This window comes from Ranitomeya variabilis, chromosome 6 (genome assembly GCF_051348905.1).
Source record: "Ranitomeya variabilis isolate aRanVar5 chromosome 6, aRanVar5.hap1, whole genome shotgun sequence".
Taxonomy (NCBI): domain Eukaryota; kingdom Metazoa; phylum Chordata; class Amphibia; order Anura; family Dendrobatidae; genus Ranitomeya; species Ranitomeya variabilis.
In genome coordinates, this window is record NC_135237.1 from 542,668,541 (window position 1) to 542,791,566 (window position 123,026).

At 44.7% G+C, this 123,026-nt stretch overlaps 3 protein-coding genes across 4 annotated transcripts; 1 reads left to right on the forward strand and 2 right to left on the reverse strand.

Moving 5' to 3' along the window:
• Positions 1–42,322: 42,322 nt before the first annotated feature.
• LOC143782134 (uncharacterized) lies at positions 42,323–43,698 on the reverse strand. The gene is made up of 5 exons (XM_077269258.1): positions 43,253–43,698; positions 43,089–43,163; positions 42,895–42,981; positions 42,580–42,796; positions 42,323–42,486 (listed from the first exon to the last, which is right to left on the reverse strand). The coding sequence occupies exons 1-5, from the start codon at positions 43,439–43,441 to the stop codon at positions 42,323–42,325; spliced, it is 732 nt and encodes a 243-aa protein (XP_077125373.1). The 5' UTR covers positions 43,442–43,698.
• Positions 43,699–47,755: 4,057 nt separating this feature from the next.
• On the forward strand, positions 47,756–54,112 carry LOC143783030 (uncharacterized). Its single transcript, XM_077271186.1, has 6 exons — positions 47,756–50,011; positions 50,101–50,175; positions 50,283–50,369; positions 50,468–50,684; positions 50,778–50,937; positions 51,049–54,112. Exons 1-6 carry the CDS (start codon positions 49,844–49,846, stop codon positions 52,046–52,048), a joined length of 1,707 nt encoding a protein of 568 aa, XP_077127301.1. The 5' UTR covers positions 47,756–49,843; the 3' UTR covers positions 52,049–54,112.
• A 4,966-nt stretch (positions 54,113–59,078) lies between these two features.
• On the reverse strand, positions 59,079–121,585 carry TMEM65 (transmembrane protein 65). Of its 2 annotated transcripts, XM_077271188.1 has the most exons (8): positions 121,125–121,585; positions 103,006–103,083; positions 87,292–87,336; positions 84,679–84,746; positions 74,500–74,554; positions 71,515–71,557; positions 65,402–65,507; positions 59,079–60,462 (listed from the first exon to the last, which is right to left on the reverse strand). In XM_077271188.1, the coding sequence occupies exons 1-8, from the start codon at positions 121,399–121,401 to the stop codon at positions 60,361–60,363; spliced, it is 774 nt and encodes a 257-aa protein (XP_077127303.1). In that variant the 5' UTR covers positions 121,402–121,585; the 3' UTR covers positions 59,079–60,360. The 2 variants fall into 2 exon arrangements, with proteins under 2 accessions (XP_077127303.1, XP_077127302.1); XM_077271187.1 differs by lacking the exon at positions 103,006–103,083 and having other exon boundaries at positions 121,125–121,583.
• Positions 121,586–123,026: the final 1,441 nt, after the last annotated feature.

Sequence of the window (123,026 nt, forward strand, 5' to 3'; positions counted from 1 at the left end):
AATGCTGTGAGGTTATGTTTCTTTTTCAAAGAGGTTTATGATCCATGTAGGCCTGCAAACTTGTTTATTTGTGTCTTCTTTTATTGTCTCCTGCTGTCTTAACTTAGTTGATTGATTGCTAAGGAGGCAAAATAGTGATAGATCTAAGAGCAAGCCTTCTATATATTCAGACCTAGCTTTGGGGATGCATTTCTGTACATTTATTCTAAGTATATTTTTCAAAGTACTTTGCAGTTATACATGGCAGTTAGACAGGGCAGGAGCCAGGTAAGAAATCTAAACAAACCTATTCCCAGTATTTTTGGATTTCAACAAATATTCACAGTATGCATTTTTATAATTTATATCCTGGTTGCTGCATTCACTCACATCCACCGTCCTTGAGCTAACTCTTTACATTCCATCCATATCGGCCCCTTAGTCCTCCCCTCTCCTATGTATAGCACTTATGCTCTTTTCACATTGCTAAATTGCACAGATCCATTCAGTCCCACCATCCAACCCAAGAGACGCTCTCACATATCACTAAACCATCTGCTCACTCTTTATATCTTCTTTCTCCTAGTTGCAGGAGACATCTCTCCCAACCCCGGCCCCTGATGTAATAGTAAGTCGAACCTCTTAACTACTACACTGCCAACACTATGTCACGGATCCCACCAATGTGTCAGGGATCCTGGGGAGGATACCTTTATCGTCCCCACTACTCACACCAATTTTTCATGAATCGGGGTTGTTTGGTTGCCCCTAGTTCCTTTTGAAGGGGATTTATCTATATCCCACTTCCCAGTTCCGGTTTGGAACTTGCAGCTCTCTGGCGTCCCCTTACCCTCAGGTCAGACTAGGTACTGCACCTAGGGTAATTAGTCGCCAGAAAGGCTGCCTGCTATGTACTGGCTATTGGGCTCACTGCAGCGAGGGCGATTAACTACTCCCACACAGGCGGGAACAATAATTAACAATGCCGCTGTCGGTAAGCAGTTTCCCAAATGCACAGAACAAAGTATGCTGCCACCAGCTCCGATTAAACGAGTCCAAAGCCAACCCAAATCAGTAGCGCAATTCACTTCAGAGGACACAGTTCGTATAGAGCAGAAGAGACAAGCTAGCAATTAAATATTTTACTCCATTAAAAGTAGGCAGTGTTACAAAGTTTAAAAAGATATCTCAAATCTAATTAATATTCCATGCATGCCTTCTGTCTCTTTTAATTGTACCCTTTGGAATTCTCACTCAGTGCGTAATAAACTCTCCTTCATCTATGACTTCTTCCTTTCTGATTCTCTAAACCTTCTGGCTCTTACTGAAACCTGGATCCAGCAATCAGACTTCACCCGCTGCTGCACTTCTCTCATACCCCAAGATCGGACAACAGAGGAGGTGGAGGCGTTGGTCTGCTCCTATCACCCAAATGTACCTTTCAGGTTATCCCTCGAGTACCCTCACTTATCTTCCCTTCTTTTGAGGTCCATGCTGTCAGACTCTACATCCCCTTCTCCATGCGAGTGGCGGTGGTGTATCGTCCTCTGGGCCCCTCCCATCAGTTCCTGGATCACTTTGCTACCTGGCTTCAACATTTTCTCTCCTGTAACATCCTCACCCTCATCATGGGAGACTTCAACATCCCCATTGCTTTTCCCCTCTCCCCATCTGCTACTCACCTTTTATCTCTAACCTCCTCCTTCGGACTTTAGCAGCTTACTAACTCTCCTACGCATGAAGATGGAAACTGCCTCAACTTGGTCTTCTACCAGCTTTGCTCAGTGTATTATTATTATTATTATTATTATTATTATTTATTTTTATAGCACCATTGATTCCATGGTGCTGTACATGAGAATGGGTTACATGTAAATTACAGACTGATGCAGAGGGGCGAGGACTCTGCTCTTACGGGCTTACATTCGACAGTATGGTGGGGAAGGAGACAATAGGTTGAGGGTTGCAGGAGCTCCGGTGTGGTTGAGGCGGTAGCTTCAGTAGTGGTGAGGAGGCAGTGGGCTCAGTGAAGGCTGTAGGCTTTCCTGAAAAGGTGGGTTTTCAGGTTCCGTCTGCAGGATCCGAATGTGGTTGATTTTACAAAATCCCCTTTACCGCTCTCTGACCACAACCTTCTTTCATTCTCTAACAAGAACTGCCATCCCGCTCAGGTCACCCCCACTTTCCACACTTATAGAAATATACAGGCCATTAACACCCAGAAACTTATGAAGAACTTGCAGTCACCACTGGCCACTATCTCCTCCCTCTCATGTCCTAATTCTACACTGAAGCATTATAATGAAACACTGCAAAATGCCCCGGATGAAACCGCACCTCCTATATATTGAACAACTCGGCACAGACGGCGACAACCCTGTCACATGCTGCAAACACGTTTCGTACAGTGGTGCTCCAGGTGCGCCGAATGCCTGTGGAGAAAATCCAATCTCCCTGAAGATTTCATCCATTATACAGTAAGTTTATGCTTAAAACATGCAACACTGCCCTTCACCTCTCCAAACAAACCTATTTCAACACCCTCATCACCTCACTATCCAATAACCCTAAACGTCTCTTTGCCACTTTTCATTTACTACTCAACCCAAGAGAGCAGGCCCCAACCACGGATCTCCGCGTTGACGATCTGGCCAATTACTTCAAAGAAAAAATTGACCATATCCGAAATTTTCTCCCAACCCCCTCATACCATGCACTGTCCTCCCTTCCCCACTGCATCTAGTTCACTCTCTGATTTTGAACCAGTCACAGAAGAAGAAGTGATGAGGTGCCTTGAATCTTCTCGCCCTACTACTTGTGCCAGTGACCCTATTCCATCACATTTCCAGTCCCTTTTCCCTGCTGTCACCACTCACCTAACAAAAATATTCAACCTCTATTCTAGTATTTTTCCCTCCTCATTTAAGCATGCCATCATACATCTATTACTTAAAAAACCATCCCTCGACCAAAACTGTGCCACTAACTATAGACCGTCTCTAATCTTCCCTTCATTTCTTTACACTCTATTGAAATTGCCCTCACTAAAGTATCTAATGATCTACTAACAGCTAAATCTAATGGTCACTACTCCATGCTAATTCTCCTGGATCTCTCTGCAGCATTGATACTGTGGATCATCAGCTCCTCCTCACTATGTTCTGCTCCATTGGCCTCAAGGACACCGTTCTCTCCTGGTTCTCCTCCTACATCTCTGACCGCTCCTTCATTGTATCTTTTGCTGGCTCCTCCTCCTCTCATCTCCCCCTTACTGTTGGGGTTCCTCAAGGATCAGTCCTAGGCCCCCTCCTCTTCTCTTTGTATACTGCCCCTATTGGACAAACAATCAGTAGAGTTGGGTTCCAGTACCATCTCTATGCTGACGACACCCAATTATACACTTCTTCTCCTAACATCGCGCCTGCCTTTTTAGAAAACATCAGTGATTGTCTTACCGCAGTCTCCAAAATCATGTCCTCCCTCTATCTGAAACTGAACCTGTCAAAAACTGAACTCCTCGTGTTTCCTCCCTCTACTAACCTACCTATGCCCGACATTGCCATTTCCGTGTGTGGTTCCACCGTTACTCCCCAGCAAAATGCCCGCTGTCTTGGGGCCATACTTGATTCCGAGCTTTCATTCACCCCCCACATCCGATCACTGGGTCACTCTTGTTATCTGCACCTCAAAAACATTTCTAGAATTCGATCTTTTCTTACTTTCGACACTGCAAAAACTCTTACTGTCTCACTTATTCATTCTCATCTGGACTATTGTAACTCTCTGCTAATTGTTCTCACTCTTACCAAACTCTCCCCGCTCCAATCTATCTTGAATGCTGCAGCCAGGATCATATTCCTCACTAACCGTTATTCCGATGCCTCTACCTTGTGCCAGTCATTACATTGGTTACCCATCCACTCCAGAATTCAGTATTAACTTATTACCCTCACCCACCAAGCACTCCATCCTACATCTCCTCCCTCATCTCAGTCTACCACCGTACTCTTGCCCTCCGTTCTGCTAAATTCCCAATACGCACAGCTTTAAGCGTGCCCTGAAAACACATTTCTTCAGACTGGCCTACTGCCTCAACACATTAACCTAACTATCCCGGTGTTGCCAATTCAAAATGTTCACCATAACCAGGTTCCTTCCATCATGTTCTCATAGGCTTTATGCATTTAATAGCCCTCTGTGTCTGTACTGTTACATATTCAAGCTGATAACCGGTTCATGCAGCATTACATGAACACCTGATTCTTACACTATGGCTGGTCCGAACAATGAAAGCAATTGTTACCATGCACCTTTCGTGTCTCCCCTATTTCCTCATAGATTGTAAGCAGGGCCCTCATTCCTTTTGGTATCTGTTGATCTATGTGATTATTGTTATGCTGTAATGTCTATTGTATGTACAAGTCCCCTCTAAAATATAAAGTGCTGCGGAATATGTTGGCGCTATATAACTAAAATTATTATTATTATCTACTACTCCACTCCCAGTTACATGCCACGACTACTGAGCCTAATCTACTACTCCACTACCAGTTACATACCACGACTACTGAGCCTCATCTACTACTCCACTACCAGTTACATACCACGACTATTGAGCCTCACCTACTACTCCACTACCAGTTACATGCCACGACTATTGAGGCTCACCTACTACTCCACTACCAGTTACATACCACAACTACTGAGCCTCGTCTACTACTCCACTGCCAGTTACACGCCACAACTACTGAGCCTCATCTACTACTCCACTACCAGTTACATGCCACGACTATTGAGCCTCACCTACTACTCCACTACCATTTACATGCCACAACTACTGAGCCTCATCTACTATTCCACTCCCAGTTACATGCCACAACTACTGAGCCTCATCTACTACTCCACTACCAGTTACATACCACAACTACTGAGCCTCATCTACTACTCCACTACATGCCACAACTACTGAGCCTCATCTACTACTCCACTACCAGTTACATACCACGACTACTGAGCCTCATCTACTACTCCACTACCAGTTACATGCCACAACTACTGAGCCTCATCTACTTCTCCACTACCAGTTACATACCACAACTACTGAGCCTCATCTACTATTCCACTCCCAGTTACATGCCACAACTACTGACCCTCATCTACTACTCCACTACCAGTTACATGCCACAACTACTGAGCCTCATCTACTATTCCACTCCCAGTTACATGCCACAACTACTGACCCTCATCTACTACTCCACTACCAGTTACATGCCACGACTACTGAGCCTCATCCACTACTCCACTACCAACTACATGCCACAACTACTGAGCCTTATCTACTACTCCACTACCAGTTACATACCACGACTACTGAGCCTCATCTACTACTCCACTATCAGCTACATGCCACAACTACTGAGCCTCATCTACTATTCCACTCCCAGTGACATACCACAACTACTGAGCCTCATCTACTACTCCACTCCCAGTTACATGCCACAACTACTGTGTCTCATCTTCTACTCCACTACCAACTACATGCCACAACTACTGAGCCTCATCTACTACTCCACTACCAGTTACATACCACAACTACTGTGTCTCATCTTCTACTCCACTACCAACTACATGCCACAACTACTGAGCCTCATCTACTACTCCACTACCTGTTACATACCACAACTACTGAGCCTCATCTACTACTCCACTACCAGTTACATGCCACGACTACTGAGCCTCATCTACTACTCCAATACCAGTTACATACCACAACTACTGAGCCTCATCTACTACTCCACTGCCAGTTACATGCCACGACTACTGAGCCTCATCTACTACTCCACTACTAGTTACATGCCACGACTACTGAGCCTCATCTACTACTCCACTGCCAGCTACATGCCACAACTACTGAGCCTCATCTACTACTCCACTACCAGTTACATGCCACAACTACTGAGCCTCATCTACTACTCCACTGCCAGCTACATGCCACAACTACTGAGCCTCATCTACTACTCCACTACCAGTTACATGCCACAACTACTGAGCCTCATCTACTACTCCACTACCAGTTACATACCACAACAACTGAGCCTCATCTACTACTCCACTACCAGTTACATGCCACAACTACTGAGCCTCATCTACTACTCCACTACCAGTTACATGCCACGACTACTGAGCCTCATCTACTACTCCACTACCAGTTACATGCCACAACTACTGAGCCTCATCTACTACTCCACTACCAGTTACATGCCACGATTACTGAGTCTCATCTACTACTCCACTACCAGTTACATGCCACGACTACTGAGCCTCATCTACTACTCCACTACCAGTTACATGCCAAAACTACTGAGCCTCATCTACTACTCCACTACCAGTTACATGCCACGACTACTGAGCCTCATCTACTACTCCACTACCAACTACATGCCACGACTACTGAGCCTCATCTACTACTCCACTACCAGTTACATACCACAACTACTGAGCCTCATCTACTACTCCACTACCAGTTACATGCCACAACTACTGAGCCTCATCTACTACTCCACTGCCAGCTACATGCCACAACTACTGAGCCTCATCTACTACTCCACTACCAGTTACATGCCACAACTACTGAGATTCATCTACTACTCCACTACCAGCTACATGCCTCAACTACTGAGCCTCATCTACTACTCCACTACCAGTTACATGCCACAACTACTGAGCCTCATCTACTACTCCACTGCCAGCTACATGCCACAACTACTGAGCCTCATCTACTACTCCACTACCAGTTACATGCCACAACTACTGAGCCTCATCTACTACTCCACTACCAGTTACATACCACAACAACTGAGCCTCATCTACTACTCCACTACCAGTTACATGCCACAACTACTGAGCCTCATCTACTACTCTACTACCAGTTACATGCCACGACTACTGAGCCTCATCTACTACTCCACTACCAGTTACATGCCACAACTACTGAGCCTCATCTACTACTCCACTACCAGTTACATGCCACGATTACTGAGTCTCATCTACTACTCCACTACCAGTTACATGCCACGACTACTGAGCCTCATCTACTACTCCACTACCAGTTACATGCCAAAACTACTGAGCCTCATCTACTACTCCACTACCAGTTACATGCCACGACTACTGAGCCTCATCTACTACTCCACTACCAACTACATGCCACGACTACTGAGCCTCATCTACTACTCCACTACCAGTTACATACCACAACTACTGAGCCTCATCTACTACTCCACTACCAGTTACATACCACAACTATGAGCCTCATCTACTACTCCAATACCAGTTACATACCACAACTACTGAGCCTCATCTACTACTCCACTACCAGTTACATGCCACAACTATGAGCCTCATCTACTACTCCAATACCAGTTACATACCACAACTACTGAGCCTCATCTACTTCTCCACTACCTGTTACATACCACAACTACTGAGCCTCATCTTCTACTCCACTACCAGTTACATACCACGACTACTGAGCCTCATCTACTACTCCACTACCAGTTGCATGCCACGACTGCTGAGCCTCATCTACTACTCCAATACCAGTTACATACCACAACTACTGAGCCTCATCTACTACTCCACTACCAGTTACATGCCACGACTACTGAGCCTCATCTACTACTCCACTACTAGTTACATGCCATGACTACTGAGCCTCATCAACTACTCCACTACTAGTTACATGCCACGACTACTGAGCCTCATCTACTACTCCACTACCAACTACATGCCACAACTACTGAGCCTCATCTACTACTCCACTACCAGTTACATTCCACAACTACTGAGCCTCATGTAATACTCCACTGCCAGTTACAGGCCACAACTACTGAGCCTCATCTACTACTCCACTACCAGTTACAGGCCACAACTACTGAGCCTCATCTACTACTCCACTACCAGTTATAGGCCACAACTGCTGAGCCTCATCTACTACTCCACTACCAGTTACATGCCACAACTGCAGAGCCTCATCTACTACTCCACTACCAGTTACATGCCATGACTACTGAGCCTCATCTACTACTCCACTACCAGTTACATGCCACGACTACTGAGCCTCATCTACTACTCCAATACCAGCTACATGCCACAACTACTGAGCCTCATCTACTACTCCAATACCAGTTACATACCACAACTACTGAGCCTCATCTACTACTCCACCACCAACTACATGCCACAACTACTGAGCCTCACCTACTACTCCACTACCTGTTACATACCACAATTACTGAGCCTCATCTTCTACTCCACTACCAGTTACATACCACGACTACTGAGCCTCATCTACTACTCCACTACCAGTTGCATGCCACGACTACTGAGCCTCATCTACAACTCCAATACCAGTTACATACCACAACTTCTGAGCCTCATCTACTACTCCACTACCAGCTACATGCCACAACTACTGAGCCTCATCTACTACTCCACTACCATTTACATGCCACAACTACTGAGCCTCCTCTACTACTCCACTACCAGTTACATGCCACGACTATTGAGCCTCACCTACTACTCCACTACCAGTTACATGCCATGACTACTGAGCCTCATCTACTACTCCACTGCCAGTTACACCCCACAACTACTGAGCCTCATCTACTACTCCACTACCAGTTACATGCCACGACTATTGAGCCTCACCTACTACTCCACTACCAGTTACATGCCACGACTATTGAGCCTCACCTACTACTCCACTACCAGTTACATACCACAACTACTAAGCCTCGTCTACTACTCCACTGCCAGTTACATACCACAACTACTGAGCCTCATCTACTACTCCACTGCCAGTTACACGCCACAACTACTGAGCCTCATCTACTACTCCACTACCAGTTACATGCCACGACTATTGAGCCTCACCTACTACTCCACTACCAGTTACATGCCACGACTATTGAGCCTCACCTACTACTCCACTACCAGTTACATGCCACGACTATTGAGCCTCACCTACTACTCCACTGCCAGTTACACGCCACAACTACTGAGCCTCATCTACTACTTCACTACCAGTTACATGCCACGACTATTGAGCCTCACCTACTACTCCACTACCATTTACATGCCACAACTACTGAGCCTCATCTACTATTCCACTACCAGTTACATGCCACAACTACTGAGCCTCATCTACTACTCCACTACCAGTTACATGCCACAACTACTGAGCCTCATCTACTTCTCCACTACCAGTTACATGCCACAACTACTGAGCCTCATCTACTATTCCACTCCCAGTTACATGCCACGACTACTGAGCCTCATCCACTACTCCACTACCAACTACATGCCACAACTACTGAGCCTTATCTACTACTCCACTACCAGTTACATACCACGACTACTGAGCCTCATCTACTACTCCACTATCAGCTACATGCCACAACTACTGAGCCTCATCTACTATTCCACTCCCAGTAACATACCACAACTACTGAGCCTCATCTACTACTCCACTACCAACTACATGCCACAACTACTGAGCCTCATCTACTACTCCACTACCAGTTACATACCACAACTACTGTGTCTCATCTTCTACTCCACTACCAACTACATGCCACAACTACTGAGCCTCATCTACTACTCCACTACCTGTTACATACCACAACTACTGAGCCTCATCTACTACTCCACTACCAGTTACATGCCACGACTACTGAGCCTCATCTACTACTCCAATACCAGTTACATGCCACAACTACTGAGCCTCATCTACTACTCCACTACTAGTTACATGCCACGACTACTGAGCCTCATCTACTACTCCACTATCAGCTACATGCCACAACTACTGAGCCTCATCTACTATTCCACTCCCAGTAACATACCACAACTACTGAGCCTCATCTACTACTCCACTACCAACTACATGCCACAACTACTGAGCCTCATCTACTACTCCACTACCAGTTACATACCACAACTACTGTGTCTCATCTTCTACTCCACTACCAACTACATGCCACAACTACTGAGCCTCATCTACTACTCCACTACCTGTTACATACCACAACTACTGAGCCTCATCTACTACTCCACTACTAGTTACATGCCACAACTACTGAGCCTCATCTACTACTCCACTACCTGTTACATACCACAACTACTGAGCCTCATCTACTACTCCACTACCAGTTACATGCCACGACTACTGAGCCTCACCTACTACTCCACTACCAGTTACATGCCACAACTACTGAGCCTCATCTACTACTCCACTATTAGTTACATGCCACAACTACTGAGCCTCATCTACTACTCCACTACCAGCTACATGCCACAACTACTGAGCCTCATCTACTACTCCACTACCAGCTACATGCCACAACTACTGAGCCTCATCTACTACTCCACTACCAGCTACATGCCACAACTACTGAGCCTCATCTACTACTCCACTACCAGTTACATGCCACAACTACTGAGATTCATCTACTACTCCACTACCAGCTACATGCCACAACAACTGAGCCTCATCTACTACCAGTTACATGCCACAACTACTGAGCCTCATCTACTACTCCACTGCCAGCTACATGCCACAACTACTGAGCCTCATCTACTACTCCACTACCAGTTACATGCCACAACTACTGAGATTCATCTACTACTCCACTACCAGCTACATGCCACAACTACTGAGCCTCATCTACTACTCCACTACCAGCTACATGCCACAACTACTGAGCCTCATCTACTACTCCACTACCAGCTACATGCCACAACTACTGAGATTCATCTACTACCAGTTACATGCCACAACTACTGAGCCTCATCTACTACTCCACTGCCAGCTACATGCCACAACTACTGAGCCTCATCTACTACTCCACTACCAGTTACATGCCACAACTACTGAGATTCATCTACTACTCCACTACCAGCTACATGCCACAACTACTGAGCCTCATCTACTACTCCACTGCCAGTTACATGCCACAACTACTGAGCCTCATCTACTTCTCCACTACCAGTTACATACCACAACAACTGAGCCTCATCTACTACTCCACTGCCAGTTACATGCCAAAACTACTGAGCCTCATCTACTACTCCACTACCAGTTACATGCCAAAACTACTGAGCCTCATCTACTACTCCACTACCAGTTACATGCCACGACTACTGAGCCTCATCTACTACTCCACTACCAACTACATGCCACAACTACTGAGTCTCATCTACTACTCCACTACCAGTTACATACCACAACTACTGAGCCTCATCTACTACTCCACTACCAGTTACATACCACAACTATGAGCCTCATCTACTACTCCACTACCAGTTACACGCCACAACTACTGAGCCTCATCTACTACTCCACTACCAGTTGCATGCCACGACTACTGAGCCTCATCTACTACTCCAATACCAGATACATACCACAACTACTGAGCCTCATCTACTACTCCAATACCAGATACATACCACAACTACTGAGCCTCATCTACTACTCCACTACCAGTTACATGCCACAACTACTGAGCCTCATCTTCTACTCCACTACCAGTTACATACCACGACTACTGAGCCTCATCTACTACTCCACTACCAGTTGCATGCCACGACTACTGAGCCTCATCTACTACTCCACTACCAGTTACATACCACAACTACTGAGCCTCATCTACTACTCCACTACCAGTTACATACCACAACTACTGAGCCTCATCTACTACTCCACTACCATTTACATGCCACAACTACTGAGCCTCATCTACTACTCCACTACTAGTTACATGCCATGACTACTGAGCCTCATCAACTACTCCACTACTAGTTACATGCCACGACTACTGAGCCTCATCTACTACTCCACTACCAACTACATGCTATGACTACTGAGCCTCATCTACTACTCCACTACCAGTTACATACCACAACTACTGAGCCTCATCTTCTACTCCACTACCAGTTACATACCACAACTACTAAGCCTCATCTACTACTCCACTACCAGTTATAGGCCACAACTGCTGAGCCTCATCTACTACTCCACTACCAGTTACATGCCACAACTGCAGAGCCTCATCTACTACTCCACTACCAGTTACATGCCATGACTACTGAGCCTCATCTACTACTCCACTACCAGTTACATGCCACGACTACTGAGCCTCATCTACTACTCCAATACCAGTTACATGCCACGACTACTGAGCCTCATCTACTACTCCAATACCAGTTACATGCCACAACTGCAGAGCCTCATCTACTACTCCACTACCAGTTACATGCCATGACTACTGAGCCTCATCTACTACTCCACTACCAGTTACATGCCACGACTACTGAGCCTCATCTACTACTCCACTACCAGTTACATGCCACAACTACTGAGCCTCATCTACTACTCCACTACCAGTTACATGCCACAACTACTGAGCGTTATCTACTACTCCACTACCTGTTACATACCACACCTACTGAGCCTCACCTACTACTCCACTACCAGCTACATGCCACAACTGCAGAGCCTCATCTACTACTCCACTACCAGTTACATGCCATGACTACTGAGCCTCATCTACTACTCCACTACCAGTTACATGCCATGACTACTGAGCCTCATCTACTTCTCCACTACCAGTTACATGCCACAACTACTGAGCCTCATCTTCTACTCCACTACCAGTTACATACCACAACTACTGAGCCTCATCTACTACTCCACTACCAGTTACATGCCACAACTACTGAGCCTCATCTACTACTCCACTACCAGTTACATGCCACAACTACTGAGCCTCATCTACTTCTCCACTACCAGTTACATACCACGACTATTGAGCCTCATCTACTACTCCACTACCAGTTACATGCCACAACTACTGAGCCTCATCTACTACTCCACTGCCAGCTACATGCCACAACTACTGAGCCTCATCTACTACTCCACTGCCAGTTACATGCCACAACTACTGAGCCTCATCTACTTCTCCACTGCCAGTTTCATGCCACAACTACTGAGCCTCATCTACTACTTCACTGCCAGTTACATGCCACGACTACTGAGCCTCATCTACTACTCCACTGCCAGTTACATGCCACGACTACTGAGCCTCATCTACTACTCCACTACCAGTTACATGCCACAACTACTGAGCCTCATCTACTACTCCACTACCAGTTACATACCACAACTACTGAGCCTCATCTACTACTCCACTACCAGCTACATGCCACAACTACTGAGCCTCATCTACTACTCCACTACCAGTTACATACCACGACTACTGAGCCTCATCTACTACTCCACTCCCAGTTACATGCCACAACTACTGAGCCTCATCTACTACTCCACTGCCAGTTACATGCCACAACTACTGAGCCTCATCTACTTCTCCACTACCTGTTACATACCACAACTACTGAGCCTCATCTACTACTCCACTACCAGTTACATGCCACAACTACTGAGCCTCATCTACTTCTCCACTGCCAGTTACAGGCCACAACTACTGAGCCTCATCTACTACTCCACTACCTGTTACATACCACAACTACTGAGCCTCATCTACTACTCCACTACCAGTTACATGCCACAACTACTGAGCCTCATCTACTTCTCCACTGCCAGTTACAGGCCACAACTATGAGCCTCATCTACTACTCCACTACCATTTACATGCCACAACTACTGAGCCTCATCTTCTACTCCACTACCAGTTACATACCACAACTACTGAGCCTCATCTACTACTCCACTACCAGTTACATGCCACAATTACTGAGCCTCATCTACTACTCCACTACCAGTTACATACCACGACTACTGAGCCTCATCTACTATTCCACTCCCAGTTACATGCCACAACTACTGAGCCTCATCTACTACTCCACTACCAGTTACATACCACAACTACTGAGCCTCATCTACTACTCCACTACCAGCTACATGCCACAACTACTGAGCCTTATCTACTACTCCACTACCAGTCACATACCACAACTACTGAGCCTTATCTACTACTCCACTACCAGTCACATACCACAACTACTGAGCCTCATCTACTACTCCACTACCAGTTACAGGCTACGACTACTGAGCCTCATCTACTACTCCACTGCCAGTTACATGCCACGGCTACTGAGCCTCATCTACTACTCCACTACCAGTTACATGCCACAACTACTGAGCCTCATCTACTACTCCACTACCAGTTACATACCACAACTACTGAGCCTCATCTACTACTCCACTACCAGCTACATGCCACAACTACTGAGCCTCATCTACTACTCTACTACCAGTTACATGCCACAACTACTGAGCCTCATCTACTTCTCCACTGCCAGTTACAGGCCACAACTACTGAGCCTCATCTACTACTCCAATACCAGTTACATGCCACAACTACTGAGCCTCATCTACTTCTCCACTACCAGTTACATGCCACAACTACTGAGCCTCATCTACTACTCCACTACCAGTTACATGCCACAACTACTGAGCCTCATCTACTTCTCCACTGCCAGTTACAGGCCACAACTACTGAGCCTCATCTTCTACTCCACTACCAGCTACATGCCACAATTACTGAGCCTCATCTACTACTCCACTACCAGTTACATACCACGACTACTGAGCCTCATCTACTACTCCACTACCAGTTACATGCCACAACTACTGAGCCTCATCTACTACTCCACTACCAGTTACATACCACGACTACTGAGCCTCATCTACTACTCCACTACCAGTTACATACCACGACTACTGAGCCTCATCTTCTGCTCCACTACCAGCTACATGCCACAACTACTGAGCCTCATCTACTACTCCACTACCAGTTACAGGCCACAACTACTGAGCCTCATCTTCTACTCCACTACCAGCTACATGCCACAACTACTGAGCCTCATCTTCTACTCCACTACCAGTTACATGCCACAACTACTGAGCCTCATCTACTTCTCCACTGCCAGTTACAGGCCACAACTACTGAGCCTCATCTTCTACTTCACTGCCAGTTACATGCCACGACTACTGAGCCTCATCTACTACTCCACTGCCAGTTACATGCCACGACTACTGAGCCTCATCTACTACTCCACTACCAGTTACATGCCACAACTACTGAGCCTCATCTACTACTCCACTACCAGTTACATACCACAACTACTGAGCCTCATCTACTACTCCACTACCAGCTACATGCCACAACTACTGAGCCTCATCTACTACTCCACTACCAGTTACATACCACGACTACTGAGCCTCATCTACTACTCCACTCCCAGTTACATGCCACAACTACTGAGCCTCATCTACTACTCCACTGCCAGTTACATGCCACAACTACTGAGCCTCATCTACTACTCCACTACCTGTTACATACCACAACTACTGAGCCTCATCTACTACTCCACTACCAGTTACATGCCACAACTACTGAGCCTCATCTACTTCTCCACTGCCAGTTACAGGCCACAACTACTGAGCCTCATCTACTACTCCACTACCTGTTACATACCACAACTACTGAGCCTCATCTACTACTCCACTACCAGTTACATGCCACAACTACTGAGCCTCATCTACTTCTCCACTGCCAGTTACAGGCCACAACTATGAGCCTCATCTACTACTCCACTACCATTTACATGCCACAACTACTGAGCCTCATCTTCTACTCCACTACCAGTTACATACCACAACTACTGAGCCTCATCTACTACTCCACTACCAGTTACATGCCACAACTACTGAGCCTCATCTACTACTCTACTACCAGTTACATGCCACGACTACTGAGCCTCATCTACTACTCCACTACCAGTTACATGCCACAACTACTGAGCCTCATCTACTACTCCACTACCAGTTACATGCCACGATTACTGAGTCTCATCTACTACTCCACTACCAGTTACATGCCACGACTACTGAGCCTCATCTACTACTCCACTACCAGTTACATGCCAAAACTACTGAGCCTCATCTACTACTCCACTACCAGTTACATGCCACGATTACTGAGTCTCATCTACTACTCCACTACCAACTACATGCCACGACTACTGAGCCTCATCTACTACTCCACTACCAGTTACATACCACAACTACTGAGCCTCATCTACTACTCCACTACCAGTTACATACCACAACTATGAGCCTCATCTACTACTCCAATACCAGTTACATACCACAACTACTGAGCCTCATCTACTACTCCACTACCAGTTACATGCCACGACTACTGAGCCTCATCTACTACTCCACTACTAGTTACATGCCACAACTACTGAGCCTCATCTACTACTCCAATACCAGTTACATACCACAACTACTGAGCCTCATCTACTACTCCACTACCAGTTACATGCCACGACTACTGAGCCTCATCTACTACTCCACTACCAGTTACATGCCACAACTATGAGCCTCATCTACTACTCCAATACCAGTTACATACCACAACTACTGAGCCTCATCTACTTCTCCACTACCTGTTACATACCACAACTACTGAGCCTCATCTTCTACTCCACTACCAGTTACATACCACGACTACTGAGCCTCATCTACTACTCCACTACCAGTTGCATGCCACGACTGCTGAGCCTCATCTACTACTCCAATACCAGTTACATACCACAACTACTGAGCCTCATCTACTACTCCACTACCAGTTACATGCCACGACTACTGAGCCTCATCTACTACTCCACTACTAGTTACATGCCATGACTACTGAGCCTCATCAACTACTCCACTACTAGTTACATGCCACGACTACTGAGCCTCATCTACTACTCCACTACCAACTACATGCCACAACTACTGAGCCTCATCTACTACTTCACTACCAGTTACATTCCACAACTACTGAGCCTCATGTAATACTCCACTGCCAGTTACAGGCCACAACTACTGAGCCTCATCTACTACTCCACTACCAGTTACAGGCCACAACTACTGAGCCTCATCTACTACTCCACTACCAGTTATAGGCCACAACTGCTGAGCCTCATCTACTACTCCACTACCAGTTACATGCCACAACTGCAGAGCCTCATCTACTACTCCACTACCAGTTACATGCCATGACTACTGAGCCTCATCTACTACTCCACTACCAGTTACATGCCACGACTACTGAGCCTCATCTACTACTCCAATACCAGCTACATGCCACAACTACTGAGCCTCATCTACTACTCCAATACCAGTTACATACCACAACTACTGAGCCTCATCTACTACTCCACCACCAACTACATGCCACAACTACTGAGCCTCACCTACTACTCCACTACCTGTTACATACCACAATTACTGAGCCTCATCTTCTACTCCACTACCAGTTACATACCACGACTACTGAGCCTCATCTACTACTCCACTACCAGTTGCATGCCACGACTACTGAGCCTCATCTACAACTCCAATACCAGTTACATACCACAACTTCTGAGCCTCATCTACTACTCCACTACCAGCTACATGCCACAACTACTGAGCCTCATCTACTACTCCACTACCATTTACATGCCACAACTACTGAGCCTCCTCTACTACTCCACTACCAGTTACATGCCACGACTATTGAGCCTCACCTACTACTCCACTACCAGTTACATGCCATGACTACTGAGCCTCATCTACTACTCCACTGCCAGTTACACCCCACAACTACTGAGCCTCATCTACTACTCCACTACCAGTTACATGCCACGACTATTGAGCCTCACCTACTACTCCACTACCAGTTACATGCCACGACTATTGAGCCTCACCTACTACTCCACTACCAGTTACATACCACAACTACTAAGCCTCGTCTACTACTCCACTGCCAGTTACATACCACAACTACTGAGCCTCATCTACTACTCCACTGCCAGTTACACGCCACAACTACTGAGCCTCATCTACTACTCCACTACCAGTTACATGCCACGACTATTGAGCCTCACCTACTACTCCACTACCAGTTACATGCCACGACTATTGAGCCTCACCTACTACTCCACTACCAGTTACATGCCACGACTATTGAGCCTCACCTACTACTCCACTGCCAGTTACACGCCACAACTACTGAGCCTCATCTACTACTTCACTACCAGTTACATGCCACGACTATTGAGCCTCACCTACTACTCCACTACCATTTACATGCCACAACTACTGAGCCTCATCTACTATTCCACTACCAGTTACATGCCACAACTACTGAGCCTCATCTACTACTCCACTACCAGTTACATGCCACAACTACTGAGCCTCATCTACTTCTCCACTACCAGTTACATGCCACAACTACTGAGCCTCATCTACTATTCCACTCCCAGTTACATGCCACGACTACTGAGCCTCATCCACTACTCCACTACCAACTACATGCCACAACTACTGAGCCTTATCTACTACTCCACTACCAGTTACATACCACGACTACTGAGCCTCATCTACTACTCCACTATCAGCTACATGCCACAACTACTGAGCCTCATCTACTATTCCACTCCCAGTAACATACCACAACTACTGAGCCTCATCTACTACTCCACTACCAACTACATGCCACAACTACTGAGCCTCATCTACTACTCCACTACCAGTTACATACCACAACTACTGTGTCTCATCTTCTACTCCACTACCAACTACATGCCACAACTACTGAGCCTCATCTACTACTCCACTACCTGTTACATACCACAACTACTGAGCCTCATCTACTACTCCACTACCAGTTACATGCCACGACTACTGAGCCTCATCTACTACTCCAATACCAGTTACATGCCACAACTACTGAGCCTCATCTACTACTCCACTACTAGTTACATGCCACGACTACTGAGCCTCATCTACTACTCCACTATCAGCTACATGCCACAACTACTGAGCCTCATCTACTATTCCACTCCCAGTAACATACCACAACTACTGAGCCTCATCTACTACTCCACTACCAACTACATGCCACAACTACTGAGCCTCATCTACTACTCCACTACCAGTTACATACCACAACTACTGTGTCTCATCTTCTACTCCACTACCAACTACATGCCACAACTACTGAGCCTCATCTACTACTCCACTACCTGTTACATACCACAACTACTGAGCCTCATCTACTACTCCACTACTAGTTACATGCCACAACTACTGAGCCTCATCTACTACTCCACTACCTGTTACATACCACAACTACTGAGCCTCATCTACTACTCCACTACCAGTTACATGCCACGACTACTGAGCCTCACCTACTACTCCACTACCAGTTACATGCCACAACTACTGAGCCTCATCTACTACTCCACTATTAGTTACATGCCACGACTACTGAGCCTCATCTACTACTCCACTGCCAGCTACATGCCACAACTACTGAGCCTCATCTACTACTCCACTACCAGCTACATGCCACAACTACTGAGCCTCATCTACTACTCCACTACCAGCTACATGCCACAACTACTGAGCCTCATCTACTACTCCACTACTAGTTACATGCCACAACTACTGAGATTCATCTACTACTCCACTACCAGCTACATGCCACAACAACTGAGCCTCATCTACTACCAGTTACATGCCACAACTACTGAGCCTCATCTACTACTCCACTGCCAGCTACATGCCACAACTACTGAGCCTCATCTACTACTCCACTACCAGTTACATGCCACAACTACTGAGATTCATCTACTACTCCACTACCAGCTACATGCCACAACTACTGAGCCTCATCTACTACTCCACTACCAGCTACATGCCACAACTACTGAGCCTCATCTACTACTCCACTACCAGCTACATGCCACAACTACTGAGATTCATCTACTACCAGTTACATGCCACAACTACTGAGCCTCATCTACTACTCCACTGCCAGCTACATGCCACAACTACTGAGCCTCATCTACTACTCCACTACCAGTTACATGCCACAACTACTGAGATTCATCTACTACTCCACTACCAGCTACATGCCACAACTACTGAGCCTCATCTACTACTCCACTGCCAGTTACATGCCACAACTACTGAGCCTCATCTACTTCTCCACTACCAGTTACATACCACAACAACTGAGCCTCATCTACTACTCCACTGCCAGTTACATGCCAAAACTACTGAGCCTCATCTACTACTCCACTACCAGTTACATGCCAAAACTACTGAGCCTCATCTACTACTCCACTACCAGTTACATGCCACGACTACTGAGCCTCATCTACTACTCCACTACCAACTACATGCCACAACTACTGAGTCTCATCTACTACTCCACTACCAGTTACATACCACAACTACTGAGCCTCATCTACTACTCCACTACCAGTTACATACCACAACTATGAGCCTCATCTACTACTCCACTACCAGTTACACGCCACAACTACTGAGCCTCATCTACTACTCCACTACCAGTTGCATGCCACGACTACTGAGCCTCATCTACTACTCCAATACCAGATACATACCACAACTACTGAGCCTCATCTACTACTCCAATACCAGATACATACCACAACTACTGAGCCTCATCTACTACTCCACTACCAGTTACATGCCACAACTACTGAGCCTCATCTTCTACTCCACTACCAGTTACATACCACGACTACTGAGCCTCATCTACTACTCCACTACCAGTTGCATGCCACGACTACTGAGCCTCATCTACTACTCCACTACCAGTTACATACCACAACTACTGAGCCTCATCTACTACTCCACTACCAGTTACATACCACAACTACTGAGCCTCATCTACTACTCCACTACCATTTACATACCACAACTACTGAGCCTCATCTACTACTCCACTACCAGTTACAGGCCACAACTACTGAGCCTCATCTACTACTCCACTACTAGTTACATGCCATGACTACTGAGCCTCATCAACTACTCCACTACTAGTTACATGCCACGACTACTGAGCCTCATCTACTACTCCACTACCAACTACATGCTATGACTACTGAGCCTCATCTACTACTCCACTACCAGTTACATACCACAACTACTGAGCCTCATCTTCTACTCCACTACCAGTTACATACCACAACTACTAAGCCTCATCTACTACTCCACTACCAGTTACATGCCATGACTACTGAGCCTCATCTACTACTCCACTACCAGTTACATGCCACGACTACTGAGCCTCATCTACTACTCCAATACCAGTTACATGCCACAACTACTGAGCCTCATCTACTGCTCCACTACCAACTACATGCCACAACTACTGAGCCTCATCTACTACTCCACTACCAGTTACATGCCACAACTACTGAGCGTTATCTACTACTCCACTACCTGTTACATACCACACCTACTGAGCCTCATCTACTACTCCACTACCAGCTACATGCCACAACTGCAGAGCCTCATCTACTACTCCACTACCAGTTACATGCCATGACTACTGAGCCTCATCTACTACTCCACTACCAGTTACATGCCATGACTACTGAGCCTCATCTACTTCTCCACTACCAGTTACATGCCACAACTACTGAGCCTCATATTCTACTCCACTACCAGTTACATACCACAACTACTGAGCCTCATCTACTACTCCACTACCAGTTACATGCCACAACTACTGAGCCTCATCTACTACTCCACTACCAGTTACATGCCACAACTACTGAGCCTCATCTACTTCTCCACTACCAGTTACATACCACGACTATTGAGCCTCATCTACTACTCCACTACCAGTTACATGCCACAACTACTGAGCCTCATCTACTACTCCACTGCCAGCTACATGCCACAACTACTGAGCCTCATCTACTACTCCACTGCCAGTTACATGCCACAACTACTGAGCCTCATCTACTTCTCCACTGCCAGTTTCATGCCACAACTACTGAGCCTCATCTACTACTTCACTGCCAGTTACATGCCACGACTACTGAGCCTCATCTACTACTCCACTGCCAGTTACATGCCACGACTACTGAGCCTCATCTACTACTCCACTACCAGTTACATGCCACAACTACTGAGCCTCATCTACTACTCCACTACCAGTTACATACCACAACTACTGAGTCTCATCTACTACTCCACTACCAGCTACATGCCACAACTACTGAGCCTCATCTACTACTCCACTACCAGTTACATACCACGACTACTGAGCCTCATCTACTACTCCACTCCCAGTTACATGCCACAACTACTGAGCCTCATCTACTACTCCACTGCCAGTTACATGCCACAACTACTGAGCCTCATCTACTTCTCCACTACCTGTTACATACCACAACTACTGAGCCTCATCTACTACTCCACTACCAGTTACATGCCACAACTACTGAGCCTCATCTACTTCTCCACTGCCAGTTACAGGCCACAACTACTGAGCCTCATCTACTACTCCACTACCTGTTACATACCACAACTACTGAGCCTCATCTACTACTCCACTACCAGTTACATGCCACAACTACTGAGCCTCATCTACTTCTCCACTGCCAGTTACAGGCCACAACTATGAGCCTCATCTACTACTCCACTACCATTTACATGCCACAACTACTGAGCCTCATCTTCTACTCCACTACCAGTTACATACCACAACTACTGAGCCTCATCTACTACTCCACTACCAGTTACATGCCACAATTACTGAGCCTCATCTACTACTCCACTACCAGTTACATACCACGACTACTGAGCCTCATCTACTATTCCACTCCCAGTTACATGCCACAACTACTGAGCCTCATCTACTACTCCACTACCAGTTACATACCACAACTACTGAGCCTCATCTACTACTCCACTACCAGCTACATGCCACAACTACTGAGCCTTATCTACTACTCCACTACCAGTCACATACCACAACTACTGAGCCTTATCTACTACTCCACTACCAGTCACATACCACAACTACTGAGCCTCATCTACTACTCCACTACCAGTTACAGGCTACGACTACTGAGCCTCATCTACTACTCCACTGCCAGTTACATGCCACGGCTACTGAGCCTCATCTACTACTCCACTACCAGTTACATGCCACAACTACTGAGCCTCATCTACTACTCCACTACCAGTTACATACCACAACTACTGAGCCTCATCTACTACTCCACTACCAGCTACATGCCACAACTACTGAGCCTCATCTACTACTCTACTACCAGTTACATGCCACAACTACTGAGCCTCATCTACTTCTCCACTGCCAGTTACAGGCCACAACTACTGAGCCTCATCTACTACTCCAATACCAGTTACATGCCACAACTACTGAGCCTCATCTACTTCTCCACTACCAGTTACATGCCACAACTACTGAGCCTCATCTACTACTCCACTACCAGTTACATGCCACAACTACTGAGCCTCATCTACTTCTCCACTGCCAGTTACAGGCCACAACTACTGAGCCTCATCTTCTACTCCACTACCAGCTACATGCCACAATTACTGAGCCTCATCTACTACTCCACTACCAGTTACATACCACGACTACTGAGCCTCATCTACTACTCCACTACCAGTTACATGCCACAACTACTGAGCCTCATCTACTACTCCACTACCAGTTACATACCACGACTACTGAGCCTCATCTACTACTCCACTACCAGTTACATACCACGACTACTGAGCCTCATCTTCTGCTCCACTACCAGCTACATGCCACAACTACTGAGCCTCATCTACTACTCCACTACCAGTTACAGGCCACAACTACTGAGCCTCATCTTCTACTCCACTACCAGCTACATGCCACAACTACTGAGCCTCATCTTCTACTCCACTACCAGTTACATGCCACAACTACTGAGCCTCATCTACTTCTCCACTGCCAGTTACAGGCCACAACTACTGAGCCTCATCTTCTACTTCACTGCCAGTTACATGCCACGACTACTGAGCCTCATCTACTACTCCACTGCCAGTTACATGCCACGACTACTGAGCCTCATCTACTACTCCACTACCAGTTACATGCCACAACTACTGAGCCTCATCTACTACTCCACTACCAGTTACATACCACAACTACTGAGCCTCATCTACTACTCCACTACCAGCTACATGCCACAACTACTGAGCCTCATCTACTACTCCACTACCAGTTACATACCACGACTACTGAGCCTCATCTACTACTCCACTCCCAGTTACATGCCACAACTACTGAGCCTCATCTACTACTCCACTGCCAGTTACATGCCACAACTACTGAGCCTCATCTACTACTCCACTACCTGTTACATACCACAACTACTGAGCCTCATCTACTACTCCACTACCAGTTACATGCCACAACTACTGAGCCTCATCTACTTCTCCACTGCCAGTTACAGGCCACAACTACTGAGCCTCATCTACTACTCCACTACCTGTTACATACCACAACTACTGAGCCTCATCTACTACTCCACTACCAGTTACATGCCACAACTACTGAGCCTCATCTACTTCTCCACTGCCAGTTACAGGCCACAACTATGAGCCTCATCTACTACTCCACTACCATTTACATGCCACAACTACTGAGCCTCATCTTCTACTCCACTACCAGTTACATACCACAACTACTGAGCCTCATCTACTACTCCACTACCAGTTACATGCCACAATTACTGAGCCTCATCTACTACTCCACTACCAGTTACATACCACGACTACTGAGCCTCATCTACTATTCCACTCCCAGTTACATGCCACAACTACTGAGCCTCATCTACTACTCCACTACCAGTTACATACCACAACTACTGAGCCTCATCTACTACTCCACTACCAGCTACATGCCACAACTACTGAGCCTTATCTACTACTCCACTACCAGTCACATACCACAACTACTGAGCCTTATCTACTACTCCACTACCAGTCACATACCACAACTACTGAGCCTCATCTACTACTCCACTACCAGTTACAGGCTACGACTACTGAGCCTCATCTACTACTCCACTGCCAGTTACATGCCACGGCTACTGAGCCTCATCTACTACTCCACTACCAGTTACATGCCACAACTACTGAGCCTCATCTACTACTCCACTACCAGTTACATACCACAACTACTGAGCCTCATCTACTACTCCACTACCAGCTACATGCCACAACTACTGAGCCTCATCTACTACTCTACTACCAGTTACATGCCACAACTACTGAGCCTCATCTACTTCTCCACTGCCAGTTACAGGCCACAACTACTGAGCCTCATCTACTACTCCAATACCAGTTACATGCCACAACTACTGAGCCTCATCTACTTCTCCACTACCAGTTACATGCCACAACTACTGAGCCTCATCTACTACTCCACTACCAGTTACATGCCACAACTACTGAGCCTCATCTACTTCTCCACTGCCAGTTACAGGCCACAACTACTGAGCCTCATCTTCTACTCCACTACCAGCTACATGCCACAATTACTGAGCCTCATCTACTACTCCACTACCAGTTACATACCACGACTACTGAGCCTCATCTACTACTCCACTACCAGTTACATGCCACAACTACTGAGCCTCATCTACTACTCCACTACCAGTTACATACCACGACTACTGAGCCTCATCTACTACTCCACTACCAGTTACATACCACGACTACTGAGCCTCATCTTCTACTCCACTACCAGCTACATGCCACAACTACTGAGCCTCATCTACTACTCCACTACCAGTTACAGGCCACAACTACTGAGCCTCATCTTCTACTCCACTACCAGCTACATGCACAACTACTGAGCCTCATCTTCTACTCCACTACCAGTTACATGCCACAACTACTGAGCCTCATCTACTTCTCCACTGCCAGTTACAGGCCACAACTACTGAGCCTCATCTTCTACTCCACTACCAGCTACATGCCACAACTACTGAGCCTCATCTACTTCTCCACTGCCAGTTACAGGCCACAATTACTGAGCCTCATCTTCTACTCCACTACCAGTTACATGCCACAACTACTGAGCCTCATCCACTACTCCACTACCAGTTACATACCACGACTACTGAGCCTCATCTACTACTCCACTACCAGTTACATGCCACAACTACTGAGCCTCATCCACTACTCCACTACCAGTTACATACCACGACTACTGAGCCTCATCTACTACTCCACTACTAGTTACATGCCACAACTACTGAGCCTCATCTACTACTCCACTGCCAGTTACAGGCCACAACTACTGAGCCTCATCTTCTACTCCACTACCAGCTACATGCCACAACTACTGAGCCTCATCTACTTCTCCACTGCCAGTTACAGGCCACAACTACTGAGCCTCATCTTCTACTCCACTACCAGTTACATGCCACAACTACTGAGCCTCATCTACTTCTCCACTGCCAGTTACAGGCCACAACTACTGAGCCTCATCTTCTACTCCACTACCAGTTACATACCACGACTACTGAGCCTCATCTACTACTCCACTACCAGTTACATGCCACAATTACTGAGCCTCATCTACTACTCCACTACCAGTTACATGCCACCACTACTGAGCCTCATCTACTATTCCACTCCCAGTTACATGCCACAACTACTGAGCCTCATCTACTACTCCACTACCTGTTACAGGCCACGACTCCTAGGCCTCAACTTCCTATTATTCACTAGATTCTTACGAAAATTAAATTACCAAAATTGGGAGATTTAGCCAACACACCCCATAGTGCTCCAAAACCACCATGCAATGCCCCAAATGTCCAATTTTCAGTGTGGTTTGCATAAACCGGGTCCTTTAGAGGCTCCAGCTTGCAGGACTGTCCCAGAAAAGTCTGTACTTTTTGGAAGCATGACTGGGCTCTCCTCCATCTTCTCTGCTGCGCGTTTTCTCCTTTTTGAGCTGACAATAAGAAGGAAGAGGAATGCATAGAATATTTAATTACCAATGACTTCCCAACCCTATATTGATACTTACAGAAGTTGTATATATACAACCAAATATAAGTCCAAAAACAGCGCCACACCTGTCCATGGTGGTCTCTGGTATTGCAACTCAACAACACTGTAGTCACTGTGGCTGAGCTACAATACCACCTATGACCCGTAGAAAGGTGTGTCACAATGTGGAAGAAAACAGCCATTTTTTCCTATTTTTGTTTTTAATCGCTAGCAAAAACACTGGACGCTGAATTTTCTACTGTAATTAGGATATGGTGAGCGGTGCACTGAAAGTGCTGTGCTATGTGTTTGCTCGTTACGCTAATTGTTTGTGTCATTAGTAGAAGTTCCACAGTTTTGTTCTTTTTTTATTTTTACACAAAAGCAGATATATATTTTGTTGTTCTCAACAGAGCATCAAAAGCAGTGAAAAAAGTAATTACTAGGGTTGAGCGAAACGGGTCGTTCATTTTCATAAGTCGCCGACTTTTGGCAAAGTCGGCGTCTCATGAAACCCGATCCCAGTGTGGGTCGGCCACGTGGAACGCGAACTTGGCGCCAAAGTCGCGTTTCGAATGACGCCTTCCCTGCCATTTTTTTGAGCCAATTAATTGTGGGCAGCGTGATGACATAGGTTCCGGCTCCTGCGGCATCATAGTGCTATGTTACGTTTTCGGACGTAGTAATTAGTGAGAGAGAGAGAGAGAGAGAGAGAGAGAGAGAGAGAGAGAGAGAGAGAGAGAGAGAGAGAGAGAGAGAGAGAGAGAGAATAAAAAAAATAATAAGTATCAGGTAATATCGTCGGGGCGGATTGACAGATCACTTCTCACAAACCTCAAAAGGGAAATGAAAAACCTCAGACATCTGGCTCATCTCCGATTACTCTGCAGACGCTTCCAATTCATTTCGTGCTTCATAAATAAACAAATTATCATCTTTAAGATTATTTAAGCCTTCTTTAAATAGCAATGCAATACTGAGCGAGTGACGGCACTGGAACTGATCAAGGCATTAAAGCATTTATGGGTCTTGAAAGAAGTACGGAGTTAAGACGACGTCTGTTTTCCCCAAAACAATGAGTGCCGCACCGCTACACATGTTGTGTATGGTATAGAAACTCAGTCTCATGAAGTTTTATGAAGAAGAGCTGTAATACTAGACACAACCTCTGAATAGAGGTGGCGCTGTTTTTGGAAGAAAGCAGCCATGTTTTTCCTATCTTGGACAACCCCTTTCAGATTAGCATAGAGGCTTTTAAGGACTTGTATCAAGTTTGGATGTTATTCACTATTGATGGAAGTTCAACCACTGGGACCTCCACCGATTCCAAGAACAGGGCTGAGAAGAGAAGAGCCCCCCTTCAACGGAGCAGAGGCCAAGCATTGACTCTTCATGGGAGTGCCGAAAAAGCAACAAGCTTGCTCTTGATTTTGGGGGTCCCAGACTTCAGACCCTATGAATAGGGAATAAACTTCCAAAATTGGTACACATGCTCTAATATCATGGATGATTTCAAGATCGTGGTTTGAAATGAAAAATTTGCTGGTTGAAATCCATCAAGAAAGCCCGTCGTCTAAATCAGAAGAATTTGTGTGAAGTATTAATGAAAACAGAACAGGACAGAAGAGGACATGCTATTATGGTTGTCAATGCTACCATCGAGACACTACAGGTGGCCATCAAATTTATATACAGTAGTGTGCTACAACATGGAAGCTGTGAAAAGAGTGAGGAAACCTGAGGAGCCCACATGACAAGACTGTATGGGCCCTACATGTTTCACATGGCGGCCCTCATAGTGGTCATCTTACATCATCATTTGCACTTGGAAACAGGAGAACCAATGGGCTCAAACAGAAAGGGAGAAGATACAGATTAGATATTAGAAAAAAAACTTTTTGACAGTGAGGGTGTTCAATGAGTGGAACAGGCTGCCACAAGAGTTGGAGAGCTCTCCTTCAATGGAAGTCTTCAGAGGCTGGACAGACATCTATCTGAGATGGTTTAGTGACTCCTGCATTGAGCAGGGGGTTGGACACAATGACCCTGGAGGTCCCTTCCAACTCTAACAGTCTATCACTCCATGAGAAGAAATTAAAGCTTCCTGTTCCCAGAGCTGAACGTGAATCACCTCCCCATTAGTAAGGTGGAATCATGGGCAGAAAAATCCTACTATCTCAATAGTTCCTAAAAGTCCATTCCCACCTGACAGTAGTGGTACTATACATAAGTCTACCCCTACTAGTGGAGTGGAGCTTTAGTTGCTACTCTTGCCTGGATCTCATCCATAACGGCACCTTGCACTGCCTTGAGATGCCATATTGCTACTGACAGAGACACAGCTCATTAATATAGATCGAGAGCAGAGAAGATGCACAATACGGGAAGGGTATCTGTGCACTGACAGGCGATTTGTTAGGCAGGGAAGCGCAGTCATGTAATTTAGTGCCAGACAGGATGCCACTTTGATTTTAATGGGTCAATTACTCACCGGGATAAAAAGCTGGAACATGTGCATAATTTATTCAGATGCATTTTAAAGTTTTCTGGTTTGTCAACTTGAGTTAATAAATACACGCTCTTAGGGCCGTGTCTGCCCCGCGCCATGATCTATTGGCTTGCCTTAAGCAAATTAGGATTTTCTTGCTGGCCTCTCGGTAATATCATTATTTCATTTTCTGGAGGAAGGTGATTTATTTGTGTATTGAGGTTTAATCTGGTTTAGATGAAGATCTTTAGGTTCGACACAACCTCAAATTTCCCTATCAGTATGCCTTTGGAGTGTTGGAGGAAAGCGGAGAACCCAGAGGAAATCCCACACAAACCCCGGGAAAACATAGAAACTCCTTCTAGATATTGTCCTTGGTGGCATTTGAATTCAGGACATCAGTGGCGCAAAGCAAAAGTGCTAACCACTGAGCCGCCATTGGCTGTAATGCTAAGCCACGTTGTCCATATTCACCTTTAGGAGGGTATAAAAGGGTGTGGATGGGGTGCAGCGTGCCAAAAAAAGTTTATAACTATGACAATTCCACATCTCTTGCAAGAAAGTTTGTAAAAGTTTATAAAAAATACACTTTATGTTGTAAAAGTTTGTAAACGTGTATGATATATAAACTTTATGGCCAAAGGATGTGGACACCTGATCATCACGTCTATGTGAGCTCGTTGGACATTTAAAGGGAACCTGTCACCCTCAAAATCGACGATGAGCTAAGCCCACCGGCATCAGTGGCTTATCTACAGCATTCTGGAATGCTGTAGATAAGCCCCCAATGTATCCTGAAAGATGAGAAAAAGAGGTTACATTGTACTCACCCAGGGGCAGTCCCGCTGCGGTCCGGTCCGATGGTTCGTGGTTCGGTCAGGGGCCTGCGCCGGAGCCGCAGCGTGAAGACAAGAAGAGGACATCATCATAAGAAGATGGGAGGCCCCTGACCGGACCGCGATGCCCATCGTACCGGGACCGCCCCTGGGTGAGTATAATCTAACCTCTTTTTCTCATCTTTTAGGATACATCGGGGGCTTATCTACAGCATTACAGAATGCTGTAGATAAGCCCCTGATGCCGGTGGGCTTAGCTCACCTTCGATTTTGGAGGTGACAGGTTCCCTTTAAAGTGAATGTGTAATCAAAAAATGATCTATTGTTTAATTCAGCTTTTTATGCTAAAATGTACTTTTAAAAAATTGGCAATTTTTTTCCAATCACAATCTGTATTTTAACATTGGATACAGGGCTATTTTAAACTCACACTTCCTGTTCTTTACAGATAAGTTTTCAGAACTCTCACTATCATCGCAGGCAGGTGACATATCACAGGATCCACCATCCAAATAGATGATGTCAGATTCCCCCTTCCTTTAACAATGACCTTTGTACATGGTCTGTGTAGTGACCCAAGTTCCTCCACTCAAAACTTACCGCCCCTCATCGGGCTGGATCAGGAATGGTCTTTTTATGATGTACAACTAATTAAATCAATTATCAAAGCCTGGAAAACAATCCTGTACCATTATCCCTCCTTAACTATAGTCTACAGTAGACACTAGGCATTTGGGTAGGTAGCATTGTCCACACATCCACCACAAATTTAGAAGAGGGACAGACCAATGTTGGAATTGTGAGCTTTAAACCAGGGAGGGAATCGTAATGTAATTATTTCAAACAACTTATTATCTTGATGGACAACCCCTTTAATAATGTATGCAATAAAGCCTGGGAAAGTAAGTGGCGAGCTTCCCATGAGGTTTTGAAGGACAGAGCTGCGTTGTGTTCTTAGAGTTGGAAGTAATTAAGAAGGAACATTATAATATAATGTTATAATTCTTACACTAGAACAAAGATCGGAATCTAAGTCTGGGAAAATAATGCAGAAAATTGTAATGAAGACCAGGACAATATGTACAATGGGAGCAGAGGGAGGAGAAGGCGATTAAGTGAATGGAATGTTCTCGGAAATTCTTGGTGAGGAGATCATTCCATCTTGTCAATTATTGGTGTTCGTATCATGAGGGATACGTGTACAGCGTTAGCAGTATTTGTCCAATGTATGGATGAAATATGCAATTTGTCCGGCCTACCAGACTCTCTTATTTCCTCTGTTACTGGAGAAGACATTCCCCTGGCTTTCAGAAGATGTGTCTGGCTGCTGTAATGCTACCCCTGTGCCAACATCCCCTTCATCTGCCAACTTACTAAACTTGGGGTGAACCAGATCAGGACTAGCCTCCCTAAGAAGTGTGTGTCATGTCTCCAGTGCGTAAATAGGTGTGCGCTACGCGTCTAATATGATGAATAGCTCGTGGGCGGCATGTGACCAACTTGAAAGGGGTGATTTTTGTGTATTGGTCAAATTCATGAATGCCGTATAAGACGTGGTTACAGGGTTCCCATTAATGGTTGCAGAATTGAGTGAACATGCTTTCTTTATAACGCTTTCATATTTCTATTTCTGGAGAAGCTTATTAAAGAGAACCCGCCATGTTCCCAGAGACAGCGGTCAGTCAGGGCTGGGGTGTGCTCACAATATACTGAGCGGTGACTGAAGCCAAACGACTGTGACATAGTTGGCAGTTCCCGGATATCACCGCCAATTCTCCTCCATTAATCGTGTGTCAATCAGGGCCGCCATCAGGGCATTACTGCCCTGACTGGCGTATGGGGACCGGTGGGCAGAGGGGGCAAAGACGCAGGTACTATTGCTTTGCGGACCCTTCTGGGCCCGCAAGGCAATAGTTAAAGCCTCCAGCCAATCGGAGGCTGGCAGCTGACGTCAGTGCGCATCTCGCTGGCGTATGACGTCATTGTCATTCGCCGGCGAGTCCGCGCTGAAATGTCTGGGATGGACGTCGGCGCTGGAGCCCGGCGAGGTAAGAAGAAAGCTATTTTTTTTTTTTTTTACTGAATATGGCAAGCCCGGGGCAGATTGGAGACACAGGGGGCAGGAATGAAGAAAACACAGGGGGCAGGAATGAAGAAAAAACGGGGCAGAATGAAGACAACAGGGGGCAGAATGAAGACAACAGTGGGCAGAATGAAGACAACACAGGGGGCAGAATGAAAACAACACAGGGGGCAGAATGAAAGCAGGGAGAAGGAATGGAAACAGCACAGGAGAAGAATGTGGGACACGGGGCAGAATGAGACACGGGGCAGGATGTGAGATAGAGGGGGGGGGCAGGATGTGAGATACACGGGGCAGAATTTGAGACACAGGGGGGCAGGATGTGACACACGGGAGCAGGATGGGAAACAGCAGAATGTGAGACACGGGGGCAGGATGGAGACAGATGGGACAGGATCATGGGGACAGATGGAGCAGGATCATGGGGACAGATGGAGCAGGATAATGGGGACAGATGGGGCAGGATCATGGGGACAGATGGGGCAGGATCATGGGGACAGATGGGGCAGGATCATGGGGACAGATGGGGCAGGATCATGGGGACAGATGGGGCAGGATCATGGGGACAGATGGGGCAGGATCATGGGGACAGATGGGGCAGGATGGATACTCATGAGGGCAGAATGGGAAAACTTGGCAGGAGCCAGGAATGAGATACACGGGCCAGGCTGGGGGATATTATTACCATAGGGGCTAATTAAGGGATATTATTACTGCAGTAATGTATTTAGTTTATTTTTTGAGGATACTGTTTTAAATGGGGGGGGGGGGGGTCCTGTTACTGTGCAGAGCGACACTATGTTAAGTAAAATTAAGTAATGTGTTCTGCAAGCGGAGCTCTAGATAACTGTGTTATTTCCTGCAGAGATGACTTCTGGATGGAAGAAGTGATGATGGTCTGTGCTGGATTAAGATGAAAAGCGAAGCTGAAGGAATACACCTATAGACGTCACTGGTGAGTCCGTGTTTTACCTGTACACTGACACTATACACTGTATACTATATACAGCGGTCCTGTGTACAATGTCACCAGTGATCACTGTATTACTTTTACACTGACACTATATACAGAGCTCCTGTGTAGAATGTCACCAGTGATCACTGTATTACCTGTACACAGACACTGCATACTTAGTACAGATCTCCTGTGTATAATGGCACTTTTGGTGATAGTATTGTGTCTTTTTATTAATGATCAGTATTTTAATATTCAGTGTGGTGGTAATATGTTGTCCGGCCATGGTGTACCGGTATTTGTTCCCTGCATGTGGTATTATTCGTCACCATGTGGTGGTAATATGTGGTCTGGTCATGGTGTGGCGGTATTTGTTCCTTGTATGTGGTATTACAGGTCACTATGTGGTGGTAATATGTGATCTGGTCATGGTGCAGTGTATTTGTCCCTTATATATATTATTGGTCATATTAAAAATTGAAAAATAAATACCTAAATTGTATTGCATATTTTAAAAATTTTTTAATAGGTTAGCGTAGAGTAGAGCTCGGCCAAAAGAGTCTGCCTTGTGGTGGCAGATTAGAAAAATCTTTTGGCTAAAACAAAAGCTGCTGGCTATCTGTGTGATCTGGTGATGGGAACTGTTAATGTGTGATTGGTGAGAAGTAGTTTTTTCAAGAGAGAGCGGTGGGACTGTGGACAGTTTGAGGGGTGTAGGCGGGGCTGGGGTGGAGCCTGGGCGGAGTCTCAAGGGGGCCCCAAAAATTTTGCCAGTATGGGGCCCCAAAATTCCTAGTGGCAGCCCTGGTGTCAATACTTGAGTTTTGCTTTGCCACACTGCTCTGACACTTACGTGCTTACTAATATTTTAGTGGACATTTAAGCCTCACTCCCACAACTTCACAGAAACACGGCAAAACATTTGGGTGTTATCAACATCATCCTGCCACTTTTTCGGCTCGGATTGTCCAGGCTAAATCAAGACTAAAGCCAACTCTGGTTCTGGTTCAAACTCGAGCTGAACCACTGAGCAGCCTCCACTTCGGCACCTTGTCACTCACCTACCGGCTCATTGATGGGTCCTTGGATGACAAGCCTAGACAACAGCAGGTCTCAAGTCCAACATACACTTTAAACAGCAGTCAGGTGAGTGATCACCCAAATTATTCTTAGTCCATCAGCTATTCCCCCCCCCCCCCCAACACCACACACACAAGCATTCAGCTAGAAAAGCGCTCCCGAGTTCTCCATTACAGACCACTCAGACACACACAGAAAAAGATTGACAGTCTGAAATCACAGACATTCCTGATCCTTCTGTCCCACAGCATCATCTGTCACGAGGTATCTCCACATTAGATGGTTGGCGGCACCCACCAATATCGGTGGGTTACGTCAACAGTTTAACGTGTGTGGGCATTTAATGCATTTCCTTTGCATAGATACCAAGAATGATGCCCAACAATGCCTTTAAACAACCTCCCTCCTGCCACCTCCCACCAGTTTTGTGGCACCGCGTTTTTGCACCACTCGCACTTTAATTAAGCTCAGTTTCATCTTGGGCGTATTCACAAGTTGTTTTTTGTTGGTTTTTTTTTTACATATGTTGGGAGGATAATATTTATCCCATCTGACAATTGGCACGCCTTCGATCTATTAGCAATGTGCTACTTCCAGCATTAAGGCTACTTTCACACTAGCGTCGGGCTCGGCCCGTCGCGGTGCGTCGGGCCGAGGTTCCCGACGCTAGCGTTGTCTCCACCGCACAACGGGGGCAGCGGATGCATTTTTCCAGCGCATCCGCTGCCCCATTGTAAGGTGCGGGGAAGTGCGGGGAGGTGGGGGCGGAGTTCCGGCCGCGCATGCGCGGTCGGAAAAAGCAGACCGTCGGGAGCAAAAAACATTACATGTAATGTTTTTTGCTCCCGACGGTCCGCCACAACACGGCGCAACCGTCGCACGATGGTTGCGACGTGTGTCATTGCATTGCAAATGCGTCGCTAATGTTAGTCAATGCAGAAAAAACGCATCCTGCAAGCACTTTTGCAGGATGCGCTTTTTCGGCAAAACGACGCATTGCGACGTAATGCAGTTAACGCCAGTGTGAAAGTAGCCTAAGGGAACATGGTAACACCCTCCACGGTACAATGAGAGTTACTTGCAGAGTAAACAAAACATGGGACAGGAGTTGAGCGAACCTCCTGAATCTGATTTAGGCAGATTAGCACTTCTTATACGAGTGCCCTTCACCTTGGCCTTCACCGTTCTTGTCCCGTTGCTGCATAGTTGTCTCAATGAATTCCTCTTTGGCAGTCTTTTCCTTAAGCCACTGCCAGATCTTCGCTTTTCTGTTGCTGCCATTATCTTTGCCCCACGCAGTTACAGATGTGTGAAAAAGTGTTTGCCCCATTTCTGATTTCCTATTTGTTTGCATGTTTGTCACTTAAATGTTTCAGATCACCAAACAAATTTAAATATAAGACAAATAATCATAAAATGCAGTTTATAAATGAAGGTCTATATTATTAAGGGAAAAAGAAATCCAAACCTACAAGGTCCTGTGTGAAATTCCCTTCATAATAAAGACCGTTTTACGTGTGACAAACATGCAAAAGAATAGGAAATCAGGAAGGGGGCAATTTTTCACAATACTGCATGTGGGATGAGCGGCAAGTTATTTACTTTCCTCCCTTCCTGACACTCAGTCTTGGCCAAAAGTGTTGGCACCCTTGAAATTTCTTCAGAAAATGAAGTAGTTTTCCCAGAACATTATTGCAATTACACACATTTTGTTATACACATGTTTATTTCCTTTGTGTGTATTGAAACATCACAAAAAAAAAGAAGAAAAAGGCAAATTGGACAGAATTTCACACAAAACCTCAAAAATGGGCCGGACAAGATTGTGGTCACCCTCTACTTAATATTTTGTTGCACACCCTTTGGAATAAAATCCTTCAATCAACTGCTCCTTATAACAATCAACAAACTTCTTACATGTCTCAACTAGAATTTTTGACCACTCTTCTTTTGCAAACTGTTCCAGGTCTCTCATATTTGAGGCTGCCTTCTCCGAACAGCAATATTATTATTATTATTTATTTATATAGCACCATATTAAGATCTCTCCACAGGTGTTCAATGGGGTTTAGATCTGGACTCACTACTGACCACTACAGAACTCTCCTGCGCATTGTTTCCATCCATTTCTGGGTGCTTCTTGAAGTAAGTTTGGGATCTTTGTCTTGATAGAAGACCCATGACGCAAGACTAGCTTTCTGACACTACATTGCAAACCAGAATCCATTGGTAATTTCAGATTTCATGATGCCTTGCACACAGTCAAGGCATCCAGTGCTAGAGGCAGCAATACAACCTAAAACATCTTTGAACCTCCACCATATTTGACTGTAGGTACTATATTCTTTTCTTTGTAGCTTTCATTGTTTTTAGTAAACAGTAGAATGACGTGTTTACAAAAAAGCTTTTTCTTGATCTCAGCCACAAGACATTTTCCCCGAAGGATTTTTGCTTACTCATGTACAGTTTGGAAAACTGCAGTCTAGCTTTTTTATTCCTGTGTCAGCAGTGGGGTCCTCCTGGGTCTCCTATAAAAATAGACAGATAGTTAATGCTGACACCTATGCACCCTGAGCCTGCAGTACAGCCTGAATTTATTTGGAACTTTATTGGGACTGCTTATCCGTCATCCAGACTATCCTGCACTGCAACCTTTCAATTTTCCTCTGCCGTCCAGGGAGATTAGTTACAGTACCATGGGTTGTAAACTTCTTGATTATGTTGCACACTGTGGACAAAGGAATATCAAAAACTCTGGTGATGGACTTGTAACCTTGAGATTGTTAATATTTTTCAACAATCTTGGTTCTAACGTCCCCAGACAGTTATCTTCTCTTTCTTTTCCCCATGCTTAGTGTGGCACCCACAGACACACAATGCAAAGATTGAGTCAACTTGTCCCCTTTTTATCTGGTTTCAAATGTGATTTTTATATTGCCCACACCTGTTACTTGCGACAGCTGAGTTTGAACAAGCCTCAGGTTTGAAAAAGTTGTTTACCCACAATTTTGGAAAGGTGCCAACAATTTTGTCTTGACCATTTTGGGGTTTTGTGTGAAATTATTCCCATTTTGCCTTTTTTCCCCTCAGTTTTTGTGTGTTGTAACAATACAAATAACGGAAATAAACAGGAGTATAACAAAATGTGTAATTGCAATAATTTTCTAGGAGGAATACTTCATTTTCTTGAACAATTTCAAGAGTGGCAACACTTTCAGCCATGACTGGACAACGTATATTTATCACATGTTGGATATCTTTTTTTTAAAGGCACAGAAACTAACACCCCATCTTTCCCGGCAGAAGATGGCTACGTTATTCAGCCATCATCTGCGTCTAACAGCCACAATTGCAGAAGTGCTACATATGCTGCCTGTAACTCCTCACAGCACATGCCCAAGTGCACCCCATTCCACAATCCCCTTAGCTCCACTAATCACAGGGTGTCGGGATGAGTTGGCAAAACCGCCGGCCCATGCCTGTCAAAGGTACACCTATGAAGACCAGTATGTGACTGGTGACTGAGAATACAGTAATTTTAGCTATAAACTGCATATTTGTGGTATAAGTGCCCTAAGGTGACTACAAAGTACAATGAAAAGTAAAGCAAAACTGTTTTTAAAACTATGAAATATATATAAAAATCACCCTTTAGTTCTTTAATTAAAAATTAAAAAAATGTAATAATCCACCCCCCAAATTTGATATTTTCCACGTTGTAAAAGTCTGATCTATAGAAATTATAAATTTTATTAAGCTGATTGGAAAACTGCGTAATGAGAAACTAGATCAAAATGCGGGAATTGCATTTTTTTGGTCGCTGAAACAATACAAAAAAAAAAAAAAAAAGACAATGAGGAGCGATCAAAACATCATAGCTACACCAGTATGGTATAAGTAAAAATATCAGTTCGGCATGTAAAAAATAAGCTTCATCAACCAAATATTGAAAACGTTACAGGTCTTTGAACATGACGACAAGCAAAATTTCCATATTTTCTTTTATCGTCACAAATTAGAAAAAAACAAAAACAAAACTATTGACCAGTTTAATATCACCATAATCATACTGACACGGAGAATTGTATTTTTAGAGCATAATGAATGTTGAAAAAACAAAACTGATAAAACGAAATCGTAGAATTGCCTTGTTTCATACTATAGTTGGAATTTTGCTCCCAGTTTTCCAGTGCGTTGAATAGTAAAATGAATGGCGTAGTTCAAAACAACAACTTGTCCAGAAAAAGTAATAACTGTATGGCTTTTGGAAGAAGGGGAGGGAAAAAAATGAAAACGGAAAATTGCCCGGTGGTGAGAAGCACCAGATAGGGTGTAGACAATGACCGTGTCAGAAAAGAGAAGCCAATCAAAGGATCGCGTGGCAACGGGACAAGTATGAGTAAGGCTAGTTTCACACTAGCGTTAACTGCATTACGTCGCAAATCCGTTTTTTGGCCGAAAAAACGGATGCGTCAAAAAAGTGAAAAACGGTGACAAACGTATGCCACGCATCCAGCATTTCGACGGATCCGTCGCAAATCCGCTAAACGTTTCCGTCGAAAATACTGGATGCGTTGCATACGTTGTATCCGTTTTACCATCCGTTGTATCCGTTTTTCCGACGGATCCGTTTTTAAAAGGGGAGGCTCCCAAAATTTGATTGGCTACTGGAAAATTTGAAAAACTATATAGTACTGTATTTACAGCCCATCTTTGTGGGTTTTAGTTTTGTGGCAGCGATGGAAGGTGTTCTTGGGAGGATTGCTAGTTTGGTTACCGACGTTATCTTTGAGACGAATCGCCTGGATATCATAGTGCGGGAGAAGGAGGCGGCAGCGGAAAGGCGTAGGATGCTTCTGCAGCAACGGAGACGAAGACGAATGTGGATTCATCCGATTAATCAACTACGGATGACCCGGGGTGTCCAGTCCACTCTGTACCTGGAGTTGCGGCACAATCCACACAAATTCCACAACTACGTGCGGATGAGGATTGAACATTTTGATTTTTTGCTTGCAAAACTGGAGGATGTCATCCGAAGACAGGATACAAGGATGAGGCTTGCCATCACACCGGCGGAGCGGCTGATGGTGACCCTGCGGTAAGCCTCTTTTTTTTATTTCATTGCTGATATTGAATGTTATATTACATGCTGCAGAAAATACTGCGCTGGCATATTGCGCACTATTTTCTGCAGCATGTAGTTTTGGTTTTCTTGGCGGACATTCAACTGCTTTATTTAAATGTCATTGCTGATATTGAATGTTAACAGACTGCAGAAAATACTGTGCTGAAATATTGCGTTGCATTTTCTGCAGTTTTTTTTTTTTTTGGTTTTTTTGGGTTTGATGACATGCAACTGCTTTTTTCCTGTCATTGGTCATTTTGAATGTTATATTACATGCTGCAGACAATACTGCGCTGACATATTGCGCACTATTTTCTGCAGCATGTAATTTGGGTTTTCTTGGCGGACATTCCACTGTTTTTTTACACCGGATTCATGCTGGTTTTATTGGGTCTCCTGTCATTTTAAAAAAAATTAACAGTGCCATATTATAAAAAATTGCACAGACAAACAATTTTTAACATTTTTTTTTTTTTTTTTTTTATAAAGTTTCCTAGCTACGGGTGAATCTATGACTTCGCTCCATTATCAGTTCAGGCTGGGCATTTCAACTATCTCTGGAATAGTGAAGGACACATGTCGGGCTGTTTGGACCACTTTGCAACCAGAGTATATCCCCCAACCATCCACGGAAATCTGGTTGCGAAGTGCTGAAGAGTTTCAGCAAATTTGCAATTTCCCTAATTGTGTGGGTGCAGTTGACGGGAAACACATAAGGATTGCGAAACCGGCAGGAACAGGATCGGAGTATTATAATTATAAGAAGTATTTCTCCATCGTCCTTATGGCTATTGCAGACGCCAACTGCAGGTTCCTTGCCGTGGACATTGGAGCGTATGGACGGTCCAATGATTCGCAAGTGTTTAAAAACTCTCCGATGGGTCGTTGCCTTTATGGAGAGAGCTACGATTTCCCGCCAGCCAGACCACTGCCAGGAACAAATGACCCAGCCCTGGAATATGTCTTTGTAGGTGATGAAGCCTTTCAACTGTCGCTGCACCTACTGAAACCGTACAGTAGCCGGAACTTAAACCATACCAAGCGGGTCTTTAATTACCGGCTTACTAGAGCACGAAGAGTAGTGGAGTGTTCCTTTGGCATATTGACGGCGAAGTGGCGAGTTCTGCTGACGGCTATCAAGCTGAAAACAACAACTATAGACGAGGTAGTTAAAGCCTGTGTGGTGCTCCACAACTTTGTCCTGTCAAAGGAGCCCGTTTCTTTGGATGATGAAGAGTTGGAGACCACCTTGTGGGACTACCGCAGCAGCTCGGTTCGCTCTACAAGTTCAGTTACAAGGATGAGGGACCAGTTTGCCGATTATTTTGTCTCACCTGTCGGGCGGATCCCGTGGCAAGACATGATTGTGTAACCTGTTTCCCATGTGTAACCTGTTTCCCATGTGTTTTGGTTATGTAAAAAAAGTGTTTCTGCCCCCCCCCCCCCAAAAAAAAGGCCCAAAAGCGTGGTTTTCTTGCTAGTAAAACCATTATGTTATACCCTTTACATGTCTGGTGTTTGTTTTTATTAAACCTTTTTTTATTATATTACCTTAATAAATCCACACACACACAAAGAGTAGAATTGTAATCAGAAATTTATTTTAACTCTTTTTTTTTTTTTTTTTTTTTGTTTTGCCAAAAAAATATATATATATTTTCCAACATTTTTATAGAAAAATTAGAACATTTTTTAGAATCTTATTTACACACTTTACAAATTTTCAAAGTGTTGGGTGGAGATATGAGAGGAGGATGTGCCGGAAGGTTGGACCACGTCGATAGGTGGGGAAACCCTACTTGTTTGGGGTGCAGTGGAAGTGGGGGTTAAACCAAGAGGCTGACCAGAGGGGGGTGGTGTTGGGGTAGGTGGAAGAGAAAAGTTCAGTAAGGAAAACATTGGGGAAGTAATTTGGTCTAGGGGCCGGGATTGTTGTGGGGACTGGGTCGGGTATTGTGACTGGGTAGGGTAGTGGGAGTGGCGTGGGGTTTGGTAATGGTGCTGGTGTGGGGATTGGAGCTGGGTTTGGTAATGCTGCTGGTGTGGGTATTGGGGCTGGGTTTGGTAATGGGGGGTATGGTGTGGAATTGGAGTGGAGGTGTGGTGAGGTGTGTGGGTCGATTCATTAATGGCCTGCAGTGCAGCATTATGGCAGGTATTCATTACCCGCATCTGTTGCTCAAAAGAAAGCTTCTCCATGCTCATGAGCATGGATTGGAAAAAAAGGTTGGCCGGATCGGGACTTACAGCTGAATGCAGCCTATCCAAGCGACTGCTGGTTTCCTGGCTTGTTTCACTGATGCGTGATTGCACCATGTTGAAACCAGCAGTCACTTGCTCTCCCAAAATTTTGAAAGAGCCTTGGAAGGATGCATTCAGGTGTAAGAACTCAGGAGCATAGCTCCTTTCCTGACCCCTCTGGCGCTGCCGCCACGAACCTAATGGTGGTGTCGAGGTGGCAGGATCAGAGGGGTGGGGTAAAGGGAACGCTAACTGTTCAGCATCAGATGCGAGCAATGAAGCCTGCAATAATGCTCCACTGCTTGGGGCGGATGAAGTGGAGGGGACAGAGGGGTCAGAGGAGAGGACAGAGGGGTCAGAGGAGGGGACAGAGGTGTGGGGCCTACCGACGTGGCCCTCAGTGGCGGACTCAGGAGGGATCGCTTCAGAGGGCGCAGAGGAAGATGCAGGCGCCCGGTGGCTGGAGAAGGTGCTGTGAAAGAAAAAACAAAAGAAATTAATACATTGGAATGAAAAAGCCCTGACTGAAAGCAAACTAAGTAGACAGGTTAACATGGTTATAATTGGGCTGTAGAATACTTACACTCTGCTCAGCATTGTTTGCCTCAGGAAGGAGAGGGCCTGGCCATATTTATATCTGCTCCTCTTCCTTCCTGCAGAGCCACTCGGGGCCTTCATCTCATCATTGAATTCCCTCTTAAAGCGATCCCTCAGTGACCGCCACCGCTTCCTAACCTTTCCAACTGTGAAGACAAGAATCAAAAGAAAAAACAAAAAATTGGTAAATGCAATACATTACAGTCAGCTCAAAACATCACTGGAAAGTGAATACTTACCTAGTTTGCTCTGCTGCTGAGGATGAAGGCTCTCCCGCCTTGGAAACAGGGTGCGACACACTTCGTCCCAGAGCCGACGGGTGACACCGGTATCTGCATGCCTGCGGTCAGCCATGTTCCACAGCGGCTCCCGCTCACGAACCTCCTCGATGAGACAGTCTACATCAATGTCATCATCATCATCATCCTCCTCTTCTGCGGGAGCACGCTGTGAAGCCTGTGTCAAAAAAAAAAAAAAGGAAAACAAACAAATTAGTACACTGAAATACTAAAGTACCAATAGAATCCCCCTCCCCCAAAAAAAAAAAAACTCACTGATGGCCGACCGTGGCGACGAGTCCGCCGACTCTGGGACTGTCTGGGAGAGCCTTCAGCGGCAGCAGCAGGAGCAGCAGCAGCAGCCTGAAATGAAGGAAACAAATTCTCAGTTAAGGTAGGCAGGTGTTTAGTAATCTGTTTTGTGTATGGTGCAGTGTGATGTGCGAAGCAACTGTTTCACCACTACTTACACTTGGTTCCTCCTCCACTTGCATCTCTCCACCCGTCTCGCCCCCTTCTGACAGCTCCTCATCTGATTCAGCTTCCTGTTGAAACATAATGTATGCATGTAGTTATCCATAAAAATTTAATTTAAAGAAATTTAAAAAAAAAAAAAAATTTTGTGTTAACTTACCGATACACGCTGTTGCTGTGGAGGAGGGCTGTCAGAAGAGGACATCGTTTTGTGGTCCTGGTGGGCAGCGGCTGTGTCCTGGTGGGCAGTGGCTGTGTCCTGGTGGGCAGCGGCTGTGTCCTGGTGGGCAGCGGCTGTGTCCTGGTGGTTCTGTAAGTTAAAGACACACTTGCAATCTGCTCGACACATTGAAGTAGCAGATTGGGGTCTTCAAAACTTACTTCTAGCTCTTTAGCTGTGGTCCTGGTGGGCAGCGGCTGTGTCCTGGTGGGCAGTGGCTGTGTCCTGGTGGGCAGCGGCTGTGTCCTGGTGGGCAGCGGCTGTGTCCTGGTGGTTCTGTAAGTTAAAGACACACTTGCAATCTGCTCGACACATTGAAGTAGCAGATTGGGGTCTTCAAAACTTACTTCTAGCTCTTTAGCTGTGGTCCTGGTGGGCAGCGGCTGTGTCCTGGTGGGCAGTGGCTGTGTCCTGGTGGGCAGCGGCTGTGTCCTGGTGGGCAGCGGCTGTGTCCTGGTGGTTCTGTAAGTTAAAGACACACTTGCAATCTGCTCGACACATTGAAGTAGCAGATTGGGGTCTTCAAAACTTACTTCTAGCTCTTTAGCTGTGGTCCTGGTGGGCAGCGGCTGTGTCCTGGTGGGCAGTGGCTGTGTCCTGGTGGGCAGCGGCTGTGTCCTGGTGGGCAGCGGCTGTGTCCTGGTGGTTCTGTAAGTTAAAGACACACTTGCAATCTGCTCGACACATTGAAGTAGCAGATTGGGGTCTTCAAAACTTACTTCTAGCTCTTTAGCTGTGGTCCTGGTGGGCAGCGGCTGTGTCCTGGTGGGCAGTGGCTGTGTCCTGGTGGGCAGCGGCTGTGTCCTGGTGGGCAGCGGCTGTGTCCTGGTGGTTCTGTAAGTTAAAGACACACTTGCAATCTGCTCGACACATTGAAGTAGCAGATTGGGGTCTTCAAAACTTACTTCTAGCTCTTTAGCTGTGGTCCTGGTGGGCAGCGGCTGTGTCCTGGTGGGCAGTGGCTGTGTCCTGGTGGGCAGCGGCTGTGTCCTGGTGGGCAGCGGCTGTGTCCTGGTGGTTCTGTAAGTTAAAGACACACTTGCAATCTGCTCGACACATTGAAGTAGCAGATTGGGGTCTTCAAAACTTACTTCTAGCTCTTTAGCTGTGGTCCTGGTGGGCAGCGGCTGTGTCCTGGTGGGCAGTGGCTGTGTCCTGGTGGGCAGCGGCTGTGTCCTGGTGGGCAGCGGCTGTGTCCTGGTGGTTCTGTAAGTTAAAGACACACTTGCAATCTGCTCGACACATTGAAGTAGCAGATTGGGGTCTTCAAAACTTACTTCTAGCTCTTTAGCTGTGGTCCTGGTGGGCAGCGGCTGTGTCCTGGTGGGCAGTGGCTGTGTCCTGGTGGGCAGCGGCTGTGTCCTGGTGGGCAGCGGCTGTGTCCTGGTGGGCAGTGGCTGTGTCCTGGTGGGCAGCGGCTGTGTCCTGGTTTATCTGTTATATGTATAATGGATCTATAGTTAGACCACCCCCTGAACTAGGTAATGTTCAATGATAAACACCCTACTAAAATGATGTCAGAAATGTTCATACAGGTGAACACCAAAACCCCCCCAAAAAGTTGCACGTTATACCATTCATTTCCATGTCCCAAAAAACAAAATTTTTTAATGTTAACACCATGAAAAAATATATTTGACACATTTTATTTAAAATAAATAACCTCTCCCCCCCCAAAAAAAAAAAAAAAATACTTTACAGGTTAACCTTTATTAAAAAAAATGAGCCCTCAACCAACCCTGTATTGCATGTGTAACCATTGGTACATACACCAGTTTTAAATTTACCTTTATGAAATAATACTACGGACATTTTTTTAATAAACATTTTATTATAATTTTTTTTTTGCACTTTTTTTTTTAAAAATCACAAGGAGCTGACATGCTCTTTATTTTAAATACAAGTACTTCAACTGCAAATGGTTATAACTGTAATAAAAAAAAATTCAACACTTTTATTAAATAGAAAAACCCCACACTCACACATTCAAACCACAAGCTGCACACCGCTAGACTTTTTTAAAAAACACATCAGATTTAAAAAAAAAAAAAAAAAAATTAAACCACATGCTGCACAGACCACTATACAGTCAATACATCAGAAAAAGGCAAATAACCAATTATACAGCATGGACAAATGCACATGCCATCAACAAGACGCACACAAAAAACATGCATGGTATGTGTCCACATTCAGGATCGCATCAGAATTTGGGCAGGATTTCCCATCAGTATTTGTAAGCCAAAACCAGGAGTGTAAAAATTAGGTAAAGTATAATACGAAAACAGGCACACTTTTGCTTTTATCACCCACTCCTGGTTTTGGCGTACAAATACTGATGGAAAATCCTGACCACATCCTGATGCAATCCTGCACATGGACACATACCCTCCCACATGAACAGGCATAAAATTGGCAAAGGCATAATATGGTGCAGGCACATGGTACAAAAGCACACAGCCGTCCAAAAATGCACACATACACATGCACGCACATAGCTTTATGCAAATACACATATGTACAACAAAGGCAGAAAGGTGAAACCAATCAGAAGACGCATACACACACACACACATACAAAAGGCTGACAATCCTTTGGCTGGAGCAGCAGGTCTTCACAGTGGCTGGCATCATGGTGGATCTGGACTCTAGCATGGCACTGGCTGGTGCAGGACGATGGCAGGCCTCAGGTTCTCTTCAGGTTTTAAGCTCTTGCTGTAGTCAGTAGTACCTCATACACACAGAAATGCACAGGCACACAGATGCACACTAAAATTGCAATACTCACACTGGCTATGGTGGCTGGAGTCTTGTAGCAGGATGTCTGGAGTCTTGTGGCAGGATGGCTGGAGTCTTGTGGCAGGATGGCTGGAGTCTTGTGGCAGGCTGGCTGCAGTCTTGTGACAGGCTGGCTGGGGTCTTGTGCTTGGCTGGGGTCTTGTGGCAGGCTGGCTCTTGCTGGCAGGCTTCTTTGCTTCTCTGTGTCTTGCTGGCATATGTGGGGTTCAAGGCCCAGGCCAGGTTTATATAGATTTGGGGGTGTCTGGCCAATTGGCAACAAAATACTTCTTCTGAGCATGCTCAGTGTAAAAAAAACGTATTGCAGCGCTGCATTGCGTCGTACGACGTGTCCCGACGCATCCGTCGCTCATAGGCTTCCATTGCAGCCAACGACGTATGCCGCAGGATGCGTCGCGACACGTTTTTTAGGCGGAGACAAAAAACGTTAGGCTACTTTCACACTAGCGTTAACTGCATTACGTTTCAAAACGTCTTTTTTCAGAAAAAACGCATCCAGCAAAACTTTTTGCTGGATGCGTTTTTTTCCCATAGACTTGTATTGGCGACGTATGGCGACGGATTGGCATACGTCGTGTACGTTTTACGACGGATGCGTCGAAATTTGGCGACACGTCGTCTCAAAAAAACGTAGATTGTAACGTTTTTTGTCTCCGCCTAAAAAACGTGTCGCGACGCATCCTGCGGCATACGTCGTTGGCTGCAATGGAAGCCTATGAGCGACGGATGCGTCGGGACACGTCGTACGACGCAATGCAGCGCTGCAATACGTTTTTTTTACACTGAGCATGCTCAGAAGAAGTATTTTGTTGCCAATTGGCCAGACACCCCCAAATCTATATAAACCTGGCCTGGGCCTTGAACCCCACATATGCCAGCAAGACACAGAGAAGCAAAGAAGCCTGCCAGCAAGAGCCAGCCTGCCACAAGACCCCAGCCAAGCACAAGACCCCAGCCAGCCTGCCACAAGACCCCAGCCTGCCACAAGACTCCAGCCATCCTGCCACAAGACTCCAGCCATCCTGCCACAAGACTCCAGACATCCTGCTACAAGACTCCAGCCACCATAGCCAGTGTGAGTATTGCAATTTTAGTGTGCATCTGTGTGCCTGTGCATTTCTGTGTGTATGAGGTACTACTGACTACAGCAAGAGCTTAAAACCTGAAGAGAACCTGAGGCCTGCCATCGTCCTGCACCAGCCAGTGCCATGCTAGAGTCCAGATCCACCATGATGCCAGCCACTGTGAAGACCTGCTGCTTCAGCCAAAGGATTGTCAGCCTTTTGTATGTGTGTGTGTGTATGCGTCTTCTGATTGGTTTCACCTTTCTGCCTTTGTTGTACATATGTGTATTTGCATAAAGCTATGTGCGTGCATGTGTATGTGTGCATTTTTGGACGGCTGTGTGCTTTTGTACCATGTGCCTGCACCATATTATGCCTTTGCCAATTTTATGCCTGTTCATGTGGGAGGGTATGTGTCCATGTGCAGGATTGCATCAGGATGTGGTCAGGATTTTCCATCAGTATTTGTACGCCAAAACCAGGAGTGGGTGATAAAAGCAAAAGTGTGCCTGTTTTCGTATTATACTTTACCTAATTTTTACACTCCTGGTTTTGGCTTACAAATACTGATGGGAAATCCTGCCCAAATTCTGATGCGATCCTGAATGTGGACACATACCATGCATGTTTTTTGTGTGCGTCTTGTTGATGGCATGTGCATTTGTCCATGCTGTATAATTGGTTATTTGCCTTTTTCTGATGTATTGACTGTATAGTGGTCTGTGCAGCATGTGGTTTAATTTTTTTTTTTTTTTTTTTAAATCTGATGTGTTTTTTAAAAAAGTCTAGCGGTGTGCAGCTTGTGGTTTGAATGTGTGAGTGTGGGGTTTTTCTATTTAATAAAAGTGTTGAATTTTTTTTTATTACAGTTATAACCATTTGCAGTTGAAGTACTTGTATTTAAAATAAAGAGCATGTCAGCTCCTTGTGATTTTTAAAAAAAAAAGTGCAAAAAAAAAATTATAATAAAATGTTTATTAAAAAAATGTCCGTAGTATTATTTCATAAAGGTAAATTTAAAACTGGTGTATGTACCAATGGTTACACATGCAATACAGGGTTGGTTGAGGGCTCATTTTTTTTAATAAAGGTTAACCTGTAAAGTATTTTTTTTTTTTTTTTGGGGGGGGAGAGGTTATTTATTTTAAATAAAATGTGTCAAATATATTTTTTCATGGTGTTAACATTAAAAAATTTTGTTTTTTGGGACATGGAAATGAATGGTATAACGTGCAACTTTTTGGGGGGGTTTTGGTGTTCACCTGTATGAACATTTCTGACATCATTTTAGTAGGGTGTTTATCATTGAACATTACCTAGTTCAGGGGGTGGTCTAACTATAGATCCATTATACATATAACAGATAAACCAGGACACAGCCGCTGCCCACCAGGACACAGCCACTGCCCACCAGGACACAGCCGCTGCCCACCAGGACACAGCCGCTGCCCACCAGGACACAGCCACTGCCCACCAGGACACAGCCGCTGCCCACCAGGACCACAGCTAAAGAGCTAGAAGTAAGTTTTGAAGACCCCAATCTGCTACTTCAATGTGTCGAGCAGATTGCAAGTGTGTCTTTAACTTACAGAACCACCAGGACACAGCCGCTGCCCACCAGGACACAGCCGCTGCCCACCAGGACACAGCCACTGCCCACCAGGACACAGCCGCTGCCCACCAGGACCACAGCTAAAGAGCTAGAAGTAAGTTTTGAAGACCCCAATCTGCTACTTCAATGTGTCGAGCAGATTGCAAGTGTGTCTTTAACTTACAGAACCACCAGGACACAGCCGCTGCCCACCAGGACACAGCCGCTGCCCACCAGGACACAGCCACTGCCCACCAGGACACAGCCGCTGCCCACCAGGACCACAGCTAAAGAGCTAGAAGTAAGTTTTGAAGACCCCAATCTGCTACTTCAATGTGTCGAGCAGATTGCAAGTGTGTCTTTAACTTACAGAACCACCAGGACACAGCCGCTGCCCACCAGGACACAGCCGCTGCCCACCAGGACACAGCCACTGCCCACCAGGACACAGCCGCTGCCCACCAGGACCACAGCTAAAGAGCTAGAAGTAAGTTTTGAAGACCCCAATCTGCTACTTCAATGTGTCGAGCAGATTGCAAGTGTGTCTTTAACTTACAGAACCACCAGGACACAGCCGCTGCCCACCAGGACACAGCCGCTGCCCACCAGGACACAGCCACTGCCCACCAGGACACAGCCGCTGCCCACCAGGACCACAGCTAAAGAGCTAGAAGTAAGTTTTGAAGACCCCAATCTGCTACTTCAATGTGTCGAGCAGATTGCAAGTGTGTCTTTAACTTACAGAACCACCAGGACACAGCCGCTGCCCACCAGGACACAGCCGCTGCCCACCAGGACACAGCCACTGCCCACCAGGACACAGCCGCTGCCCACCAGGACCACAGCTAAAGAGCTAGAAGTAAGTTTTGAAGACCCCAATCTGCTACTTCAATGTGTCGAGCAGATTGCAAGTGTGTCTTTAACTTACAGAACCACCAGGACACAGCCGCTGCCCACCAGGACACAGCCGCTGCCCACCAGGACACAGCCACTGCCCACCAGGACACAGCCGCTGCCCACCAGGACCACAGCTAAAGAGCTAGAAGTAAGTTTTGAAGACCCCAATCTGCTACTTCAATGTGTCGAGCAGATTGCAAGTGTGTCTTTAACTTACAGAACCACCAGGACACAGCCGCTGCCCACCAGGACACAGCCACTGCCCACCAGGACACAGCCGCTGCCCACCAGGACCACAAAACGATGTCCTCTTCTGACAGCCCTCCTCCACAGCAACAGCGTGTATCGGTAAGTTAACACAAAATTTTTTTTTTTTTTTAAATTTCTTTAAATTAAATTTTTATGGATAACTACATGCATACATTATGTTTCAACAGGAAGCTGAATCAGATGAGGAGCTGTCAGAAGGGGGCGAGACGGGTGGAGAGATGCAAGTGGAGGAGGAACCAAGTGTAAGTAGTGGTGAAACAGTTGCTTCGCACATCACACTGCACCATACACAAAACAGATTACTAAACACCTGCCTACCTTAACTGAGAATTTGTTTCCTTCATTTCAGGCTGCTGCTGCTGCTCCTGCTGCTGCCGCTGAAGGCTCTCCCAGACAGTCCCAGAGTCGGCGGACTCGTCGCCACGGTCGGCCATCAGTGAGTTTTTTTTTTTTTGGGGGAGGGGGATTCTATTGGTACTTTAGTATTTCAGTGTACTAATTTGTTTGTTTTCCTTTTTTTTTTTTTTGACACAGGCTTCACAGCGTGCTCCCGCAGAAGAGGAGGATGATGATGATGATGACATTGATGTAGACTGTCTCATCGAGGAGGTTCGTGAGCGGGAGCCGCTGTGGAACATGGCTGACCGCAGGCATGCAGATACCGGTGTCACCCGTCGGCTCTGGGACGAAGTGTGTCGCACCCTGTTTCCAAGGCGGGAGAGCCTTCATCCTCAGCAGCAGAGCAAACTAGGTAAGTATTCACTTTCCAGTGATGTTTTGAGCTGACTGTAATGTATTGCATTTACCAATTTTTTGTTTTTTCTTTTGATTCTTGTCTTCACAGTTGGAAAGGTTAGGAAGCGGTGGCGGTCACTGAGGGATCGCTTTAAGAGGGAATTCAATGATGAGATGAAGGCCCCGAGTGGCTCTGCAGGAAGGAAGAGGAGCAGATATAAATATGGCCAGGCCCTCTCCTTCCTGAGGCGAACAATGCTGAGCAGAGTGTAAGTATTCTACAGCCCAATTATAACCATGTTAACCTGTCTACTTAGTTTGCTTTCAGTCAGGGCTTTTTCATTCCAATGTATTAATTTCTTTTGTTTTTTCTTTCACAGCACCTTCTCCAGCCACCGGGCGCCTGCATCTTCCTCTGCGCCCTCTGAAGCGATCCCTCCTGAGTCCGCCACTGAGGGCCACGTCGGTAGGCCCCACACCTCTGTCCCCTCCTCTGACCCCTCTGTCCTCTCCTCTGACCCCTCTGTCCCCTCCACTTCATCCGCCCCAAGCAGTGGAGCATTATTGCAGGCTTCATTGCTCGCATCTGATGCTGAACAGTTAGCGTTCCCTTTACCCCACCCCTCTGATCCTGCCACCTCGACACCACCATTAGGTTCGTGGCGGCAGCGCCAGAGGGGTCAGGAAAGGAGCTATGCTCCTGAGTTCTTACACCTGAATGCATCCTTCCAAGGCTCTTTCAAAATTTTGGGAGAGCAAGTGACTGCTGGTTTCAACATGGTGCAATCACGCATCAGTGAAACAAGCCAGGAAACCAGCAGTCGCTTGGATAGGCTGCATTCAGCTGTAAGTCCCGATCCGGCCAACCTTTTTTTCCAATCCATGCTCATGAGCATGGAGAAGCTTTCTTTTGAGCAACAGATGCGGGTAATGAATACCTGCCATAATGCTGCACTGCAGGCCATTAATGAATCGACCCACACACCTCACCACACCTCCACTCCAATTCCACACCATACCCCCCATTACCAAACCCAGCCCCAATACCCACACCAGCAGCATTACCAAACCCAGCTCCAATCCCCACACCAGCACCATTACCAAACCCCACGCCACTCCCACTACCCTACCCAGTCACAATACCCGACCCAGTCCCCACAACAATCCCGGCCCCTAGACCAAATTACTTCCCCAATGTTTTCCTTACTGAACTTTTCTCTTCCACCTACCCCAACACCACCCCCCTCTGGTCAGCCTCTTGGTTTAACCCCCACTTCCACTGCACCCCAAACAAGTAGGGTTTCCCCACCTATCGACGTGGTCCAACCTTCCGGCACATCCTCCTCTCATATCTCCACCCAACACTTTGAAAATTTGTAAAGTGTGTAAATAAGATTCTAAAAAATGTTCTAATTTTTCTATAAAAATGTTGGAAAATATATATATATTTTTTTGGCAAAACAAAAAAAAAAAAAAAAAAAAAAAGAGTTAAAATAAATTTCTGATTACAATTCTACTCTTTGTGTGTGTGTGGATTTATTAAGGTAATATAATAAAAAAAGGTTTAATAAAAACAAACACCAGACATGTAAAGGGTATAACATAATGGTTTTACTAGCAAGAAAACCACGCTTTTGGGCCTTTTTTTGGGGGGGGGGGGCAGAAACACTTTTTTTACATAACCAAAACACATGGGAAACAGGTTACACATGGGAAACAGGTTACACAATCATGTCTTGCCACGGGATCCGCCCGACAGGTGAGACAAAATAATCGGCAAACTGGTCCCTCATCCTTGTAACTGAACTTGTAGAGCGAACCGAGCTGCTGCGGTAGTCCCACAAGGTGGTCTCCAACTCTTCATCATCCAAAGAAACGGGCTCCTTTGACAGGACAAAGTTGTGGAGCACCACACAGGCTTTAACTACCTCGTCTATAGTTGTTGTTTTCAGCTTGATAGCCGTCAGCAGAACTCGCCACTTCGCCGTCAATATGCCAAAGGAACACTCCACTACTCTTCGTGCTCTAGTAAGCCGGTAATTAAAGACCCGCTTGGTATGGTTTAAGTTCCGGCTACTGTACGGTTTCAGTAGGTGCAGCGACAGTTGAAAGGCTTCATCACCTACAAAGACATATTCCAGGGCTGGGTCATTTGTTCCTGGCAGTGGTCTGGCTGGCGGGAAATCGTAGCTCTCTCCATAAAGGCAACGACCCATCGGAGAGTTTTTAAACACTTGCGAATCATTGGACCGTCCATACGCTCCAATGTCCACGGCAAGGAACCTGCAGTTGGCGTCTGCAATAGCCATAAGGACGATGGAGAAATACTTCTTATAATTATAATACTCCGATCCTGTTCCTGCCGGTTTCGCAATCCTTATGTGTTTCCCGTCAACTGCACCCACACAATTAGGGAAATTGCAAATTTGCTGAAACTCTTCAGCACTTCGCAACCAGATTTCCGTGGATGGTTGGGGGATATACTCTGGTTGCAAAGTGGTCCAAACAGCCCGACATGTGTCCTTCACTATTCCAGAGATAGTTGAAATGCCCAGCCTGAACTGATAATGGAGCGAAGTCATAGATTCACCCGTAGCTAGGAAACTTTATAAAAAAAAAAAAAAAAAAAATGTTAAAAATTGTTTGTCTGTGCAATTTTTTATAATATGGCACTGTTAATTTTTTTTAAAATGACAGGAGACCCAATAAAACCAGCATGAATCCGGTGTAAAAAAACAGTGGAATGTCCGCCAAGAAAACCCAAATTACATGCTGCAGAAAATAGTGCGCAATATGTCAGCGCAGTATTGTCTGCAGCATGTAATATAACATTCAAAATGACCAATGACAGGAAAAAAGCAGTTGCATGTCATCAAACCCAAAAAACCCAAAAAAAAAAAAACTGCAGAAAATGCAACGCAATATTTCAGCGCAGTATTTTCTGCAGTCTGTTATCTAACATTCAATATGAGCAATGACATTTAAATAAAGCAGTTGAATGTCCGCCAAGAAAACACAAACTACATGCTGCAGAAAATAGTGCGCAATATGTCAGCGCAGTATTGTCTGCAGCATGTAATATAACATTCAAAATGACCAATGACAGGAAAAAAGCAGTTGCATGTCATCAAACCCAAAAAAACCAAAAAAAAAAAAAACTGCAGAAAATGCAACGCAATATTTCAGCACAGTATTTTCTGCAGTCTGTTAACATTCAATATCAGCAATGACATTTAAATAAAGCAGTTGAATGTCCGCCAAGAAAACCAAAACTACATGCTGCAGAAAATAGTGCGCAATATGCCAGCGCAGTATTTTCTGCAGCATGTAATATAACATTCAATATCAGCAATGAAATAAAAAAAAGAGGCTTACCGCAGGGTCACCATCAGCCGCTCCGCCGGTGTGATGGCAAGCCTCATCCTTGTATCCTGTCTTCGGATGACATCCTCCAGTTTTGCAAGCAAAAAATCAAAATGTTCAATCCTCATCCGCACGTAGTTGTGGAATTTGTGTGGATTGTGCCGCAACTCCAGGTACAGAGTGGACTGGACACCCCGGGTCATCCGTAGTTGATTAATCGGATGAATCCACATTCGTCTTCGTCTCCGTTGCTGCAGAAGCATCCTACGCCTTTCCGCTGCCGCCTCCTTCTCCCGCACTATGATATCCAGGCGATTTGTCTCAAAGATAACGTCGGTAACCAAACTAGCAATCCTCCCAAGAACACCTTCCATCGCTGCCACAAAACTAAAACCCACAAAGATGGGCTGTAAATACAGTACTATATAGTTTTTCAAATTTTCCAGTAGCCAATCAAATTTTGGGAGCCTCCCCTTTTAAAAACGGATCCGTCGGAAAAACGGATACAACGGATGGTAAAACGGATACAACGTATGCAACGCATCCAGTATTTTCGACGGAAACGTTTAGCGGATTTGCGACGGATCCGTCGAAATGCTGGATGCGTGGCATACGTTTGTCACCGTTTTTCACTTTTTTGACGCATCCGTTTTTTCGGCCAAAAAACGGATTTGCGACGTAATGCAGTTAACGCTAGTGTGAAACTAGCCTTACAATCTACGTTTTTTTGAGACGACGTGTCGCCAAATTTCGACGCATCCGTCGTAAAACGTACACGACGTATGCCAATCCGTCGCCATACGTCGCCAATACAAGTCTATGGGAAAAAAACGCATCCAGCAAAAAGTTTTGCTGGATGCGTTTTTTCTGAAAAAAGACGTTTTGAAACGTAATGCAGTTAACGCTAGTGTGAAAGTAGCCTAAGACCAACAAGAGAAGCCTCATTCTAGGGCTTAGAATCCAGCAAAATGGCGCAACATTTGCGCAGAACCAATCCTGAAAAATTGGATTCTGGTGAATCTGAAATTTTTTTTGTACATTTTTAACTAATTAGATTAAGTACAAATCAATTGGAAGAATAATTTTCCTAAAAAACAAAAAAAACACCTCAGTAGATGATGACCCAGTAACATTAAAGATGGTATTCATGACAATATCACTGCTGACTGGGACGTCCTTTAAATAGTCATACAAAGAAATGGTCAGCGAAGACCAGAATCAGCCTAACGTTAAATGCCCCCCCCCCCTTCCCCCGATGTTCCTCTGACAGCTTCATTTCTACACTTAATAGTTTCATTTCTCATTAGCAAATCACCTCTCCAACATCTGGGATATAGTCTAATGTCTTTGGCCTGTAATCACCATTACTGGTTACCCTGACAACCGGTAGATAAGTGGTTGTTTGTCCAGTGATGGCGGAATCAAATTCTGTCACATGTTCTGTAAAATGTGTTGTGGAAGCTCCATTGATTTCTTCTGTATATTACTGTGGAGGAGGGAGGTGGAAGAAATGGGGACATGTCGGGGTCACGGGGTGTACCGTGTGCCTGGTGGCGATAACACAGGACGGTATGTGAAAGTATAACCTCCACATCACAGACCACAGGCATCTTCTGTAACAGACAAAGCCATGCCAGGCGTAAAATGGCCGCCGTGTACTGTATTTTACACAGGACATCAAGGAGATTACAGGAAATGGCGGATTAAGTGTTGACAAATTTTGTTTTAATTATATAGAGCCTGGTGCCACGTCAAAAATTGGCGTCAGTCACAAGGAGAGCACATGATCCTCTCCATCACACCTTAAAAAAAAAATAGTCTCCCCCCAAACCCCGAAATAAATGTCAGAAAAAGGATGTAGACCTCAGACCAGAACCACAAACAATTACAGATCTAAGACTAGACCCCCCAAATAGATACCAGAAGAGTAACACAGACCAGACTCGACCCCTATGGCTGTGTGCACACCTTCAGGATTTTTCGCGTTTTTTCGCTATAAAAACGCGATAAAAACGCTTAAATAACGCATACATATGCATCCCATCATTTATAATGCATTCCGCAATTTTTGTGCATATGTTTCTTTTTTTCCGTGAAAAAAAACGCATTGCGGTAAAAAACGCAGCATGTTCATTAATTTTGCGGATTTTTTGCAGATTTGCCACTATATTATTGCATTGGGAACCTCTGGAAAAAAACGCAAAAAATCCGCGAGAGAAAAACGCATGCGGATTTCTTGCAGAAAATGTCCGGTTTTGTTCAGGGAATCTCTGCACGGAATCCTGACGTGTGCACATAGCCTAAATGTCAGAAAAGTAATACTGAACCCTTTCCAGACACACAAATACATATCTAAGACTAGACCCCCAAATAGATACCAAAAGAGTAACACAGACCAGACCCTCTAAACAAAATAACCCAGACCAGAGCCGCCGTCAACAACACATCCCTAAACAAAGACTGACATAGACCAGAGCCCCTTAAACATATACTGAACTCATACCTACTAAAAAACGCTATTAATTTACAGATTGCAGACCCCTAAATAATAGGATGCCAGAAAAGTAATAGAGACCCTCTGAACAAATACAGACCCCAGACCCACTGAACATGGACTCTACTTTCAAAACATAGACCTCCATAGGCCAGACCCCCTATAGATATACAGGACCAACACCCCCTAATGGCTAATAGAAACCACACCAAAAAAATCGATGCCAGAAAACAGGCGCATTATACAGACCCTAATTAGATAATAGAAATGTAATACACAGAATTCCCAGACCGTCAAACAGAGAAGGCCCAGACCAGACCGTCAAACAGAGAAGGCCCAGACCAGACCCTAAAATGGATGTAAAAAATAAATAGATACGTCAGACTAGACACACACACACACAAAAAAGAGACCTGATGACTAAATAAGTAGATCTCAGAAAAGTAACTCCTAACTCAGACCCCATATCAGACCCTTAAACAGATGCCAGAAATATAACAGACTGGACCCACCAAACAGACCAAAACTAAACAAATAAACCCGGACCCTCTAAATATAGACTCTTTAGAAGCAAAGGCAGATATAGACCAGACCTCTCTCCCCGACCCCCCAAACATATACAGAACAGACATCTCAAAGGCTAACAGACCTCAGATCAAACCCCATAAAAAATACAGACGCCAGAAAACAGTCACATCAGGCCCCCTAAATAATCGCAGCCTCCTGACTGGATTCTCGGGACCCTCATGTCTACTTCACAACTCCAGCAGCTTTTACTCACCCATGGGTGCGGCTAGAGACAAGGATGCAGTGGTGGCAGCACTAGAGAGATCTGCGATGTCTCCCGGGATTGGAAGGACAGAAGAATTGAGGAAGGTGCCTGGGAGACTCGCCTGCTCTTCCAAGGCACTCACCATGTATTTGATAGAGTAGACAAGCATGCTCACATTGACCCCAGTGTATAACCTCTGGCCCGCCATCATGCCGTTTACCTTTACTAATTCTCTCTCGCTTTCTCTATATATATATATATATATATACACATAAAATTTAAATATTTTCTATTCTTCATGATAAGAACCCGTGGAGGAGATTTGGAGTCTCACTTGCAGATGCTCGGAGCTTCACCACCTTCCAGGAGGAATACCGGAGCAGACATGTTTATAATGTTGGCGTTTTGCAAAGCACACAGCACTTCATACATAATACATGGGGATGTAAATGTTACACCTTATTTAACAAGTAAACCACAGGAGTTTCCCTGTTAACGACATACTGGAGCCAGCACAGGGAGCCCAGGAGAACTTTCCTCAGCTCATCAACCCAGAGAGCTGCATATTAAAGGGACATTAACATAAAAAAGAGCTCCATAAAGTTGCAGATGAAGCATTGTTTATGGATGAAATTTAGAATATATTAAAAAAAAAAAAAAAAAAAAGCTGGAAACGGGCAGAAATGACAGATTGGCGTTGGCTCCAGTCTCAGCTATTTGACCCCTTAAGATGCAGCAGTCAATAGCTTTTGAGTGCAGCATCTAGGCGGTTAGATGGGAGGGGTCTCAATTTTCACGGTCAGGCATAATATATGGCAATATTGCATTGTATTATTATTAGCGATGAGCAAACGTGCTGGGATAAGGTGTTACCCGATCGTGATCAGGTGCTGAGTGTCTTCCGCGTGCTTGAAAAATATGCAACCGCGGAGACTCGATCATATTTTTCAAGCAAAACGAAGACTCTCTGTTAGCCCCCGAGCATACTTGGATAACACCTTATTTGAGCATGTTTGCTCATCACTAAGTATTGTCAAAAGCATTTAAACTAAAATAAAAAAAAAATAAAAAAATTGGGTGAAAATAAAAAAAAATAAAAATAAAGCACACAAAAATAAAATAAAAAAATGAATAAAAAATGCATCTTTGGTATTGGGAACAACAGGATTATCACATTTTGTACATGATTTAAAAAAAAAAAAAAAAAAACTTAAAAAATACACTTTTTTGCTCACTTTAGGCTACTTTCACACTGTCGCAATGCGTCGTTGTGGAGAAAAAACGCATCCTGCAAAGTTGTCTGCAGGATGCGTTTTTTCCCCATAGACCAACATTACCGACGCATTGCGACGGTTGCGTCGTGTTTTGGCGCACCGCCGCCACAAAAAAAGTTACATGTAACGTTTTTTTTTGTGCGTCGGGACCGCCATTTCCGACCGCGCATGTGCGGCTGAAACTCCGCCCCCTCCTCCCCGCACCTTACAATGGGGCAGCGGAAGCGTCGTAAGACTGCTTCCGCTGCCAACGTCGGGCATTTTCTTCACAGTATGCGTCGGGTCGACGCAGCGCGACGGCCCCGTACCGATGCTAGTGTGAAAGCAGCCTTAGCTCACACAATTTGGCAAAAGGTGATGTAAGAAAGTCATTATATACTTTAAATGATGGCAGTGAAAACTACTAGCTGCAACAAAAATAAAAAAATTGAAGCCCCTCAAATCTCCATTAAAGGAAGCATAAAGTAATTAGGTTGTGGCCTTAAATGAAAATACAGAGAGAACAAGTTGCAAGTATAAGGTCTAATTTATATATTTTATCAGACAACTGTTAATATATACAATTCTTCATAAAAATGAGCAAACTAATAAAGCAGTTAACAAAAAAAAATTCCCCGCCTATAACATTACAGCATAAATGGTTAGAAACAGGAAAACATTGTTCGTTTGAGGCTTCAATGAATCCCGTTACTTTTATATATCGCTTACTTATGTTCACGCAAATTTGAGTTCGGCAAAGCCAGGGAAGACAAACTTATAGTATTCATCCGAAAAAAAAAAAAATCTGACTACTCGCTAAACTACCATAATCCAATCGGCCGTTTTCAGCTCCGCCCACTTCTTGTGATTGGCTAGCTTTATCTGCAAGGATGTTAGTGCAACCAATCACAAGACTAAAAGGTACAGTCAAGAAAAAAAACAAAAAAAAAACAAAAAAGGGACTGGGTTGAATCAAATGCACCTTCACCTCCCCTCTCCAAAAAAATCCACTTCCCACATCCATTGAACGACCACCTACAAAAATCACTGTTACTATACCCGTGTACTTAATTCTGCTACATTTGCCCCGTCTTCAATAAAACTGGCTGGTAAACATTGAATTTTTTTCTTCTTCATTTTTAGGATTAAAATTTTTTTTAACAAAAAAAAAAAAAAAGCAAATTCTTATCCTTCCCTAAAAAAATTAATAATAATTATATGTAGATCATCCCACGTAAGCCATGCCCATGTGAAAAACACTATTAAAAAATCATGCAAAAAAAAACCAAAACCCAAAAAATGGAAGTCATGGCTGTATCATAGTTTTATATAGGAAGAACATCTATTAGGATATTGCAACATTCGGCTTAAGACCAGATTGCGGTATTTTATGGGACTTTTTATGGGCCTCAAGTGTCAAAATAGTTTTTGGGGGGTTTTCAACAAAATCTGTCAATTCATAACCAGAATCATCGCCATGAAAAACAAATTTTGATACATGACGTTCAATAGAGATTGGACACCCGAGAATTATCTCCAGTTTTCGGCAAAGGTCAACAAAGACAACCAAGTTTCTTGAAGGAAAAGTTCCAATTTATTCCAAACCAGAAGTTCTGCAGAAGGAAGGAAAACAGTGAATATGTCTTTGTGCGTTGTAGACAAGTCCGATGGTTCCTTCATGCATTCCGAGAACATGGAAGCCAGGAATCGGTGGGGTCGGGTCATGCTGAACATCGGATTGTTCCCAGATATAAGTGTCCTCTAAGTATCTCTGCGTACGTGGCTGAGGTTTGAGTTTTACAAAACAGCATCACTTTTTCTTTTTTTCCGATTTCTCCTCGTCATCCCACTTGAAAAACAAGAGGGGGAACATTCCCAAAATGCAGCCAATGGCGACTCCTATTGCTTTTCCCTAAAGAGGTAGGAAAACAAAAAATAACTTAGTCAATAACATACTTAAAAAAAATATATATATATCTTAAAGTTAAAATGATTGAAATGCAGGTCAAAGGCAACAGACTGTGCCCTGTGCAGCCGAACGCGCGTCGCAGCCATTGTGTAAAACTAAACCTTAAGGCCCCGTCTCACTTAGCGACGCTAAAGCGATCCCGACAACGATACGACCTGTCAGGGATCGTTGCTGCGTCGCTATGTGGTCGCTGGTGAGATGTCAAACAGTGAGATCTTACTAACGATCGCAGCTGCGATCTCACTGTTTGACATCTCACCAGCGACCTGTAGCGACCTGTACAACGATGTCACATGGGAGCTATTATGACGATTCAGTGTCTGAGTCGTCAACGAGGTCGTTGGTAAGGTGTCAAACACAGCGATGTGTGCTACCCAGCGGGACCTCAACGATCAAAAAACGGTCCAGGCCATTCCGACACGACCAGCGATCTCACAGCAGGGGCCTGGTCGCTGCTACGTGTCACACAAAGCGAGATCGCTACTGAGGTCGCTGTTGCGTCACGAAACTTGTGACTCAGCAGCGATCTCGCTAGCGATCTCGCTTAGTGAGACGGGGGCTTTACAGCAGGTGGAAATAACATGATTAAAGGGTAATTCCTAAAGTCAATCATTATCCTGTATTAACCTCAGAGCTGCATTCCTGAATCCTGCTCCCCATAGAGAAGACAGAGATGGTTGGTTACAGTTTCTGCCTTCTCGACTGCTGTGTGTATGTGTACAATAACAAGGAAAACGCTGAACGTGCTTTCTCCCCCAGACCCAGCAGTCATATGAACAATCGGTGTACGGAGTAAGCATGAGTCACTTGGTTCTCCGAGACCCTGCTCGGCTATGCAACTTCCACTATAACTTGGGTGAATATTCCTGCCCCAATTACAGAGAAAATCAGGTAAAATATTATCTATACAATTCAATATATATTGAAATATCCCCCCCCCCCTAATGTATTCTATGACCTTAAAGAGGACGCAATATTTGAAATAAAAGAATAATGAATAAATAAAAAAGCAGAAAAAAAAAAGCTGCAACCAATCCAAACGGCTGCTAATAATCCCACCCCCGACAGAAAAAAAAAAAGGGACAGTAACAGAAAAATCAGCTGCTTAAAATCGCATTTATGAAAAGATGAAAAAGTGTAAACAGAGGTTAATGGCTTGGTCTTGAGTTAGGACAAGTAAGTTTTTAAAAAACTTTTTAAAACTCCGTAAAAGTAGTGGACAACCCCTTTAACAGTAGGTCCACTGGTTACGGCACACGTCTGCAGCCAATCAGCTGCCGCTGAACAGCCGGTGCCGGTTCTTCGGTAAGCACGTATGCTTGGGTTACTATGTAGCGCATCAGAAACATGTTCACATTGTCCACAAGTTCCAAAGATGAAGATGAGGGATTTGGCAGGAGCGGATCCCGGCCATAAATTATGTATCCACCGGAGAAGGAAGACAACGAACGAAAAGGATTCTGCTCATCACCACATTTCTGTATGCACCATCATGTCATCATACTGGCGTGAATATCATGGGGCCCTTTGTTTTATGCAAGAAAAACTGTATAATTTATTGGGAGCTTTTCTGGCGTCCATGAAAATACCAGTACCTAATTTGCATATTTATTTTTGTGACAAATAAAGAAGAAAGCCATTTTTTTGGTAATTATACAGGTCCTTCTCAAAAAATTAGCATATAGTGTTAAATTTCATTATTTACCATAATGTAATGATTACAATTAAACTTTCATATATTATAGATTCATTATCCACCAACTGAAATTTGTCAGGTCTTTTATTGTTTTAATACTGATGATTTTGGCCTACAACTCCTGATAACCCAAAAAACCTGTCTCAATAAATTAGCATTATCAAGAAAAGGTTCTCTAAATGACCTATTACCCTAATCTTCTGAATCAACTAATTAACTCTAAACACATGCAAAAGATACCTGAGGCTTTTAAAAACTCCCTGCCTGGTTCATTACTCAAAACCCCCATCATGGGTAAGACTAGCGACCTGACAGATGTCAAGAAGGCCATCATTGACACCCTCAAGCAAGAGGGTAAGACCCAGAAAGAAATTTCTCAACAAATAGGCTGTTCCCAGAGTGCTGTATCAAGGCACCTCAATGGTAAGTCTGTTGGAAGGAAACAATGTGGCAGAAAACGCTGTACAACGAGAAGAGGTGACCGGACCCTGAGGAAGATTGTGGAGAAGGACCGATTCCAGACCTTGGGGAACCTGAGGAAGCAGTGGACTGAGTCTGGTGTGGAAACATCCAAAGCCACCGTGCACAGGCGTGTGCAGGAAATGGGCTACAGGTGCCGCATTCCCCAGGTAAAGCCACTTTTAAACCAGAAACAGCGGCAGAAGCGCCTGACCTGGGCTACAGAGAAGCAGCACTGGACTGTTGCTAAGTGGTCCCAAGTACTTTTTTCTGATGAAAGCAAATTTTGCATGTCATTCGGAAATCAAGGTGCCAGAGTCTGGAGGAAGACTGGGGAGAAGGAAATGCCAAAATGCCTGAAGTCCAGTGTCAAGTACCCACAGTCAGTGATGGTGTGGGGTGCCATGTCAGCTGCTGGTGTTGGTCCACTGTTTCATCAAGGGCAGGGTCAATGCAGCTAGCTATCAGGAGATTTTGGAGCACTTCATGCTTCCATCGGCTGAAATGCTTTATGGAGATGAAGATTTCATTTTTCAGCACGACCTGGCACCTGCTCACAGTGCCAAAACCACTGGTAAATGGTTTACTGACCATGGTATTACTGTGCTCAATTGGCCTGCCAACTCTCCTGACCTGAACCCCATAGAGAATCTGTGGGATATTGTGAAGAGAAAGTTGAGAGACGCAAGACCCAACACTCTGGATGAGCTTAAGGCCGCTATTGAAGCATCCTGGGCCTCCATAACATCTCAGCAGTGTCACAGGCTGATTGCCTCCATGCCACGCCGCATTGAAGCAGTCATTTCTGCCAAAGGATTCCCGACCAAGTATTGAGTGCATAACTGAACATTATTATTTGATGTTTTTTTTGTTTGTTATTAAAAAACACTTTTATTTGATTGGACGGGTGAAATATGCTAATTTATTGAGACAGGTTTTTTGGGTTATCAGGAGTTGTAGGCCAAAATCATCAGTATTAAAACAATAAAAGACCTGACAAATTTCAGTTGGGGGATAATGAATCTATAATATATGAAAGTTTAATTGTAATCATTACATTATGGTAAATAATGAAATTTAACACTATATGCTAATTTTTTGAGAAGGACCTGTATATATATTTTTTTTTTACTGTTCACGTTTTCATACTAATGAAATAATTCTTTACGTGGATACCAAAATTCATAGTTTGTTTTTACTCTATTTGATATAATCAAGTATTAAAAATTATCTTTTAATGTCGGAGGGGAGTGGAGATTGTAGGTGTTCTAATTTTTCAATATTTTTAAAATGTATTATTTTAATATGTCCATAATTTTTTTTATAGGTGTTTAAATATATGCACATGTTTTAATTATTTTTACACAACTTGTTGCTCAAAAGATCATAAATGATCTCCGGAGAACTTTTTTTATGGTATGTTGCATTTTTTCCCACTGTTACTGGGGCATCTTCAGGAGTTCCAGTTACAGGGGAAATTAGTTCACTACAGTGGCACTAGTCACTGTCAGAGCTGCAGCGAGCCGGCCTGAAAGGCACCCGATGATCACAGAATAGCCGGGTCCAATAAATCACCCACAAAACATCAATTTCAGACCGTCTAAAATTAGCATAAATTACGTAAATCCCCCCCCATGTGTCTTATGCAACAAGGTAGGTTATGTAACACATTGACAGAAACCTAAATTTATCTGGTTTTAGAAAAATCTGATTAATAATAATATTAGAGCTGTGTTATGTTTTTTTTTTCCATCTGTGCACCGAACATTGTTTCTTAATTAGATTTCTTCTCGAGGCATCTCATGGGTGAGATATGGACAGAATACATCAAGCAAACACTACAGTTATAATGATTTCTAGGAACTGTGATCAAGAAGCTGGAAAATCAGAAATTACGGTCAAAGGCACAAGAGAGGCTGCAGACTGTGCCCTGTGCAGCCGCACGCGCGTCGCAGCCATTGTGTACACTTCAGTTTACTGCAGGTGGAAATAACACGATAAATTAAAGGGTTATTCCTAGAATCAAATGTTATCTTTTATTCACAGAATAGAGGATTGCGTGGGGTCCGAAAACTAAGATCAGGTCTCGTTGGTGCAGGTGAAAGGCTAGAACAGTGCTGAGCTATTTTTCCCAATCCGAGAAACAGAGTGGTGGTCAAGTATGATAGTCGCCAATAAACAGGAAATTAAGTTTTGATTCTGAGAATAGCCCTTTAAAGGGGATCTGTCAGCAATTTTTTGCCATTTCATCTGAGAGCGGCATGATGTAGGGGCAGAGACCCTGTTTCCAGTCATGTGTCACTTGCTAAGCTGCTTGCTGTAGTTTCAATACAATCAGTGTTTTACCAGCAGGAGATTATCAGGGCAGGACAAGATAGTGCCAGGCAGTCCAGCTAATCTGTGTAACCCCGCCTCCACCACTGATTGGCAGCTTGCTGAAAGTACACAAACCATGAAAAGGGCGGGGTTATACAGAGTTCAGTATTCTGACCACTGCTACATCTGCTACACTGCACCAAGCAGCCCAGTAAGAGATACATCGATGGAATCAGGGTCTCTGCCCCTACACCATGCTATGCTCAAATAAAATAGCAAATACCTGCTGACAGATTCCCGTAGCCCTGTAGATCTATCTATCCATCCATCTATATATAACAATACATATATTTATATATTTCTGGCACTATGCAGGAAGATAAATAAGGTGGAACATAGGAAGCAACATACCATGTGTGCACTAACACGTGTCTGCCACATATCAGCTTGTTTGGGTGATAAATCTGGAATCGGTAAACCCAACCGAGAAGATATTGCTTCCACGTAACCCGCCAGCCTATAGGAAAAATAGGTGTTAAATATCAAACATAAAATCTTTAATATATTACATACAGTAGAATAATATGCAATGACAAAAAATTGAATCTCTCAAAAAAGTTATAATCAGTTGATATTATAAGCAGCTTTGTGACAGCTCACCACCTCCTCCTCCTGTACAATGACTGATAACACCTCTATATACAGTAGATAACACCGGATCCACCATTCACAATAGTTGATATCACAGCTCACCTCCTCCTGTACAATGACTGATAACACCTCTATATACAGTAAGTAACACAGGATCCACCATTCACAATAGCTGATGTCACAGCTCACCTCCCCCTCCTGTACAATGACTGATAACACCTCTATATACAGTAGATAACACAGGATCCACCATTCACAATAGGTGATATCACAGCTCACCTCCTCCTCCTGTACAATGACTGATAACACCTCTATATACAGTAGATAACACAGGATCCACCATTCACAATAGGTGATATCACAGCTCACCTCCTCCTCCTGTACAATGACTGATAACACCTCTATATACAGTAGATAACACAGCATCCACCATGCACAATAGGTGATATCACAGCTCACCTCCTCCTCCTGTACAATGACTGATAACACCTCTATATACAGTAGATAACACAGGATCCACCATTCACAATAGGTGATATCACAGCTCACCTCCTCCTCCTGTACAGTGACTGATAACACCTCTATATACTGTAGATAGCACAGGATCCACCATTCACAATAGATGATGTCACAGCTCACCTCCTCCTCCTCCTGTACAATGACTGATAACACCTCTATATACAGTAGATAACACAGGATCCACCATTCACAATAGGTGATATCACAGCTCACCTCCTCCTCCTGTACAGTGACTGATAACACCTCTATATACTGTAGATAGCACAGGATCCACCATTCACAATAGGTGATGTCACAGCTCACTTCCCTCCCTTCTCTGCACAGGGACCTCTGCACAGGTAACAGAATATGCCCACCAAACTCTCCATTAGAAGTCAATGAGTCAGGTCTAGACTCCAGATTTAATTATTCAGAACAACCAATAGGAAAGTGTATACAATTACTTCATTCATTCCTCTAAGATAGGCGCGGCGGATTGTGAGTTCTGTAGGCGTCTTTTCAGGGACAGGTCTACATGGGATCTAAATGAATAGAGGGGAATGAGACAGAAGAGAGAAGCGGCTTCTATAACTGTCATGTGTGAACTGTGAGGAATGGAAGTAGGGCGGTGGGCAGCAGCTGGGGGTCCGGATTGCAGCGTGGATGAACAAAGGGTGGGTTATCGCTAGATATGGACGGAGCAAAGTTCCCTTGTTAGTAATGTGATCATCGGATAAGTGAAGCCGACTTCATTTGGTTCCGGCCCATTGTTTGCATCTGACTAAAAACCAATCTCAGATTATAGCGACATCGTCCGAGCCGAGAAATTCATGTCTGGTGACAAAGTACAACTACGAGCAAAACCGATCCTACCTACAGGATGTGGAGAGGGGACACTAGTACCTGGACCCTGGTCAGGGGCGTAACGATGGTGGTCAGAGGGTGGCATGTGCAGGAGGGCTGACCACCGAGACCAGCGTCTATTTCACCTGGATGTGCGTCCATCCGAGGAGCAGAGACCTGACGAATCCCTGAACTGCAATACAAGCGACTGACCAATCAGAGGCCTGCAGCTGATGTCGGCATGCCTGTCACTGCCTGTGCATGGCAGCAAAGTCAAGCGCTGCCAGTAGCTGGGACGCAAGTCATGCTCTCCGCCAGCTATGGTGGATACCGCACTTTGTGAGAGAGGAGCATCCCTTCTTTCGAGGTTCACTCTGTCCGTATCTAATCTCCCTCTAATCTCCAAATGGCTGTCATATACCGACCACCGGGCTCAGCCACTGCCTTCATTGACCAATTATCCACCTGGCTTCTTCACTTTCTCTCTGCTGACATCCCCAACATCATAATGGGTGACTTTAATATCCCTACTGACACCCGCCAACCAGCAGTCTCCAAGCTCCTGGCCCTTACCTCATCCTTTGGACTTACTCAGTGGTCATCCACAGCCACCCACACAGGCATACACTAGACCTCATCTTCACCCGCCTCTGTTCCTTATCTAATCTCACAACCTCTCCCTTCCCCTTATCTGACCACCATCTACTCACCTTCTCTTCCTTGTCCTCCTCACCCGCCCCCCACGTCCAGCCAGTACCACATCCTCGCAGAAACCTTGCACACCTAGTCATTCACAGACTCTCAGACTCTCTTCTACGCCTGTCCTCCATATCTTCACTCCACGACACGGATAGCGCCACCGCTTTCTATAACTACACCCTCACATCAGCCATAGACTCAGTCGCCCCTCTCATGCATGGCAAAGTGAGACAAATCAATAGGCAAACTTGGCATAACAACCTCACCAAAAAACTCTGACCAGCATCCAGGGTCGCGGAGCGGTGTTGGAAAAAAACACGCCTGCCAGACGACTTCACCGCTTTCAAACAAGCTACTCTTGCCTTCAAACTAGCCCTCACTTCTGCTAAACAGACCTATTTCACTAACCTTGTATCTTCACTATCCTACAACACAAAACAGCTGTTCAGCACATTTAACTCTCTCCTCCGCCCACCACTGCCACCTCCAACTCCCCTCATCTCTTCTGAGGACTTTGCCACCTACTTCATAAACAAGATAGACCAAACAAGGCAAACCTTTACTGTTCCACCACCCCAAACATTCCATATACCAGACCTCTGCCCTTCCCCAATAACTTCCCTCTCCAACATCACTGAAGGAGAACTTGCACGCCTCCTTTCCAAATCACACCTCACCACCTGTGCACTTGACCCCATCCCTTCCCACCTGCTCCCCAACCTCACTAACACGCTCTCATTCCAGCCCTAACCCATCTCTTCAACCTATCGCTATCCTCTGGTACTTTCCCCTCTGCCTTCAAACAAGCCACCATCACACCCATCCTCAAAAAAGCTAACCTTGACCCAACTGCTATGCCCAGCTATCGCCCCATATCACTGCTCCCGTTTGCTTCAAAACTCCTTGAGCAGCATGTCCATGGTCAACTTTCCTCCCACCTCTCATCTAACTCTCTCCTTGACAACCATCAATCTGGCTTGGGCCCCCACCACTCCACCGAAGCTGCTCTGACCAAAATTACTAATGACTTACTCACAGACAAAGCTAACAGACAGTTCTCCATCCTCCTTCTCGACCTGTCCTCTGCTTTCGACACAGTCGACCACTGCCTACTGCTACAGATTCTTTCTTCTCTCGGCATCAAAGACCTTGCCCTGTCCTGGATTGCGTCATACCTTTCCGACTGCACATTTAGCGTTTCCCACTCCCATACTACCTCCTCATCCCACCTTCTCTCTGTTGGAGTCCCTCAAGGCTCTGTCCTAGGGCCTCTACTTTTTTCCATCTATACCCTTGGCCTAGGACAACTCAAAGTCCCATGGCTTCCAGTACCACCTGTATGCGGACGACACTCAGATCTACCTCTCTGGCTCAGATGTCGCCTCTCTTATGTCCAGAATCCCGGAGTGTCTGTCAGCCATATCCTCCTTCACCTCTCGCTTTCTAAAACTCAATTCAGACAAAACCGAACTCATCATCTTTCCCCCATCTCACGTATCCCCCTAATCTGATCTATCTATTATGGTAAACGGCATCACGCTCTCTCCCGCACCTGAAATCCGCTGCCTCGGGGTAACTCGATTCTGCCCTGTCCTTCAAACCGCACGTTCAAACTCTTGCCACCTCCTGTCGCCTCCAACTCAAAAATATTGCCAGAATCCGTCGCTTCCTCAGCCCACAATCTACTAAAACTCTTGTGCATGCCCTCATCATATCCCGCCTCTATTACTGCAACACCCTCCTCTGAGGCCTCCCCGCTAACTCTCTTGCACCACTCCAGTCTGTCCTCAACTCTGCTGCTCGGCTAATCCACCTCTCTCCTCGCTACTCCCCTGCTTCTCCCCTTTGCAAATCCCTCCACTGGCTCCCAATTCCCCAACGAATCCAGTTCAAACTACTAACACGGATCTACAAAGCCATCCACAACCTGTCCCCTCCCTATATCTCTGAACTAATCTCCCACTATCTTCCCTCACGTAATCTTCGATCCTCCCAAGACCTCCTACTCTCCTCCACACTTATTCATTCCTCACACAACCGCCTCCAAGATTTCTCCTGAATACCCCCCATCCTCTGGAATTCCACGCCTTAACAAGTCCGATTATCCACCACCCTCGGATCCTTCACACGGAACCTGAAAACCCATCTCTTCAGGAAAGCCTACAGCCTGCAATAACCATTCTGCCGCCTCACCAACCACCCGAGCTGCCGCCACATCAACAACCACCCGAGCTTCCGCATTGCCACCGCCAGAGCTGCCGCCCCACCAACCACCCGAGCTGCCGCCTCACCACCACCAGTGCTGCAGCACATTGACCTCCTGTCTCTTCCCCATTATCCCGAAGAATGTAAGTCCGCAAGGACAGGGTCCTCTCCCCTCTGTACCAGTCTGTCACTGTAAATTTGTTTACTGTTAACGACATCTATAACCCTGTATGTAACCCCTTTTCACATGTACAGCACCATGGAATTAATGGTGCTATATAAATAAATAATAATAATAGGAAGGGGCCCAGGATGGGGGACATTACCAGCTGCGGTCCAGGATGGGGAAACTATAATAGAAAAGAGCCCAGGATGGGGACATTATAATCGGAAGGGGCCCAGGATGGGGTAAATTATTACACTCTGCAGACCAAAATTAGGAAATTCTAATAGGAAGAGGCTCAGGATGGGGGATATTTCTTACAGGATGAAGCCCAGGATGGGGGATATTTCTTACAGGATGAAGCCCAGGATAAGGGACATTTCTTACAGGATGTGACCCAGGATGGGGGACATTTCTTACAGAATGCGACCCAGGATGAGGAACATTTCTTACAGGATGCGACCCAGGGTGGAAGCATTATAATAGGAAGGGGCCCAGGATGGGGGACATTATTACCAGTTGTGGTCCAGGATGGGAAAACTATAATAGAAAAGGGCCCAGGATGTGGACATTATGATAGGAAGGGGCCCAGGATGGGGTACATTATTACACGCTGCGGTCTAGGATGGGAAAACTATAATAGAAAAGGGCCCAGGATGGGGACATTATAATAGGAAGGAGCCCAGGATGGGAGACATTTCATACAGGATGCGGCCCACGATAAGGGACATTTCTTACAGGATGTGAACCAGAGTGGGGACATTATTATAGGAAGGGATGAAGGATGGGGAAAATGTATTACAGGGTACAGGACAGAGGATGATATTACAGGAAGGGTCCCATTATAGGGACATGATAATGCTAATTGGGCTCAGGTCCTAATTTAGCATCGGGGCCCATTGGACTCTAGTTATGCCACTGGCCCTGGTGCCTGAGGAGGTACAAAGCGAGAGCGCCCACATAGACAACAGAAATATAAATGACGCCCCTGTTCCAGATTTTGGCATTGGGACAGACCAGTTTCAAGTTACGCCTCTGTCTGAAATCAGCCTTCTCCTGCACATCCCTGGCTTGGGTAGCCAAAAACTGATTGCCCCTTTTTCTTCTACATTAAACATTTTCCACATTCAGAACATGAATACGGCTTCTCTCCAGTGTGAATTCTTTGACATTTAATAAGATCTGATTGAACTGTAAAGCATTTCCCACATTCACTTACTCACTAGGTGTCAATCCATCGCTTACATCGGGAGCGGACAACTTTTTAATTTGTTGGAATGTGTTCTGAATCTCATCTGATGGTAGATATTAGAAGGAATGGGCATGCTGGAGTTCAACATGTCCAATCCTGAGCTTCTTTAGGAGATAAGTCACCACCAGAGAGATGGCAGGTTTACGGTTACCTTATTGGCTACATAGCAGACAGAATGAAACTGTAGATTCAGCTGAGTCTTAAGGAACTTACCCAAGACCGGCAAGATCCGACACCAGGTTTCCTAGAGCAGCAGCTGCAAATAACAAAAAAAATGATTACATGGGAAATAAAACACATTTATATAATTCAACAATCTTCCAAGCGACACTTTCTGGTCATTAGATGAATTGCATCCAGCATTTTTCACCAGTTTTCCTGTCTGCAGGCTCAACTTTTTATATTCAGTTGTCTCTGAGCTACTGGGAAGAGACAAGCCGTTATTATGTCTCCCGTATACCTCACATGCAGACACAAAGGATTCCTGTTCTCCTGCCGCAATGTAGCCCATGTACAGAAACAGTAAAAAGTTAAAGAACAATATAGAGCAGCACTGAGCAGTGTAGCTGTGAATCCAGCACAGAGGAAACGCTTACTAGAAAGCGCTACCCTCCTGTGAGCTCACCGATTGGCTGTCTTCAGCTCAGCGAGGAGTTTGTGCCGTCCCCGTGGACGGAGCTCCAGGTAACTCACTCTAGGGTATGCGTTGAGCTCTCTAGTGGTGGCTGGAGGCCATCAAAATGTTGTGTCCAGGCAGGAGATCTGGAGCTCTGTATCAGTGAAGAATAACTCTGATCACTATAAATGTGTGTATTAAAAAAAATAATTAGTGCTGAAATTTGGGAGTATTTGGGGATCCTCCACTATGAGGAATGAGATGGTCGGGAGGACCCAGCCCTGTCTTTGCATTACTTGGGCGGCCATTTATCTGACCGGTCGGTGTGTGATACTGCATCTCCCCTCTTTCGGGAATGTAATTAGCCCCCATTCTCAGAATATTATCTTATTATGTCCTGTCCTACACGATCTTGTAAAAAGTCATCATAGCATTTCACCGACCCAGAAACTGCAGCCGCCTGAGAGCCAGAGACACGATCAAATCATGACTCATTTATGACCCCCCATCCAGCGCTCTCGCTGCACGGCGTCCCCCCGGGAGATTCAGCCCAGGAAGTCATTATCAACCCGAAAAAAAAAAAAGATGCCACCCCTCACTTTTCCAGAAATAGCTGCACTTTATTATAAAAGCCCCTGAACTGAGCACCAAACGGTCACACTCAGATCTACGCAGCGGGAGCACCCGATGGATTCTGGGTCAGGCTGGATTAGAACATTAAAGGGGCTGTCCAGAGGCGCAAAAAAGGTTTGATCATTGCCTTTAAAAACTAAAAGTAAAAAGTTTGCTAATGAATTTCCATTAGTAAAGACGCCTGATCTTGGAAGTTGTAGCCCATCATAAAGCTGTCATGAAGGACCAGTTACCGGATGTATGTTCTGTACTGTAACTGGACCAGAACACAACGAGGCATAAAGTGTCATCTCATCAATGGCCATGTGGGTACACAGGAGGCACAAGTGTGGGAAAAGGAGAAGGAGAGGAAAGAGGCAAATGCCGGTGTCTTATAGAAAAATTAGAATTCATACATACTTCTCCATTGAGGGGAAGTGTCCCCCTCACACTGAACATACTTCAAACTCCCTTGAAGTAGAACATTGAAATTATGGGATTAATTATAGCTGGGAAGAGAAAAACTAATTAAAACCTCCATTGAAGTAGGGGCCTCCTGCAGTGACCAGATAATTACAGCAGGGAGATTTGCTGGGAAAAAGGCCACAAGACTGAGATTTGTTTACGTAGAGATCGGAAAGTACCTTACCCTGCGATAAGGCTTCCTCTGATCAAAGAATCATCTTAGACGTTTTTGGTTAGTGATGAATATTGGGGTTTGCATCGATTCGATATTTATGGGAGATGTAGGTTTTCAGAGTCGCAGCGAAGGGACGGACAAAACATTCACTCACATCCCCGTAAGGCCATTATAACAGGCCTAGTAGTGGAAGCAGACGCGGCCTCGTCCATCACTCGTCAGCCAATTGGGTAATTGTCCTAACGATTGGAGGCGGCGGAGTTGCATCCCCTTAACAACTGGTGGCAGCGGTGGGATCTGTGTGACCCCCCCTGCGTTATCCTCGACAGTCTGGACCATATATGCTGAGAGAAGGCAATCTGAAAAATGACTAACCGTCCGGTATGGCATGTCCGATCCTCCATTCAGGAGGCTTCTGCTAGTGGGAACTAATTAGTATGAGCATTTTGGTGCCACAGAACCATCCTTTTAAATGCTTCAGAATTTTTTTTTAAATGTGACCGTTAGCTATAATGTATCTAAGCCTGGAGTCTGAGCAGCTAAACTTGCACTAGACTTTATATGGGATACAGTTATGATAAATTCTAAAGAATGTTCCTATTCATTGACAGCAAGTAGAGTCTGTGAAATCGTTAACGCATTAAAATAGTATATTAAAGAGAAGAACATTTTATTATATACTGAGCTTTTCAGGAGCTGTGCTGCTTGCAGGTGAGGTTATCGCTCGGTGGAAGGGAGGATTGGGCATGTTGGATTTCAATATGTCTGATCCCCTGATGTGGGAAAGGATTGCTGAACAAGTGTGGAAGCTGTATGGGCGACTTATGAGCAGAAGGTTCTTTACAGGATTTCTGTATGGCGAGGTCTATGCAAGTAGAGGACAATCCCTACCCATGCCCTAACAATAATAATAAATGACCTGCAGATCGTCTGTTTTACGTGGCACCACAAGTACCAGCAAGCCACTGTTCCAGAAACTGCACAGCCGAACCAACTTTACTGCAGTAATGGCGAATTCATGGAAATTATGATTTAGAGATCAGTGAACTGATTGGTAATTGAATAAAAACGATACAAAATTCCACAAATTCTGACAAATCTGGAACTTTTACGATTCAACTTCAGTTGGCAGCCATTTTGTTGGATTGTTATGAGTGTTCTGAAAGAGTTAAAAAAAAAAAAAAAAAAAAAAAGGTTGTATCTGCTGTAAATTCACAGCGTAAATGGAGATGTCAAATTCCAGCGCAGAGATCTCATATCCGCAATAATACAGATTTACACCTGGAAAATCGGCAAGAAAAAAAAAAAAAATCCGCTTGCAGACTCTTACCTGCCATTGTGGAAATTCCTAAGAGAGCTCCAATATGGAATTCTATCTGTGTTCCCTGCAAGTAGCATAAAACCTAGAATTAGTGAAACAGTTATAAACTACAATATAGAAAAACAGAAATCGGCGTGGAGTTAGTATCTACCGAGAGGAAAGAACCAGTGCGATGTAGGGGAGGCTAAGGTAACACTCACATATACACTATGTAAAAGAATCATTTCCTAGTTTATTTTATTTTAGGAAACACCTATAGATGGCGCTAGAGACGCATTTCTTTCTTTAAAGAGGTTCTGCAGCGCTACAAAACAGTTGATATTTTTAATTCAAAAAAAAAAGCTTTTACCTTTTTTAATAAATATAAATATTTACTCTGATCAGTATCAAAATCCTTTATTTGTACCTTGATGTTTACAAAGGAACGATAAACAAGATCCTGGTGACGAATCCAATAATCCACGCGGATATCAGTGACTCCTACTGAAATAACTTTGGCTGCACTTGTAATAACCGATACCAGACCCTCATCCCACCCGACCTCGTTTGTGATGAGGCACATTGTTATTACATTTTTTGTCATACATGGGGCAATTGGAGTTCGATATTCTTTTCTGTTTGCTTATCGAAATAATTTGCCTTTTCTCCTTTAAGAGAATGAAGTACATTATATATATATATATATTTCTCTTCATTCCTTTAACAATTCCTTTTATTATTATTTCAAACTTTCTTCTTTTCGTGGGATCTTAATAATATAAGTTATTGATATTGGCTTCCTCCTTTTTTTTATTTTGCGCTTTTTTTTTCTGCTGTTTCTTTCTATTTATCTCATACACTTGTGCTCCCCATAAGGACAAAAGGAAATCCGTCTTTCACCGCATAATAGGATGGTCGGGTTCTGCCCGTAGACGCCCGGTGATCTCTAGGACAGTGGGAGGAGGTGGTGTTCGCGTTTCCTCATCGGTCAGCACTGTGTATAAAGCCACCAGGAAGGCAGCGCTGGTAATAAACCGCCTCTGCCTTCTGTCTGTCTCTGACAATCAGTTTGTGAAACACCATGTAAAGTCATATGTGGAGTTGATGATTGGAGGGTCCACAGTCCAGTAGTTAATTCAATCTGCGCTGAGGAGTTTTAGACTACAAAGGGCTGCTTGCTGATGGTTTCCAAGTGGTGATTTTTTTTTCTTCATGTTCTAAAAACAAACTAAGGAAAAAAAGAAAAAAACTTTTTAACAAAAACCCCCCTAGTATTTGGACGATGATGGATTTTGCCGCCCTCAGTATTCCGGTACAATGGATGGGAGATTGATGTGGGCCCCTCAGCTGTAAAGTGAGGACGGACTGGGCCGCAGGCCTTTAAGGGAGGACAGGGTTGAGTGGGCCTATAGGGAGTGAACAGGAAGGAGGGGGTAATAGTGTAGAGTGAAGAGGCAATTTTTATTTGAATCGGGGCTCACGGATTGGCCAGGAGGTGAAGCAGGCGGGAAAAAGGGGGTGACGGGGGGGGACGATTATAAAAGGGGGCACCCATCTTAGTAGAGCAACCATTTTGGTGCCCCTCTTAGCATTATAACAAGCTCTGTGGGTTACTCACAATGCAGGTTGAGGCGATTTTACAGCACCTCCGTGATGCGGCTAGGACCAGGGGCGCAGGCTGGCTGCAGGCGTCCTTACAAGGCCTGCTTCCTGAGGGGGAATCTGGGTTGTCTCATTCCCTGACTGAGGGCCGCCGGCCTCGGAGGTCTCGGCCTCCGGAGCGCCTGAGCCCCGAGGTCACCCCCCGGGCCCGGCACCGTATGAGGAGCCCCTCAGGGGACCCTCCGGCTTCAGCAGCAGACCGCAGCCATAGCGGGCGCAGCCAAGGAGCCGGGAGGAATCCCACGAATCAGCAGGGCCTGCAGCGGAGGGAGGTGTCGGGTCCTGGGTCAGAAATGGGATTCAGGGTGGTCGGTCTCTAAAGTTAATCATTTCTTGTCTGGTTTGGCATTTGGATTTAAATTTAGGGGGTTACGCGATGTAACTAAATCGTTTATGGTCCTTCAGGTGATGAAGGGGTGGCGAAAAGGTTGGAAAATTTTGGATGGGCGACGCCCTGTGTCTTATGAAATTTTATTGAGTTTGGGCGAACAATTGCCGGGGGTTTGTTCTAACCAATCGGAGGTTATCCTGTTTAAGCTGGCGTCTGCTCTGGCGTTTTTTGGAGCATTTCGATTGGGCGAGTTGGTCAGCCCCTCCAAGCATCAAAAAGGGGGGTTGCTGGGCCGTGATGTGGTTATGCAGGGGGATAGGTTGGTGATCTGGTTGCGTCGATCGAAAACGGATTTGGTTGTAAAATTGTTCTCTTTGAAGTTGCTGGTTCCCCGTTATGCCCCGTATTATGTTTTAATTTTCAAAGGGTTTGGTTTGGGATGATGAGCCATTGTTATTACACGGGGATGGTTCGATTTTATCTCGGTATCAGTATATTACGATATTTAAGCGCTGCTTGACGCGAGGGGGTATTTCAGCCGAGAATTTTTCGGGGCATTCGTTTAGAATAGGTGCAGCTACAGAGGCAGCCAGACGAGGTTTAGGGGAGGACGTAGTGCGAAGGATCGGCCGTTGGGAATCCGCGAGGTTCAGGTCATATATTCGCCCGTCCTTGGTCTTGGTTGTTTTGAATTGGGAGATAATTTGATCGGGTTGTGCTTTGCGGTTATTATGTGTTGGTATGTTGTCTTTTTCTTTTCAGGGAAGAGGCCTTTACTTACATGGATTATGGGCCACTCGTTTGTCTTTTGGGCGGCATTGCGAGCGGACGTCCGCCCTGAAGGGAGGCAGCTTGGTGTGGAGAAGTCTTCGGCAATCATACGATGGATCGGAAAACGTGGAATGCACTGGAAGCAGCTTCTGCCAGAATTTCACAAGTTTGGCCGTTTGGACCGGGCACCGGATTTATTGGTGATCTATTTGGGGGGCAATGATCTCGGAAAACGCCCTTGTAGGGAGTTGATCAACGACATCAAGTTTGATGTCTTGAGGCTGTGGGCTATGTTTCCGCGTTTGTTGGTGATCTGGTCGGATATCGTTCCCAGGAAAGTTTGGTATGGGGCACGATCGGTGCAGGGTTTAAACAGGGCCAGAATAAAGGTTAATAGGGCAGTTTCCCGTTTTATGGTTCAGAATGGGGCTCTTGTGGTTCGCCACATGGATTTAGAGTCGGGAACGGGTGAGTATTGGAGAAAGGATGGCGTTCACTTGAATGCCATTGGCTTGGACTAATGGTGTCTAGCGGTGCAAGAGGGCTGCTGGTGTGGCGGGACACAAATGTCTGAGGTGTCAGGACATTTGTGTTGGTGGCAGGGGGGAAAGAGGTCCTCGAAGTTGGTGGTGCTAAGAAATGGCGGCTTGTAGGGGGGGGGATTTTTAAGATCCTGGACTCCCCCTGGTGTGGTTTAAAAAATGGAAAGGAAATTGGTGGTTATACAGTCGAGATGACTGGGGCCATGGAATTCTGGCGGATATTGGCCGGGCGAGTCTTTAAAGAGTCTCTGAGCTGGTGCCTAGCGGCTAGAGGCACGGACACGACCTGGAGGCCAAATTATGGAGATTGGATATGAGTTGGTTAATTCTTGGGGCTTCGAGGACCACCTTCCCTGGGGGTTTAATGTTAAGAAATTAAACGGTTATGTTTGAATGTTAATAAAAAGGCTGCTGTGGCCAATTTATCCAAACAAACGTTTGATGAGTAGTCATTGGGGTATGGGTTAAAAGAATGCGGGGAACGGGTGGTTAGAAGAGTTTAAGGTTATCGGTCATTTTTAAGTGAAACTCACAGGCATCACGAATACCCAATGTCATGTGAGGCTCAGAGACTGATGTCTGGAGCACACGGACGTCTCCCAATACCGAGTTCCCTCTCGCATGAAGCTTCGCCAGGTCAGCTGAACCGGAGGATTAAAAAAAGTGGAGTTTCGATTTAATTGTTGTAGAAATGATTTTTTCACCATTTTTATCACAATTTTCAAAATCTCTGCTCCCTGCGGCTCGGTGTCCCAGGATCTAAACAATGAAGGTCCCTCCGCCCCCGACCGGCAGCAAGCAGAGATCATAAAACGTGTGAGAAGTTAATCAGTGTATTGGGAGATTACATCATTTTTGCAGTTTATAATCAGTAAGTTATTTTATTAACACAGAATATCCCTTTAACGACCTATTTATTTAACCATTTACTGGCAGGAGGCGACTGGGATGTTCAGTACAGGGATTAACATCTCATGTCAGGAGGCGGCCGATCAGCTGCGCACACGATATACAGAGACACTGACTCTGCAGAGATAATTGGCGGGTAGAGCAGTATAATAACCGCCCTCGGGGGCTGCCTCCTGCGCCACAACACTGAGCTGCACAAAAACTAATACCCAAGTCCACCTTGTTACCAAGACAATGCGGCGAGCGCCAGAGCTGGGCACAAGCCAAAAAGCGAGAATGTAGTGAACGTCTGTGTGTTACACATGTATAAACACATATATAAATATATACACATGAAACAACTCGGTAATATATGGTATCAGAGAAATCTGCTTATTTCTCCTCCTGGACTGATCATTCATTCTCAATTCAGGTGTAAAAATCTGTATTTAGTGAAGCCAGATTTTCCCATTATCGACATGACAGCTGGTGCTCATAACATTCTATGGAGAGGGGAGGAGCTAGAGGAAGAGTCGGGCATTCTACGGAGAGGGGAGAAGCTAGAGACGGGCATTCTATGGAGAGGGGAGGAGCTAGAGACGGGCATTCTATGGAGAGAGGAGCTAGAGGAAGAGACGGGCATTCTATGGAGAGGGGAGGAGCTAGAGCAAGAGACGGGAGGAGCTAGAGGAAGAGACGGGCATTCTATGGAGAGGGGAGGAGCTAGAGACGGGCATTCTATGGAGAGGGGAGGAGCTAGAGACGGGCATTCTATGGAGAGAGGAGCTACTGGAAGAGACGGGCATTCTATGGAGAGGGGAGGAGCTAGAGCAAGAGACGGGAGGAGCTAGAGGAAGAGACGGGCATTCTATGGAGAGGGGAGGAGCTAGAGACGGGCATTCTATGGAGAGGGGAGGAGCTAGAGGAAGAGACAGGCATTCTATGGAGAGGGGAGGAGCTAGAGCAAGAGACGGGAGGAGCTAGAGGAAGAGACGGGCATTCTATGGAGATGGGAGGAGCTAGAGGAAGCGGGGCATTCTATGGAGAGGAGCTAGAGACAGGCATTCTAAGGAGAGGGGAGGAGCTAGAGGAAGAGATCGGCATTCTATGGAGAGGGGAGGAGCTAGAGGAAGACATGGACATTCTATGGAGAGGGGAGGAGCTACAGGAATATTACACAGACATTCTGCTGCAGGTTCTACTGAAATGACAGTGTAAATTCTAATGCTGCCAATAATCATAAACACGTTACTAATATCCACCGTCCACCAGTATTCAGAGCCCTGTGAATCGCTTCCTACCTGCACAGCTCTATTGATTAGCTGGCTTTGCATCATGTCGTCATTGTGATATAATCAAACTCACAGAAAAAAACATGGGTACCATATAGCTGAAAGTACATTAATCTATATCGATATTAAGGATAAGGACAGCGAGTGTATACTCCCAAAATTATAAGAACCTGACAAGACGGAGTTCTATACACAATTTATAAAAAGTAAAAAAAATACTTTATTACATATAATAATCACACAGCAATATACGGTAGTTTAATGAAGCACAAACACAGGACATAAAACCCTAGTAAAGAGCACATGGGTCCAAGGCATTAAAAGGTAATAGTAAACACCACGATATTAGGAAAAAAGGCCCTTTAAATATTCAGTACATCAGTGTGTCTTATCAGCCATGTGTATTTGTAATTAGTGCTGATACACATATGTGAAAGGACCACCCTAAGGGGGTGGACTTGGCTCCTCGGCACTTGGTTACTTCCATCATGGGTAAGTGCTCCTGCTGTTAAGGGCACTTTCTTTTTTTCTTGTGGGGGCGTAATGTCACTATGGCAGCCCTAGGAAACTCTTCATAATAGGTGTTCGTTTCACATATGTGTATCAGCATTAATGAGTAAATCATTGGACCCATGTTGCTCTTTACTAGGGTTTTATGTCCTGTGTTTGTGCTTCATTAAACCATATTGTTGTGTGATTACTATATGTAATAAAATATTTTTTTTTTACTTTTTATAAATTGTGTATAGAACTCATTGTGGCATGATGCGCACCAGGTCGGCTGACCTAAAGGAAAGGCGGGAATGACGGCAGCCATGGTATACGGATGTGGACGCTGGACCATGGAGCTGCAATTCGCTCATGCCTAATTACTACTACTTATAAAGTGTAGTAAAAACGTGAAAAACAAACAAACATGATTAAGAAGAAAAAACAAATAAAAGAAGAAAAAAACCTGAAAGATTCTCTAAAATAAATCTGTAAAATTTAAAAGAAAATAAAATTATAAATAAAAGACTAATAAAAGTAAATAAAGTGGACGCCCCAGATTCTTAGAGAGGTGTTTGTATGCCTGTATTGATCCGGAGTGTGCGAAGTTCTCCATAAGCAGCCACTTATAGAGACAAATGTTCGCTTATTGTGGGAAATTTATTTTCTTTCTCTGCTCTGCATTATTAATGGGTTGTTCAACACATTGAAACATGACCCCGAGTGAGCCCAACAATGGGGGCCGACCATGAGCCACTGCTGAACACTATGTCCATAAATCTGCCAAGGATAGCCAGCTGCTGGGAATAATTCTAAGGGTAGGTGACAAGGCATCTTATAGACGCGGGAGAACCCGCTGGGCTGTGAAGGAGAAGACGCTTCGGGAAAACTCAGTCCGTGCTGTTCCTTTAGCGTTTGGTCATTTTTGCTGCATTTTTTAATAAAAAAAAAAATATTGTGTGTTTATGTGTATGTATATATATATATATATATATATATATATATATATATATATATATATATATATATATATATATATATATATATATATATATATTAGCGAGCGGCTTCCATACAGCAAGCACCTGTACAGCGGTCGGGTCCCTTCTTCTAACAGATTTGTGGCTCTTGAAGCCTGAAGCAGTTAAAAGAAGCTCAAAAAGACGTACCGTGTTCTGCCGGGCGTTTCTTCCCCCATCACCTGTGAGTGATATTATTGAGAAGTGGAAGGTTCGTGTGCTGAGGAGCAGAGGGCAGAAAAGTCACCAACGCTGTGCGGACTCCAGACCTCCGCTGCTATTAATATCAGCACAAACACTGCACCCCGCCGGGAGCTGCATGCAGCCGTACATCACCAAGCACACTGCTGGATGTCGGATGGAGTGGTGTAAAGCCGCCACCTCTGAACTGGAGGAAACGTGTTCTGTGCAGTCACTTATCACACTTCTCTTTCTGGTGTCAGTACGGTTTGGTGGTGGAGGAGGATAATGCTATGCGCATGGTTTCAGGGTTCTAGTTCTAGAGGAAAGCAGAATGTGACTTCCTGCCGGCACAGAACTATATTCTATGCGGCCTTACTCCCGCCACACTGACATCTGTGAAAAGACATCAGCATCATCTATCAGAAGATTCGGCTGGCGGCCCGGGCTATTCACGTGTGACATGTCCTTGCGAGACCTCGGAGTCCGACCTTCCAGGAGAGAAAGTCAATTGTGTTACTAAAAAAAGGATGGAAGACGTAGCGGCGTGACGGCATACTCTCCGCGCTGCGCACCACTGTTATGGAGCAGGGAGGAGAGTCACACACACATAGCGCCCTGACGACGTGTACACATGACAATGTTATGGGAAGAGCCCAGATTATCTCCACGAGGAACCTGCTCACAACGTGGAGCTCAAGAGTGACAGATCTTACAAGGACTTTGCCATCAGAGTTTTACATCTTTTTTTCTTTCTTCCCAATGTGTCTAATTTTCCTTTCTGCCCTTTAGATGCAACCAAAAATAAAACAGCAATTCTGACAACTTTCATTTTTGCCTTCTTACATACTTTTGTATTTTGATAGAATGGACTTCTACAAACACGACAATATCAAATAGGCTTTATTTTTCTTGTTTCATTATTTATTTTTTTTTTAAATCGGGAACATGAGGGTTATTCAAACTTATTAAATTTTTTTCAACTATTTGATATTAACATTTCTCTTTTTTTTTTTTTTTTAAAGAAATTCTCTATTTTTCAAGCTTCTTCTTGGACTTGAACTTGGTTGTTCTATGTACTATAATATCACATCATTGCAAGAGAGTAAAAATAATGATCTCCTATGAGATGACAAGATGGGAGTAATGGGGGTCTTCATCAACTGACTTGGCAACCCACCCGTACCATAAGATTTCTTTTGAGATTGACAGTGGGATTTTAATGGTTCACCAGCAGCGAGCAGAGAACTCTCCGGTCACTGCTGTTAGAAGTAGGTACTGGCTGAATAACAGGATCCCTTTAATAGTTCATGTAGGGAGTAGCTCCAGTGTTGGGTGCAGGGAAAAGAAACCCTTTAATTTCTAACCTGTTTAAAAGCCACCTGTCACCAGATCAAAAAAAGTCAGTTTTCGCTCTTATTTTATTCCCATGGCATTTCCTGCTTTGTTTAGTTTTTTTTTGTAAATATGCCATACGGTTCAAGAGATATGCGCCACTTTATTTAGTGGCCCCTTTTTATGATCAAAGAGCAGGGAATGTGTATGGCAAGATCCTCTAGGGTGTGTCTTTATGCTGCTCTGCATAATTACGCTAAGCCACGCCCCCAAGGAAAAAAAAAAAAAAAGAATTAGTACTAAATTAAAAAATGTGTGTGTCAAGGGGAGACTAGGTGGGCAAGAGCTAATAACCTGGGCCCCTGCAATTTCCCTCAGACTAGGGAAATCCTGACTGACCCTCTACCTAGAGTTTACACTGATGGTGTGCATGTCTAGGCCTCGACCCTCGCCCTGTCTCCCGTTTCAACCCTAGGCTGAAACCTCTGCCCACCACCCGGTGAAAAGATCATACACCAATACCCACAGTTAGCACAGACAAGGATAACGGAAAATATACACCACGCCGAAGTCACTCAGGAATACACTATAAATGTGCAGGGCAAAATAAATACAAATAAAGGAAGGAGTAAATAAGACAAAGGGAAATTCACCACCAGCAACGATACTCCAAATACTAGCTCACCACTCCAGACCAAGATAATAAATGCGCAAGACAGAAGCTATAATCGGCGATGCCCAATGTTCAGGAGAACTATTTAAAGGCAATGGGCATGGCCCAGCTTCCAATCCGAGCATAAGGTATTAACCCCGGACCAGCTAGATAAAATCTAGCCGACGCCAATGAGCACATAGTGGTCAAAAGCGGAATTACCGCTGTCTGTCGAGCGACCTGGTCTGAACAGCGTCCGACATGACAATATGCTGACCTCCATTTAGATGCTGATGTACCGTAAATACTTCCCAAAAAAGTACGTTAATAAAAGAAAAAGAAATATAAAGTAGGCTGACTAAAATGGTAATTAGAGTAAACCTCGGTTACGCGTATCAGAAAATGGTAGCAAACAAATTTTTTTTTTTTTTTTTTAAATAAAGTTCAGAACTAATTCTAACCACTAAAAAGAAAACTACAGCAGTTTGGTAACTAAGTAATTGTAATGACCCAACTGTATGTCCAGGTCAATTTTACAATTGCTGTTAAAACTAAACCAAGCAAAAAAAAAAGCTGTCGGAACTGCATTTTTAATTAACTCACTGCGGTAGGAGGTTTTTTTCCCCCAATCTTAAGTACATTACAAGACATCATCCAAAACTACAACCTGTTCCGGCATAAACAAAGCCTCACATGGTCAGGCCAATGGAAAATAAACAAAAAATGAAAATTAAAAATAAATAAATAAAAAAAAAAAAACAACAAAAAAAACAAACAAACAAACTGGTCCTGAAAGGGTAAAAAAAGGTTTAGCCAATGTATTTAATTGGAAAACGCCAACAAGTAGCTCACATTGGGGAAGTCGAGAAGCCAATTTAAAGGTCCGTACACAGCACCTTGTTGGCAGTTTCCAGCACTTATAAATCTGTTCAATACGCTGAACAAAGTCAAACAAAATAATAAAAAGTGAAGAAAAGGAAAACATATTACAAATATTCATCCAAAGGTGAACATTCCGAAGACAAATAAAAGAAAACAAAGCCCTTACCGCAGCGATCATAATAGCGTTATCCAAGAAGCCGAAGCCAATAAACGGTAGTGCGTTGTGGACGAAAACTGGAATACAAAGAGGAAAAATCAGAACGGTAACAAGAACAGGTCGCACCATAGCCTTACTATGGGATTAATGGCGGTACAAAATTAGAAAAACACGGCTGTTTAAAAAACAAAACAGCGCCACACATGACCAAAGGTCGCATCTGGTAGTGCAGGGTCATACCTATGGAAGTCAATGGATCTAAGCTGCAATACCGCAAATAACCTGTGGACAGCAGTGGCGCTGTTTTTGGAAAGGAAAAAGCAGCCTGGTACATACAGTCAAGAAATAAAAGATGGACAAACCCACTTTAAAAATGTTATTCAGCTACTTCATAGGTTTAGAACAAATCTAGTCCCCATCCTGACTCCTGCACCCAGCTCTCCCAGGACCCTGCATGACGTGATCCCCCTACAGGATTATGGAAGAGCAGAATTACAACCCCCTACTAATAGGTTAGGGGGTTTAGGTAAAGCCTTTATAAAAAAAATTTAAAAAAATCGATACTACATAAAAATTATGCTCATTTTTGCCTTGTTTAATTTAATGACAAATGTCAGCAAATTGGGAATGTAAATACTGCGACATTTCTGTCCGGGTGACCTTTAGGGCTTGTTCACACGATCCTTTTTCCCTGCGCATTTTTCAGGTCCTGATTTGTGAAAACCGCAGTGCAAAACCTGCGGTGGTTTTCACTGCGGTTTTCAGTCCTTTTTCTACTGCGGATTCCACTGCGGGTTTCCAGCTGCTTTTTCCTATTGGTGCAGGTGGAAAACAGCAGCGGAATCCGCAGAAAGAATTGACATGGTACTTCTTTTTTTTCGCAGAAAATCAGCGCGGATTTTCCAGCGGAAAAAAGGAACGTGGGAACAGCGGGTTTTTTTTTCCATTGGGTAACATTGTACTGTACCCTGCATGGAAAAAGGATGCGGATCCGCAGCTGCAAATCCGCTGCGGATCCGCAGCAAAAACCGCATCGGTGAACATAGCCTTAGAAGGTAAAAAGCCATTATTAAATAGTAACATGTGGGTGCGGATCTGCGGCAAAGTCACATTTATTTTCCCATTTAAACGGATAATTAACCATAGATCTCCTACAGTATTACAGTGATATTACATGAGGCAGCTCTCATATGAGCGTTCTGTCGGTAGGAGGTGAGCTGTGACATCTCCTATTGTGAATGGTGGATCCTGTGTTATCTACTGTATATAGAGGTGTTATCAGTCATTGTACAGGAGGAGGAGGTGAGCTGTGACATCGCCTATTGTGAATGGTGGATCCTGTGTTATCTACTGTATATAGAGGTGTTATCAGTCATTGTACAGGAGGAGGAGGTGAGCTGTGACATCGCCTATTGTGAATTGTGGATCCTGTGTTATCTACTGTATATAGAGGTGTTATCAGTCATTGTACAGGAGGAGGAGGAGGTGAGCTGTGACATCTCCTATTGTGAATGGTGGATCCTGTGTTATCTACTGTATATAGAGGTGTTATCAGTCATTGTACAGGAGGAGGAGGTGAGCTGTGACATCGCCTATTGTGAATGGTGGATCCTGTGTTATCTACTGTATATAGAGGTGTTATCAGTCACTGTACAGGAGGAGGAGGTGAGCTGTGACATCACCTATTGTGAATGGTGGATCCTGTGTTATCTACTGTATATAGAGGTGCTATCAGTCATTGTACAGGAGGAGGAGGTGAGCTGTGACATCGCCTATTGTGAATGGTGGATCCTGTGTTATCTACTGTATATAGAGGTGTTATCAGTTATTGTACAGGAGGAGGAGGAGGTGAGCTGTGACATCACCTATTGTGAATGGTGGATCCTGTGTTATCTACTGTATATAGAGGTGCTATCAGTCATTGTACAGGAGGAGGAGGTGAGCTGTGACATCACCTATTGTGAATGGTGGATCCTGTGTTATCTACTGTATATAGAGGTGCTATCAGTCATTGTACAGGAGGAGGAGGTGAGCTGTGACATCGCCTATTGTGAATGGTGGATCCTGTGTTATCTACTGTATATAGAGGTGTTATCAGTTATTGTACAGGAGGAGGAGGAGGTGAGCTGTGACATCACCTATTGTGAATGGTGGATCCTGTGTTATCTACTGTATATAGAGGTGTTATCAGTCATTGTACAGGAGGAGGAGGTGAGCTGTGACATCACCTATTGTGAATGGTGGATCCTGTGTTATCTCCTGTATATAGAGGTGTTATCAGTCATTGTACAGAAGGAGGAGGTGAGCTGTGATATCACCTATTGTGAATGGTGGATCCTGTGTTATCTACTGTATATAGAGGTGTTATCAGTTATTGTACAGAAGGAGGAGGTGAGCTGTGACATCACGTACAGTTGCCAGAAAGAAAACTGCAAGATGTCAGGATTTTTTTAATTAAATATAGTGAATTGGCAAAAAAAGTGGTGATTTTTTTAAAGCACAAAACCTTGTTTTACGATGACACATTGCCTTGAATCTAGAAATAATTATGTCTAGGCCTTGGATGTACACGGCCCATCGTGCCCCCACCGGTAACATAATACAATCCTATGGACGTCTTACCGTGCTTCAGCTGTTTGGAGGAAGGTGGGGCGGCTTCAAGTTGTTCTGGGAGACAATAAAAGAAGATCTATTAAGAAACTGCTGCAGCAAATTCTATATTATAATACAGAGCAATCTGCAGGAAGGGCTGCACAGTAATTACACTGCCGGCTGCCAGCGTCTCCACCCGGCCCATGGGAAGCCGTCCCCTGACTCAGCGCTGGGTAATTATGTGAACATCTCAGCCGCGGCTTCAGCTTATAACAAAACTATGAAGAACTAAACCTGTGGAAAAGGGTTCAGTGTACAAAGAACGGGATGTATCACACCGCCATATAGCGCCACATACAGCCGCCATCAGGGAATCATGCCTCTTCCTACTGACCTTTCAATCATTGACATCCCCCCTTTAAATGCAACTAAATGATAAGAATATATTCATTTGGAGCAAGTACATATCAACTATGCTCCGGAATCTTTGGCAAAATTCTAAGGCGGAACTTTGGCTTCACTTTTAACCAGGTTCATCCAAAAATTGAAATATTAGCACGTCCCACTGCGGCAGAGAACAAAGATATAAAGACCTTCCTGATCAGATTGGGCTTTACATGACAGCAAAATGTGGATTCCAAGCAGTCAGATCACTTAGTGCAGCTTTGGATGTGAGTAGAGCAGAACACTTTCCTATGTTCCGACATCTCCGGTTATTCTTAGCTGAGTAATCAGATTCCCGGCACAGAGAATGTAAATGGCTCTGAATTATGAGCAGCTGATAAAGATCCAAATCATATAATGTCCGGCAGTGACCGGCTGCCGATCTACAGCAGCCAGTCGGAAAATAAATGCAGAACTCTGGACTAAGGAGGTGGAGGAAAATCAGGAGGATGCGGACTTCAAGTCATTCAGCGGCTGCCAATCTGTAGACAAGGGACACTAGAATATGACAGGACTGCGACTAGTCCAGGAAAAGCAGATCCCAACACTATCAGGTGCTCAATTTACTATTTTTTAACATAAAATATTGGTGAAACGTAACTGCCGCGAATTTACAGTTTTGGTAAATTAGATGCATTTTCCGACACCTTAATTAAAAATTAACTTTTCATTATTATTGAACAGCTTTTGCAAAGTTTTGCATGATATTTTCCTTCCTTCTTGCTGAAAAGTGCCGTTTTACCTGCCTAGTTCATGCTCTTTTAGAAGCTGCTTTGAACTGCTGCTCTAGCAAGAATCTATGCTCAAACGCTAATTGCAAAAAGACAGTCCCGATGGGAGCTTCTGTGCTCCCCCTTCCCCGTGCTCAGACTGCAAACTAGTCTGTAAAATGTTTGAGTGCAGATTATTGCTAGAGCAGCAGGTCTAAGCAGCTTCTAAAAGAGCCTGAATAACACAGGTAAAACAGCATGGTATTCGAGAGAGAAAGAAGCAAAATAAGGTAATGGAGCGTGTTACAAAGATTTATAACTTTCTGAAGTCTGATCAGTATTAAACAACAAAAAAAAAAGGTACGATAATCAAGTATTTAAAAATATTAATAAATCTGCCCCAATATTAAACTATTTTTTTTAAGTGCAACAATAAGCTAATTACAAGGTATCCCACTGCATATCCCCCAGTGATAGACCTATAAATGAGATATGGAGAGTTAAGTCAAAAGTTCAAAACACCGTTTCCCTGTTCGTCAGTGTGAACAGGGCTCAGGCAGCAAATGGGTGAAGAAAAGCTTTACTATGGCTCAAATACGACGATAAATCTGAAGATAAGGAATGATAAGGAATACTCCGCTGTAATAGGATTACACGGGCAGAGCGCTGCCATCCTCTTGAGAAAACTGATAAAAATACACGATTGGGTTTTATTACCCGGATTAGTTACGTCCGGCATCAGCACATTACTGGGACCCGTTGCTTCCTTCTTGCTATGAATCCTCTAAATCTGACATTTGAGGAGATCGTACAGACCGGACACTACATGCTTTCTGCTCATCCATAACGTTTTATAGCCAACAATACAATTTTCATTATATTTCCTGTGATCTAAGGGGTTAACATTTCTCCTTATGGAAAGTAACAATGTATGCCGGGCATGTCAGAGTGAGGAGACTTATAAGCCATGAATGCTCCTCTGGGAAATTAAATAACTATCGCCACCTATTGGAAGCCGTGATCCTAAAAGTCGATATTGACTCTTTAAGAAACTAATTTCCCAGAGAAGCACGCATGACTCATAAGTCTCCTCACTCTGATATGCAAGGCTTGGCTTGTCACTCTCTACAAGGAGAAAAGTTACCCCTTACACCCCAGTCCAGAGCCTCTCATCTAGCCAAATTACCTGTCATACTTTTCACTGATGAGGGCTACACCCCGAAATACTGTCTGCAAATTGAGATTTTGGTTTGGCTTTTATCCCACGTGATATTGCAAGGCTCGTTAAAGAGTCAATATCGACTTTTAGGATCGCCGCTTCCTATAGGTGGAGCTAGAGTTATAGTCCTCTTCCTCTCTGAAGAGACAATTTACATATTTAACAATTTTTTGCTAAAGTTTTATTTTTGTAACTATCATATTTCGCTCTTTTTCGGTTTTCTCTATTGAGGGCAACATCCCAGACCCCAAATCAGCTGTCATCTGTGACTAATCCTGAAAGGAATCGTTAAATTTCCCTGTGGCGCCACCATAGGAGAATTAAAGCATTACACAGTGTCTTACTGTGGATTTTTTCTGCCTAAATGTAGTAATTTTTGCAATTGAATTTTATTTAAAAAAATGTTGCCCCGTTTTGCTTTTACAGGCTCTTTGTTTTCCTGTACATTCAACTTTGATGTGGTCTGCGGTCAAATCTGCTCTGTAAAAGACGGATAAGAGAGTTCCAAACTATGTCGGAATGAGGTCAGTGATGGATTCTCAGTTGACTCATTCTGAAACCAGCAATAGACAGAATAAGCTGGAAACAGTTAGGAATCTAGATTTAGGGGGCAAAAACGGTGCCTGGCAGGGTTAGGGTTCGAAAAAAGGTCACGTTCTGAAAACTAAAATTCTTCAGGACACTCTCTAAAAGTTGGCAAATATGTATATTAATATTGCCAACCACCACTCGCGGCAGTCCTGACAACCACATTGCCGCTGTCGTATTTGTAAAGCAGGCTGTGAAATGATGCAACACCATGATTGGTTATGAACATTTTCAGTAGAGAAGGAAAGTTGCTAAAATTGAGTTTTGCTTGTTTGTTTTTTTATACCTGATGGCCACAGTCATTTAATCTCCTGTGAATAAAAAGGGACAGAGGAAATTAATTGCCACAATTAGCATTAGTGTCAGCTTTAGGGAGCAGACACTGTCCATGAGCAATTATCCCAGCACTGAGAGAAGCACCAGAAAGCCGAGAAACTGCAGAGTCAGGGCGATATCAGAAAGGACGAGGGATGGAAATGCTGACATGTGTCCCATACGGATTACCACTAGAAATGCTCAGAACTTGTAGATTAACCAGATAGGGGGCAATTATAAAATGCACAGTGGGCAAAATACAGGTGACATGGCTGTAGAAGACGACATGGACGCACATCCAAGAAGCCTACATTGATCTTGTGCGGCTAAGGAAAAAAGTTACAGAACTGAACACAAGATTCTTAGCTTTAACACTCAGATCAGACTGTATTAAGCCCACCGCCATGTGACGGAAGAACCTCAGAGTGGGTCCCTAATCTTAAAGGAGCTGTCCAGGCTTGGAGCTCAAGTTTGCAGTCACTCGTAGTGCGTGTACTGTCAGAATTCTCTGATGTCATCGACGCGGCCGCAAGTATGCGATTTGAATACATGCGGTCACGTACCGACTAGACAAGTGGATTGAGCGAGGCCGGACAAGTCTAGTTGGAATGTGGCCGGCTGTGCGCTCCGTGGTTTTCTTCTACAGTCACAGCACACACTGTACAGGTGAGACCGCTTTAAACCGAACAAGTTTTGAATTTGAAATTCAAACTGACAGTAACTGCCCTTGTTACCCTTAGCAACCCATCACCACTTAATTTCAATAGAACAGTTTAAAACCTAAAATCCGAGTTTCAGTTGCTACAGAGGCAACAAGGTGTACTTATTTTAGACAGTTTTGGTTAAAGAAGCCAATTGATTGGCCTGATATAACAACACAGGCTTCTGGTTTAATATTTTGTCATTGAAGTAGAAAAAAAGAACATGGCGGCATACTGGGTTTGATGCACTACAGATATCAAAGACACCCGTACTGTCATGGCGTCTGTCATTTTGACAGGAAGAATAGTGATGCGGACATTGCCTCTGAATCTGTGCATGCTTTTCTAGTTGCAGCAAGGTGAAGTGATGATGAGAATATTTCCCAACAGAGTGACATGAAACTGTCACAGGAGACTATTCAGCTTTACTGTGTAGCTTGTGGCATGGTCAGCAGAGTCATCTCATTGTTAACAGAAAGCAGGGCCAGGGGAGTAATGTCATTATTAATAGAGAGCAAGGTAAGATAAGTAATCTCACAATCATTCTAATGTATGGTGGGTAGAGACATCACATAGGACATGGTCAACAAAGTCATGTTGTAAAAAGAGGGCAAGAGCAACAGAGTCATCACATTATCATTCAAAGGCATGGTCAGCAGAGACATCCCATATCAATAGAGGGCAGGGTCAGCAGACATCCCATATCAATAGAGGGCAGGGTCAGGAGACATCCCATATCAATAGAGGGCAGGGTCAGCAGACATCTCATATCAATAGAGGGCAGGGTCAGCAGACATCCCATATCAATAGAGGGCAGGGTCAGGAGACATCCCATATCAATAGAGGGCCAAGGTGAGCAGAGTTATCCCATATCAATAGAGGTTAGGGTGAGCAGAGACATCCCATATCAACAGAGGGCAGGGTGAGCAGAGTCATCCAATATCAATAGAGGCGGGGTGAGCAGAGACATCCCATATCAATAGAGGGCAGAGTCATCTCATTATCAACAGGGGGCAGAATAATCTTTAATACAAAAGCAGGGTTAGTAGCATCCTCTAATTAAATCGTTAAAGTTATTATCCTCTTAATTAGCTGGGTAGAAAGGCAAAATGAGCAACTGTAAGTGCACAGTGCGATATAATATGATGACTGCAATATATGAAGAGAATAAAAATCTTGATGGGAGAAGGAGTCGTCGGAGAAGGAGGAGTAGGACAAAAAGGAGGAGTCGGTGGAGAAGGAGGAGGAGGAGCGCTTCTTTACTGACCGCTGCATTGTACTGCTAGAGGACTAGATCAGAACAGCCACTGTATATACATTACTCCGCTCCCAGCTCACATCTGTACTCAATCTCTTCCTGGACACATTTCATTTCCTGACCATTAATAGTCAATATACAGTGCAAGTTCTCAGTCCGCCAGAGCACAAACGGGACTAGTCCTCAGGTCTCCGTCATTCCCAAGGATAAGAACAATTAACAATTAACTTTTCATTATTATTGAACAGCTTTTGCAAAGTTTTGCATGATATTTTCCTTCCTTCTTGCTGAAAAGTGCCGTTTTACCTGCCTAGTTCATGCTCTTTTAGAAGCTGCTTTGAACTGCTGCTCTAGCAAGAATCTATGCTCAAACGCTAATTGCAAAAAGACAGTCCCGATGGGAGCTTCTGTGCTCCCCCTTCCCCGTGCTCAGACTGCAAACTAGTCTGTAAAATGTTTGAGTGCAGATTATTGCTAGAGCAGCAGGTCTAAGCAGCTTCTAAAAGAGCCTGAATAACACAGGTAAAACAGCATGGTATTCGAGAGAGAAAGAAGCAAAATAAGGTAATGGAGCGTGTTACAAAGATTTATAACTTTCTGAAGTCTGATCAGTATTAAACAACAAAAAAAAAAGGTACGATAATCAAGTATTTAAAAATATTAATAAATCTGCCCCAATATTAAACTATTTTTTTTTAAGTGCAACAATAAGCTAATTACAAGGTATCCCACTGCATATCCCCCAGTGATAGACCTATAAATGAGATATGGAGAGTTAAGTCAAAAGTTCAAAACACCGTTTCCCTGTTCGTCAGTGTGAACAGGGCTCAGGCAGCAAATGGGTGAAGAAAAGCTTTACTATGGCTCAAATACGATGATAAATCTGAAGATAAGGAATGATAAGGAATACTCCGCTGTAATAGGATTACACGGGCAGAGCGCTGCCATCCTCTTGAGAAAACTGATAAAAATACACGATTGGGTTTTATTACCCGGATTAGTTACGTCCGGCAACAGCACATTACTGGGACCCGTTGCTTCCTTCTTGCTATGAATCCTCTAAATCTGACATTTGAGGAGATCGTACAGACCGGACACTACATGCTTTCTGCTCATCCATAACGTTTTATAGCCAACAATACAATTTTAACTATATTTCCTGTGATCTAAGGCGTCAACATTTCTCCTTATGGAAAGTAACAATGTATCCCTGGCATGTCAGAGTGAGGAGACTTATAAGCCATGAATGCTCCTCTGGGAAATTAGAATAACTATCGCCACCTATTGGAAGCCGTGATCCTAAAAGTCGATATCTACTCTTTAAGAAACTATTTAGATTTCCCAGAGAAGCACGCATGACTCATAAGTCTCCTCACTCTGATATGCAAGGCTTGGCTTGTCACTCTCCACAAGGAGAAAAAAGTTACCCTTACACCCCAGTCCAGAGCCTCTCATCTAGCCAAATTACCTGTCATACTTTTCACTGATGAGGGATACACCCCGACACACCATGTCTGCAAATTGAGATTTTGGTTTGGCTTTTATCCCACGTGATATTGCAAGGCTTGTTAAAGAGTCAATATCGACTTTTAGGATCGCCGCTTCCTATAGGTGGAGCTAGAGTTCTAGTCCTCTTCCTCTCTGAAGAGACAATTTACATATTTAACAATTTTTTGCTAAAGTTTTATTTTTGTAACTATCATATTTCGCTCTTTTTCGGTTTTCTCTATTGAGGGCAACATCCCAGACCCCAAATCAGCTGTCATCTGTGACTAATCCTGAAAGGAATCGTTAAATTTCCCTGTGGCGCCACCATAGGAGAATTAAAGCATTACACAGTGTCTTACTGTGGATTTTTTCTGCCTAAATGTAGTAATTTTTGCAATTGAATTTTATTTAAAAAAATGTTGCCCCGTTTTGCTTTTACAGGCTCTTTGTTTTCCTGTACATTCAACTTTGATGTGGTCTGCGGTCAAATCTGCTCTGTAAAAGACGGATAAGAGAGTTCCAAACTCTGTCGGAATGAGGTCAGTGATGGATTCTCAGTTGACTCATTCTGAAACCAGCAATAGACAGAATAAGCTGGAAACAGTTAGGAATCTAGATTTAGGGGGCAAAAACGGTGCCTGGCAGGGTTAGGGTTCGAAAAAAGGTCACGTTCTGAAAACTAAAATTCTTCAGGAGGACACTCTCTAAAAGTTGGCAAATATGTATATTAATATTGCCAACCACCACTCGCGGCAGTCCTGACAACCACATTGCCGCTGTCGTATTTGTAAAGCAGGCTGTGAAATGATGCAACACCATGATTGGTTATGAACATTTTCAGTAGAGAAGGAAAGTTGCTAAAATTGAGTTTTGCTTGTTTGTTTTTTTATACCTGATGGCCACAGTCATTTAATCTCCTGTGAATAAAAAGGGACAGAGGAAATTAATTGCCACAATTAGCATTAGTGTCAGCTTTAGGGAGCAGACACTGTCCATGAGCAATTATCCCAGCACTGAGAGAAGCACCAGAAAGCCGAGAAACTGCAGAGTCAGGGCGATATCAGAAAGGACGAGGGATGGAAATGCTGACATGTGTCCCGTACGGATTACCACTAGAAATGCTCAGAACTTGTAGATTAACCAGATAGGGGGCAATTATAAAATGCACAGTGGGCAAAATACAGGTGACATGGCTGTAGAAGACGACATGGACGCACATCCAAGAAGCCTACATTGATCTTGTGCGGCTAAGGAAAAAAGTTACAGAACTGAACACAAGATTCTTAGCTTTAACACTCAGATCAGACTGTATTAAGCCCACCGCCATGTGACGGAAGAACCTCAGAGTGGGTCCCTAATCTTAAAGGAGCTGTCCAGGCTTGGAGCTCAAGTTTGCAGTCACTCGTAGTGCGTGTACTGTCAGAATTCTCTGATGTCATCGACGCGGCCGCAAGTATGCGATTTGAATACATGCGGTCACGTACCGACTAGACAAGTGGATTGAGCGAGGCCGGACAAGTCTAGTTGGAATGTGGCCGGCTGTGCGCTCCGTGGTTTTCTTCTACAGTCACAGCACACACTGTACAGGTGAGACCGCTTTAAACCGAACAAGTTTTGAATTTGAAATTCAAACTGACAGTAACTGCCCTTGTTACCCTTAGCAACCCATCACCACTTAATTTCAATAGAACAGTTTAAAACCTAAAATCCGAGTTTCAGTTGCTACAGAGGCAACAAGGTGTACTTATTTTAGACAGTTTTGGTTAAAGAAGCCAATTGATTGGCCTGATATAACAACACAGGCTTCTGGTTTAATATTTTGTCATTGAAGTAGAAAAAAAGAACATGGCGGCATACTGGGTTTGATGCACTACAGATATCAAAGACACCCGTACTGTCATGGCGTCTGTCATTTTGACAGGAAGAATAGTGATGCGGACATTGCCTCTGAATCTGTGCATGCTTTTCTAGTTGCAGCAAGGTGAAGTGATGATGAGAATATTTCCCAACAGAGTGACATGAAACTGTCACAGGAGACTATTCAGCTTTACTGTGTAGCTTGTGGCATGGTCAGCAGAGTCATCTCATTGTTAACAGAAAGCAGGGCCAGGGGAGTAATGTCATTATTAATAGAGAGCAAGGTAAGATAAGTAATCTCACAATCATTCTAATGTATGGTGGGTAGAGACATCACATAGGACATGGTCAACAAAGTCATGTTGTAAAAAGAGGGCAAGAGCAACAGAGTCATCACATTATCATTCAAAGGCATGGTCAGCAGAGACATCCCATATCAATAGAGGGCAGGGTCAGCAGACATCCCATATCAATAGAGGGCAGGGTCAGGAGACATCCCATATCAATAGAGGGCAGGGTCAGCAGACATCTCATATCAATAGAGGGCAGGGTCAGCAGACATCCCATATCAATAGAGGGCAGGGTCAGGAGACATCCCATATCAATAGAGGGCCAAGGTGAGCAGAGTTATCCCATATCAATAGAGGTTAGGGTGAGCAGAGACATCCCATATCAACAGAGGGCAGGGTGAGCAGAGTCATCCAATATCAATAGAGGCGGGGTGAGCAGAGTCAATCAATATCAATAGAGGGCAGGGTGAGCAGAGACATCCCATATCAACAGAGGGCAGGGTGAGCAGAGACATCCCATATCAATAGAGGGCAGAGTCATCTCATTATCAACAGGGGGCAGAATAATCTTTAATACAAAAGCAGGGTTAGTAGCATCCTCTAATTAAATCGTTAAAGTTATTATCCTCTTAATTAGCTGGGTAGAAAGGCAAAATGAGCAACTGTAAGTGCACAGTGCGATATAATATGATGACTGCAATATATGAAGAGAATAAAAATCTTGATGGGAGAAGGAGTCGTCGGAGAAGGAGGAGTAGGACAAAAAGGAGGAGTCGGTGGAGAAGGAGGAGGAGGAGCGCTTCTTTACTGACCGCTGCATTGTACTGCTAGAGGACTAGATCAGAACAGCCACTGTATATACATTACTCCGCTCCCAGCTCACATCTGTACTCAATCTCTTCCTGGACACATTTCATTTCCTGACCATTAATAGTCAATATACAGTGCAAGTTCTCAGTCCGCCAGAGCACAAACGGGACTAGTCCTCAGGTCTCCGTCATTCCCAAAGATAAGAACAGTGGATCACAATGAGGGCCTAAGGACGATAGGACATACAGGTCTGGGGATACAAAAGGTGCACGCTGCAAATATCAGTGTAAATAGATCGAATATATCCATAGATTAGGTGTTTTTTTTTTTGTCTTTTTTAACAATTGCCATAAAGCACTCGCAATCTGCCGCATTGTCTATACAGACAAACAGGACGGGGTGTTTGCTGCCAATATAGCCGGCCCAAAGGGAATTGGAAAATCTAAAAAAAAAAATATATATATATTTTTTTTATATCTTCAAAAAGCATGAACCCAGCACATTTCATTTACAGACTTACATGGAAGTGAAAAGCCTAATTTATTACATGTGACTTTCCCTTTAGCTGGCGTCCAGTAATCTGATGTGACCCGGTATAAATGGCGTCTGGAGACCACGGGAGGAATCCTAGGAGTTCTGAGCGTTTACACAGATCCTGTACGTGTGAAGTCTGTTTCTGGCCTCATCGCGGCATTGATCCCTGAATCTCATTTTTTCGGAGACTTTTTGGCAGACGGGCTGCCAGGACGGCGGACGATGTATCCGCCTAATTACAACAGCCGATCGATTCCCGCTGTGCGTCTGAGCGAGCACGGCTCACCAAATAAATACATCAGAGAGAAGATACAGGATAACCTGAGGAGCGTGATACCGTAACCTGTGCACAGGAGAAACGGCGCCAAACAACGTGCCTTAAAGGGATCCTGCCACCAGATTATAGCGCATACACAAGAAAGGGGGGCAGGAGCCTTGTCGTGGCTTAATCCTACCAGAATTAAAGGGGTTGTTACCTTTCAGAAAATCCCGTTCCCCGGGCGCAGTTCACTCACCCTCCCTGTGTTCATGATCAGCTACAGCGCTGACTTCATGAGGACAGCGCTGCAGCCAATCAGTTCACTTAGTGGCCTGTGTATGCAGAATGCACAATCAGCGCTGCAGCCATTAACAAACAGGAGGAAAAGCAGCATAGACTAGGGTCGGACCTGGGGAGCGCGAGTAAAGCACTTGTCCTCACTCCCCATGATGAGCGCTTGTGTATGTGGGAAGTCAGGAAAGTGTGTAGGTACCTGAAGGCTGATAATGTAAAGTGTTTGGAAGACGTTGTTACTTTTTGATTAAAGAAGTCATCAATTAAGAAAACTAAAAAAAAAATAAAAAAAAAAATCAGGTTTTAATTGATGAAATTCCATCGGGAAAATGCTGGATTGTAGATCAAAATATCAACTGCAACAAGTGTGAAGATCCAGAAGTGGATGTGAAGCCAAAGTGCGGCCAAGTACTCGAGCCACGGAGCCGCCAAACACAGAAAGGAGATAAAAATAATAATATAGGTGTATTTACTAATAGAAGGGCAGAACTGGGCAAAGTGCGGCTACAATGGCAAAAATGGCTGAAAAAAGCGACCCATGGGCGACACCGCGCCCCTGCGCCTACTCTCAAGATTGCATCTCACCACCTGTGCACTTGACCCGATCCCATCCCACTTCATCCCAAACCTCACCACAGTCTTCATCCCAACCCTAACCCGTCTCTTCAACCTATCACTAACAACTGGTGTTTTCCCCTCAAGCTTTAAACATGCCTCCATCACACCTATCCTCAAAAAGCCCTCTCTTGACCCATCCTCTGTATCTAGCTATCGCCCTATATCACTTCTCCCCTATGCCTCAAAACTACTGGAACAACACGTCCATCTTGAACTGTCCTCCCATCTCTCTTCCTGCTCCCTCTTGGACCGCTTTCAATCTGGCTTCCGGTCACACCATTCCACTGAAACTGCCCTAACTAAAGTCACCAATTACCTATTAACCGCCAAGAGCAAGCGACACTACTCTATCCTCCTCCTCCTGGACCTGTCGGCTGCCTTTGACACAGTGGACCATTCCCTATTATTACAGACCCTCTCATCCCTTGGCATCACAGACTTGGCCCTATCCTGGATCTCATCATACCTAACAGACCGGACATTCAGCGTCTCCCACTCACACACCACCTCCTCACCTCGCCCCCTATCTGTCGGAGTCCCACAAGGTTCAGTCCTTGGGCCCCTGCTCTTCTCCATTTACACCTTTGGCCTGGGACAGCTCATAGAATCTCACGGCTTTCAGTATCACCTCTACGCTGATGACACAGATTTACATCTCTGGACCAGATATCACCTCCCTTCTAGCCAGAATCCCTCAATGTCTATCCGCTATTTCATCCTTCTTCTCCGCTAGATTTCTAAAACTTAACATGGACAAAACAGAATTCATCATCTTTCCCCCATCTCACGTGACCCCCCCAACGAACCTATCCATAACAGTAAACGGCTGCCCACTCTCCCCAGTCCCACAAGCTCGCTGCCTCGGGGTAATCCTTGACACTGATCTCTCCTTCAAACCACATATCCAAGCCCTTTCCAATTCCTGCCGCCTCCAACTCAAAAATATTTCACGGATCCGTACATTCCTAAACCAAGAATCTGCAAAAACCCTAGTCCATGCCCTCATCATCTCTCGCCTCGACTACTGTAACCTCCTGCTCTGTGGCCTCCCCTCTAACACTCTCGCACCCCTCCAATCTATTCTAAATTCTGCTGCCCGACTAATCCACTTGTCCCCCCGCTATTCTCCGGCCTCTCCCCTCTGTCAATCCCTTCACTGGCTCCCCATTGCCCAGAGACTCCAGTACAAAACCCTAACCATGACGTACAAAGCCATCCACAACCTGTGTCCTCCATACATCTGTGACCTCGTCTCCCGGTACTTACCTACACGCAACCTCCGATCCTCACAAGATCTCCTTCTCTACTCCCCTCTTATCTCCTCTTCCTACAATCGTATACAAGATTTCTCTCGCGTATCACCCCTACTCTGGAACCCTCTACCACAACACATCAGACTCTCGCCTACCATCGAAACCTTCAAAAAGAGCCTGAAGACCCACCTCTTCCAACAAGCCTACAACCTCCAGTAACCACCGATCAAATAAACTGCTGCATGACCAGCTCTATCCTCACCTATTGTATCCTCACCCATCCCTTGTAGATTGTGAGCCTTCGCAGGCAGGGTCCTCTCTCCTCCTGTACCAGTTGTGACTTGTATTGTTCAAGATTATTGTACTTGTTTTTATTATGTATACCCCTCCTCACATGTAAAGCGCCATGGAATAAATGGCGCTATAATAATAAATAATAATAAATGACCTCAGGAAGCAGTAAGTAAATTGGGGGAGGATGGAGAAGTCAGCTCCTTCTTCCACCAATCAGCATGTGACAGACATGATGACATCACTACATCGCTCCTGCTGTGCGGAGAGGAAGAGCACCGGAGCAGAGCAAGAGGGAACCGGAGTGAGGGGAGTAGGTGTTTTATATATGTATAAGATGTTATATAGGAGCTCATATAGTACACAGGACCGCGGGGGGCTCACACTGTACACATGGAAACCACGGTGAGGCTGCCTATATATACGGGGTCTGTGTGGCGGCTCACACTATGTGTGGGGACTCACACTACTCACACTAAATATACGGGGGCTGTGTGAGGGCTCGCACTATATATACGGGAGTTGTGTGAGGGCTCTCACTGTATATATGGGGACTGTGTGAGGGCTCACACTATAAGGAGGCTGTGTGAGGGCTCACTATATGGAGGCTGTGTGAGGGCTCACACTATACGGAGGCTGTGTGGGGGCTCACACTATACGGAGGCTGTGTGGGGGCTCACACTATACGGAGGCTGTGTGGGGGCTCACACTATACGGAGGCTGTGTGGGGGCTCACACTATACGGAGGCTGTGTGGGGGCTCACACTATACAGAGGCTGTGTGGGGGCTCACACTATACAGAGGCTGTGTGGGGGCTCACACTATATACGGAGGCTGTGTGGGGGCTCACACTATATATACGGAGGCTGTGTGGGGGCTCACACTATATACGGAGGCTGTGTGGGGGGGCTCACTATATATACGGGGCTGTGTGGGGGCTCACACTATATATACGGAAGCTGTGTGAGGGCTCGCACTGTATATATGGGGATTGTGTGGGGGCTCACTATATATACGAGAGCAGTGTGGGGGCTCACACTATATATACGGAGACTGTGTGGGGGCTCACACTATATATACGGGGGCTGTGTGAGGGCTCGCACTATATATACGGGGGCTGTGTGAGGGCTCGCACTATATATACGGGGGCTGTGTGAGGGCTCGCACTATATATACGGGGGCTGTGTGAGGGCTCGCACTATATATACGGGGGCTGTGTGAGGGCTCGCACTATATATATGAGGCTGTGGGGGGGCTCACTATATATATGGAGGCTGTGTGGGGGGTCACACTATATATACGGAGGCTGTGTGAGGGCTCGCACTATATATACGGGGCTGTGTGAGGGCTGGCACTATAAGGAGGCTGTGTGGGGGCTCACACTATATATATACGGAGGCTGTGTGGGGACTCGCACTATATATACGGAGGCTGTGTGAGGGCTCGCACTATATATACGGAGGCTGTGTGAGGGCTCACACTATATATACGGGGGCTGTGTGAGGGCTCGCACTATATATATGGGGGCTGTGTGGAGGCTCACACTATATATATACGGGGGCTGTGTGGAGGCTCACACTATATATATACGGGGGCTGTGTGTGGGCTCAAACTATACGGAGGCTGTGTGAGGGCTCGCACTGTATATACGGGGACTGTGTGGAAGCTCACACTATATATACAGGGGCTGTGTGGGGGCTCGCACTGTATATACAGGGACTGTGTGGGGGCTCGCACTGTATATACAGGGACTGTGTGGCGGCTCATACTATATATACAGGCGCTGTGTGGGTGGCTCACACTCCTCACTATATATACGGGGCTGTATGAGGGCTCACACTATATATGGGGACTGTGTGAGGGCTCACACTATATATATATATATATATATATATATGGGGACTGTATGGGGGCTCACTATATAAACGGGGGCTGTGTAGGGGGCTAATACTATATACGGGGGAGTCAGTACTTAATTCTGTTCAAAATTAAGTGATAATTTTATATTAATTGTAATTAATATTGAGCAGATTAATTTCTGCCTATTGGTTCGGCCTCTCATTTCGCTCACACTGTACACAAGGGGACCGTGTGGGCGCTCACACTGTACACAAGGGGACCGTGTGGGCGCTCACACTGTACACAAGGGGACCGTGTGGGCGCTCACACTGTACACAAGGGGACCGTGTGGGCGCTCACACTGTACACAAGGGGACCGTGTGGGCGCTCACACTGTACACAAGGGGACCGTGTGGGCGCTCACACTGTACACAAGGGGACCGTGTGGGCGCTCACACTGTACACAAGGGGACCGTGTGGGCGCTCACACTGTACACAAGGGGACCGTGTGGGCGCTCACACTGTACACAAGGGGACCGTGTGGGCGCTCACACTGTACCCAAGGGGACCGTGTGGGCGCTCACACTGTACACAAGGGGACCGTGTGGGCGCTCACACTGTACACAAGGGGACCGTGTGGGCGCTCACACTGTACACAAGGGGACTGTGTGGGGGCTCACACTGTATACAAGGGGACTGTGAGGGGCTTACACTGTATACACAATTAATTTCTTTTAATGCCAGTATTCATCTAAAATAAAAATGAAACAACTTTTGACAATAGTTGATGTTGAAGACTTTTTTTTGCCAAGTTGATACATTATTTTAGATGCCATAATGCAAAAAACAAAGTAGCAGAAGTGTGCATTAATAAACCAGAAAAACCTCACACTGCGGCCGTCATGCACAAGTCATGCATAAATCATTGTCAATCTTTCAGCTACCAAGCCACACATTAAACATCACACCACCGTACCACGGTCATCTTCTGCTGCCACCACCTGAACATCAGGCGCCTGCACTGAGTACGGAGGGGTTTTAGGGTATCGAGAGGCTAGAAAGAAATGTGAGAGTAAATAATGTTATACCTGTCAGTACGAAGATGATCAATATCAGCAGATGGAACAGAAATAATACGCAGGTTAACAAGTTTTTGAGGAGGAGTTTGAAGAGTTTCTGCTCCAGAAATTCAGCAAAAAAGACGCAGTGTGAACACACCCAGAAGTCCTTGGGGCGTTTTCAGTGTCTGGATCTATGCATCAATTTAACTCCCAAACTGCTTACAACTCCCTTTAAACATACATGGAGGATCAGGTTGTATTTCATAGGTAGAGATTTGTGACATTTGCTTTTTTATATCCACTCCTGACATGATAAACCAGACGGGCATTTGTTCCTCAGCGACACATGAGTCACAATGAAGAAGACATTGGTTCCAAACTAGTGAACGCCTTTACGTTCTGTGATCTGGTGTTCAATCTTAAAGAAACATACGCCCAATATAAAAATCCTGGAATTGATACTTTAAGGAATAAAATGATTTTTTTTGCATACAATTTCCCTACGAGTATGAACATATCTGAGAAATGAGGCATAAACGTTGGCGGTAACCGTCAGCGCGGCTGCTGTGTTTATGCTGGGAAATCCAACATGGAGCTTTTACCCAGGAAAGTGCCAGCGAGACATTCCAGACGTCCCACAGCAAACACAGGAGGAAACTGAAGGGGCCGATCCCCCCTGCAACAAATATCAGAGACATGAACAGGCTCATGTTAAAGTTTAAAGGGCCAGCCATAAAAGTTATCCTCTATTTATGGAGTAAGAGATAACTCTGATCATGGGGGGTACGGCCGCTGTGACCCCCAGTGAACCAAAGTACAACTAAACATTGCATCATTTGTCCTGTCCAATCAGAGCTGACTGTAGGGACACGCCCCATTGACCAGAGGAACGCCGACACCCATATGTCTCTTTGGAGCCTTTGAGTTACTATTACAGCCATCAGAGATCTTGGAAACAGGAAGGAAATTAAACAATATATATATAAAAAAAGTTTAGGAAGCCGGACAGAAAAGATGGAGATGGTAACCGGTCTATAAATATGTGCACCCTTGGGTGTAGATGAACTGTAAATCTGCAGATTTCACAATGTTCACTTTCCTGCAGGGAGAGGCGCTGAGGTTTCCTGCCATAGGTATGACCATGCTTTATTTAACACAGACATGATAAATCAGCTTTCAGTTCTGTATCCAATCAGGAGCTCGGCTGTGCTCTACAGAAATCACTTTTTTTTTTTTTTTTAATAATATATTGTCCTGCAGGGAAAGTTATGGAACTTTGCCATTGATGTCATTAGTGGATTTTCCCCCATTCCTGTAATATATCGCAAGTGAACGTCTTCTAGTCCCCGGCTTTTTCCCGGTCAGTTTTCTGCCTTTACCTGCAGTGATATCAGAATGTGCTGATTCGGAGAACAGATGATGGCAGTGATGGATCCGCCCCCGTCTCCTCCTCTGAGGATTCTGCCTATCAACGATCTCCTGCAGCTGCTTCTCCCCACCATGTAACTTGGACGAGTGTTATCCATCATTTTGACTGACAGCCCTCATCCCTTGTTATTCATTCAATGAGGCCGTGCACGTCTGATTTTTCCAAACAGTCCAAGAGAGAAAGGAAAAAAAAAAAAATTGCAGCACACTCTCAGCGCGCGCGCACACTCTCAGCGCGCGCGCACACTCTCAGCGCGCGCGTGCGCACACTCTCAGCGCGCGCGCGCACACTCTCAGCGCGCGCGCGCGCACACTCTCAGCGCGCGCGCGCGCACACTGCTTTATCAAGGTACCTAACAGGCGGATCTGTTATGTATTTCTGTGACTGATCATGTGTGAACCCAAAAGAAATGAAGGACAGCTTCCAATCCAGGTGAAAAAAACTTCTTTTATTGTGCCGAGTGCAACGTTTCAACCATCAAAGGTGTTTTTCAAGCATCATGTGTGAACATCGGCCTCCGCAATCACACACCACACTACCACCGCCCTCCGCAGAGAACACCAATATATAGAAATTGTTGGATCTTCTATTTTTTTTCTCTCATTCTAATATACAAATACTCCCGAGTTTATTTCTTTCAGTTGATTTTTACAGCAGAGACGTCTCCCGCAGCCGCGCACCGACTCTGCAGTGTTTAATCTGGCACCAGCAGGAATTCCACATAACTGAGCACATTCATCGCCACGAGCCGTCAGCTCAGGAAGGCTGATCGTGTGAATCAGGAGCTCCTATATTCACGCAGGACGCCGGAATACAACTATTTACTTTGCAAGAGATGAAATATGAATATGAGGAGCTACAAGAAGGAACCTCTTAAAGTGAACTCGCCGGTAACGTTTCCACTGGTTACCCTTTTCCCAGTGCAGAGCGCCATGGCTATTACGGCCTCTAGGGGGCGATCTGGATGTAGATTTGATTCAGGCCAATCAGTGTCATGTATTCCTATATAGGTAGATCTCCCCCTAGTGGTGACAATAAGTAGAAGATCGTGTGAGGATTTCCGCATCACTACAGAAGGGGGAGCCATGTCTGAAGGCCTGGTAGGACTAAAATGTACCCACTCATCCCTATAGCTGGTGCCCAAAACTTCTGAGGGTTTGCTAGACCCCCTTTGTGGAGTTGAAACTATTTGACAATTGTTACTATTTTCCAGCTTTGGGCCATTAGTGAACTCTCTTAAATGGGCCCCGTGTTGTCCTGTTACTTGGGCAGTGTAGGTCTAGTACTGGTTCCATTAATTGGGCCCTCCATGACTATTATTGAATTAATCGGGTGCTCCCAGACTGCAATTGTCCGGTACTTCCAGACCTTATTATTCAATTAGACCACATTTATCCGGGAGCCCCAGGACCTCATCTATCCGGGAGCCCCAGGACCGCGTCTATCCGGGAGCCCCAGGACCGCGTCTATCCGGGAGCCCCAGGACCGCGTCTATCCGGGAGCCCCAGGACCGCGTCTATCCGGGAGCCCCAGGACCGCGTCTATCCGGGAGCCCCAGGACCGCGTCTATCCGGGAGCCCCAGGACCGCGTCTATCCGGGAGCCCCAGGACCGCGTCTATCCGGGAGCCCCAGGACCGCGTCTATCCGGGAGCCCCAGGACCGCGTCTATCCGGGAGCCCCAGGACCGCGTCTATCCGGGAGCCCCAGGACCGCGTCTATCCGGGAGCCCCAGGACCGCGTCTATCCGGGAGCCCCAGGACCGCGTCTATCCGGGAGCCCCAGGACCGCGTCTATCCGGGAGCCCCAGGACCGCGTCTATCCGGGAGCCCCAGGACCGCGTCTATCCGGGAGCCCCAGGACCGCGTCTATCCGGGAGCCCCAGGACCGCGTCTATCCGGGAGCCCCAGGACCGCGTCTATCCGGGAGCCCCAGGACCGCGTCTATCCGGGAGCCCCAGGACCGCGTCTATCCGGGAGCCCCAGGACCGCATCTATCCGGGAGCCCCAGGACCGCGTCTATCCGGGAACCCCAGGACCGCGTCTATCCGGGAGCCCCAGGACCGCGTCTATCCGGGAGCCCCAGGACCGCGTCTATCCGGGAGCCCCAGGACCGCGTCTATCCGGGAGCCCCAGGACCGCATCTATCCGGGAGCCCCAGGACCGCGTCTATCCGGGAGCCCCAGGACCGCATCTATCCGGGAGCCCCAGGACCGCATCTATCCGGGAGCCCCAGGACCGCGTCTATCCGGGAGCCCCAGGACCGCGTCTATCCGGGAGCCCCAGGACCGCGTCTATCCGGGAGCCCCAGGACCGCATCTATCCGGGAGCCCCAGGACCGCATCTATCCGGGAGCCCCAGGACCGCGTCTATCCGGGAGCCCCAGGACCTCTTCTATCCGGGAGCCCCAGGACCGCATCTATCCGGGAGCCCCAGGACCGCATCTATCCGGGAGCCCCACAGACAGCATTATTTCGGGGCTATAATAGGGCATTATATTATTCTCAGCCAGGACCTCAGAAGGTACAATACTGTACAGCTATCGATTGAACCCAAGCCCATCCTTTCCGGAACATACCTCATCCGAATATATACTGGGCAGCAATGTTTGTACATTTAGCAATATCCACAAAGGTGGGTTACACATCCAGCTCTCCTGATGCATACATGACCCTGTGCGCCTCACAATTCAAAGATTCCCGTGTGAATAAAATGACAGTAATAAAGTTCCCCTTTAATAAGGGCCTCCAGCGAGGGCAGCCCCTGTGGTTCCACGATACGTAGCGATATTAGGGCGAACACTCCACCGGCCGCATTCCGGGAAGGTTACAGGAATATATAGAACAGTCAGGGGCAGGGAGGTCGGCTCCTCTGGAAACTGGGAATGTTAATTGCGCAGATTAAGGATTCACATTACACCCATGGGAATGTCTGGATGATTATAAGCCTATAATGGTCACATGCTCACTACTGCCCCCATCAGGCACATATTACTCTGCATAAACAATTCTCTTGGTCACCATTTTGCATTTTCTATTATGGAGCTGAGTCACAGTGGCTGAGCGGAAGAAAAGATATCCAGCACCCCAAGTTAATAGAAGGCTAAGGGCAGTGGGAGTCTTCTAGAGTGGCGAATACTTATAAAGAGAGTCCTTTTCAGGAGACCTGTCTGGTCCTGGATTACACAGACATGGATGGACGAGGTGTAATTCCTCATTTCCCCTGTGGGAGTGCTGCAGGGAAAGTCACTTACTGCCAGGCGTCTCACAGATTGCAGCGATCCCAGCAGGAGGACACTGTCTGATCAAGAAGGAATTGTGCAAAGTAGAGAGCCCCTTTAAAGTGTCAGCCGCAATAAAAAATCCCCCTGGTACAATAATTACTGACGGTTTATTCTCCGTTTTCCTGAATCCTGTGAGGCCGACATGTAACAATTATCTTTAAAATCCTCAGAACTGAGAAGCTTTGTCTCCTTCACAACCAGAAGGAAGAGAGTTGGATCCAATCCAAAAGGTGTAGGAAGAAGCCATAGTTCTTACCAAGAAGAACAAACCTATCATTACTGTGTGAGCCCCCCATTGTATCCGTCACCACATGGTTTCTACAGAGCAGCAGATCATGGGTGCACGTTAACCCTTTCCAGTCCATGGTAATTTTCTTTTTTTTTTTACTATATAATGTGCTGTTGAAAAAAAAAAAAAAATTATAGATAGAAAATTGATTGACCACCAGACAGTGTCCAAAGACAAGAGTGGGCTTGAAAACAAAATGTGTCAGAGTATACAGAAAGCTCCCTCTAGTGGTGGCTGTAAGGGACTACAATTTTATATTTTATTCTGCCTATGCAGAGGATTCAGACCTGTCCTGGAATACACAGACAATCCCATAAATATGATTCTGTATCAGACCTGTCCTGGATTACACAGACAATCCCATAAATATGATTCTGTATCAGACCGGTCATGGATTACACAGACAATCCCATAAATATGATTCAGTATCAGACCTGTCATGGATTACACAGACAATCCCATAAATATGATTCTGTATCAGACCTGTCCTGGATTACACAGACAATCCCATAAATATGATTCTGTATCAGACCGGTCCTGGATTACACAGACAATCCCATAAATATGATTCTTTATCAGACCGGTCATGGATTACACAGACAATCCCATAAATATGATTCTGTATCAGACCTGTCCTGGATTACACAGACAATCCCATAAATATGATTCTGTATCAGACCTGTCCTGGATTACACAGACAATCCCATAAATATGATTCTGTATCAGACCTGTCCTGGATTACACAGACAATCCCATAAATATGATTCTGTATCAGACCGGTCCTGGATTACACAGACAATCCCATAAATATGATTCTGTATCAGACCGGTCATGGATTACACAGACAATCCCATAAATATGATTCTGTATCAGACCTGTCCTGGATTACACAGACAATCCCATAAATATGATTCTGTATCAGACCTGTCCTGGATTACACAGACAATCCCATAAATATGATTCTGTATCAGACCTGTCCTGGATTACACAGACAATCCCATAAATATGATTCTGTATCAGACCGGTCATGGAATACACAGACAATCCCATAAATATGATTCTGTATCAGACCTGTCCTGGATTACACAGACAATCCCATAAATATGATTCTGTATCAGACCTGTCCTGGATTACACAGACAATCCCATAAATATGATTCTGTATCAGACCGGTCATGGAATACACAGACAATCCCATAAATATGATTCTGTATCAGACCGGTCCTGGATTACACAGACAATCCCATAAATATGATTCAGTATCAGACCTGTCCTGGATTACACAGACAATCCCATAAATATGATTCTGTATCAGACCTGTCCTGGATTACACAGACAATCCCATAAATATGAAATGACTTGACGAGGTGTAATTCCTCATTTCTCCTGTGGGAGCGCTGCAGGGAAAGTCGCTTACTGCCAGGTGTCCTCACTATACCAGACATCTGATCATTATAAAGAGTTAATGATTAATCAGCTCAGAGGATTAGCACTTCGATTACGATCTCCTGCCCCTCGTTTCCATAAGATAACATCTGACTATTACAGGTACAGTGCAGTGAATGTCGCCATTGCAAATAGTAAAAATGCAAATACTGTTAAATGGAAACTAGAAGTCAGATTGTTCCTACAGTAAATGTAAAAATATACGGTAGTTTTCCAAAACTCAAAAGGGGAAAATGTGGAGCGTGTTCATCCCCGGTCAACTTATGCTGCAAATTTGAAACACTTTTTACTCAATACGAAAATTAGAGTAAAATCAGGAGTAAATCAGCAGCAAAAAAAGCAACAAAATCCTTATTTAACACATGGAGATTTTGCCGCAAATTTCCAGGGAGATCATCAGATTATATTACACAGTACAAGTTCCACCCCCGAGGATCTGCCCTAAGACCTATGTTCACCCTTTATCCAGGGGTTGTTGGTGTAGGGGAGTAATGCTGCCCCTTCTATAACAGCTAATGGACGGAGGCAGCCATGGAAATGGGAACACTAGTCTCTACACTACGTCTGTCGGCCTCAGGAGAAGGTGCAGTCAAGATCACGGGGGAGGGGAGAGGTAAGGAGAGAAAGGGTTACAAGACGGCTAATAAGAAAGTCATCAGATCACGAAAACACAGAATAAAACATCAGATGGCATCAATCACCCAGAGAACAAATAAAGCTATACATTCCATCACGGGCAATTAACCAATCCTTCCCAAAGAAACAAACATCAGCTGTCATTGGTCCAGACAGCCAAGGAGATCTCTGATGGAACCACTAACAGGACTACAGATTCCTAACACATGTACAGCATAGGAGCAGTATTATAGTAGTTATATTACTGTACATAGGGGGCAGTGTTATAGTAGTTATATTCTTGTACATAGGGGCTGTATTATAGAAGTTATATTCTTGTACATAGGAGCAGTATTATAGTAGTTATATTCTTGTGCATAGGAGCAGTATTATAGTAGTTATATTCTTGTATATAGGGGCAGTATTATAGTAGTTATATTCTTGTACATAGGAGCAGTATTATAGCACTTATATTCTTGTGCATAGGAGCAGTATTATAGTAGTTATATTCTTGTATATAGGGGCAGTATTATAGTAGTTATATTCTTGTACATAGGAGCAGTATTATTGTAGTTATATTCCTGTACATAGGAGCAGTATTATTGTAGTTATATTCCTGTACATAGGAGCATTATTATAGGAGTTATATTCTTGTACATAGGGGCAGTATTATAGTAGTTATATTCTTGTACATAGGAGCAGTATTATAGTAGTTATATTCTTGTACATAGAGGCAGTATTATAGTAGTTATATTATTGTACATAGGGGCAGTATTATAGTAGTTCTATTCTTGTATATAGGGGCAGTATTATAGTAGTTATATTCTTGTACATATGAGCAGTATTATAGTAGTTATATTCTTGTACATAGGAGCAGTATTATAGTAGTTATATTCTTGTACATAGGAGCAGTATTATAGTAGTTATATTCTTGTACATAGGAGCAGTATTATAGTAGTTATATTCTTGTACATAGGAGCAGTATTATAGTAGTTATATTCTTGTGCATAGGAGCAGTATTATAGTAGTTATATTCTTGTACATAGGAGCAGTATTATAGCACTTATATTCTTGTGCATAGGAGCAGTATTATAGTAGTTATATTCTTGTATATAGGGGCAGTATTATAGTAGTTATATTCTTGTACATAGGAGCAGTATTATTGTAGTTATATTCCTGTACATAGGAGCAGTATTATTGTAGTTATATTCCTGTACATAGGAGCATTATTATAGGAGTTATATTCTTGTACATAGGAGCAGTATTATAGTAGTTATATTCTTGTACATAGAGGCAGTATTATAGTAGTTATATTATTGTACATAGGGGCAGTATTATAGTAGTTCTATTCTTGTACATAGGGGCAGTATTATATTAGTTATATTATTGTACATAGGAGCAGTATTATAGTAGTTATATTCTTGTACATATGAGCAGTATTATAGTAGTTATATTCTTGTACATAGGAGCAGTATTATAGTAGTTATATTCTTGTACATAGGGGCAGTATTATAGTAGTTATATTCTTGTACATAGGAGCAGTATTATAGTAGTTATATTCTTGTACATAGAGGCAGTATTATAGTAGTTATATTATTGTACATAGGGGCAGTATTATAGTAGTTATATTCTTGTACACAGGGGCAGTATTATAGTAGTTATATTCTTGTACATAGGAGCAGTATTATAGTAGTTATATTCTTGTACATAGGAGCAGTATTATAGTAGTTATATTCTTGTACATATGAGCAGTATTATAGTAGTTATATTCTTGTACATAGGAGCAGTATTATAGTAGTTATATTCTTGTACATAGGAGCAGTATTATAGTAGTTATATTCTTGTACATAGGAGCAGTATTATAGTAGTTATATTCTTGTACATAGGAGCAGTATTATAGTAGTTATATTCTTGTACATAGGAGCAGTATTATAGTAGTTATATTCTTGTACATAGGAGCAGTATTATAGTAGTTATATTCTTGTACATAGGAGCAGTATTATAGTAGTTATATTCTTGTACATAGGAGCAGTATTATAGTAGTTATATTCTTGTGCATAGGAGCAGTATTATAGTAGTTATATTCTTGTACATAGGAGCAGTATTATAGCACTTATATTCTTGTGCATAGGAGCAGTATTATAGTAGTTATATTCTTGTATATAGGGGCAGTATTATAGTAGTTATATTCTTGTACATAGGAGCAGTATTATTGTAGTTATATTCCTGTACATAGGAGCATTATTATAGGAGTTATATTCTTGTACATAGGAGCAGTATTATAGTAGTTATATTCTTGTACATAGAGGCAGTATTATAGTAGTTATATTATTGTACATAGGGGCAGTATTATAGTAGTTCTATTCTTGTACATAGGGGCAGTATTATATTAGTTATATTATTGTACATAGGAGCAGTATTATAGTAGTTATATTCTTGTACATATGAGCAGTATTATAGTAGTTATATTCTTGTACATAGGAGCAGTATTATAGTAGTTATATTCTTGTACATAGGGGCAGTATTATAGTAGTTATATTCTTGTACATAGGAGCAGTATTATAGTAGTTATATTCTTGTACATAGAGGCAGTATTATAGTAGTTATATTATTGTACATAGGGGCAGTATTATAGTAGTTATATTCTTGTACACAGGGGCAGTATTATAGTAGTTATATTCTTGTACATAGGAGCAGTATTATAGTAGTTATATTCTTGTACATAGGAGCAGTATTATAGAAGTTATATTCTTGTACATAGGAGCAGTATTATAGTAGTTATATTCTTGTACATATGAGCAGTATTATAGTAGTTATATTCTTGTACATAGGAGCAGTATTATAGTAGTTATATTCTTGTACATAGGAGCAGTATTATAGTAGTTATATTCTTGTACATAGGGGCAGTATTATAGTAGTTATATTCTTGTATATAGGAGCAGTATTATAGTAGTTATATTCTTGTACATAGGAGCAGTATTATAGTAGTTATATTCTTGTGCATAGGGGCAGTATTATAGTAGTTATATTCTTGTACATAGGGGCAGTATTGTAGCAGTTATATTCAAGTACATGAGAGCAGTATTATGGTAGTTATTCATGTCCGTAATTCAAATAACATGGAAGGTTTACTTGCATAACAAAGGTTTGAAATATACAGTATTTCCTAATTGAAAGGATCAAAAAGAGTTATAAAGGACCCTTTCCTATTTCAGAGTATTTTTTCTATTTTACATAGGTGAGGCCAATACGCTGATAAAGCCGTTATCAGAGACCGCATCATTATAACCTGCAGGCTGCGGACCGCCATAGAGCTGACGGTGGTCCTGGGGCGGCTGTATCCTGTCACTGATCCTCAGTGTAATCTCCCTGCAGTTGCCTAGGACTAGTGTAGGATTAACAAGAAGCAAACATCTGGGTGGTGAAGTCTGTGATGGAGGCTTCACCGCACAGATAACAGAGGAATCTCAGCTCGGGGTCACAAGTAAATGAATCCACTGGGAAATCAGCGCAAGAGAATGAAAATTCCCCATAAATAACAAATAAGACCCGTCCACATCATCGGCACTAACAAAGCGATTTTATTTAAAACAGGTCATAAGAAATAAAAAAAAATGCAGATGAAAAATGGAATAAAAAGCATGTAAAAAAAAATAATCTAAGGAAAGTAACCTAAATTAGTTAGTTGGTGAAGAAATGGTACAGAAAATCTGCTGCATCAAAACCACACAAAATATTCATAGTGGGGAGCTCAGTCCTAAAATCCTCTGTGCTGCTGTGAGACCAAGCTCAGTCTTTGTTATGTGATCTGCTGATGTATATTCCTCTGCTGCCACATACAGAAAAGCCTTTACGGATATAATGGAGGGTCACTGCCTGCTGCAAAGTCAACACACTGCGCCCCTAATAAAGAATTGGCAGATCACATGAGAGCAGCAGTAATAACATTTTGACCCCCCCCCACTCCACATTTGTCATGGAGCCGATATTGATGACACAATATAATATGCCAACGCTGCCTATCTGGTATCCGCAGTAAAACCGCAAGGAAACCGCCCGGTGCGCACAAGACCGAAAAGAAGGAGAACAGGGAAACGAAGAGCTCAGTGTCACAAAGAACAGCGGATCGCTCTAAGATGTACCGTAAGTCGTCACCGGGCGTCAGAGCAGCTTGTGACGAGCACTAAATCAATGCCGCCTCCTAAACGGACGATTTACAGAACAATTTCCTGCAATTAAATCAATCACAGCCATCAGATTAGACAACGTGTCGCCCCCAGCAAATTATAGGGGGCTGCAAGACTATGATGAAAAGAGGAGCAAAGGAAGGCAGTCCAGAGTCAGAAGTGCAACCTTAAAGGGATGGTACAGAGAGTGTGTATGTGTGCGCGCATGCGCATATGTATGTATATGTATATATATATATGTGTGTGTGTGTGTGTGTGTGTGTGTGTGCGCATGCGCATATGTATGTATATGTGTGTGTGTGTGTGTGTGTGTGTGTGTGTGTGTGTGTGTGTGTGTGTGTGTGTGTGTGTGTGTGTGTGTGTGTGTGTGTGTGTATATATATATATATATATATATATATTATATATATATACATACATACATACACACACACACGCACACATATACATACATGTACAAATATTACTATGAACCACTCTGGGCCTGATTCACCAAGTCTGCCACTGATGATCAGTCCTCTGGAGCAGCAAACAATGAATTCATCAGTCCATCAGGAACGTTACTCCCATCACAGCCTGGAATAATCTTCAGTCATTTTTTTTTGCTGTAAACAAATGATGAATTTGACAGCCACACCCCCATTCCGCTAGGCTCCTCCTACTTTTCAAAAAGTTGATGTAAAAAAACAACAACTCATTTTTGCATGAGTTGCAGAAAACTTCTTGCCTAAAGTATCAGAGCATCCATCTGTAATATTTAAAAAAAAAAAAAAAAAAAATTGGGGCGGTAAAGGGGAGGTACTGTAAACAAACAAACACCATAGGTTGCTCCCCAGAAACTGGAGCATGTGCAGTTTGCTGTGCCTGGTGTGTGCGTCGATACAGAGCATGTGCAGAGGAGACGCGTCCTCAGCCCACAGCACAGAATATAGGCTGCGCCTGCTCCGGACCCCCGCTGCAGCTCCATAATGTAAGAGTTGGAGCGTCATCTACATCGATCAGCAGAGAGGCCCTGACTGATTCTACAGGACATTTAGAGGTCTGGTAACGCCCAGCGGACACTTGAGACCAAATTTGCATTTAGACCCTTCCCCCATGGCATAAAATGTGCATCCATCAACAGGATCCAGGGAGCATAGTATTGGCCACTTTATCTACTTGTGAGGCCCAAAATTATGTGTTGTCAAGTTTTTGTAAAATTACTCATGTAAAAGTGCCATGGAATAAATGGCGCTATAAAAATGTATAAAATCTATAGAGGCTATAGTATTAATAAACCCCGCCCACTCCCATAAACTCCTCCCACATGGAAACTGGCCTTGCTCCTCCACTTTCAGCTCTGGATCCCTCCCACTGGTCGTGTGACATAAGCAATGTTGCATGACCGCTGCAGTCCATCAGTGGCTGCCGATAGGCTGCAGCATTCATAATTATGTCATGGTGGTTGTCCCTTTAAGTTACGGTAATAAAAAGAGATACAAGTGCCAATTTCTCAAAGCTTTTACTCCCAAAAACTGGAATTAAAAGTTTTGAAAAGTCAAAATGTTTTAGATTAAAGGGGAGTTGGGCAAATATTTCAAAATTTTGGGCTTTTTCAGCCCAGTCTGAAATTGGCTCCAGTGCTGGGGTCTGGCCACGCTCGCCCACCAAATTAAAAGTGACCACGCTTTGTATTGCAGAAAGGTTACTCCCAAAATCACTGACGCGGCGCAAGGAGGAGCGATCAACTCAGAAGAGGAGCCAAATTCATTAAGTTTTATGCCCCTTTTTATGAATCAAGCCCCTTGTACTCCAGTAAGAGAAAAGAGAACACTAAAGATTTGTCACAAATTACGTCATTATTGATAATGGGGGGCCGGGGAGTCACTGAGAAGGACTGAAGACTAAATCGGTCAAAAAAAAAAAAAAAAGGAACCGTTGCCCCTAGCAACAGAACACATTTTTAAATCTTTTCCCATACAGGTTAACAGAGGAAAGTTCTGCCTTGTTGCCATGGCGACTGTTTATGTTATTTCCACTGGTTTTAGAGACTTAAATAATATGACAGGACGTTCAGGAATCCCCCCGGCCCACCAGGAGCACTGATTTCGGTCACCTATAGAAGCAGACACGTTCCCACACGCAGCCATGACTGATGGCCGCCGCTCGGTGGATGACTACTGTAGGTTTAGCGCGGCTTTAAGAAATCAGACCGGGTCCCGTGGCCGGGGAGAGGCCTCCTGACATGTTTCCAGCACACATGAATCACTGCTGTGATACCGGTGACTCGCCTCATTCATGGCGGAGCACATGAGGCAACTCCCTGACTGCCAGGCCCAGGACGACGCCTCACATTTTCCATAGAACGTACGGAGCCGACTGAAAACTGAGAAGAAAAAGCAGCGGATACAAAGAGCGAGTTATTTGTGGCCGGAGAACAGATGGAGCACAATGATGCCTCAGACAACCAGTCTGATTCTCCTGCAGCACATGCTGGGACTTGTAGTTCTCCTCTAGTCACCAGTTCACTAAAGAAGAACATCACATCTGACAGTATTTTACCGCAACGTCCAAAAAAAACTGAATGCTGAGATTAATGGGGTAAAACATGGGGGAAGAGCAAAACTTAATAGCACTCAATCACATCACACAATATGATTTGTTTTTGTACTTTTATGCTTTTCTTAAAGGGGTTGTACGACGTGTGACGTATTGCAATTCTGTACGTCTTAGGTGAAGGGAAAAAACAGGCATTGGAACCTGTTAGGCTTTGAATGCCTTTACATAGATTATTTTTTACTTTCTAAATGGAAAATTAAGCAACTTTTTGTTTAGTCTTTATCTGTCAGGGCTCTCTCTGCTCCCCCTTCCGTCTCTAAGTGTTAGAGGTAGCAGCAGGGGAGAAGGAAGGGGTTGAGTACATAAGATTTAAAGTGTGGAGAGGAGGGAAAGCATATATAGTCTCAGGGATGGTAAAACAGAGTAGGAGGAAAGCACAGGGAGAGGAAATGAGTGCCTTATCTGTCAGATCTCCTGGATCTGATGCTCTCTGCTAACCCCTCCCTTCTCTGTTAGAGATAGCAGTCAGGGAATGGGCAGGGTTTGTACACACATTTCCAACGTAGAGAGGGGAGAAAGCATGTATAGTTTCAAGGAGGGTAAAAGACTACAGATTAGGAGGAAAGGACAGGAAATGTGTGCAATAATGATATAGACAAGACCAGTTCAGCATTGTAGACTACTAGAAACTTCTTGGCATGGAGAAAGCCATTCCTGCCCGGCATGGCACAACGAAGATTCTCAAAAACGAGGAAATGAATGCTTTATCTGTCAGATCTCCTGGATCTGAGGCTCTCTCTGATCACCCCTCCATTTTTTAAGTGTTTTACATAGCAAGGCGGGCAGTGGTTGTATACAGATTTACAATGTGGAGAGGAGAGAAAGCATTTATAATTTCAGGGAGGGCAGAACAGGCTCCAGATTAGGAGGAAAGCATGTGGAGAGGAAATGAGTGCAGGGTAAAAGCTGTGCTGATGTAAGAGCTAACAGAGAAAATCCACAAGAAATGTTTGCTCTTCCCATAGCAAACGTATGCAGAAATCCACACTGCCGGTTGATTTCTACAGGACGTGGATCTCAATCTGCTTCTAATGTTTTTTGAACTGAAGGGAGTTGCAGTTTGACAGCCACCATGAGAGCAAACCAATGTATTAGACAATTGCATATATGACAATTCCATAATACTGTATGTCCAGACAATCACATTCCATTTTATCATCCTTTGCAGTGGAGACATCGGCTGTTTTATGGCTGCCTGTATCTGCTCCTGCATAGTCTACCTCAATGCTTTGGTACAAATCGATGCCAGTTAATGGCAGATAATGGGCATCTCTCTGCTCTACAGGTTCTTCTCCAAAAGCAGCAGGAGCCATTTAAATCATGGATCATTTAAAGGGCCGGATCACTATAAATCGATTTTTGCTTTGTAGCTTTATCATATATGAAAGAGATCAAGCAATAACTCTGACAAGCAGCCATCGATTGATTTCTTCTGTATATGGGATATAAAGCATTGACTGGGTATAAATTATATAGATGGAGCGGTGTTTGTCATGTGGCACAATGCCCAGCGACATCTCCTAGTATTACACGGGAGGGAACCTTCTACATAGTCTCATTAGGATGCACACACAATGCGGTCCGTATAGCGTTTAATGACAAGCTGACCTTCTACTATATGGATGTGCAGATGTAGCAGAGCTGAATGTGTGTCGACTCTTCTGGCATAAGAATGCAGTTAAAAAAAATAGATTCCTGGAAACTATTCATTAGGGAGCGTCCCAGGAGACTGAAATATAAAGAAGATGTAACTGGACTAGTGCCGGCTGACGGAACAAGAAATATGGCGACTGACCTGCCACATGATAATTTCACATCAAAGGTGGCAAGAGGTAAACCCGCATCATCCGATGCCTGGTCAAATGACAAACTCCGCTCTGCTGCATCCATAAACACAAGATCCCTCCTGAGATCACACGATTATGATCACTGATGGAGTTTTCCTCGCTCTCGGTGTCCGCTATCACCGGCTGCTGCCGATCACTGCTGGTCAGATCACTGTCATAACTTTGGACAAGACGTTTTGGCAGGTTCCATCTCCAACATTACATGACTGTATGAGACCCGACACGTCCGAGTCTATAGGCGACATCCGTGACTATTCCTGACCATTGACTCTTGTGGAGCTTTATGCGTTGGCTTTAAAAAAAAAATTGTGTTTGAAGTTGACAGATGTAGCAGAGCCGAGTGTGTATCACTTGTAAGAAAACATGTCAGCAGCGCTAAATGTGTTGAGGGTGTAAGTAATAATCATTTTTATTTATATAGCGCCAACATATTCTGCAGGGCTTCACATTATAGAGGGGACTTGTACCCACATACCGTATATATATTATATATTTTATATAAACTTTTATTGTGAGCTGATAATCCGGAATGTTTGGTAATCCAGCAGTTACTGGTTCCCATTGATGTTGGGTCAGTGGACACAGCAGGGATTTGGGGATTGTTCACACGCTGCGTTTTTGCAGATTTTACAGCACCAGTAAGGAGAATGAGATTTGTGAAGCCTCGTGCACACGCTGCTGATTTTTTCCTTGCAGATTTGAACCATCTAAGGAATGGGTCATGTATAAGTGCATAAAAACCCACATATTTTACGCATTCTGACAACTCTCGTTTTTGCATCAGAAAAATCTGCGACAAATATTCATCGTGTGCACGAAGCTTTAATCAATAGCGCTGCCCACATGGCACCCCGCTTCCTGCGGTTACTAATACACGATCTGTCTGGATTTGCACCATCACCTCCAGAACGAAGAACATTTCCCGTCTGGGACCCAGGAAAGTTGTGTGACAACCTCCCTGGCATCAGTACTGGGGTCGTATTGGTTGTCAGTCCGCTTGGGAAACATACTGTATATACTCTAGTATATGCTGAGATTTTCAGCCCATTTATTTTAGGCTGAAAGTGCCCCTCTCGGCTTATACTCGAGTATTTCTCCCAGGGGGGTCGGCGGCTGTGACATACTCACCTGCTCCTGGCGAGGTCCCTGCATCTCCGATGGTCTCCGGGCGCTGACAGCTTCTTCCAGCGTTGAGCGGTCACGTGGTACCGCTCATTAAAGTAATGAATATGGACGCGACTCCACTCCCATAGGGGTGGAGCCGCATATTCATTACTGTAATGAGCGGTACCACGTGACCGCTCAACGCTGGAAGAAGCTGTCAGTGCCCGGAGAAGACCATCAGGGAAGCTGCCAGGGACTGCGCCGGAAGCAGGTGAGTATAATGGGGAGGGTGACCAGCATTGCGCGATATTCACCTGTCCTCGTTCCACCGCGGGGCGCCGCTCCGCCTTCCGCATCCTCTGCTGTGACGCTCAGGTCAGAGGGTGTGATGAGGTGGTTAGTGCATGCCGTCCTCTGCCTGAAAGTCAGTGCAGAGGACGTGGAAGACACAGCGGCGCCTGATGGTGGAACGAGGACAGGTGAATATAGCAAGTGCTGGGGGCCTGAGCGACGAGAGGCGAGTATGTCTTTTTTTTTTTTAATAGCAGCAACAGCATATGGGGCAAATATCTTTATGGAGCATCTTATGGGGCCATAATCAACATATGTGCAGCATATGGGGCAAATGTGTCTATGAAGCATCTTATGGGGCCATTATTATCCTTTGTGCAGCATTATATGGGGCATATTTTAATATGGAGCATCTAATGGGGCCCATCATGAACTGTATGGAGCATTATATGGGGCTCCTGATTCAATATGGATATTCAAAAACACTTAACCTACTGATGTCTCAATTAATTTTACTTTTATTGGTATCTATTTTTTATTTTGAAATTTACCGGTAGCTGCTGCATTTCCCACCCTAGGCTTATACTCGAGTCATTAAGTTTAACCAGTTTTTTGTGGCAAATTTAGGGGTCTCGGCTTATGCTCGGGTATATATGGTAACTACTGTGTAATAATATCAGATGAGAAAGGAAACTGATACAAATGGATACAAAGTTCCCATCTGCAGTCACAGCTTCATCCTCCTCTGTGCGTCCCCTCCCTGAGGTTCCCCAGTTTCCTCCCAAACTGACATAGGACTGTTTCCTCCCACACTGACATAGGACTGTTTCCCTACATCATTATCCCACATGTGTAAATAGATGGAAAGCCCCAATGTAGATAACAGACTAATGCAGCGCTACGGCATAGGTTGGCGCCACATACGCGACCGCCATCTGTTGCATCTTACCTTGTGCAATAGCAATGGACTCGAATCTGTGCAGCTCCCTCAGCAGGCAGCTCCGCTCGGTGGAGTGCAGGCTGTAGATGAAGTCTCGGGCTCCTTGTGCCGTGTTCAGGGACTCCATAGGCTCCTTCCTCGGGTGCGTGCCCAACAGCCGGCAGCTTCGGAGCGAGACGGGGCAGCTCCCGGGATGTCTCCTGGCGCTCGTCCCCAGACAGCTCCACGGCTTGGGAGACATGGCGGGACGCAGAACAGTCCGGCTCCACAGCGCAAGCATGGTCATTGTCCTTGTAGTGCTAATAGTCAATACACAGGTGACTGCCTGGGCCAAGATAGGCGAGCTTCACCGATAAGAATAAACCTCGGGCTGTCAGCATATATCAATGTTTAGATGATTGCCTGGGCCAAGATAGGCAAGCTTCCTCGCAGGAGTGAACCGGTGTGTCCGTCAGAATATATCAATGTTTAGCTGAGCCAAGATAGGCAAGCTTCCTCGTAGGAGTGAACCGGTGTGTCCGTCAGAATATATCAATGTGCAGGTGATTGGCTGGGCCAAGACAGGCAAGTTTTCCAGCACGTATGAGCCTTGATGTAGCAAGTTTCACCAGTAGGAATAAACCTCTGTGTGTTCCTCAGCATAGATCGAAGAGTAGGTGACTGCTTGGGCCAAGATAAGCACGCTTCCCAGAAGGTATGAACCTCGTTGGCTCCGTCCGCCTATAGCAATGTTCAGATGTCTGCGTGGACCGAGATAGGCAGGCGTCACCGATATAAATGAGCCTCACCGGTGTGTCGGTTTGCATAGATCAATCTTCAGACGACTGCCTGGGCCAAGATAGGCAGGAATCCAAGAGTGAATGACCCTGGATGGGAGGTCAGCACTGGTGAGCGTGCATAGATCGGGGAGTAACGGCTGCTCACATGGGGTCTAGGGGTAATGCTCCGGCATTTCAGAGGTTAATGGCTGATAATCGGGAGATACAGTGCGGGATTAATAACACGCCGCGCATTCTACACCCGCCTATAAATAGCGCTGAGCGCACGGGGGCACAGCACGGGCATCCAGGAGGGCAGACACTCACCCTGCCCCGGGCACCATGCAGCCGGCACGTCCAGTCACCTCGGAGCCGCCGGCGGCAGCAGGATCAGGAGCGGCAGCAGCGGGCAGAGCGCTGTCCCCGGGAGAGAGGCGTGGAAGAGTCCGCACCTCTCTGTGTGCCCCAGCAGTACTGTCAAAGTGAGCGCATGCGCGGTCCGGGCGACCTGCCAGGATGACGCGAACGCGCCGGGCGCGTCCGCGACGATTGACGCATGCGCAGTGCGTTGTGCTGTTTAGAGGGGCGTTTGAGGGTCAGTGTGTACCGGAGAGGGTCATGATCACGGGCAGGAGGAGATGGTCACTAGTTAAACTTATACTATACAATATCTGGGGTGGAAAATTACACTAAATCAACTTGAGAAGTGCATAGGATTAACCCTTTCATGACATTCCTCTCTCCCCCCCACCCCCACAAATTTTATCCTTGTTTTTACACTTAATTTTTTTTTTGGTCCAAGAGCCAAAACTTTTTTTTTGCATTTTTATTTTTATTTTTCCATCTGCTCAGTAATACGAGGGCTTGTTTTTGGTTTTTTTTTTGGCCATGATGAATTGTACTTGTGACGCCGCCGTTCACCCTATAATGCATAATACCCTATAATAGTTTTTGACGGCGTCCATTACTTGAAAATAGGATTCTTCAGGGCGGTTCGGTTACAGCGATGCCGCAAGGTTTTTTTTTTTAATTAGTGGTGACAAAAATTTCAGACCTTCGTAAAAAATGAAGAATAATTTGTTGATATTTTTTCTGCCGATGGACCTGTCGAATTTTGTGTGCACCGATCTGTAGTTATTATTGATACCATTCT

Coding starts and splice junctions, on each gene's coding strand:
- LOC143782134 (XM_077269258.1), bottom strand. CDS start 43,441: ATGTGTCGAGCAGATTGCAAGTGTGTCTTTAACTTACAGAACCACCAG. Junction 43,164..43,252: donor CACAGCAACAGCGTGTATCG/GTAAGTTAACAC, acceptor ATGTTTCAACAG/GAAGCTGAATCAGATGAGGA. Junction 42,487..42,579: donor TCAGCAGCAGAGCAAACTAG/GTAAGTATTCAC, acceptor TTGTCTTCACAG/TTGGAAAGGTTAGGAAGCGG.
- LOC143783030 (XM_077271186.1), top strand. CDS start 49,844: ATGTGTCGAGCAGATTGCAAGTGTGTCTTTAACTTACAGAACCACCAG. Junction 50,176..50,282: donor AAGTGGAGGAGGAACCAAGT/GTAAGTAGTGGT, acceptor CCTTCATTTCAG/GCTGCTGCTGCTGCTCCTGC. Junction 50,685..50,777: donor TCAGCAGCAGAGCAAACTAG/GTAAGTATTCAC, acceptor TTGTCTTCACAG/TTGGAAAGGTTAGGAAGCGG.
- TMEM65 (XM_077271188.1), bottom strand. CDS start 121,401: ATGACCATGCTTGCGCTGTGGAGCCGGACTGTTCTGCGTCCCGCCATG. Junction 65,508..71,514: donor TCGGATCTTGCCGGTCTTGG/GTAAGTTCCTTA, acceptor TTTTTCCTATAG/GCTGGCGGGTTACGTGGAAG. Junction 60,463..65,401: donor CACGTGTTAGTGCACACATG/GTATGTTGCTTC, acceptor CTACCTCTTTAG/GGAAAAGCAATAGGAGTCGC.